Genomic DNA, 144,179 nt, shown 5'->3' with positions numbered 1-144,179 from the left:
GGTAAAGAACCCGCCTGCCAGTGCAGGAGACATAAGAAATGTGGATTTTATCCCTAGGCCGGGAAGATCCACTGGAGGAGGGCATGGCAACCCATGCCAGTATTCTTGCCTGGAGAATCCCATGAACAGAGGAACCTGGTTGGCTATAGTCCATAGGGTCATAAAGAGTCGAACACAGCTGAAGCGATTTAGCATGCTGAGTTATTAGATCTACTCTTTGTATTCACAGGTCTGACATCATCTGTCAGGAACATGGTTGTATCTTTTAAAATAACCTTTAATAACCACCGACCTTTTCCTGGGGCTTCCCTGGTGGCTAAGATGGTAAAGCATCTGCCTGCAATGCAGGAGACCTGGGTTCGATCCCTGGGTTGGGAAGATCCCTAGAGAAGGAAATGGCAACCCACTCCAATATTCTTGTCTGGAGAATTCCATGGACATAGAAGCCTGGTGGGCTATTCAGTTGCAAAGAGTCAGACTCAACTGAGTGACTAACATTTTCAGGTTCTGGGCCTTAGTGAACTCAAAATAATGAAAAGCCCATTTAATGAAAATTTTAGTATTAAACATCTACTTTTCAAACAAGTGGATATAATGTGAACTTGCACAGAAAGCTTATCAATGGATACCATTCACCACAGGAGCCAGAGTAAAGCTAATACTAAGGGAGAAAACACATTCTCTGAAGAAACATTGTCTATTTGAAAAGTTAATAAATATCTTAAGAAGAATGTTCCCAAAGACAACTAGTAGTACATGCAGTTAATACACTTTGTTCTGAGAAGCCTGAGTTTTCATTTAGATAAAATGAATGTCTTTCTAAATAGCTGTATTTATTTTCAATCCCAATTTTTCTTGGGCACATATGGAAAGTGAACCAGTATCTCTGATGTCAGTTTTATATGTGTCTTTAGATGCTTTGAATAAGATTTCATTTGAATTAATTCCAATAATGCTTCAGGTTTTTTTTCTACCAGCTCAAGGAAGCAAAGTAAAATTTTGGAGGTGATACATCTGACATTTACAACATTACATAAAAGTTGTAAATTCAATTGAAAGGTTCACCATGTAAGATACAGTTATTTTTACACTGATAAAATGAATGCAAATTTTGATTGGGCAAGCTTTATGGTAGAAACACTGTTGTGGCTAATTTAAGAAACCTATTTTATCAATTAGCTATTGTCACATTAATGCTGCTTAATAAATCATCCCCAAATTCAGTGGCTTAAAAAATTATTTATTTGTGTGAATATGTGATTAGTTGGCAGTAAGAAGGTCAGATAATGGATGAATGCAGTGACCAAGAGTGAGATGACAGTGGCTCAAGCTAGGATGATAGGAGTGAGGGCTCAGGGAAAGGTAAGAAGTGACTGAATTTAAATGTTATACATGATCAGCTTTGCGGCAATGACTTGGGCTATGTTAGGTTGCTACTTTATTATATATCTCTCTCATCCTTCCTGTGGACCCAGTAGAATAGACAAGGACCTGTTCTTCCCATGGTTATGGGAAAGGTTCTGGAGAGCAAGCAGAAATGCTGCAGACTCCTTAAAGCCTAAGGTCAGAACTAACACACTATCAAATCTATCCATATGCCACTGGCCAAAATAAGCCAAGGGCTGGGGAAGTAGATTCTGCTCAGGATGACAAGCCTATGGATGAAAAGCTTTCAGCCCATCTTTCAATCTACAAACCCTTTTTTTATTTTGAAGCCATGCCCTGTGGCATGCAGAATCTTAGTTCCCCTCAAGGATTAAACCCGTGTTCCCTACTTTGGGAGCATGAAATCTTAACCACCAGACCACCAGGGAAGTCCCTCCAAATCCTTCTGAAAGCAATAAATATGTAAACAAATAAATTTGGAATTGGCTGTGGTCATACATAATTGACTGCATCACATAAGGTACAGTGCTCCATAGTTAAAACAGAGGATGTAGATGTCAAAATTTATGCTTTTTAGTATTTTCACAGAGAATTAAACTACAAAATTTGGGGGAATAAAGCTAATGTTAAATAAACATAAAGGCACTTCAGCATTGAAGTATGTGGTTTTTCTTTTTGCTGCTCTTCATCAATTTGATTTTTAAAAATATCTGAGACTTGGGAGACATAATTTGTAAAACAACCTAGAAGGCCTACAGTGGAATTGAACTTCTTTAAAAAAACTAAAAGTTTCTGAGTTTGGGTTGCATTTTGTTCAAAATTAAAGTTGAAATATTTAACCAAAATATTCACCAAACAAAAAAATAAAAAATTTCCTTTTAGGAAAGAAAAAGTATTTAAAACGATGCTAAAATCCAGAAGACATTAGAATATATTTGTTTAAAAGCAAAGGTGGTCTGGTATTCCCATCTCTTTCAGAATTTTCCACAGTTTATTGTGATCCAAAGGCTTTGGCATAGTCAATAAAGCAGAAATCGATGTTTTTCTGGAACTCTCTTGCTTTTTCCATGATCCAGCGGATGTTGGCAATTTGATCTCTGGTTCCTCTGACTTTTCTAAAACCAGCTTGAACATCAGGAAGTTCACGGTTCACGTATTGCTGAAGCCTGGCTTGGAGAATTTTGAGCATTACTTTACTAGCATGTGAGATGAGTGCAACTGTGTGGTAGTTTGAGCATTCTTTGGCATTGCCTTTCTTTGGGATTGGAATGAAAACTGACCATTTCCAGTCCTGTGGCCACTGCTGAGTTTTCCAAATTTGCTGGCATATTGAGTGCAGCACTTTCACAGCATCATCTTTCAGGATTTGAAACAGCTTCACTGGAATTCCATCACCTCCACTAGCTTTGTTCATAGTGATGCTTCCTAAGACCTGCTTGACTTCACATTCCAGGATGTCTGGCTCTAGATGAGTGATCACACCATCGTGATTATCTGGGTCGTGAAGATCTTTTTTGAACAGTTCTTCTGTGTATTCTTGCCATCTCTTCTTAATATCTTCTCCTTCTGTTAGGTCCATTTCTGTCCTTTATCGAGCCCATCTTTGCATGAAATGTTCCCTTGCTATCTCTAATTTTCTTGAAGAGATCTCTAGTCTTTCCCATTCTGTTGTTTTCCTCTATTTCTTTGCATTGATCGCGGAAGAATGCTTTCTTATCTCTTCTTGCTATTCTCTGGAACTCTGCATTCAGATGCTTATATCTTTTCTTTTGTCCTTTGCTTTTCACTTCTCTTCTTTTCACAGCTATTTGTAAGGCTTCCCCAGACAGCCATTTTGCTTTTTTGCATTTCTTTTCCATGGGGATGGTCTTGATTCCTGTCCCCTGTACAATGTCACGAACCTCATTCCATAGTTCATCAGGCACTCTATGTATCAGATCTAGTCCCTTAAATCTATTGCTAACTTCCACTGTATAATCATAAGGGATTTGATTTAGGTCATACCTGAATGGTCTAGCGGTTTTCCCTGCTTTCTTCAATTTAAGCCTGAATTTGGTAACAAGGAGTTCATGATCTGAGCCACAGTCAGCTCCTGGTCTTGTTTTCGTTGACTGTATAGAGCTTCTCCATCTTTTGCTGCAGAAATGATGCTAAAGCTGAAACTCCAGTACTTTGGCCACCTCATGCAAAGAGCTGACTCATTGGGAAAGACTTTGATGCTGGGAGTGATTGGGGGCAGGAGGAGAAGGGGACAACAGAGGATGAGATGGCTGGATGGCATCAATTACTTGATGGACGTGAGTCTGAGTGAACTCCAGGAGTTGGTGATGGACAGGGAGGCCTGGCGTGCTGCGATTCATGGGGTCGCAAAGAGTCGGACACGACTGAGCAACTGAACTGAACTGAAAAGCAAAGGAGAAACTGAATAAATTAAGGTTGAGAGCTAAAACAGAGAACACGTTTAATTTTTGAAGAGTAAGATTGCACTTTGGAATATCTCAGTTGGAGATGAACCTTTTGTCAGAGGCCTTATTCTTAATAAATTTATAAATTTCTCTAAAAATTGTAAAAAAGACCTACACTATGTTGAAACATCAAGACAATAATAACAGAAGTAACTGACAAGTTCTTTCTTATAAAATGTACATTAAAGAAAGATTTTCTGAATGGAAACAAAAAGAAAACCTGTCAAAATATTTAGGTCAAATACTTGCATATTTGAATGGCAAAAGTAAAAAAGAAGAACTGGCAATATCTTCCAGTTAGCAAAATTTGTTCAGATCTTACCAGGCATCTTAATGTCTGTAAGAGATTATATGTTTAATTAAAAATACAGTGGTCCACAAAGAAATATTACTATAAATTACCAACAATCTCAAGTTTGGTAAACATAGAATACAACCTTGAAGAATATTGTAGGTAACTGTGTAAAAACAAATACTTAAGACATTTTTAAAGAAAATCTGCTGAAAAAATATACTCTTAAAAATACTAGTGACATTATGTAACAAACTGATTAAAGAACATGAATATATGGCAAGATTAATTTTATGCTTATAATTTTTAATGTTTATATAATCAGTGTACATAATTGTTGAAATTTTTGCTTTAACAATTACACTATATTTACTTTTGAAATCTTGTATAGTTTCAGCATTATAACAAATAATTTTGGGAATAAAGAGATAAACATTTTTAAAAACTATTCAATTTTTATATCCTTAATTAAATTCCTTTTTAAAAAATTTTTATTGAAGTATAATTGATTTACATTGCTGCATTAGTTTCAGGGGTAAAGCAAAGTGATTCAGTTTTATAAATACACATGGACATACACACACACACACACACACACACACACACACATATATATTAATTCTCTTTCAAATTTTTTCCCATATAGTATACTAAGTAGAGATTCCTGTACTCTACATTATGTCCTTGTTGGCTTTATACTATATACTACATTATATATATACTATACTAAGTGAAAGTGAAAGTGAAGTCGCTCAGTCGTGTCCGACTCTTTGCGACCCTATGGACTGTAGCCTACCTGGCTCCTCCCTCCATGGGGTTCTCCAGGCAAGAGTGCTGGAGTGGGTTGCCATTTCCTTCTCCAGGGGATCTTCCTGACCCAGGGATCGAACCCGGGTCTCCTGCATTCCAGGCAGATACTTTAACCTCTGAGCCACCAGGGAAGTATATGCTATATATTTTTTATATATAGTAGTACATTGTATGTTAATCCCAAACTCCTGATTTATTCCTCCCTGCCACGTTTCCCATTTGGTAACCATAAGTTTGTTTTTTATATCTGTGAGTCTGTTTCTGTTTTGTGAATAATTTCATTTGTATCATTTTAAAAAATTAGATTCCACATATGAGTGATATCATAGGATATTTGTCTTTCTCTCTGACTTACTTCGCTTAGTATGATCATCTCTAGGTCCATCCATGTTGCTGCAAAGGCATTATTTCATTCTTTTTAATGGCTGAGTAATATTCCATCGTACATATATACCACACCTCCTTTATCCATTCCTCTGTCCATGGACATGTAGGTTGCTCCATATCCTGTCTGTTGTAAATAGTGCTGCTATAAACATTGAAGTGCATGTATTTTTTGGATTATGGTTTTCTCCCGGATAAGCGCCTAGAGGTAAGATTGTTGGATTATACGGTAGCTATATTCTTAGTGTTATTTTTTGGGCTCCAAAATCACTGCAGATGGTGACTGCAGCCATGAAATTAAAAGACGCTTACTTCTTGGAAGGAAAGTTATGACCAACCTAGATAGCATATTCAAAAGCAGAGACATTACTTTGCCGATTAAGGTCCATCTAGTCAAGGCTATGGTTTTTCCTGTGGTCATGTATGGATGTGAGAGTTGGACTGTGAAGAAGGCTGAGCACTGAAGAATTGATGCTTTTGAAGTGTAGTGTTGGAGAAACTCTTGAGAGTCCCTTGGACTGCAAGGAGATCCAACCAGTCCATTCTGAGGGAGATCAACCCTGGGATTTCTTTGGAGGGAATGATGCTAAAGCTGAAACTCCAGTACTTTGGCCACCTGATGCGAAGAGCTGACTCATTGGAAAAGACTCTGATGCTGGGAGGGATTGAGGGCAGGAGGAGAAGGGGATGACCGAGGATGAGATGGCTGGATGGCATCACTGACTCGATGGACGTGAGTCTGAGTGAACTCCGGGAGTTGGTGATGGACAGGGAGGCCTGGCGTGCTGTGATTCATGGGGTCGCAAAGAGTCGGACACGACTGAGCGACTGAACTGAACTGAACTGATACTGTTTTCCATAGTGACTATACCAATTTACATTTCCCCCAAGTGTAGGAGGGTTCTCTTTTCTCCACAGCCTCTCCAGCACTTATTGTTTGTACGCTTTTTGATGATGGCCATTCTGTCCAGTGTGAGGTAGCACCTCATTATAGTTTTGATTTGCATTTATCTGATAATTAGGGATGTTGAGCATCTTTTCATGTGCTCTTTGGCCATCTGTATGTCTTCTTTGAAGAAATGTCTTACCTTCTGCCCATTTTTTGGTCGGATTATTTGGTTTTTTGACATAGAGCTGTATGAGCTATTTATATATTTTGGAGATCAATCCTTTGTTAGTTGCTTCATTTGCAAATATTTTCCTCCATTCGGTGGGTTGTCCTTTCATTTTAAAACTGTGTAATTTAATTTGATTCTTTCATTCTCCAAATTGAGTTTAAATTATCCAAAACTGAAATTTAAAATAAATGGTCAAACCTACATTTTAGTAGTATAGGCCTGACATGATAGTCTGAACTGAGCAGATGCTAGTTGTCAGACAGAAATGTGGATAGAGTTTAATTATATTTAATTAAAATTAATTGGAGGTGAAATAGACATATCTAGATTTTATATTTTGATTAGTGGACTTAGTATAGTTCGTTGATTAGTGGAAGTCACTTATTAGTGGTGCTGGCCTACATGATGTTAAAAAAGAAAAGACAGAAATACAGTTTGATAGGAAACTGTTTCCAAGGAGGAGGATCAAGAGATAGTGAGTCTTGATGGTTGGCTGAGGCCTCAGAGATGAGGTTTTGATACATTGAAGGGACAACATTATTGCTAAGTGATCATATCAAAGTCATGTGTCCTAACAAATGTACTGAGTTTTGTTCATTTGAAGCCTTTGAATGTACTTATTTTATGTGTTTTGAAACAGTATTAGAATAAATAATACATTTTCTGTATTTATGTTGGTATGACAGACTACTAACACAAGAAAAATAATACTGTTTATATATATTAATTTTGTGTGAGACCTAGTCAAATCAATTAAGAGTGCAGTAAGATAGGGAAAGGTAATTACATATTTTCATTTACCCAGTAAACATAATACATAATTCAACTAAAAATAAATCTATTGAAATTCAGTACACTAAGGAAATTAAAAATTAATATATTTGCATTCTCTATTGATTTATTTGATTACTCTTTAAAAAATAGTTTTGTTATATACAAGTAGACACACAATCATATACTGAAATCACAGCCCATTTACTGAACTAGTTGATAATGTACAGGTACAACATACAGGAAACAACTGTTTCCACTGTTTCCCCATCTATTTCCCGTGGAGTGATGGGACCAGAGGCCATGATCTTAGTTTTCTGAATGTTGAGCTTTAAGCCAACTTTTTCACTCTCCTCTTTCACTGTCATCAAGAGGCTTTTTAGCTCCTCTTCACTTTCTGCCATAAGGGTGGTGTCATCTGCATATCTGAGGTTATTGATATTGCTCAATAACACAAGCACGGCCAAGAGGAGCTACCCCGCATCCGAGGTCAGGGGCAGAAGCCGGGAGGACCCCATGCCCAAGGGGCAGCAGCCAAGAGGAGCTACCCCACGTTCAAGGTCAGGGGTGGCGACCGGGAGGAGCAACCCCACGCCCGAGGTCAGGGGCAGCGGCCTAGAGTAGCTACCATAGGCCCGAGGTCAGGGGCAGCGGCCAAGAGGAGCAACCCCATGTCCAAGGAGCGGTGGCTGTGGGGGCAAAGGAGGGCCGAGAGAAGCTACTCCACGTTCAAGGTCAGGAGGGGCGGGGGTGAGGAGATACCCCTCATCCAAAGTAAGGAGCAGTGGCTGCACTTTGCTGGAGCAGCTGTGAAGAGATACCCCACGCCCAAGGTAAGAGAAATCCAAGTAAGACGGTAGGTATTGCAAGAGGGCATCAGAGGGCAGACACACCGAAACCATACTCACAGAAAACTAGTCAGTCTAATCACACTAGGACCACAGCCTTGTCTAACTCAATGAAACTAAGCCATGCCCTGTGGGGCCACCCAAGACGGGCAGGTCATGGTGGAGAGGTCTGACACAATGTGGTCCACTGGAGAGGGGAATGGCAAACCACTTCAGTATTCTTGCCTTGAGAACCCCATGGACAGATTATTTTATAGTTTATCTTATTTACTTATTTGAATATTTTAAAATAAATTTTTGTGCACATGCATATGTATATATTTTAGAAAATCCTATGGAAAATATGATGTAGAACCCTTCAATATTGTAAAATATGATGTAGAATCTACCGTTAATACTACAGTAAATGGTAGTTTTAAGACATTCAATCTTAGGAACTCTATTTAAACATCACTCTGTTGAAGACATTTAGTCTGGCCAGGTGTCAGCAAATGTAGATAATCAAGTGCTTCCCAGACCACTAAAAACGAAACAGAAACTCAGTGAATGAAATGAAAACAGAATCAGTTAGATTCTAACAAATAGTTAGAAAGCTAATTCTAAAGTTTACGTTCAGTTCTGTTCAGTCACTTAGTTGTGTCTGACTCTTTGCAACCCCATGAACTGCAGTATGCCAGGCCTCCCTGTCCATCACCAACTCCCAGAGTCCGCCCAAACCCATGTCCACTGTGTCAGTGATGCCATCCAACCATCTCATCCTCTGTTGTCCTGTTCTCCTCCTGCCCTCAATCTTTCCCAGCATCAGGGTCTTTCAGATGAATCAGGTGGCCAAAGTATTGGAATTTCACATCAGGTGGCCAAAGTATTGGAATTTCAGCTTCAACATCAGTCCTTCCAATGAACACCCAGGACTGATCATAGGACCTTGTTTTCCTGAACCTTTAAAAATATGTGAGTCATATTACTTGATACTCTCATCCTCATGTCTTGAAAGGTAACCCATTCATTATGACATCAAAGCACAACAGAGGTTGTGCATCTGTTGTGAAACATCCCCTCCTTCTCCTAGTGAGAGTGTCCCTCCCCAATTAGTTCCCTGTTCACCCCCAGTTAGTTCACTGTTGCTCATATCATCCATTCACGTGATACTTGCCCTCCCTCTCCCACAGTCTTTAACTCTCTGCTGAGGTACACTGCACCTTATTGCTCACTGAAAAAAGTTACTGCAGGGTGGCTCCCTCATATTCCCAGCAGATAATCTATTCATTTTCTCTGAACTCCTACTTGGAGTAGGAATGGAGTGTCCAATCAAGTCTATTCTTGCAAGCACCGGCCTCCTTCCCCTCTTGGCTTATCAAGGACTTCAGTTCCTCAGCCATGCCTCCTCCCTACCACCTCCTCAATCTGTTCATCTGTCATCAGTCTCTTCCACTGTACTGGCATAATTCCATTAGCATACGGATATTCTCTACTAGTTCCTTAAAAATAAAAAGGCTGCGTCATGAGGTTTGCAGGATCCTAGCTCCCTGACCAGAGATTGGATCCATGCCCTCAGCAGTGAAAGCGTGGAGCCCTAACCACTGCAATGCCAGGGAATTCCCTGCTATTTCCATTTTTAAATTCCTTCCCTAACCTCATCGTTTCCCCAGTTACTGTCCTGTTTTTCTACTCCTCTTCCCAGAAAATGATAGTTAGTGGCTTTATGTACTCTCTCCAACTTCATTTCTCCAGTTCATCCATCAAACTACACATATCTGGCTTTATTCTCCCTTCCACGGACTCTTTTTTTGAAGGTCACCAGCTACCTCAGAGTTGCCAATTCCAACAGAAATTTCTCTGTGTTTAACCTACATGGCCCCTTGACAGTATATTCAACATGACAGGAATACTGTTCTTATGGAAGCCTTCCCTCCTGGACTCCTTGACCTAGTAGTTTCAGTTTTTCCTCATACGTCACTATCTCCCCAAGGTCTGGTTCTGATGTAGATCTGACTAAATGCCGTCCTGTTGTGCCTCTTACTCTTTATTATCTACATCTTCATCTCAGGTTGACTTTTTTTTTTTTTTCCTCATAGCTTTAAATAGTATTCCTGCTCTCCCACATTGCAGGTCTATTTCTCCATGTCAGATATGTCTTCTAGGTCTGAATCCTGGCTCATGAAGTCTAGACTCATGTATTCACGTTCCTACCTGACATCTCCTAGATACCTAACTGGTAGGAAATGTTCAAAAGGTAGCTAATGATTTTCTCCACTAACCTACTTCTTCCTCTATTCATAGTAGTTCCATTTTTTAATTTTTTGAGGAACTGCCACTTTGTTTTCCACAGAGGCTGTATCATTTTATACTCCTACTTTATGCAATGACTCTGCCAGTTATTCAAGTCAAGAAAAAAAAAAAAAACCCTAAAACTAAAAATCATAGTTGATTCCTTTCTGTTCCATACCATCATCCATAAATACAATTGATCACCAAGTCCTGTTGGTCTAATTAATTGTAAAATATGTCTTGAATTTATCTAAAAGATGTCAGTTGTCTTTCTGAACTTCACCAGTCCTAAATCATCTTCATTGTGTTGTGTAAAATATCACAAAAACTTCTTAATTACAATCCCTGCTCTTCTCTGTTTTGTTGTTGTTCAGTCTCTAAGTTGTGTCTGACTCTTAGAGACGATAGCCCACCAGGCTCCCCTGTCCATGGGGTTTTCCAGGCAAAAATACTGGAGTGGTTTGCCATTTCCTTCTCCAGGGGATCTTCCTGACCCAGGATTGAACCTGCATCTCCTGCATTGACAGGCAGATTCTTTACCTCTGAGCTCTGTTTGCTTCCCAGGTGGCACTAGTGGTGAAGAACCTGCCTGTCAATTCAGGAGACATAGGAGATGTGGGTTTGATCCCTGGAAAAGGAAATGGCAAACCACTCCATTATTCTTGCCTGGTTTATTCTCCTCCAATTGTTCCCCATAGCATCTTTCCAAATACAATCAAGCTCCTATTTACCTCTGCAAATATAGATCCCCTGTATTACTTCTCAGTTAACAGCCTGTCCTTCAGTCAGCTGCCCTTCCAGTATCCACGTTGGCTTTCTATGGAAGGAACTGACCTTCCTTCCACTCATAGCCTTCCATTGGCTTATTCTCATCCTTCATATTTCAACTCAAATATCGTCTGTTTTGCAGAGTCCTCTCCTCCCCAAAACCATTTACGGTAGCCCCTGCCCACCACTCTTTATTTTCTCACTCTGCTTATTTAGCCCTACACCTGTCTGTCACCACCTGAAAACATCCAATTTGGTTTCCTTCCTCTGTTTTTGGCATGTGGGATCTTAGTTCTCCCAACCAAGGATGGAACCCATATACCTTGTGTTAGGAACATGAAGTCTTCCTTAACCACTGGACCAGCAGACAAGTGCCCTGATTTGGTTTCTTCTTCACTCTTTATCCATTTGAATGGAAGCTCCTGGAGAACAGGAACACTGACACTCTGGATCAGTTTCTTTTTTTTTTTTTTTCTTTTTTTTAAGCCTAGTGTCTGCCCTCTATAGCAATTGATAGCTAACTGGTGAGTAAATGTAGGATTAAATGAATAGATTATTTATAAAGTATGTTTGTTATATTAAAAAGGTCAGAGCGTGAAATTGGATGACTTGACAATCTAACCCAAACTCAATTGTCTAGAAAATTCCAAAAATATAAATAATCCAAGAATATCTGGAGCAACAACACAGCTGAGAGAATAAAAACAAAACAAATATACTAAGTTTAGAGAGACACATTTTTTCTCTTTTGAAAACTTACAAAGAAATGTATATATAATTGTAGAAATCTTAGAAAAATATATAAGGAAAAATAATCTAAGTATACCTGCCACCCCATCAACATGTCAAAACCTCAACTAATATTTTATTAAATAACTTCCATATTTTTCCCAGGATATCTACATATGGTCATTGAGCACTTGAAACATGGTTAGTGCAAATGAGGAACTGAATTTTTAGTTTACTTATTTATTTGTGTTGTTGTTTAGTTGCTCAGTCATGTCTGAATCTTTGCAACCCCATGAACTGCATGCAGCATGCCAGGCTTCCGTGCCCTTCAGTATCTCCTGGAATTTTCTCAGACTCAAGTCCGTTGAATTGGTGATGCCATCCAACCATTTCATCCTCTGTCGCCCCTTCTCCTCCTTCCCTTGATCTTTCCTGGCATCAGGGTATTTTCCAATGGGTTGGCTCTTCACATCAGGTAGCCAAAGTATTAGAGCTTCAGCTTAAAATTGAGGCAGCATAAAATATTTTTTTTCTTAAAAACCACTTTATTGTTTGGTGTGACTGTGTTTTGCTTGATTGAAAATACAGTGTCTGAATTGAGATGTGCTATAAATGTAAAATATATGCTATATTTTTAAAGCCAACACAAAAATTTCAAAAAAATCTAGTAATAACTCTTACAGATTATATGTTAAAAATATTAGTATTTTGGATCTACAAGATTAAGTAGAATATTTTCATCTAATCTACTTTTATTTTTTGGATATTTTTATTTCTTAAATTGGCTACCACAAAATTTCAGTTACATTCATGGCTTATATTATACTTCTATTTAATATTACTTTATATACATAAATCTGTATTTATATATATAGGGCTCAATAAAGGACAAAAATGGTATGGACAACAGAAGCAGAAGATATTAAGAAGAGGTGGCAAGAATACACAGAATAACTGTACAAAAAAGATCTTCATGACCAAGATAATCACAATGGTGTGATCACTCACCTAGAGCCAGACATCCTGGAATGTGAAGTCAAGTGGGCCTTAGAGGACATCACTACGAAAAAAGCTAGTGGAGGTGATGGAATTCCAGCTGAGCTATTTCAAGTGCTAAAAGATGATGCTGTCAAAGTGCTGCACTCAATATGCCAGCAAATTTGGAAAACAGCAGTGGCCACAGGACTGGAAAAGGTCAGTTTTCAGTTCAATCCCAAAGAAAAGCAATGCCAAAGAATGCTCAAACTACCGCACAATTGCACTCATCTTACACGCTAGTAAAGTAATGCTCAAAATTCTCCAAGCCAGGCTTCAGAAATACGTGAACCATGAACTTCCAGATGTTCAAGCTGGTTTTAGAAAAGGCAGAGGAACCAGAGATCAAATTGCCAACATGTGCTGGATCATTAAAAAAGCAAGAGAATTCCAGAAAAAAATCTATTTCTGCTTTATTGACTATGCCAAAGCCTTTGACTTTGTGAATCACAATAAACTGTGGAGAATTCTGAAAGAGATGGGACTGCCAGACCACCTGACCTGCCTCTTGAGAAACCTATATGCACGTCAGGAAGCAACAGTTAGAACTGGACATGGAACAACAGACTGGTTCCAAATAGGAAAAGGAGTACGTCAAGGCTGTATATTATCACCCTGCTTATTTAACTTATATGCAGAGTACTTCATGAGAAATGCTGGACTGGAAGAAGCACAAGCTGTAATCAAGATTGCCAGGAGAAATATAAATCACCTCAGATATGCAGATGACACCACCTTACTTATGGCAGAAAGTGAAGAGGAACTCAAAAGTCCCTTGATGACAGTGAAAGAGGAGAGTGAAAAAGTTGGCTTAAAGCTCAACATTCAGAAAACGAAGATCATGGCATCCGGTCCCATCACTTCATGGGAAATAGATGGGGAAACAGTGGAAACAGTGGCAGACTTTATTTTTCTGGGCTCCAAAATCACTGCAGATGGTGAATGCAGTCATGAAGTTAAAAGACACTTACTCCTTGGAAGGAAAGTTATGACCAACCTAGACAGCATATTAAAAAGCAGAGACATTACTTTGGCAACAAAGGTCCATCTAGTCAAGGCTATGATTTTTCCAGTAGTCATGTATGAATATGAGAGTTGGACTGTGAAGAAAGCTGAGCACTGAAGAATTGATGCATTTGAACTGTGGTGTTGGAGAAGACTCTTGAGAGTCCCTTAGACTGCAAGGAGATCCAATTGGTCCATTCTAAAGGAGATCAGCCCTGGGTGTTCTTTCGAAGGAATGATGGTAAAGCTGAAACTCCAGTACTTTAGCCACCTCATGCGAAGAGTTGACTCATTGGAAAGGACTCTGATGCTGGGATGGATTGGGGGCAGGAGAAGAAGGGGAAAACAGAGGATGAGATGGCTGGATGGTATCATTGACTTGGTGGACGTGAGTTTGAGTGAACTCTGAGAGTTGGTGATGGACAGGGAGGAGGCCTGGCATGCTGCATTTCATGGGGTGGCAATGAGTTGGACACGACTGAGCTACTGAACTGAACCGAATACATAGATATATATAGGGTTTTATAAAACATCTTCTTCTAAAAACTACTTCCTTGAATTAGTGATATTGTACAAACATCCTCTGAAATCAATGAATATAGATCTATATTTTGTTTATTTGACTGAGTGCTTAGTATTTCACTATGTGGAATATTAGATATATTTTTTATTACTAAACATTTAGATGATTTCTATATTTTCACTCTTATATGCAATGCTAGGGGCATAATTTAAGCAATGTTCATGCATAAGACATGGTTATAAAGACCAAATACCGTCAGTGCTAAATTTTAAAGCAATTAAAGAAAGCAAGGAGAAATTTTTAGAAAAATCATTGAAGTAATGAAAATAATGGAGAGCAAAAGCAATAGTGGATTATTATACCGAAGGGTGAAAGAATTGAGAATCAGTCACAAGGAGTTCCAGGAGGAACACTAGTGACAAGAAGTGTTTTCATGACAATGAGAACAGGAACAAAGACAAGACAGAAGTGACTAGAAGCTGGGGCATCAGAGCTGTCTGAAGACATTTGGTCCAAATGACCTTACCCAACTCCTACGCATATTGTTCTAATAGAAGAGGCTCCTAAGAAGAATAAAAGAGAGTTTAAGTTTCATACCTTCTGTTTATTAAGGCAGAAAGTAAATAACATATTGTGAAGATTTATATCAATAATAAATTATGTTTTAAAATTCTATTTAAGATGGTTCTAATTTTCTGGAAAAATATGTTATATGATGATTTCATCTCTCTGAGAACACTTTAAAAATAATTTTAGATAAATGAAGCACTGTCTTTTTATTTATTTTTTCAAGTAATGGTAATTCTTTTTCTAATATTTATTTTTAATTTATTTTGGCTACACTGGGTCTTGGTTGTAGCATGTGGGGTCTAAACAAAGTTGCATGCCAAATCTTTAGTTGTGGCATGTGGGATCTAGTTCCCTGACCAGGGATTGAACCCGGGCCCCCTGCATTGGAAGCTTGAAGTCTTTAACTGGTGAACCCCCAGGAAAGCACCTTCTATTTTAAAAAATAGAATACAAGCTCATGGATTTAAGAGGCTAAAAGCTGTGGCCTACATATGTCATTTTTGCCTCACTCTAGAAGATGCTATGAGCACGTCAGAAGACAAAGAGCCTGCATGGACAGGTATACTGAACCAGCCCTCTGGAGAAAGTGTGTGTTATCTCTTTTCTGATAACACATCAGAATTTACCCACCTAGGGCAGCCTCAGGGGTTTGCCCAGGGAAGGATGTGGAATGGAATGGTTCTCAGACCAGTTCAAGGAGGTCTGTATCCTTTGTGCTCCAACTTGTTAGATCTGCTCTAGGTATCCAGAATCAGTAACAACATTGTCTCTAGAGAACTTCTAATACACTTCACATTAGAGGAGATAAATGGAGTAGGACTGTCTTGCTTTCCAAGAGGTTTGAGTCCACTCAACCCATATATATGTTCAGTGATTCAGTATTGTATGAATTAAATTCCAGAGCTCTCAGGCCACTGACAGGTTCCTAGACAACAAAAGATTAAAACCTAATGTAGAGAAAATTATAGACTTTTATGGTATTATATGGGAATAAATTTTAATACAATATTTAGCATTGCTAGAAAAAGTCTTTTAAAATTTGAATCAGTTATGCTACTTACTCCATAAATAAAAACATAAGACTTTCTTGGTTAAGAGCAGTACAGTTACATTTTTTCAATCAGCTTATTTCAGGAAGGGTTTTGTGTCCTGTGTCCCACATTGGAATTTTATTACAATCCCACTTGACTTAAATAGATAATAAGTGGTATCTGGCATTGTTACGGGGTTCCCAGGTGGCTCAGTGGATGAAGAATCCACCTGCAATGCAGGAGACACAGAAGACACAGGAGACGTGGGTTTGATCCCTGAGTCGGGAAGATGCCCTGGAGGACAGCATGGCATCCCACTCCAGTATTCTTGCCTGGAGCATCCCATGGACAGAGCAGCCTAGCGGGCTACAGTCCATAGGGTCGCAAAGAGTTGGAAACCACTGAAGTGACTGAGCACAGCTCAGGCATTGATAAATTTCCAACAGTTACAACTTTTATATAAACACACGGTAATTCAGTTAGAAGCCCCTCCTCTCTGTCTCATTTCTACAGTGTCACAGAAGCACCAGGAGGTCTGTCATCTCCTTCTGGCTCTGTCACTTACTGATTATTTTACAAGGGTATGTAAGTTAAACTCTGAAAGTTAATTTCCTCGTATGTGGTATGAGGACAGCAACTCTTGTGCTACCTGCTTCATAGGGTTATCATAGGAATCAAATGAGGCAAAACATACAAATACATTTACATTAACATTTTGAAACATACAAATACATACTTTAACATTTTGAAAACAAAAAGAGAGATTATTCCTGGAAGCTTAGAAAAATTTCAATAGTAACAAGTCCTCATTTTGTAAATATTTCTTTTATTAGGAATCTTTTGATTGCAAGCAATAAAAATCAACTCAAAGAAGCTTAACTAGGGGGCAAAACATGGAGAAAGGATTGTATTATAAGAATGCAAAATCATCTCTTGGTATATCAAACCAGGAGCATATCAAGATCTTAGGAGAAAAACAGAAGCCAGTTAACTTCTCTTTTCTCTGTTTGCCTGAAGCTTTTTTAAAAAAATTTTAATCTAAAGATAGATTTCTTCTGCTTTCCCATGAATGAAAATGTGACTACCCACAGATCCAGAGTATATATTTTACAGATCCAGCCACCTGAAGACACTGGTCTCTCTTTCATATCCAACTACAAATTCACAGGGAATCCGGTTATGCTTGGATGACATGCCCACCCATGCCTATATTTCCATGAATGATGAAGAACAAGATAGACAAAATGGCTATTGGGTGAATCGTTCTCACTAGACTGGAAAGAGAAACCCTTTTTCCTTCCCAAGGAAAGGGGTGGTCAGACAGATCCCTTGGTAGCCACGAATCCCCTTAACTTTCCAAAGCATTTTCACATGTGAGCGAGGTGAAAAAATGTATTAAGATAATACACAACAGATAGAATTTCTCTGAGGGATGAAACTGTTTTTGTTGAGGAGAAAAAATACTTTGGAAAACTATTTGAAAGAGATGTGAGATTTTGAGGGTGTGGGTGCCTCCTGAGTCCCAAGAACAAAGGAGTGCTTGAGGGAACTCTGTTCCAGAAAATGAAAGGTGTCGGATTTGGCTCCTCAGAGACTAGGGCAGAGAAAGACGAGAGGAGACAGGGAGGCCAAGAGACCAAGACATGCTGTGTGTCAGAGCTGCATGGAGTAAAGAACTTGTACAATCTCCTGGGTGGTAGGATAAGCCTCAGCCTCCATCTAACCCAAAAAAGTCCTTTAAGAAAAAAAAAAAACAAAAACGTAATGTGATTTTTAATTGGCTCTCTGTAATTTGGTTTCTATGTCTGCTCTGTAGACATTATGTAAATGAGGTAAGAGTGTGTGTATGTGTGTGTGTACGTGTGTATATGTGTGTGTTGGGGGGGGGGTTGTAAATTAAATATGTCTGGATGGCATCAGTAAGGAACAGAAGAAATGTATGCAGACAGAGGCAGAGCACACACCGCCTTGGGTCTCCAGAGCAGGGAGGCAGCAGTGAGTCAGGGTTATAAATGTCTTATTTCCTATGACCTGCCCAACAACTTGTTGAGTGATTAAAACATATCATTACTGTAATAGATGAGGAAGCTAAAAATCATTTATCCAGTGTCTTATAGCAAATTAGTCTCAAGGCAGGATTGAAGCCAGTATGTTTCTTCACTCCTAGGCTCATCTTACTGCACTGAACTTAACTGTTATGACACCAGCAGAACAGGGGTGAGCATACCTTAGTGGCAAGAATCAAGAAGACACTGCTTTTCGTGCTTTTTAATGCTTTTAGTGAAATCACCAAGATTACCACTTACTCATTTGTCTGCTCGTTTATACGTACTGGTTGAATTCCTAATCTGTGACCAGCACTAAAGTAGGTGATAGGATGGCCGTTTGTCTGTAAGTAAGAATAGTTTGACAAAGTGAATCTTAAAATTATGAAAGGAAAAGACTAAATAGTAATGGAAGACCATGCGGTTCACAATGTTCTCAATTTCTTTCCCCCCACTTTTTAAAGTTCTCTTTGAAATTGCAGTGTCACACAAAGCCTGATTTGGTGTCAGCAGCAGAACTGAATAGTTAAAATTTCAAAACTAACCACATCAACCGTCACACACTGCTGGCAGGAATGTAATGGTACAGGCCCTCTGGAAAACAGCTTGGCTGGTGCTCAACAAGTTAAACATAGAATTATCATATGAAGTGTTAGCTGCTCAGTCATATCTGACTCTTTGCAACCCCATGGACTGTAGCCCATCAGGCTCCTCTATCCATGGAATTCTCCAGGCAAGAATACTGGAGTGGGTAGCCTTTCCCTTCTCCAGGGATCTTCCTGACTCAGAGATCAGACTGGTTTCCTGTATTGCAGGCAGATTCTTTACTGTCTGAGCTACCAGGGAAGTCCAGAGTTATCATATGACCCAGCAATTCCACTCCTAGGTGAAGTGAAATGCTGAAGGTATGCTATGCTGACGATAGATAAAAACATGTATTCAAACAAATATTTATGAACAAATACTCATAGCAACAATATTCATAATAACCCCAAAGTGGAAACAACCCAAATGCCTACCAACTGATGACTGATGAAAACTGATGAATGGAAACTAAACATGGCATACCCATACAATGGAATAATATTATCAACAAAAAAGGAAATGAAGATTAATACAGGCTACACCATGGATGAAACTTAAAAACATTATGCTAAATAAAAAAACCAGCCCAAGGGATCATATGTTGTATGATTCCATTTTTATGAAATGTCTAAAATAGGCAAATACAGAGTCAGAAATTAGATTAGTAGTTGCCAAGAGCTGGGGTTTCCCTGGTAGCTCAGTGGTAAAGAATCCACTTTCCAATGGAGGAGACACAGGAGATAAGGGTTAGATCCCTGGTTCGAGAAGATTAGAGGACTGCATGGCAACACCCTCCAGTATTCTCACCTGGAAAATCCCATGGACAGAGGAGCCTGGTGGCCTAGAGTCCATGGAGTGGCAAAAGAGTCAGATACAACTTAACGGCTAAAGAACAACAACAAGGGCTGGGGTGGGTAGGGAATTGGGAATGACTGCTAACGGGTGTGAGGACTCTTTTTTTGGCATCATAAAAGTGTATTGAAATTAGTGGTAATGGTTGCACAATTTTATAAATTAAAAACTATTGAATGGTACACTTTAAAATGGTGATTTTTTATATGTAGATTATATCCCAATTAAGAAAGAAAACCAACCACATCGCATTTCTCAGTTCACTTCAGTTCAGTCGCTCAGTCGTGTCTGACTCTTTGTGACCCCATGAATCGCAGCACACCAGGCCTCCTTGTCCATCACCAACTCCTGGAGTTCACTCAAACTCATGTCCATCAAGTCGGTGATGCCATCCAGCCATCTCATCCTCTGTCGTCCCCTTCTCCTCCTGCCCCCAATCCCTCCCAGCATCAGAGTCTTTTCCAATGAGTCAACTCTTCACATGAGGTGGCCAAAGTACTGGAGTTTCAGCTTTAGCATCATTCCTTCCAAAAGAACACCCAGGGCTGATCTCATTTAGAATGGATTGGTTGGATCTCTTTACATTCCAAGGGACTCTCAAGAGTCTTCTCCAACACCACAGTTCAAAAGCATCAATTCTTCGGCACTCAGCTTTCTTCACGGTCCAACTCTCACATTCATACATGAACATTGGAAAAACCATAGCCTTGACTAGATGGACCTTTGTTGCCAAAGTAATGTCTCAGCTTTTGAATATGCTGTCTAGGTTGGTCATAACTTTCCTTCTAAGGAGTAAGCGTCTTTTAATTTCATGGCTGCAGTCACCATCTGCAGTGATTTTGGAGCCCCAAAAAACAAATTCTGCCACTGTTTCCACTGTTTCCCCATCTATTTCGCATGAAGTGATGGGACCAGATGCCATGATCTTCGTTTTCTGAATGTTGAGCTTTAAGCCAACTTTTTCACTCTCCTCTTTCACATTCATCAAGAGTCTTTTGAGTTCCTCTTCACTTTCTGCCATAAGTAAGGGTGGTGTCATCTGCATATCTGAGGTTATTGATATTTCTCCCGGCAATCTTGATTCCAGCTTGTACTCCCAGTCCAGCGTTTCTCATGATGTACTCTGCATAGAAGTTAAATAAGCAGGGTGACAATATACAGCCTTGACGTACTCCTTCTCCTGTTTGGAACCAGTCTGTTGTTCCATGTTCAGTTCTAACTGTTGCTTCCTGACCTGCATATAGGTTTCTCAAGAGGCAGGTCAGGTGGTCTGTAGTCCCATCTCTTTCAGAATTCTGCACAGCTTATTGTGATCCACACAGTCAAAGGCTTTGGCATAGTCAATAAAGCAGAAATAGATGTTTTTCTTGTGCATAAATAATGTGATAATAAATGAACACTAGCTCCACTGCAGTCACTGCTTCCATTGCTGCCTTTTCCTCCTCTGTGTTTTCCTGTGCTCTCCAAAATCTCCTGTCAGCTACTTTATGTTAAAAAGGAGTCTTAATAATCTGATGAACTTCTGAAAAAGTTTTTTTTTAAGATTTATTATATATATTTTTATTTTTTAAAATTAATTTTACTTTACAATATTGTAATGGTTTTGCCCTACATTGACTTGAATCTGCCATGGGTGTACATATGTTTCCCATCCTGAACCCCCTTCCCTCCTCCCTCCCCATACCATCCCTCTGGGTCATCCCCGTGCACAAGCCCCGAGCATCTTGTATCCTGCATCAAACCTGGACTGGCGATTTGTTTCACATACGATGTTTTACATGTTTCAATGCCATTCTCCCATATCATCCTGCCCTCACCCTCTCCCACAGAGTCCAAAAGACTTCTATAAATCTGTGTCTCTTTTGCTGTCTCACATACAGCATTATCATTACCTTCTTTCTAAATTCCATATATATGTGTTAGTATACTGTGTTGGTGTTTTTCTTTCTGGCTTACTTCACTCTGTATAATAGGCTGTAGTTTCATCTACCTCATTAGAACTGATTCAAATGCATTCTTTTTAATGGCTGAGCAATACTCCATTGTGTATATGTACCACAGCTTTCTTATCCATTCATCTGCTGATGGGCATCTAGGTTGCTTCCATGTCCTGGCTATTATAAACAGTGCTGCAATGAACATTGGGGTACACGTGTGTCTTTCAATTCTGGTTTCCTTGGTGTGTATGCCCAGCAGTGGGATTGCTGGGTCATAAGGCAGTTCTATTTCCAGTTTTTTAAGCAATCTCCACACTGTTCTCCATAGTGGCTGTGAAGTGAAGTGAAGTCACTCAGTCGTGTCCGACTCTGCGACCTCATGGACTGTAGCCGATCAGGCTCCTCGTCTATGGGATTTTCCAGGCAAGAGTGGTGGAGTGGATTGCCATTTCCTTCTCCAGGGGATCTTCCCAACCCAGGGATTGAACCCAGGTCTCCCACATTGCAGGCAGACGCTTTACCATCTGAGCCACTGTACTAGTTTGCATTCCCACCAACAGTGTAAGAGGGTTCCCTTTTCTCCACACCCTCTCCAGCATTTATTGCTTGTAGCCTTTTGGATCGCAGCCATTCTGACTGGCATGAAATGGTACCTCATTGTGGTTTTGATTTGCATTTCTCTGATAATGAGTGATGTTGAGCATCTTTTCATGTGTTTGTTAGCCATCTGTATGTCTTCTTTGGAGAAATGTCTATTTAGTTCTTTGGCCCACTTTTTGATTGGGTCTTTTATTTTTCTGGAATTGAGCTACAGGAGTTGCTTGTTATTTTTGAGATTAATTCTTTGTCCATTGCTTCATTTGCTATTATTTTCTCCCATCCTAAAGGCTGTCTTTTCACCTTGCTTATAGTTTCCTTTGTTGTGAAGAAGCTTTTGGTTGTAGTGGTCTTTGTTGCTTCACGCAGGCTTTCTCTAGTTGCAGTGAGTGGGAGCTGCTCTCTTGCCTTGTGCAGGCTTCTTCTCATTGTGGTGGCTTCTCTCGCTGCAGTCGCAGCTCATGGGCTCTAGAGCACAGGCTTCATAGTTGTGGTGCACGGACTTAGCTGCTCCACATCATGTGAGATCCTCCCAGACCAGGGATCCAACCGGTGTCCCCAGCATTGCAAGGCAGAGTCTTAACCACTGGACCACCAGGAAAGACCTGAAAAAGAAGTTTTGAATTTTACTTTCAAGGACTAAGAAATGCTTTGAAGGTGCTCCACCAACATAAACACTCTTCCTCAGCCAGGTGTTTAGAAGGAGCTGTTTAGGAAAAGAACACAAGCGTTTTGTGAATCAAAGCGCAACTCTGCAAGCAGCTGTGCAAGGAGAACTTTGGTTAAAGGATGAGGGTGAACTTGTGGTGGAAGCCTGAGAGCTAAGCAGCACTTTTCAGTCAACAGATATTAAATATTTGTGGGCCAACACACTTAGCTTGCTTGGGCAAAACAGTGTACCCCAGGCAGACCTTGAGCCCACGTACCCATCCAGAGTGCATCAAAAGACAGAGAAAAGCTTTGCTGAGGCCAAGACTGCATCTACCCACCCCAGGGCATGCAAGGGTAGCATGGATCCCTAGGAGGAAACCAGTGTACCAGCCCTCATGCTGTTCCTGAGTGATTGAATTTATCTTCCTGGGTTTTAGGGGTATAGTAACAGTAAGCTGGGAATAAAGGGGGTAAGGATAGGCCAGGCCCAGGGAGCAGTGGCCAGAGATTTTTCTGCCAATACATATATTTTATCCCAGTCACTATTCTCACAGGAGACAAAGTCTGATCTTTAGCACTGACTAATTGACTCTGTTTTACTGTGGTTGTGTGTATGGAAAACCTTGAAAATTTCATGCCTTAAAGTTCCTCATACATGCTTTTTCCCCCCCATTCAGTGACCCTGAACTCTTACAAAGAACTCAGTTCTTAATATGTTAATATAAATCATATTTTGTGCTTTTTAGCCCCTAATCCATACATAGCCTAATAACGTGTTGGTATTTTGCTAACCTCTTTATTACCGTGATTTGACGTAATATTGCTGTTACCAGTAATTGGGACAGAAAAACACTCAGTGCTTCCCTGAATCCCCTTGGCCTGGCTCCTAATTCCAGTCCTGATCAACCCTTCTGTTGCAGTTCCTGCTGAGCTGAATAAGAGACACACATGCGGGTTTCACAGTTTAAAGAGAGAGCTACCGGGAAGAAAAACAGCTGAGCCAGCAGGAAGCAAACACTGCAGGGGAGGTGTCAATACAACTGTTTTGTTTTTAATCCAATGTAGTAAATAAACACGTAGGCTTTAATAAAGCCAGGTAGCTTTCTGGAAGAAGCTCGCTTATGCTTCAAGCTTGGCCCAAGGTTTGCTCGATCCTTTTTTAGAATAGCATGTTGAAATTTTGGTCAGGTTAAACAAATAAATGTGAGGGGGAAAAAAACAAAAAAAGACATGACCTCATTCTTAGGCTTACTCTCACGAAGAGAAGCATGAAATTTAAGAAGCAGGAAAAGACAAGGCAAATAGGAAGCACAAAAACCAAATCATTTAGCATTGTCCACTAAAATACAAATAGACACCATATCATGAATTTTACTATTCTGTAGTTTCTTCTCTCTAGATCTTACTCAGACCCTCATCTTGGCCCTCAGCATCCTCAATTGTTCTCTCCACCTAATTTTCTGTTTCATATAACAGTGAAATACTTAAACTCTTGGGTCTGACAAAGCAGAAAGAATAAGTACAATAATATGATGTGCCAGGAACTGTGTTATCCTTGATGTTATTTAATCATCAAAACACATCTGTTGATATATTCAGTTTAGCAGAGGCTCACAAATTCCAGTTTAGAATAAAGTTAGAATAAATTCTGACCGACTAAGCATGGTCTGCCCCACTGTGCAGGATCTGACTCCATCTCCTTCTCAGCCCCCATCTCTCTTACCCCCACCCTTCTCACCTTCACTCTTACGGTTCAGTCAAACCAGTGTTTGGGTTCCTTGATTAGGCCAACCTCAGTTCTATCCTGGGGACTTAGTACTGGCAGTTTACGATGAGACTGGATCCTCTTCCCCCAAATCAGGTTCCCTCTTCTCCTCCAGTTCTCCATTCAAAAGGGTCACCTCCTCAGACTGATATCCCTGAGCCCTCAGTTGAAAGTAATTCCCCGTGAACCCTTGGTTGGAAGAACAATTACTTTCTGCTTGCTAGTTACAATAGTCAGAGTAACTCCCTATTATGGCCACGAGAGCATTACACTCGGATCCCACTTTAGGGGAGCGTAGTTGGCTGACCACTTCCAACTGCCCCATCTTTAGGTCCACTGCAGTGATCCCGTCTGAGGCTGCCCAAAGTCCATGACAGAGCAAGGTGGGGGTCCTAGACCCTGGCTGTTTCTGCCCAAGGCAGGATTTGTCTAGTGAGCAGTATTTACTGGGGAGTAGGGAAAGGGAGCCCCGTAGGCCTGGGCAAGACTTTCTCAGAGTCACACCATAGTCTGAGACTCTGCCTGCGCAATTCTTCTCTCTCTCCTTCCCCAGGTGTCAGAGCTGCATCCCCTTTGAAAGTTCGCCCCATCTCTTTCTGTTCCCATCTCACCTTTACCCTTCATAGGCATTGCCCCCAATAAATCTCTTGTGCCTAACCCTGTTTTAGAGTTTGCTTCTCAGAAGACCTGAACTGGTGTATTCTCTCGTAGAACACTTTGTTTCTTTTTCTTCAGAGCACTTACAAGTATTTTTAATTGTATCATGTTTAATTGCTCCACTTACCTAATTATTTAACATCTCTCTTCTACCACTGCCCCTTAACCCAACATAGTAAATCTTATTTACCACTTCATTCCCAGTGCTAAGGGCATTATCTGGTTCATGACAGGTCTTTAATAGTTGAGTGAAAGAATCAATGGTTCAGAAGGTTAGATTCATACTCTAAATCCAGGTCTTCATTTGTTTACTATGGGCATTTACGTGCTAGTGATTGGAGATAAAACAGTAAACAAAAGAGATCAATTCTCTGCTCTTTTGAATTTATGTTCTAGTGAGAGAAGACAGGGAGTAAACAAGTCACAAAAATATGCGTGTGATGGGATAAGTTATAAAGAAATGGCAGTGCCTAGTCAAGGAATGAAGAGTGACAGGTGGGTGGCTAAGCAATATATCTCCCTCTTAAGATGCCATTTAACTGAGACTGGACTGATGTATGAGCCAAGCAGATAAGCAGAGGAAGAGTGTTCCAGGCAGGGTGAATAGAAGTACAAAAGTCCCATGACAAGTGTGTTTGGCAAGTTCAAAGAGTAGCCTTCATGTTAGCGAGGCTGAATCACTGAAGGCAAGGAGAGTGGTAGGAAGTAATATTGAGTGTAAAAAAGTGAGCCTGATAAACCAGCAAATCTTCGTCGTCATAAGAACTTGAGGTGGGAGTTTTCTCTAAGTAAGGTGGAAAGTGAATGGATGGCTGGTTCCATGTAAAGAATGACCATTCTGAAGGATGACTGTTTGCTGGGTAGAAAATAGGCAGGGATAAGGGGCAGAGAGAGAGGGACAAGAAAACAGGCTATTGTGAAATTGCATTGATCTCTCAAACTGGGATATATCAGTGGATGGTGATATTTGGCCAAATTCCAAATGTATATGAAAGCAGAGTATACAGGATTTCCTCAGGGGGCTGAGAGGAAGGGAGGAATCAAAGATGGTGCCAGCTTTGTGGCCTGAGCAAATGGAAGGGCAGAATTGCTGATCACTCTGTTTTCCTCCAGTCAAGCTGCTGTGCAGGTACAGACACAGATAGGCTAGGAGTTGATTTAACCAAATTTGAGGGTTTTCTGTTGAATCCAATGGTGTGGTTTTCTGGGAGGTTATCTGCAAAGCAATGATTATCCTGGTACAAGCTGCATAAGTTGCTTAAGGAGAGAAAAGATCACATGACAAGACATAAGGGACAGGGAAAAGGCATAAGGGCAATGGATGCAAGGTGGGTGGATTGAAGAATTGATGGTGATGAGATTTCAGACAGCATAAGATGGAAAAATCAGAGGTAGAGATCAGAAATTGGGACAGCCACGTTCCTTCCTTGGGGTGGTAACAATTTCCTTTTCTACCCCTGCCTAATATTTGGGAAGAAGAGTCATGGCTTAAAGGAAACAATAGCATATCCCAAACCTACCTCTCTACCATCCCATGTGTCTACCATTCTTCGTGGTTAAACATTCTAGAAAATGTCCTCATTAATCTCTGCATTTTCAGTACTTACCTCCTTCTTGATTTTGCATGGTATGGCCTCCTCACTGCAGTACATCAAAATGCTTTAGTTTATTTGCCAACCATCTCCTGTTGAAATGGTAGGCTCATAGGAACCCAGGATTATTGGTATCTTGCTGATGATCAGATTCAACATACTCACTTTTATAGGTAGGGATATTTTAAAGGATATTAGTTAAGGGACTTTCAAAGACAGATACGCAGTTGATAATAGAGCTTTGAATTGCTCCAAGGTTATTTGATTACCTGCTTAGAGCTTCTTCTACCATAATACTATTTCCAATACTCTTTTCTTTATTCTTGTCCCTGGGAGTATTTTTGATGCCTTTGAAATACTCTATTACCTCTCTCTCTTTTTTTTTCTTAAACATCTTCCACCTTTGCTTATGTACTGTTATATTCCTCAATGCCCTTGGCCTCATGGATAATGACTCAAGATGTACCTTCTTCAGTAAGAAATTAAGTGTCCTAATTGGCATCATGTTCACACGTGCTCACAAATGAGTCTGCTGGTTGAAATCACTGCCTCTTTTCTCTCATGTTTTCCCTCTTCTTTTCCTGTTCCTTTCTATCACGGCCACTGTCTGTGAAGCTAAGCAGGGGAGACTTGAGCGTTGCCAGTGGTGCAGTGCCCATTGGCAGCATGTGAACATCCACACCCAAGTGCTGTCTCTATATGCTTTCAGTTCATCAACGCGCTGGTGCCTGAGCGGTGGTATGTTCTATGCAGAGACCACGGCCTTACGTTATCATTTTCTCTGCCCCACGGTGCTGTAAGTTGCAAACCAAAGGGTGCTGATTGTCTTTTAGAGTCTTTCAGTAATTATTCCATGAGCTCTCATATTTCAATATTTGCCCAGATTCTCACATCTCTAATAAAAATGGTTTTGTTTGGGGTGTTTTTCTATCTCTAACTATAGACAGGTAAGGATGCCATGCTAACCCCTCTATTCTGTGTGTATAACCTGTCTCCAAACCAGACTCTTCTTCTTAGCAGAACTCTCAATGTAAACAATGGAAATGTGTCCACATGTCACTTCTGCTTCCAGCTCAGCTAGACAAAGATACACACTGCCTTTTCTAGTGTGTCTTTTTGTCTCCTCTTACCCTGGTGCCATGTGTGAGTGTGTGTATGTGTGTGTGTGTATACACATCAGGTTGTCCTGACTCTCTCTTTTGGTTCCTCCATATCCCCACACTAATCTATCCACACACTTAGCCAACGTGTCTCACATAAACTCTCCTTTCCCACTTTTGCTTGTGTATTGATGGCAGGATGAGTAGGAAACGAAGTAAGGCCAGAAGGAATTTCTGAATTTTAATATCAGTTCTCACACTAATTCCATTTAACTTCTGATTGATACGTAATCTCAAGGCTGCAAGGGATTTCAAAAGCATCACTCTCTAGATCTTCCCCAGTATATGATCACCCAGTCTAGATTTTTACATCTTAGTTGAGTATAAATGAGTTTCTGAGGTTCCTTATTTCCTTTTGGGGAAATTATCCACTTTTTTTTTTTCCTACTTCAAGGTACAATTTATTGGCTTTCTTCCAATAGTTCTTAAATCTACCACCTTGAATCCAGACAGAAAATGTCTGTTGCCTCTGGTTTATGATATTTCTTCAGTCATTCATAAAGAGCTATCATGCCATTTTATATCTTCTCATTGCTGCATTAAATATCCCCAGTTTCTTTGATTATTCCTTATGACACAGTTTGGAGTTACTTTAAGACCTAGATGCTCTCAGCTGAATGTATCCCAATTCATCTTTTAACATTGCCTCTGATTCTCTTAACATGTGATGATGAGTGTTATTCAGCAGTTAAAAAAAAAAAAGTATGAAGTATGAAATATGCTACAACATGGATGAACCTTGAAAATTTTATGCTAAGTGAAAGAAGGCAGTGGCAAAAGACCACGTATATGATTCCTTTTATATAAAATGTCCAGAATGGGTAAATCCATAGAGACAGAAAGTGGATTATTGGTTGCCTAGGATTGGGGGTAGGTGGCTTTAGGGCATGGGGTTTCTTTTGGGGGTTATGAAAATGTTCTATTAGAGTTGATTGTTGTGATGGCCACTCAACTCTGCAAGAATACTAGAAGCCATTGAGTTATATACTTTTTTAGTGGATAAAATAAATGCAATGTGAATTATATCTCAGTATAGTTGTTTAAAACAGATGATAGCCAGAAGGTAAAACAGTACTCTGAAGTAGATTGCTTTAACCTCTGTATTTCAGTTTCACTCTCTATAAAATAAATGAGTTGATACTATCTCTTCCACCTGCTTGATGAGGTTGTTGAATCATGTTTTTCAATGTCATAATTATGTAAATTATTAATTTGAATGATTTTTATCACCTTATATCTGCACTACTAACAAAATCCTCTTGCTGGTAACACCATTTGTTTTGTTAAGTAAAATCCTTTATTTCCATCATATATTTTGCACTTAACTCTGTTAACTGGTTATTCCTCTTAAACAAAACATACCCTGTTATTAAGTGAAAGTTTGTGTCCCTGCCCCTGCCATTCATATGTTGAAGCCCTCACTCCAGTATGATGGAATTTGGAGTTGGGGCCTTTGGCAGGTTATGGTGGGGAGGGGGTGTCCCATGATGGGATTAATGTCCTTATAAGAAGAGTTAGAGAGATTAGAGCTCTTTCTCTCTATAGGTGAGAGCACAGCAAGAAGGTAGCCATCTGAAAGCCAGGAGCAGAGTCCTCAACAGGAAACTAAATTGGCTGGTACTTTGATCCTGGACTTTCCAGCCTCCAGAGCTGTGAGAAATAAATTCCTATTGTTAGCACACACTGATGTGTGCTAAGATGCTTCAATCAAAAGACTCACAGATAATACAAAATTGTAATATGCAAACACTATGTTGAAACCTCACTCTGTCAACTTTAATTCCATGGTTTCTGATGAACATCATTTATATTGCCAAGAAATACAAAGAGGGTAAAGGTGATTCATTATAATTCAAAGCTTGCTCCTTTTTGCTGTTATCTTGCAAAAGACCTTAGGAAAACCTGAGGCAGTTCTTGAAATGGCAGTTCTTGAGCCCAGCATGTTTGACTACTGCAGAACAGGAAAGGGCATGTCCAATTAGGAGGAAACTGGCAATCTCTCCCAGGCCCCAGGCCTTCCTTAGGAGACCCACTCTAAGGCTATCCTTCCTGTAGCATCAGCTCAGCCTTACCTTCTTGGAAAACTCAAGCCCAGTTTTTTAAACAAAGTTTTTATTTTTATTTTTAGAAAATAAGACTTATAAATGGTTGCTCTTTGGTTTCTGTTAGAGCAATTACCTAATATAACACATCAAAGAAGACGTTTTTCTTTGCTACCAACCCAGTCTTATAATCAACCAACATTTCCTGTGATATCTGTAAGGAAAAGTGCAACTGACAGAGACCAGATCTTAAGCCTATGCTCATTGATGACACGCTGGGTGAGATGCCTCCAACGCCCACAGAAGTGATTTCTCCCAGACCAGGTAAAGCTGGAAGGATGGAGGCTAGTGTGGATCAGTTCCATCTCATTTTATGGTTCAGGAAGCCAAAGCCTGCAATAAAGAATGACATGCCCAGTGGCTTCTGATTTACTAACATGGTCATGAATATTGGTGCAGAACTTGGCTTGGAAGCTTCTATGTCGCCCCAGAGGAGGTCAGTTACGGTGAGGAGGGGTTTTGTTTGTGTGGGTGTGTTGGCTCTTATTTTAAAAATATACTCTTTGATTCTTTGTCTCATATTTTCTCAGGTTTGAGGAAATCCTTCAAAATGTTTTCTGCCTGTGGAAAGGAACGTGAAAATGGATGGTAGGAGGGAGGAGAGAAGGAAAAAAAAAAAAAGGAAGAAAGTTGACCTCTTGTCCTCCCGGGACTTTCTGTTCCCCACTTCACCTGCTCGGCTTTCTCCATGGCTCCATTCCCAAACCAGCTCGCTCTATCTCCCACCGCCATGAAGGCCCGCTAACACGGGTTTGCATTTTGAAAACCCTCGCGCGCCCGCCCGAGCTGGGCATGCTCAAACGCCCAGGACTGGTTTTTTTTCGGTTTCCAACTTTGGCAGCTCTCCCACCCGCACCCCAAGGGGCAGGTCCGCACACATCCCTGGGTGTGAGTAAATGGGAAGAAATTATCACACTCTCGAGGAGGAAGCCAGGTAGAGGAATTCCCCGAGAGGTTTGGGGCTCCTTGGCCGCTTCCCAGGGGCGCTTCCCACGGGCGCGCGCGGGTGGCCGGCCCTCGCGGGCTGTGCGGCGCCAGGGTCCGCGGCAGCGCGGGTGCGCGCGCCCATCCGAGGGGGCGAGGTCCGAGGGCTCGTGCGCGGGCGCGCGCTCTGGGAGTGGTCGCGGGGCGGCGGGCGGGGCGGCAGGGGCGGGGACGCGGCGGCGCGCGGACGCCTCGGCGAGCTGGGCTTCTTAGAGGCTGCAGCGCGGCCACCAGTAGGAGGCCGCTGGCAGCTGCTCCGAGAGCCTAGGAACCTGGTCTTAGGGGGCGCCTAGGGAGGCGAGGAGTAGAGCCTGACTGTAGAAAAGAGCTGCGCGGTGCTGCTCGCCCTTCGGCAGAGAGCGCTGCCCTCGCTCAGTTTCGGAAGGAGGTAGGGGTGGCGTGGCCGGCGTCAGGAGGAATTCGAACGCCTGCATCCAGAAAGAAAGAATTCACCTGTGTTTCGAGGCAGCGCGCCGGACTTGGAGGGAGCGGCAGCCAGCTTTCGCTCCTGGCACAATGGGCTGTACGCTGAGCGCCGAGGACAAGGCAGCGGTGGAGCGGAGTAAGATGATCGACCGGAACCTCCGGGAGGATGGCGAGAAGGCGGCGCGCGAGGTCAAGCTGCTGCTGCTCGGTAAGGGCGGCCGGGCCGGGTTGGGCGCCTGGTGGGCCTGGAACCCGGGGTTCGGGCGGCAGAGCCGGGCGCGGCTGTGCTGGGCTCTTTGGCGTTGGGAAACCCGGAGGGGACGTGCCAAAGCGGCGGAGGGCGCATCGTGTAGCGTCCGAGGATGGTTTCGGAGCGCGAGCTTGTGCCGCGCAGAGCTGAGGCGGGGGCCCCTCTCCTCGGTCTTCTTCTCTTTGCTCCCTTGGCCGCGGAGAACTCGCCGGTGGCGCGGCAAGACTTCACTCGCGTGCCTGGTGTGAAATTTCACCAGGAGCCCAGGAGCGGTTCGCAAGGAAGCCCCCTTCTTTTAAGTTAGCTCAGCTTTATCAAAATGAAAGGGCATTGGCGAAAAAGAAAGAAGAGCACCCCCCGCACTAAAACCCTGCGTACAAGGCATCGTATCGCGGTTGTGGTTTCCTCGAGGATGTCAAGAGTGCCACGTTTTGTGAAATCAGTGCACCTTTTGTGGGGCCTCCCTAGGGTTGAATTGTGTCTTTCTGGTGAACTTCCTATGGCGACTCAGTAAGTGTTAAAGGAGCACTGATTACATTTACCTTGCGTAGGGGAAGTAGGCTATGCTGGATTTTTAAAAATAACTGTGGGGATATGAGAACCACCAAAGTTGGGTAACTGGCTTCAGTAAAACCGATGTGAAAGGTGTGAATGGGTCACACGGGACAACAGGATTCTCCTCTGCTGCCAGGGCTTCTGATGAATGAGATTTGCCAGGTCGACGCAAGGCTTTTATTTGTTCTTAGTATTGTTCTGGTGGTAAAACGCTCTGCGGAGGTCTTTTCCAGCTGTTTGAAGGAAGGGAACGTGAAAAGAGTAATCCAGGATTTTGATTGAGGGATACATTTGGAAAATATTCACAGTTTAAGATTTTTGATGTGTGAGTTAGGATTTTCTTTTGTTTGCCCCGCCCCCCCACCCCCCGCAAACACACCACACCACCCTACCTATAGGTAGCAAAGTAGGTGAAAGATTTCTCAGAATCTTTGTTTGCACTGCAGCGACTGCTTTTGTTTTTGTAACAGTTATAATAAAATAAATACTATTGCACAAGCCTATTTTCAGTAAGCTTCTGTTTCATTGGTTTAATGAGTGCAGGAAAAATGGTGGGTTTTTTTCTCCATTACTAGTAGGCTTAGAAGCTGCAAACTTGGCATGACTAAAAGTAATAATGATCTGAGTCATTCTACAAGTAAACTGTGAAATAACTTTGCATTTTAGAGACCTGGTGGTTTTTCCACACCTCCCCCTACCCAAAGTAAATCTTTCTCAGTTTATACTGTTTACCTAAGTTTTTACATTAATAAGAAATAGTCTTTTGAGGAAGGCAATATATTTTTAGTATCTTGAACACAGAAGGGACATACCTTGGTATGGGAACATATAGGTGCTCCTCTTTCAAATGGAATGTGCTTCAGACAAAAATGGAGAAAGGATTGAAAAGTTCTCTTCAGCAGTTTGTGCACTCCTGCTCTGATGTATTATTTCAGTGTATTGTGTGACGCTCATTTTGAGCCAGCTATCCACCATGTTTGTTTAAAGCCTTGAAAAATGAGTCCTCTGGTATGGTAATATGCTTTACATAGATGTCTATTAGAAATAGACAAGGATAAGGGTCCAAGGAGTTGGTGTTTGCTTATATTCAGAAGAGATCAGTATTTCTCAAACTTAGCACTACTGGCATTTTGGATGGAATATCTCTTTGTTGTGAAAGCTGTGTTGTGCCTTATAGGAAGCTTAGCAGAATCTTTGGCCTCCAACTAATGTCTCAAACATGCCCTAGGGGCAAGTTTAATCTCAGCTGAGACTAGCTCTTCTAGACTGAAAAATATATACTGAATATGTAGGGTAGAACCTGAGTTTGGATCTCTACCATGAACTGTAGTGAGAACTCTGAGGGAGGTGTAGCAGAGCTACGATTTTCAGAAGAAATTAAGGAGTTTTGTTTCTCCATACCAAGTACATTAGAAGGCTTTCAAAATGACTTAAAATCTTTAGGTAGCTGATTTTTTTCAGCTCTCTTTTTTAGCTTTAGTCTTGTGCTGTTCCCACACCTTTTCTCTGTAGAAGTCCCATCATAGCATCATATTATTGGCCCAGTGAATTAGGCCTTACAAAACAGAGGACCTCCTCGTCTGTCTTACTCCCATCCTACCCTCTACCCTTTTGCCCAGAGTTCCAACATTCTAGTTCCTTTAAACAGAATGTTGGCTTATTCTTGGAATGTTTGAAAAAATATTTCTTTTTCCTAGTTTGACTTTAGCAGTGAAGTGTTGACCTTTGGTTCTTTGGGGGATTTTTTTTTTTAGTTCTTAGTGTGTAAAGAGCTCAATTAAATCATTCCATGTAAAACGCAGCAACTGAATCATCTAGAAATATAAAATGGTGTCTAGATAACCTATAACCAATGTCAATTCCATTTACATCTCGTTTTCTGTTTATTTTTTTTTTCCTCATCAAATGTTTTTTTTTTTTTTTAAATTTAAGGCGTAAAGCACCTAAGGTACCTAAGGTACCTTTAAGATGGTGTAGTAAATAGTCCATTATATTTCATTTTTTATTAAGGCAAGAATTATATTTTAGACATTGTGGTTGAGAGATTCAGGTATAAGACACACAGGAGTAAAAAGTTTTTGGTACTGGATGTCTATGTTATTGGGAACAAATATATATATTTTAAACTCAGAGGTATTTCACTATCCTTATTAGGAGCAGTGAATTAGGCCTTACAAAACAGAGGACCTAGTCTAATTGACCTAAAGAAAATTAGGTCAGGGTTTAAGTGGTTCGACCTTTTAGATTTAGCTTTCAGCCTTTAATATTAGAGTGATAATCCTAAAGAAAGAAACTTATTTTAATAATGAAAGTTTTCTTTCCATTATATGTGACTTTCTCAAGGGAAAATCTTATTGTTATATCTTTGAGGATGTTACAACTTACCGTCATCATTAAACCTGTTTCAGTGAGACTATATTGTACATATGGATACTTATTACATATTTTATGATAATTTTCAATGATATATGAGGGTAGAAAATATGCCAATAAAATTTTTACAAATTGTTTTTAAATTATTTGATTCTGAAACTTTGAGCTGTTATTCTCTCTCACTCCACCCATTATCCTTCCCTCCACCAGAGTCATCTCCACAAACAAACAAATACAAATCCACACCTTTTATCTTCTTCTTTAGCTTCTTAAAATGATGTGAGGAACTGGATCTCTTCTACTTGGTGAATATTTTTCCATTCCTGCCACTGACGAGCTATTTGAGGAACTATACCGTTCATCGCTTTGCTTTCTTTAAACTTTTCCCGTGACTCCCCTAGTTGAGAAATTATGGCATTGCAGAACTTTTGATTTTGCATTGCTTTAGCTATTTGCTTAGAGTTGGCTCAGGATCTTAGATGTCAGAAAGTTCCTTGAGTGAGTGAGTGGATCTGGTATTTCAACAGAGGTTGTTTCTCTCTTCCTCACCTGCTTTGTATTAGCAGTTACTGTAATAGAAGCCACAGGTGGTGGGGATTTATTTATGTTTTGAAAGTGCTGATGTTTCTGTATCTTCTCTTTTCCATTCTCATCTTTTATAGTGCAGGTTCTACTCTGCCTCTGGCAGCCCAGTTGCAGTAGACTTTCCTGCCTTTGCTTTCATTCACCTCTAGCCTGCAGTAGATATCATGCTAACTCCAGAAAACCATTCTTGACTTGTCCTTTCCTGTAGAATCAAAGCTTTCTTGTAGACCTAGCTTCCCTCTGTCCTCGTGCTCTTTTCCTCAGGGCACCATTCTTCTCCAAACAGGAATGCTTGGCATATGGTGAAGCATATTTGCACTCTGGCTTCCAGAGTGATTTCGCCTTATGCCCTATCCGCTTCCCAAACTATTGTGAAACTTCAGGAACAGAATCTTTGTAAGTTGTCCTGACAAACCTTTTATTTTGTCAAGTCCATATTTAGTTCTTAATTATGTTAATATCTTGTGTAGGACTAGAATTCACCTGCAATATAAACCTTATACTTTGCCATTTTCAGTATTGATGGGAATGTAAACAGAAAGGAAACAGTAAAAGTAAATGACAACCAATAAGTGCATGGTATCTAAAAGCAAGTTGATTGCACAGTCATTGTGTTTATTTGACACATTAGGTAAATTCAAGAAAATGACAATGGATATCTGAGGAGGGTCTTTTATGTTGTTATACAGTATTATTCCTTAAAATTATTTTTTTGTATTAAGCCTAGATCTCATTTTTTTACTCTTTATTTTTACACTGTTAGTTATAAAGAACATGAAATTAATTTATCAATGATAGTAAGTCAGTTCAGTTCAATCACTCAGTCCTGTCTGACTCTGCAACCCCATGGACTGCAGCACGCCAGGCCTCCCTGTCGATCACCAACTCCCGGAGCCTCCTCAGACTCATGTCCATCAAGTCCACAATACGATCCAACCATCTCATCCTCTGTCATCCCTTTCTTCTCCTGCCCTCAATCTTTCTCAGCATCAGGGTCTTTTCAGATGAGTCAGTTCTTTGCATCAGGTGGCCAAAGTTTTGGAGCTTCAGCATCAGTCCTTCCAATGAATATTCAGGACTGATTTCCCTGAGGATTGACTGCTTGGATCTCCATGCAGTCCAAGGGACTCTCAAGGGTCTTCTTCAACACTACAGTTCAGAAGGATCAATTCTTTGGTGCTCAGCTTTCTTTATAGTCCAACTCTCACATCCATACATAACTACTGGGAAAACCATAGCTTTGACTAGACAGACCTTTGTTGGCAAAGTAATGTCTCTGCTTTTTAATATGCTGTCTAGGTTGGTCATAGCTTTGCTTCCAAGGTGCAAGCGTCTTTTAATTTCATGGCTGCAGTCACCATCTGCAGTGATTTTGGAGCCCCCCCCAAAATGAAGTCTGTCACTGTTTCCATTGTTTCCCCATCTATTTGCCATGAAGTGATGGGACCAGATGCCATGATCTTAATTTTCTGAATGTTGAGTTTTAAACCAACTATTTCATTCTCCTCTTTCACTTTTCATCATGAGGCTGTTTAGTTCCTCTTTGCTTTTTGTCTGTCATAAGGGTGGTGTCATCTGCATATCTGAGGTTATTGATATTTCTCCCGGCAATCTTGATTCCAGCTTGTGTTTCATCCAACCTGACATTTCGCATGGTGTACTCTGCACATAAGTTAAATAAGTAGGGTGAGAGTATACAGCCTTGACACCCTCCTCTCCCTATTTGGAACCAGTCTGTTGTTCCATGTCCAGTTCTAACTGTTGCTTCTTGACCTGCATACACATTTCTCAGGAGGCAGGTCTGGTATTCCCATTGTTAGAAGAATTTTTCACAGTTTGTTGTGATCCACACCGTCAAAGGCTTTAGCATAGTCAATAAAGCAGAAGTAGATGTTTTTCTGGAACTCTCTTGCTTTTTTGATGATCCAACAGATGTTGGCAATTTCTTATTCCTCTGCCTTTTCTAAATCCAGCTTGAACATCTGGACATTCACAGTTCACATACTGTTGAAGCCTAGCTAGAAGAATTGTGAGGATTAGTTTGCTAACATGTGAGATGAGTACAGTTGTGCAGTAGTTTGAACATTATTTGGCATTGCCTTTCTTTGGCATTGGAATGAAAACTGACCTTTTCTAGTCCTGTGGCCACTGCTGAGTTTGCCAAATTTGCTGGCATATTGAGTGCAGCCTTTTCAAAACATCATCTTTCAGAATTTTAAATAGCTCAACTGGAATTCCATCACCTCCACTAGCTTTGTTCGTAGTGCTGCTTCCTAAGGCCCCCTTGTCTTCGCATTCTAGGATGTCTGGCTCTAGGTGAGTGATTACACCATCGTGGTTATCTGGGTCATGAAGATCTTTTTTGTATAGTCCTTCTGTGTATTTTTGCCACCTCTTCTTAATATCTTCTGCTTTTGTTAGGTCCATACCATTTCTGTCCTTTATTGTGCCATCTTTGCATGAAAAGTTCCCTTGGTATCTCTAATTTTCTTCAAGAGATATCTGTAGTCTTTCCCATTTTGTTGTTTTCCTCTGTTTCTTTGCATTGATCACTGAGGAAGGCTTTCTTATCTCTCGTTGCCAGTCTTTGGAACTCTGCATTCAAATATGATACCCATATTATAGGATGTGGTGGAAGATATTATTTAAACCTTGAAAAGAGTGCTAGGATTTTTAAGACAACAATTGAGTGTCCAACCACAATGTTGATTTGTATTTTGTTATGCACTTCTCTCTACCTTGGAAAATTCAGTATACCACAGATTTACATGGGAGGACCTGATGTATTTGTCATATTTCTAAGTTGTATTTTTTGGTCACATGTTCTGGCTTGTAGTGACCCAGTGTCTGGCATCCCAGAGTGTGACACTGGACCCCAGATGGCATCTGAGTTGAATAAGCTAAAGTCAGCGGCACCTGGTTTTGTAATGCTTTAGGCTGTATTCTGTTATAATTTGTTAAATACTAATTAAAACCTGTAACAGAAGCGGGGCTAAAAATCTTAACAGAAATGGAACGAAACAATTTTAAAAGGAACGTTCATTACCATAAACTTAGTGGCTTGAAACAGTGCACAGTTTATTACCTTTACTTTCTGTAGGTCAGAGCCTTATGCCAAACTCACATCAAGATGTTGTTAGGGCTACTTTTCTTCTGGAGGTTGTGGAAGAGAATCCAACCTCTGTCTAGAGACTACCTGCTTTCATTGGCTCCTGGCCTCGTCTTCATCTTCAAAGCCAGCAGTGGCGAGTGGAGACTTTCTCATGTAGCATCACTCTCTTGTCTCCCTCCTTCACCTATAAGGACCTTTGTGATCACTTTGGGCCCACCCAGATAATCCAGGATAACAGGCTTATCTCAAGCTGAGTCTTGAATCACATCTGCAAAGTTCCTTGTTTTGTAGGATAGCATGCTAATAGATTCCAGGGGCTGGGGGCATGGGCATCTTTGGGGACTGTTATTCTGTCTACTATAATCTGCCCTCTGGCTCCCAAAGATTCATGTCTGTTCCACGTGCAAAAACAGTTGTTGCTATTCAGTCACCAAGTTGTGTCTGACTCTGCACCCTCATGAACCACAACACGCCAGACTTTGGTGTCCTCCACTGTCTCCTGGAGTTTGCTCAGATTCATGTCCACTGAGGTAGTGATGCCATCCAACCATCTTATCCTCTGTCGCACTCTTCTCTTGCCCTCAATCTTTCCCAGCATAAAGGAAGGTCTTTTCCAATGAGTCGGCTCTTCGCATCAGGTGACCAAAGTATCAGCTTCATCATCAGTCCTTCCAGTGAATATTCAGGTTTGATTTCCTTTAGGATTGACTGGTTTGATCTCCTGAAAGTCTCAGCCCTTTACGGCATCAATTTAACACCTGAAATCTCATCCAGATCTCAGAATCTACTTCTGGTAAGGGGGAGCATCTTCATATAATTCATACTGGAACCAAATTTCTTTTTATCTGTGAACCCGTGAAACTAGAAAACACGTTATCTACTCTGAGAATATAGTAAGAATGCGCAGCTTATAAAACAGGCATCAGTTCAGTTCAGTCACTCAGTCGTGTCTGATTCTTTGCAACCCCATCAACTACAGCACGGTAGGCTTCCCTTTCCGTCATCAACTCCCAGAGCTTGCTCAAACTCATGTGCATCGAGTAGGTGATGCCATCCAACTATCTCATCCTCTGTCGTCCCCTTCTCCTCCTGCCCTCAGTCTTTCCCAGCATCAGGGTCTTTTCCAGTGAGTCAGTTCTTCGCATCAGGTGGCCAAAGTATTGGAGCTTTAGCTTCAACATCAGTCCTTTCAGTGAATATTCAGGACTGATTTGCTTTAGGATTGATCTCTCCGCAGTCCAAGGGACTCTCAAGAGTCTTCTCCAACACCACAGTTCAAAAGTATCAGGATACCAGTAATAGTCATTCTCATTCAGAAAGGGATAAAGTGGAAAGAAAAAGGCCTGCGTATTCAGTCCCATACACTTTGCAAACTACTTTGGGTTTCAAGGCCTACGAACACTCTTGGTGACTCTGCTTCACTTTCTGGCCTCTGGACTCCGCCCTTCAGTTTTCATCTTGTCTTTTCAAGGAAAGGCAGCGCCGTTTTATCAGCCTGTTTCTTGTCTGTATGATGGTGATCTGACAGCATTCTTTCATTTTGTACTTTTTTCCTCTCCCATTTTCCAATAACCGGTAAGAGAAAAACAGGTTGCACCTTCAGCAGTTTGCTTGCCAACCTCCTTGTCTAAATATGCAAGTTTATAGTTCACAAGCTCTGCTTTCCACACAACTGCAGGACATAATTCACTGATGCTTTGCCATGACATATCAGGGGTTCCCTTTCCTCTAGTTTCTAATAATACGTTCCTCCTTTCCATCCACATCCTCAGCAGCAGCACATGTTATGTTCGCCTGTTTATTGACAGTCTGTTCATGATGGTATTCAGTTTTCTCTACCATCTTCCTCACTTTCTTCTGAGTCTCACCAGGGGAGCCATTAATATCTATATTTTAAAAAGCATGTCCAGGCAAATCTTGGCTTTTTTTTTCCCCTGCTCCTGAAAATTCTTTCAGCTTCTACCCATTGCTTCATTCTAAAACCATTTCCGCATTTTTAGTATTTGTTGTAGCAGCACTGTACTTCCAGATACCCTCACTGATATCTCATGTTTAACTTTAGGGATGCACAATGTTAGTAATTTTATATCCTTTGGTCCCTTGTAATTTACTGAACTGTTAGACTAACAGCGAAACCACCAGTTTCTGGTGCTTCATATTGAACTTGCGGTATTTCACTGGAGACGTAGTGTGAATTAATGACTTTTCCTTTATTTGCCTCCTCTTCAGTGAAGCTTTTCTGGACCGTTCAGTCTAAATTAGTCTTCTTTCCTCTCCCTTCCAAGTTACACCATTTTGAAATCATCTCGTCCATTTACTTTTGTGTTTCTCGCATCTCTACACGCGGATTGGTTTCATCGGAGCACGAACCCTGTACGACTTAGCACCTACTGAGGAGACACATACTGTCTTTTCATAAGCATTAATTAAATGAGTAACTAGTTAAATGATTCATTTTGAGTAATAGTCTTTAAAAGGGAAAAAGTCAATATATTATCCTTGTGATTTGGGTAAATTAGTGAATTTTGGCCCATTGTATCTCTATTTATGTATAATACCTTGCTAGTTACAAGTAACTAGATAGAACCTACTATGTTATTTCTAACAGAGTTCTAAAAAATAACATAGAGGACCAAATTCTTGTTACATGATCAGAAAAATATTTTTACTCTTGGTAAGTGGTGGAGTAAAATGTGATTGTTTATTTGTATATTCTGAATATATTTTTTTAACTGTTTTATACTGAAGTATAACCAGTTTACAGTGTTGTGATAGTTTTAGGTGGGCAACATAGGGACTCAGCCATACATATACATGTATCCGTTCTCCTCCAAAGTCCCCTCACATCCAGGCTGCCACATGACAATGAGCAGAGTTCCCTGTGCTACACAGTAGGTCCTTGTTGTGAACACATTGTTTTTAACAAGATTGTTACATTGCTACTTCACATACTATTTGAATGCTTTGTTTTGAATGCTTTCTTAAAATGCATACAGTAATGCAACAAGACATTAAATATACTCTCACAACCGTATCTGGCCTATAGGATGATGCCCCGGTGGGTAACTTTGGCTTGCAGGAGCCAGCAGGGCTGCTCAGAAGCTCATCAGTTCTTTATGTCTCGCTGGCCTTCGTCTGGTGAGAATTGTTATTGGTGGCATTTGTAAATGTGGTTCATATTTTTGGTATTTTTCCTTAGGTTTGCTAACTCCTTGGGAGAATGTACAGTCTCCTTAGGGAAAGAAAAGTGGTATAAGAGACACCGGGGGAGGGGACTGCTTTGTTGATCTTGTGAGATGAGAGTGGATGCGGCATGCATCTCAGAAATCAAGTGGCTACAGATCTGCCCATTGCCTTCATGTAGTTCTGAGGGACTGTTGGATTCTGTCAGCTGTAAGCGTGGTATTGTACCTGAACCTACAATCTAGAAGAGACTTTGCCATCTATAGTTTACTTTCTTACTTTTTCCATGTATAAGGACTTTTATTCCTCCAAGGGTTTGTTGTTGTTATTCTGTAGGAAGACTCTCCACTTGGGAAAGGTGGTTGGCCCAGAACTTGGGCAGTAAAATGTTTTCTTTAAGACCTTGGGCAGGTTATCCAGTTCTGTAAGCCTCAGTTTTCTATAAATTCCAGACGATAAGCATTGCTATCCTATAGGGCTGGGAGACAAAGTAAGGTAATGTATCTACAGTACGTAGAGCAGTTGTTCATGGCACACACATCTTAAAAAGTATTGATATAAGCTGTTATTATGAATACTTCAGAGACTCCATGGAGTCAGCCCTCGCTCCCTGCCTCCTTGCAGTTTGATCCATTTATGGTCACAAATATTAAATCTTTTTGTTGACTCTTCTTAGCAAAGGGTGTGTACATAGCTGAAGTATAAAATCAGTCGTAATTACTAGTTTCCAATCCCACCTCAGCTTTGTTCTGGGACTTGGATTTCTGTTAACAGACTCCCCACTGGGAATAGACCAGCTAAATACCTGTGCTAGGTTAAGAATTCTGTAGAGAGTGAATTTTGAGTAAATAGAAAACTTTACAAATGATTTAGAGGTAATTTTCTCTCCATTTTATTACCCATTCATAGAATAAATGCAGCAATTTCCTGCAAACTTTCCTTTTGTCTTTCTTAAAAATAAAACATAGCTGTTAATATAAATTATGAAACATAATTTGAGTTGATTCAAATGAATATGCCATTTATCACTGAAGTTTATGATTATTTCCCACAAATTTTAGAACTTTTCTGAAACTTCCTGTATTGCTAACTCAAATAGATTCCTAATAAAACTCCAGAATTAAAATGAATTTACTTTTATGAGAGAAGCAGCATCTCTTGAAAAGTGGTCATAACCTTGAAATAAAAACAATGAAGCTTTGAATTTGTTACAGTACTTATTTTAATAATTTTTCAAAGACGTCCCTTAAGACTTAACCTTGAATTACATGGAATTGTTCCATTTACCATGCCTATTTAACCTATTTAAGGTTTGTACCAGATTTTTTTTTAATCTGGGTAATATACTTATCTAATCTACAATATATTTTTTCTTGTTTGGGCACATGCCTTTAATTTATTTCAGAAGCATGGAACCTGTAAGTAAACCATACAAGATCAATATAATGTAGTAGGAGAAGAAAACTGCCTTTGATTAGTAGTGTTGAAGTTAATCTTCTGAAGAATAACATATTTCTATGCAATTTAAAAATTTGACCCACTGAATTTTTACAAACTGAGCACGTCAGTGTCCCTAACAACCAGATCAAGGCATACCTGCCAGGGATGCTTTGTGACAATAAAGTGGTGATGCTGGTCCCTGGAGTTGCTGGAAGTGATGAGATGGGGCTCTCCCAGCTCAACGCCAGTGCACTGCGATGGCTTCAACGCCTTCATCCTCTCTCGGCACACAGGACGTTCCCATCCTCTTCACACTTCCCTAAAGTCTCCTGTGTCCTGTTCCATAAGTATTATCAAGTCATGCCTGGCATTAAAAGTAATAGAATCCGGACAAAAATTTAAAGTGATAAAATCATACACTCCTTTAAAAATGTTTCATCCCATATTTTGTCATCTAAACTTTTCAAAATACTAGGCTATATTCCCATCATTTTCACTTTTAATTCAGTAGTTAAGCTGCTTTATGTTTTAAAATTGTGGACTTTTCTAGTGATACAGAATTATTGGAAACTATACAAACGCTCATGGAATGCACACCAGTATCTTTTTAAAAGAGATAATGTCTTGTGACTTTGCTCTGTTCACTGAAGTTTCTTTTATAATTAGTATGGGTTTCTCATTCTAACTTCCACATCTCTTAACCTCTCTCCTGTTTTTTTTTTTTTTTTTTCCATCCGTTTTTGTATGCTACTTAGATAATCTAGTTTACTTTCTCAATTCAGTAATAAATTAATGTGCCTTGTAACATAAGTGGTTTTTTTTTACTTCTAATGGTGACAATTTTACTTCTAGAAACTGTTTCTAATCTTTTTTAATAGTTTATTACTGTATTTTTTGTCTTAAAAAATCACTTTTATTAATGCTAACTTCATAGTCTCTTTGCAGCTACTTGTAGTGTCTTGATTGTATCTCATGGTAAGTAGATTGTACTCTCTTGTAATTTTTATGTCTGAGTGTATATTAACCAAAACATGGCCTGTGTGAATTCTGGGCACCCGGTATTGGCTGCAGTTTTCCTCTGTTTTGCGAACTGAGGGCAGAGGACAGGTTTATTTCTCGTTAACCTAACATGGTGTTCTAACACTGAAAGCATCATCTCTCCTCCACTCACTAAACCACTTTCTTCTTCTTCCTGTTTCCTTCTTAGTTCCTGTCACCACCAATCCTTCACTTTTTATTTGTTCTCACACCTAATTAGTCAAAATCACCATTGACTTTATTTTCTAAGTATTTTCCTGCCTTTTTTTTATGATCCAGCAACCTTGAATTTGAATATTTATGGTTCCTTTCACTCATGTACTCTCTCTCTCTCTCTCTTTTTTTTTTTTTTTTTGCTTCCCTCTACCCTTCACTTGAGTTGACTCATTGGAAGACTCTGATGCTGGGAGGGATTGGGGGCAGGAGGAGAAGGGGACGACAGAGGATGAGATGGCTGGATGGCATCACTAACTCGATGGACGTGAGTCTGAGTGAACTCGGGAGTTGGTGATGGACAGGGAGGCCTGGCATGCTGCGATTCATGGGGTCGCAAAGAGTCGGACACGACTGAGCGACTGAACTGAATTGACCCCTCACTTACGCGGTCTCTGGTTAGGTTGAGAGGTGTGTGTGTGTGTGTGTGTGTGTGTGTTCATTCATGCACGCCTGTGTGTGTGAGAGGTGTGTGTGTGTTCGCTGTGTGTGTGTATGGTCTCTGGTTAGGTTGAGAGGTATATGTGTGTGTTCATTCATGTGTGCCTGTGTGTGTGAGAGGTGTGTGTGTGTGTGTGTTCGTTCATGCGCGCCTGTCTGTGTGAGCCCAGTGGAGAGGGTCTTCTGGGGATCCTCATTCACTTCCATGGTGCCCGTGACCCTGGCAGACAGCTTGTTTGCTGTCTACTGGCACCCACTGCTGAAGTGGGGGTGTCCGTGCTGGTCCATTATGTCTCATTTAATCACAGCCAGGACCATCTGTCTCACTGCCGTGGCTGTCCTCTGTCTCTAGTGGTGCTCTGGGTCTCCTGGTCTCCCCCTTTCCAGACAGCCCTTTGTTGCAGAGCCAGAATGTGGTAGCCAAGCTGTGAGCCCCCTGAGAGCTCTGCCTTCTCTAGTCACCTCAAGCACGTGGAAGGTTCTGTGTGGCATTGATGCTGCGGAGATGCCAAGGTTCTGGAGGGAGACGAACTTGCGTGTTCTCTCTGCAGAGTCACCCCACCGGGCTGCCTGAATGTGTTGCTGCCTTAGGCAACTTTCTTCTCCCATGATCCCAAATAGACTGCCTTTATCAGTCTCTTCTCTGATATCCCATTCACGCCTGAAATGTGGGCTCAAACAGAAGATCAGCATAGAGATGACTGCATTCCTCCCTTGTCCCCATGTGCCTTTTGCAGTTGCTCCCAGACCACTGAGTGCCTTGTGGCTGCCAGGGTTGCAGTCTCTGCTGTGTGATACCTAGAAAGTATGCCATGTGTATTCACCCATTTCTGTCTTGATGACACTAATGAACCCTTTTCTACCTCTTTCCCATTATTCACGTAAATGTGAAAGAGAAAAAAAAAACACAAAAAATTTAAAAATATTTCTCACATTACATTCTGTTGTCCTTTACCTTCCTGCTCTGAAGCTGGTTTTTTTCCGCTACTGTCCTAATTGTGAGTTCTTGCTGCTCCATGTGTGCTCACCTTTATTTTCCTAAAGCAGCTCTTCTTAAGCACAAAAAGGTAAGTTGGAATCTTTTAAAATGTAGGTTCTAATTCAGTAGGTCTGGGATGGGATCTGAGTTTCTGCGTTTCTCACAAGCTCAGAGGGGATCCCTTGGCTGCTGATCCACAGCCCAGGCCATACTTGGAGAAGCAAATTCCTTGAGTAGGTGATCCTCCTGGATTGTTCCCATTTATCCATTTGTACACATTTTGCAAGACTTATCCTGTCTTTGCCACATTCTTGAAGTCTCCCATAACCTTCTCAATAAAGTATTTAAAACAGCACTTTGCTCAAAGTAAGCACTCATTATGTTTTATGCAGCCACATATATGTACATACATGTAAAATGCTTGTTGTTGTTTTATCGCTGAATCATGTCTGACTCTTTTGCAACCTCATGGACTGTAGCCCACTAGGCTCCTCTATCCATGGCACTTCCCAGGCATGAACACTGTACTGGGTTGCCGTTTCCTTCTTCAGGGAATCTTTCCGACCCAGGGATCGAACCCACGTCTCTTATGTCTCCTGCATTGGCAGGTGAATTCTTTATCTGTGAGCCACTAAGGGAGTCCTGTATAATTCTTAGCACTTATCATTTTATTGTCAACTTTTAATGTTAATCTGGAGTCTTGTTTTAGTAGTGCATTTTGAAAAAAAACCACTTGATACTATCTTGCATGGAAGCATGCACTTCCTGGAAAGTGATCAAAAACTATAATTAGTGATAATGAATCTTCTGTGTGTTTAGCAAGAATTTTTACAGTGGATTTCTTCTTTTGATGATATAGTTGTTCAGGTCAGGTTGAATGTGACCTTATAATTTTTTTATGAACATTTTCATCTGGTAAAGTTCATGATGAAATTCCTTTGTTACAAGTAAATAAAAGATAGTTACAAAGTCTGAGGAAGTTTATAGCCATTGCCACTTTTATAACCTCAGCTTTCCTAATCTATGTGCACATACAACGCATTTTTCCCTGCCCTTAAAGGGAGTTCTGGTCTTAGAAAACTTATCTGTCACATTAGTGTTTACTGACTTGCACTTACAAAATGTGATTAAATATAGCATAAATGTTCAATGACTTCTGTTTTCATTATAGTATCGTTAGCTGGCTGGGCTTACTTTAAGTTAGCTATGACATCTGGTTCTTATGAAACATGTAAATTCATTCAACGAATATTTATAGAATGCCAACCCTATGGCCTGCATTGAGGTATCTGGGAATGGAAGCTGGTATTAATTAAAGTAGAGAAAGCATTCTTTAAGCATTTTACCGTTAGATAAGAACAATATGGTTATTTTTGGCTTGTTGTAAGTTTAAGTATTAAAAACTGGGTTCTGGGTTTCTTCCACTCTGACATTTGTCTTACCCTTTGTAGTAGAGATCATTTTAGCTTTGCTCTGGATGATTGCATTTTATACGTCAAGTTGAATTTTACTGCTTTTTGCCAAAAGCTGTTCAAAAACTTTCAGAGCAGAAAATATGTAATGAGCTCCACAGTGACTTATACTGTACCCATGGTATTTCAGAACTAATTCCCAGAGAAGTTGTCAGTCTACCAATGTAGCCCATTGTAGTTCTTGCAGTCACATCCAAAGTAACTGAAGCTCTAATCTAAGAAGTAAACAGTATATAAAGAATGATTCTGAAAAATACGAAGCTCTTAACAGACTCTTCATAGTGGCTAGCTTTTGACAGTCAGTCAGCAGAACTGAAGCTTTGTGTGATTCATAGACTTGTGTAGAGTTTGAATTACATTTGGGTGTGTTGGATGTTTTTGTTCATTAGTGGACAAATGTTATTTTAAAAAACAAAAGTGTTAGAAAATTCAAACATCAGAATGAGTCTGTCAGGTATGCAGTTTATTTTTTCTGCATAAACATAGCCATGAAGAATTTCTAAAATGGGTTCCTATACATGGGGGAATACGTTGAGAGCTGAACTTTATTAATTTAAGAATCATAATATTCTAAAAAATAATTTGGCATAATGATTTGTCTGGATTCTGAAAGTTAAGATTTTGTGTGTGTGTGTGTGTGTTAGTCACTCAGTTGTGTTGGACTCTTTGTAACTCTATCGACTGTAGCCCACCAGGCTCCTCTGTCTGTGGTATTCTGCAGGCAAGAATACTGGAGTGGATTGCCATTTCCTTCGCTAGGGGAATCTTCCTGACCCAGGATTTGAACACAGATCTCCCACATTGCAGGCAGACTCTTCACCGGCTGAGCCACCTGGGAAGACATCTAAGTTAAGATTAGATGTTTAGATTTTTTGATATTTCTAACTATTAAATACTATTGTGGGTAAGTCAGGTTAAATCAGCTTATTTGCTAGAACATTTCAAGTTCAAATATAGGGGTGTAATTAGTTGTCATGTGTTTTCCATATAGATAGTATGATTGAAGAGAAGTTGGTTTTTAATTGTGTATAGGTATAATTTTCATACTGTTCATTTACATTTGTTGTGATTTCAAGCTTTAGTTTACTATAATTAAGTTTCTAAAACTTGATGTGTGGCCTTAAGGAAGCATTTAGCCAGAGCATTTGTGGCATTAGTCTTTTGAATACATTTCTTCTATTAATAATGGATTATATGATAGAGATCCATGGTGGTTTCATACTTCAATAGAGTCTGCTGTTACAGCTTCAGTAAAGAGACTTCATAAAAGACACATTCTTCAACTTTCTTGGACATAACATATTCACAAAGTTTTTTCTTCCTTTCTAGCTCTCTATTTCTCTTAATTTTATATTTAATGATATATCTCATTCTCTTAAATGTAAACTGGCATCTGTGCTGATAGATACAGTAAATATCTGACATAAGTATTTGAAGAACATTTCTGTTGCTAGGTGGGGCTCTTTATTGGCTACGAAGAGATACTCCTCAAGCCGGCTCTGACAAAAAGGGCATCATTATTGCAAGAGGGTCAGAGGAAGTCCAAGGCTGAAACTGTTTAAAATGGCAGGTGGGGAATCAGGGCTGGAACCTTTGGTTCTGGCTTGTGTATAGCATTGCCTCCATGATTTCCATCCAGCCTCTGGTTTCCGCTTCCGTGAACTTAAAGTTCACATTGCACCACTCACAGCCTCAAACCCTTAATTCAGTAGAGTTCAGTTCACTCGCTCAGTCGTGTCCAACTCTTTGCGACCCCATGAATCGCAGCACGCCAGCCCTCCCTGTCTATCACCAACTCCCGGAGTTTACTCAAACTCATGTCCATTAAGTTGATGATACCATCCAGCCATCTCATCCTCTGTCATCTCCTGCTCCTCCCGCCCGCAATCCCTCCCAGCATCAGGGACTTTTCCAATGAGTCAACTCTTCGCATGAGGTGGCCAAAGTATTGGAGTTTCAGTTTTAGCATCATTCCTTCCAAAGAACACCCGGAACTGATCTTTAGAACGGACTGGTTGGATCTTCTTGCAGTCCAAGGGACTCTCAAGAGTCTTCTCTAACACCACAGTTCAAAAGCATCAATTCTTCAACACTCAGCTTTCTTCACAGTCTAACTCTCACATCCATATATGACCACTGGAAAACCGTAGCCTTGGCTAGACAAACCTTAGTCGGCAAAGTAATGTCTCTGCTTTTGAATATGCTGTCAAGATTGGTCATAACTTTCCTTCCAAGGAGTAAGCGTCTTTTAATTTTATGGCTGCAGTCACCATCTGCAGTGATTTTGGAGCCCCCAAAAATAAAGTCTGACACTGTTTCCACTGTTTCCCCATCTATTTCCCCTGAAGTGATGGGACCAGATGCCATCATCTTCATTTTCTGAATGTAGAAATTTAAGCCAACTTTTTCACTCTCCACTTTCACTTTCATCAAGAGGCTTTTTAGTTCCTCTTCAATTTCTGTCATAAGGGTGGTGTCATCTGCATATCTGAGGTGATTGATATTTGTCCCAGCAATCTTGATTCCAGCTTGTGCTTCTTCCAGCCCAGCGTTTCTCATGATGTACTCTGCATAGAAGTTAAATAAGCAGGGTGACAATATACAGCCTTGACGTCCTCCTTTTCCAATTTGGAACCAGTCTGTTGCTCCATGTCCAGTTCTAACTATTGCTTCCTGAACTGCATATAGGTTTCTCAAGAGGCAGGTCAGGTGGTCTGGTATTCCCATCTCTTTCAGAATTTTCCACAGTTTACTGTGATCAACACAGTCAAAGGCTTTGGTATAGTCAATAAAGCAGAAATAGATGTTTTTCTGGAACTCTCTTGCTTTTTCCATGATCCAGTGGATGTTGGCAATTTGATCTCTGGTTCCTCTGCCTTTTCTAAAACCAGCTTGAACAACTGGAAGTTCACGGTTCATGTATTGCTGAAGCCTGGCTTGAAGAATTTGAGCATTAGTTTACTAGCATGTGAGATGAGGGCAGTTGTGCAGAAGTTTGAGCATTCTTTGGCATTGCCTTTCTTTGGGATTGGAATGAAAACTGACCTCTCCAGTCCTGTGGCCACTGCTGAGTTTACCAAATTTGCTGGTATATTGAGTGCAGCACTTTCACAGCATCATCTTTCAGGATTGAAATAGCTTAACTGGAATTCCATCACCTCCACTAGCTTTGTTCGTAGTAATGCTTTCTAAGGCCCACTTGGCTTCACATTCCAGGATGTCTGGCTCTAGGTGAGGGGTCACACCATCATTATTATCTGGGTCATGAAGATCTTTTTTGTACAGCTCTTCTGTGTATTCTTGCCACCTCTTCTTAATATCATCTGCTTCTGTTAGGTCCCTACCATTTCTGTCCTTTATCGAGCCCATCTTTGCATGAAATGTTCCCTTGCTATCTCTAATTTTCTTGAAGAGATCTCTAGTCTTTCCCATTCTGTCGTTTTCCTCTATTTCTTTGCCTTGATCGCTGAAGAAGGCTTTCTTATCTTTCCTTGCTATTCTTTGGAACTCTGCATTCAGATGCTTATATCTTTCCTTTTGTCCTTTGCTTTTCGCTTCTCTTCTTTTCACACCCATTTGTAAGGCCTCCCCAGACAGCCATTTTGCTTTCTTGCATTTCTTTTCCATGGGGATGGTTTTGATCCTTGTCTCCTGTACAATATCACGAACCTCCATCCATAGTTAATCAGGCACTCTGTCACTCCAATCTAGTCCCTTAAATCTATTGCTTACTTCCACTGTATAATCATAAGGGATTTGATTTAGGTCATACCTGAACGGTCTAGTGGTTTCCCTACTTTCTTCAATTTAAGTCCACATTTGGCAATAAGGAGCTCTTGACCTGAGCCACAGTCAGCTCCTGGTCTTGTTTTTGCTGACTGTATAGAGCTTCTCCATCTTTGGCTGCAAAGAATATAATCAATCTGATTTCGATGTTGACCATCTGGTGATGTCCATGTGTAGAGTCTTCTCTTGTGTTGTTGGAAGAGGGTGTTTGCTATGACCAGTGCATTCTATTCGCAAAACTCTGTTAGTCTTTGCCTTGCTTCATTCCGCATTCCAAGGCCAAATTTGCCTGTTATCCCAGGAGTTTCTTGACTTCCTACTTTTGCATTCCAGTCCCTTATAATGAAAAGGACATATTTTTGGGGTGTTAGTTCTAAAAGGTCTTGTAGGTCTTCATAGAACCGTTCAACTTCAGCTTCTTCAGCATTGCTGGTTGGGGCATAGGTTTGGATTACCGTGATATTGAATGGTTTGCCTTGGAAATGAATAGAGATCGTTCTGTCGTTTTTGAGATTACATCCAAATACTGCACTTCGGACTCTTGTTGACCATGATGGCTACTCCATTTCTTCTGAGGGATTCCTGCCCACAGTAGTAGATACAATGGTCATCTGAGTTAAATTCACCCATTCCAGTCCATCTTAGTTCGCTAATTCCTAAAATGTCAACGTTCACTCTTGCCATCTCCTGTTTGACCACTTCCAATTTGCCTTGATTCATGGACCTGACATTCCAGGTTCCTATGCAATGTTGTTGTTTGCAACATCAGACCTTGCTTCTATCACCGTCACATCCACAACTGGGTATTGTTTTTGCTTTGGCTCCATCTCTTCATTCTTTCTGGAGATATTTCTCCACTGATCTCCAGTAGCATATTGGGCACTTACCGACCTGGGGAGCTCCTCTTTCAGTATCTTATCTTTTTGCCTTTTCATACTGTTCATGGGGTTCTCAAGGCAAGAATCTGAGTGGTTTGCCATTCCCTTCTCCAGTGGACCACATTCTGTCAAACCCTTAATTAGTTTTCGAAAATTAGACAGATCTGATCTGCCTGTCACAGCTTTTGCCTCAGGCTCTGGAGTCACAGGTCTTTGGTGGGTGAAGATTGGGCCTTCTGTTGGTCCAGTGCTCACTCTTTTCAGGTCCAGGCAGCTGTGGTCTGAGAGGAGTGCAGGGTCACTGAGCCTGCTTCTCAGTAAAGCCAAGAGGAGCTGTCAGACTGTTGAAGAAATATATGACATTGCTTCTGAATCCTTTATATATATCCAGTATAAGAAAATTATTTGTGCATTTCAGACAACAAAATTGCTTTCTGTTAAGCTTTCTATCAGTCCTATTCATTATTATCTCCTATGTTCTGAACTGTTCAGTCTTGAGATTGATACAGTTCAGTTCAATTGCTCAGTCTTGTCCGACTCGTGTCCGACTCATTGCCATCCCCATGAACTGCACACGCCAGGCCTCCCTGTCCTGCACCATCTCTCAGAACTTGCTCTTCCCTTGTGGCTCAGCTGGTAAAGAATCCTCCTGTAGTCTGGGAGACCTGGGTTCGATCCCTGGGTTGAGAAGATCCCCTGGAGAAGGGAAAGGGTATGCACTGCAGTATTGTGGCCTGGAGAATTCCATGGACTGTATAGTCCATGGGTTCTCTAAGAGTTGGACACAACTGAGCCACTTTCGCTTTCAGCCTTCTTTATGGTTTAGAATTGTTTAAATTGATAGACCGTGTAAACTATGACGATATTTTGTATTCACTTAGTTATATGTGCCTTCAGGATACACAACTGAAGAACTTTTAACAGAAGTAGAGAAGGACTTTCTTATACAAGAAGAAAAAACATTGCAAATTGTAGTAGGCAAGATTGATTAATTCATTCATATTAACATTGATGACATATGCACTCTAAACACAGTGGGGAGAAAACATAGCATATGTTTTGTGGAAGTGCAAATTAAAACGAGACACCATCTCACACTTGTTAGAATCAGGCAACACCAAATACTGAGCTGGACAACTTTTGTACTCTGTCAGTGGGAGCATCAGGGCAGAACCATTTGGGGTAATGTTTTGTCCATATCTAGTGAAGATATACATCCCTCAGACCAAGCAATCCCACTCCTAAGTATGGACTCCAGAGAAAGTGTTAACACTTATATTAAGAAAAATATTTCCTGCAATATTGTTAGTAGTAAAAGCAAAATTTGGAAATACTAGAATTATTCATATTCAATGGCACCCCACTCCAGTACTCTTGCCTGGAAAACCCTATGGACAGAGGAGTCTGGTGGGCTGCAGTCCATGGGGTCCCTAAGAGTCGGACACGACTGAGCAGCAACTTCACTCTCACTTTTCACTTTCATGCATTGGAGAAGGAAATGGCAACCCACTCCAGTGTTCTTGCCTGGAGAATCCCAGGGACGGGCGAGCCTGGTGGGCTGCCATCTTTGGGGTCGCACAGATTCGGACACAACTGAAGTGACTTAGCAGTAGCAGTAGCAGGAGTAAATGAGCAGGAATAAATTAATATGAGTTTATATTAAAAATGAAGTACTGTAAACAACTCTACAAATGAAATACTCAAAGAGAAAGTGGATATATGATAAATCTCAGTGCCAATGTTAAGTTGCATATGCAGTTTGTAAATGATATGCTCTATGGCACACTCAGGGCTTCTCTGGTTGCTCAGCTAGCAAAGAATCCACCTGCAATGCAGGAGACCTGGGTTTGATCCCTGGGTTGGAGAATGGAACGGCTACCCACTCCAGTATTTTGGCCTGGAGGGTTCTGTGGACTGTATAGTCCATGGAGTTGCAAGAGTCAGACACGACTCAGCAACTTTCTAGTCTATGGCGCAATCAAGTAAAGTTAAAAAAAATCTTAAGAACTATACCATATGCTTATAGGTACAAATGTGTATAGCAAAAGTCGAAAGAAATGCATGGAGAGGATAAACATCAAATTCAAAGTGCTGGTGATTCCTGAGAAGAGAGAGAGGGAATGAATGAGGGAGGGCTATCCAGGGTGCTATAGTGCTTTATGTCTCAAGCAGTGTACTGGATACACCACACAGGTGTTGATTCTCTTATTTTCCAGATATTTCTGTTTGACGGAAATATTACATAAGAACACTGAAGTATTGTTACCCTTCGCTAATTCTTGTCAGTTTTGGCATCCTCATTTTTGGGTGTGTTTCACATCTGTTGCTTGCTTGCTAGTAATGCCCATTGTCTTGTTCATCATCTTTTTGCTGTTGCTGTTGCATTTTCATGTTAGGTTGAACTGCGGTAATTTCTTCCTACCAGAACTTCCTACCTACGCACTTTCTGCCCTTCATTCTAAATTAATGCTTCTGAGTGACAGCCTTGATCCTAGCAGTAACTACTCAGAAGTATGTAGTAGTTGTGATTACTTACAGAAAATTACCATGTATATGACTTTTGTAATCAAGAACCTCTGTGGTTTGGCGTCTGCCCTGCCTTTCCATATTTCCCATGATGATCCCTTGTCTCTCTCTGAACACTGCACCTGCTTTCCCCGTGGATACCCTTCCTCATGCGGTTCCTCTTTCTAGGAACACCCTTCCATCCTTCCCGATTTCCAGTCCTGCCCAAGAATGTTCATGAGTAGAGAGAGTTTGGAACAACCTTCGTCCAAATTGAAATATCTGGATCCTTAATAAAGAGAAAACAATTCTTACAGATTCCTAGTACTGTTTTAAATGTATTGCAATATCACTTGATTATATATAGTTGTGCAAACATGTAATTAGGTTTTAAAAAGTCATATATTTCTTACTCCTAATTAGCTACAAAGCCAAAAAAATTACAAAACTACTCATACGATTCCCACTAACATTTATTCTGTGCTGGTTGTGTGATGAGTCAGGTATACATTGCCTTTGCTTTTGGCATGCCTGTACTAATAGGCAAAATGCCCCAATTCTCTCCTCCCCTTTCTCTAATTGAGTTATTCAAACCCCTCATTCCTGTGGTCTCACTATCATTGGAATAAATGCCCATTGAGGCATCGTCTGTGATAGCATGAATCATAAGGCTCAGTGCTATACCCACCAAGTAACCTGATTTTGTGCATGGGGGAAACAAGGTATATTTGGAGATAAATGCAGATTCACTAATAAATAGTAAAGTGACTGCCATAGCAGATGCCACACACATCAAACATGGTCTTACTCTCAAGGAGTTTCAATTCAGTTGCTCAGTCATGTCCGACTCTTTGCAGCCCCATGGACTGCAGTATGGCAGGCTTCCCTGTCCATCACTAATTCCCAGATCTCGCCCAAACTCATGTCCATCGAGTCGATGATGCCATCCACCCATCTCATCCTTTGTTGCCCACTTCTCTTCCTGCCTTTGATCTTTCCCAGCATCAGGGTCTTTTCCAGTGACTCAGTTCTTCACATCAGGTGGCCAACGTATTGGAGCTTCAGCATCATTCCTTCTAGTGAATATTCAGGACTGATTTGACTGGTTTGATCTCCTTGCTGTCCAAGGGACTCTCCAATAGTCTTCTCCAACACCACATTTTGAAAGCATCAAAACTCAAGGAGTTTAGTGGTAACATAAAGCAAAAGGAAACATTACAGGAAGAAAAAATGCTGGAGGTGGTATTTGAACATATACAGGGAGGCACCAGGATTTCAAATTCAGAGCTGGTCACTCTTCAGTCCTTAAGCTATTAACGGATACAAGCAAAAAAAAATTAGGTCAGTGTGTTTCATTTTGAATTGATTTCTCTAGTTCCATATTCATTTTCTTCATTCTGCTTCCATTGCTGTTGCTGCTAAGTTGCTTCAGTCGTGTCTGACTCTGCGGACCCCATAGACGGCAGCCCACCAGGCTCCTCTGTCCCTGGGATTTTCCAGGCAAGAATACCGGAGTGGGTTGCTATTTCCTTCTTCAATGCATGCATGCATGCATGCTAAGTTGCTTCAGTCATGTCCGACTCTGCGACTGTCTGGACAGCAGCCCTCCAGGCTCCTCTGTCCACAGGGTTCTCCTGGCAAGAATACTGGAGTGGGTTGCCATTTCCATCTCCCATTGGAAGGTTTAAGAGTATCTAAAATTTAAATATTAAATCTTTCACAGGAACTTTTTTTTTTTTTTTGCATGAAATGTACTTCCATTGCCTCTCTTCTTTTTCACAGGCCTATTCCCTGCAGTTTTCTAGAATTAAGGAAGGTGATGATAATGCCATGTTACAAAGTAGGAAATAGAGGCTTAGAGTTGTATGTAATTTGCCCAAGGATAGACAGCTGCTGAGTGGCCAGGCTGGGCCTTTTATATACATCTCTTGATTAAATTCCAGGTTCTTAACTCTCTTGGTATACTGCCTGATCAGTACTTTCTTAAGCTTAAATCTGGAGTAATCTACTTTTCTGTTGTTTCATGTAGGTTTTTTTTTTTTTTTTTTTTGCATTTGTGAAATTAAAGGGTGTATTAGGGTGAAAGGGCTTGGTACAGAATAGGCATTTCCTAAATATTGGTTGAATAAATTAACAGTTGTGTCTTATGTTGAAAGAGCAATAATTTAAAACACCAGTATTAACTGATGCATAATGAGATGTTTTAGCTAGATGTTTTTTAAAGGGAAACTGAATGATACGTTAAAATCGTTCAATGTTAGGTCTGAGAAATCAACTTCAGAATCTAATCTGAGGTTAGTGTAGATTTAATACCATCTCTTCCATCTCCAGATCTAGGGCTGAAATATTTCAAATGAGACATGAAATTTATTGTTTAAAAAAATAGTAAAATTGAATATCCTGAATCTTTGAAGAAAGAGTTAATTATACTTGAAAGTGAAAGTGAAGTCGCTCAGTCGTGTCCGACTCTTTGTGACCCCATGGACTGTAGCCTATCAGGCTCCTCTGTCCTTGGGATTTTCCAGGCAAGAGTGCCATTTCCTTCTCCAGGGGATCTTCCCGACCCAGGAATTGAACCTGGGTCTCCCGCATTGCAGGCAGACACTTCACTGTCTGAGCCACCAGGGAAGCCTGTAATTATACTTACTATACTATATTTGGCCCTTAGTGTGGCTCAGATGGTAAAGCGTCTGCCTGCAATGTGGCAGACCTGGGTTCGATTCCTGTGTTGGGGAGATCCCCTGGAGAAGGACATGGCAACCCCTCCAGTATTCTTGCCTGGAAAATCCCATGGATGGAGGAGCCTGGTAGGCTACAGTCCATGGGGTCGCAAAGTTGACACAACTAAGCGACTTCACTTTCCGCTATATTTACCATAGGAAAAAATTATGGACTATTTGATTTTAGAACAGCTGTTTTCTATATCAGTGACTTTCCCATTAACCAAGGTAACTAAAATACTAAATTTTAAAGATAATGCCACAATGTAAAAATAACCCTCTCAATGACAAACTGATAATGATGGAAACTGAGGACAGATTAAATTAATCAAGCTTGTCAGGTCTAATATACACTTCATGAAAAGTCAAAATATTTTCTTTAACTTTGAATTCTTTTTTCTTTGTTTTTTTTTGCATTAAGAATAATTTTATTGTTCTTTCAATATAAAATTAAACTGATAGATCATTTTAAAGGGACACACTTTTCTTAAAGAGATGAGATAAGGAAATAAAGTAGTAATATTGTGTTTAACTTATACGTAAACCCTAGGAACACAACTTATTCCATTTTGTTACTATCACGGGGAGTAAAAATTTATCATGTTTTTAACTGATTATAAACAAATCCCATTATTAACAAATTCCATTTATCTCCTGTTTATTTGTTTGTCATGTAGATGGAATTCCTTTTCTTCTCCATTTTAGAGGCTAAGTTGTAATGATCAAATAGAACAATATAAAGAAATAATTAGAAAATCAATTTGTTACAGGCCTCCCAAGATATCAGACATGTATTATACAATCATGTAAATTCAAGGCCCAGGTCATCAATAAAATATAGGCAGAAGTGATGAAAAATAGTGAGAAATAAGATATATTCCTGTGTAACTTTCTTTTTTTTTAATTTTTTTATTATTATTATTTTTATTTTTTAAATTTAAAAATCTTTAATTCTTACATGCGTTCCCAAACATGACCCCCCCTCCCACCTCCCTCCCCACAACATCTCTCTGGGTCATCCCCATGCACCAGCCCCAAACATGCTGCACCCTACGTCAGACATGGACTGGCGATTCAATTCTTACATGATAGTATACATGTTAGAATTCCCATTCTCCCAAATCATCCCACCCTCTCCCTCTCCCTCTGAGTCCAAAAGTCCGTTATACACATCTGTGTTTTTTTTCCTGTCTTGCATACAGGGTCGTCATTGCCATCTTCCTAAATTCCATATATATGTGTTAGTATACTGTATTGGTGTTTTTCTTTCTGGCTTACGTCACTCTGTATAATTGGCTCTAGTTTCATCCATCTCATCAGAACTGATTCAAATGAATTCTTTTTAACGGCTGAGTAATACTCCATTGTGTATATGTACCACAGCTTTCTTATCCATTCATCTGCTGATGGACATCTAGGTTGTTTCCATGTCCTGGCTATTATAAACAGTGCTGCGATGAACATTGGGGTACATGTGTCTCTTTCAATTCTGGTTTCCTTGGTGTGTATGCCCAAGAGTGGGATTGCTGGGTCATAAGGTAGTTCTATTTGCAATTTTTTAAGGAATCTCCACACTGTTCTCCATAGTGGCTGTACTAGTTTGCATTCCCACCAACAGTGTAGGAGGGTTCCCTTTTCTCCACACGCTCTCCAGCATTTATTGCTTGCAGATTTTTGGATCGCAGCCATTCTGACTGGTGTGAAGTGGTACCTACGCATTGTGGTTTTGATTTGCATTTCTCTAATAATGAGTGATGTTGAGCATCTTTTCATGTGTTTGTTAGCCATCCGTATGTCTTCTTTGGAGAAATGTCTATTTAGTTCTTTGGCCCATTTTTTGATTGGGTCATTTATTTTTCTGGAATTGAGCTGCATAAGTTGCTTGTATATTTTTGAGATTAGTTGTTTGTCAGTTGCTTCATTTGCTATTATTTTCTCCCATTCAGAAGGCTGTCTTTTCACCTTGCTTATATTTTCCTTTGTTGTGCAGAAGCTTTTAATTTTAATTAGATCCCATTTGCTTATTTTTGCTTTTATTTCCAGAATTCTGGGAGGTGGATCATAGAGGATCCTGCTGTGATTTATGTCTGAGAGTGTTTTGCCTATATTCTCCTCTAGGAGTTTTATAGTTTCTGATCTTACATTTAGATCTTTAATCCATTTTGAGTTTATTTTTGTGTACGGTGTTAGAAAGTGATCTAGTTTCATTCTTTTACAAGTGGTTGACCAGTTTTCCCAGCACCACTTGTTAAAGAGATTGTCTTTACTCCATTGTATATTCTTGCCTCCTTTGTCAAAGATAAGGTGTCCATATGTGTGTGGATTTATCTCTGGGCTTTCTATTTTGTTCCATTGATCTATGTGTCTGTCTTTGTGCCAGTACCATACTGTCTTGATGACTGTGGCTTTGTAGTAGAGCCTGAAGTCAGGCAAGTTGATTCCTCCAGTTCCATTCTTCTTTCTCAAGATTGCTTTGGCTATTCGAGGTTTTTTGTATTTCCATACAAATCTTGAAATTATTTGTTCTAGTTCTGTGAAAAATGTGGCTGGTAGCTTGACAGGGATTGCATTGAATTTGTAAATTGCTTTGGGTAGTATACTCATTTTCACTATATTGATTCTTCCGATCCATGAACATGGTATATTTCTCCATCTATTAGTGTCCTCTTTGATTTCTTTCATCAGTGTTTTATAGTTTTCTAATATAGGTCTTCAGTTTCTTTAGGTAGATATATTCCTAAGTATTTTATTCTTTTCGTTGCAATGGTGAATGGAATTGTTTCCTTAATTTCTTTTTCTACTTTCTCATTATTCGTGTATAGGAATGCAAGGGATTTCTGTGTGTTAATTTTATATCCTGCAACTTTACTATATTCATTGATTAGCTCTAGTAATTTTCTGGTGGAGTCTTTAGGGTTTTCCATGTAGAGGATCATGTCATCTGCAAACAGTGAGAGTTTTACTTCTTCTTTCCAATTTGGATTCCTTTTATTTCTTTTCCTGCTCTGATTGCTGTGGCCAAAACTTCCAGAACTATGTTGAATAGTAGCGTGAAAGTGGACACCCTTGTCTTGTTCCTGACTTTAGGGAAATGCTTTCAATTTTTCACCATTGAGGATAATGTTTGCTGTGGGTTTGTCATAGATAGCTTTTATTATGTTGAGGTATGTTCCTTCTATTCCTGCTTTCTGGAGAGTTTTTATCATAAATGGATGTTGAATTTTGTCAAAGGCCTTCTCTGCATCTATTGAGATAATCATATGGTTTTTATTTTTCAATTTGTTAATGTGGTGAATTACATTGATTGATTTGCGGATATTGAAGAATCCTTGCATCCCTGGGATAAAGCCCACGTGGTCATGGTGTATGATCTTTTTAATGTGTTGTTGGATTCTGATTGCTAGAATTTTGTTGAGGATTTTTGCATCTATGTTCATCAGTGATATTGGCCTGTAGTTTTCTTTTTTTGTGACATCTTTGTCAGGTTTTGGTATTAGGGTGATGGTGGCCTCATAGAATGAGTTTGGAAGTTTACCTTCCTCTGCAATTTTCTGGAAGAGTTTGAGGAGGATAGGTGTTAGCTCTTCTCGAAATTTTTGGTAGAATTCAGCTGTGAAGCCGTCTGGACCTGGGCTTTTGTTTGCTGGAAGATTTCTGATTACCATTTCAATTTCCGTGCTTGTGATGGGTCTGTTAAGATTTTCTATTTCTTCCTGGTTCAGTTTTGGAAAATTGTACTTTTCTAAGAATTTGTCCATTTCTTCCACATTGTCCATTTTATTGGCATACAACTGCTGATAGTAGTCTCTTATGATCCTTTGTATTTCTGTGTTGTCTATTGTGATCTCTCCATTTTCATTTCTAATTTTATTGATTTGATTTTTCTCTCTTTGCTTCTTGATGAGTCTGGCTAATGGTTTGTCAATTTTATTTATCCTTTCAAAGAACCAGCTTTTGGCTTTGTTGATTTTTGCTATGGTCTCTTTTGCATTTATTTCTGCCCTAATTTTTAAGATTTCTTTCCTTCTACTAACTCTGGGGTTCTCCAGCTCTTCCTTTTCTAGTTGCTTTAGTTGCAGAGTTAGGTTATTTATTTGACTTTTTTCTTATTTCTTGAGGTATGCCTGTATTGCTATGAACTTTCCTCTTAGCACTGCTTTTATAGTGTCCCACAGGTTTTGGGTTGTTGTGTTTTCATTTTCATTTGTTTCTATGCATATTTTGATTTCTTTTTGATTTCTTCTGTGATTTGTTGGTTATTCAGAAGTGTGTTGTTCAACCTCCATATGTTGGAATTTTTAATAGTTTTTCTCCTGTAATTGAGATCTAATCTTAATGCATTATGGTCAGAAAAGATGCTTGGAATGATTTCAATTTTTTTGAATTTATCAAGTTTAGATTTATGGCCCAGGATGTGATCTATCCTGGAGAAGGTTCCATGAGCACTTGAAAAAAGGTGAAATTCATTGTTTTGGGGTGAAATGTCCTATAGATATCAATTAGGTCTAACTGATCTAATGTATCATTTAAAGTTTGCGTTTCTTTGTTAATTTTCTGTTTAGTTGATCTGTCCATAGGTGTGAGTGGGGTATTAAAGTCTCCCACTATTATTGTGTTATTGTTGATTTCCCTTTCATACTTGTTAGCATTTGTCTTACATATTGCGGTGCTCCTATATTGGGTGCATATATATTTATAATTGTTATATCTTCTTCTTGGATTGTTCCTTTGATCATTATGTAGTGGCCTTCTTTGTCTCTTTTCACAGCCTTTGTTTTAAAGTCTATTTTATCGGATATGAGTATTGCCACTCCTGCTTTCTTTTGGTCTCTATTTGCGTGGTATATCTTTTTCCAGCCCTTCACTTTCAGTCTGTATGTGTCCCTTGTTTTGAGGTGGGTCTCTTGTAAGCAGCATATAGAGGGGTCTTGTTTTTGTATCCATTCGGCCAGTCTTTGTCTTTTGGTTGGGGCGTTCAACCCATTTACGTTTAAGGTAATTATTGATAAGTATGATCCCATTACCATTTACTTTATTGTTTTGGGTTCGGGTTTATACACCCTTTCGTGTTTCCTGTCTAGAGAATATCCTTTAGAATTTGTTGGAGAGCTGGTTTGGTGGTGCTGAATTCTCTCAGCTTTTGCTTGTCTGTAAAGCTTTTGATTTCTCCTTCGTATTTGAATGAGATCCTTGCTGGTACAGTAATCTGGGCTGTAGGTTATTGTCTTTCATCACTTTACGTATGTCTGGCCGTTCCCTTCTGGCCTGAAGAGTTTCTATTGAAAGATCAGCTGTTATCCTTATGGGAATCCCCTTGTGTGTTATTTGTTGTTTTTCCCTTGCTGCTTTTAATATTTGTTCTTTGTGTTTGATCTTTGTTAATTTGATTAATATGTGTCTTGGGGTGTTTCGCCTTGGGTTTATCCTATTTGGAACTCTCTGTGTTTCTTGGACTTGGGTGATTATTTCCTTCCCCATTTTAGGGAAGTTTTCAACTATTATCTCCTCAAGGATTTTCTCATGATCTTTCTTTCTGTCTTCTTCTTCTGGGACTCCTGTAATTCGAATGTTGGAGTGTTTCATATTGTCCTGGAGGTCTCTGAGATTGTCCTCATTTCTTTTAATTCGTTTTTCTTATTTCCTCTCTGATTCATTTATTTCTACCATTCTATCTTCTATTTCACTAATCCTATCTTCTGCCTCCGTTATTCTACTAATTGTTGCCTCCAGAGTGTTTCTGATCTCATTTATTGCATTATTCATTATATTTTGACTCTTTTTTATTTCTTCTAGGTCCTTGTTAAACCTTTCTTGCATCTTCTCAATCTTTGTCTCTAGCCTATTTATCTGTGATTCCATTTTGATTTCAAGATTTTGGATCATTTTCACTATCAATATTCGGAATTCCTTCTCCGGTAGATTCCCTACTTCTTCCTCTTTTGTTTGGTTTGGTGGGCAACTCTCCTGTTCCTTTACCTGCTGTGTATTCCTCTGTCTCTTCATCTTGGTTATATTGCTGCGTTTGGGGTGGCCTTTTTATATTCTGGTAATTTGTGGAGTTCTCTTTATTATGGAGCTTCCTCACTTTGGGTGGGGTTCTATCAGTGGCTTGTCAAGGTTTCCTGGTTAGGGAGGCTTGTGTTGGAGTTTTGGTGGGTGGAGCTGGGTTTCTTCTCTCTGCAGTGCAGTGGAGTAACCCGTAATGGGTTACGAGACATCAAAGGTTTTGGGATAATTTTGAGCTGCCTGTATATTGAAGCTCAGGGGAGTGTTCCTGTGTTGCTGGAGAATTTGCGTGGTATGTCTTGTTTTGGAACTTGTTGGCCCTTGGGTGGAGCTTGGTTTTGGTGTAGGTATGAAGGCATTAGATGGGCTCCTATTGCTTAATGTTCCCTGAATTCAAGAGTTCTCTAATGTTTTCAGGCTTTGGATTTAAGCCTCCTGCTTCTGGTTTTCAGTTTTATTTTTACAGTAGCCTCTAGACTTCTCCATCTATACAGCACCGATGATAAAACATCTAGGTTAAAGATGAAAAGTTTCTCCACATTGAGGGACACTCAGAGAGGTTCACTGGGTTATAAGGAGAAGAGAAGATGGAGGAGGTAGTTAGAGGTAACTGGAATGAGATGCGGTGAGATCAAAAGAGAAGAGAGCAAGCTAGCCAGTAGTCCCTTCCTTATGTGCGCTCTATAGTCTGGACCGCTCAGAGGTATTTACAGAGTTATACGGGGAAGAGGAGAGGGAGGAAGTAGACAGAGGTGACCAGGAGGATCAGAGAGAGGAATGAGTAGGAGAGAGACAAATCCTGCCAGTAACCTGTTCCTTAGGTGTTCCCCACCGTCTGGAACACACAGAGATTCACAGAGTTGGATAGAGGAGAGATGGGGGAGAAAAGAGACAGAGGCCACCTGGTGGAGAAAAAGGAGAGTCCAGAGGAGGAGAGAGTGGTCAAGCCAGTAATCTCGCTCTCAGGTAAACTGGGGTAGTGAAGTTTGGGTTTTTAAATGTACAAAATTGGCAACAAACACCTAAGAGCAAAGATTAAAAATCTAGAGTAGAGGTTGGATTTTCAAAGATACAATATTAAAGAGAAACAGAAGGAAAAAGGAAGAAAGAAAAAAAGAAAAAATTATTAAAAAACAAACAAACAGACAAACAATCAAAAAAAAAAAACAAAAACGTCAACAACCATCCAAAGACTATATATGATGTTTGCCTTGGAAAAAAAAAAGTCTTTAAAAAAATAGTAATAATAGGTTATAGAAATAAAAATTAGAGGAGAAATAGAAGACTTAACAGTTAAAAAAAAAGTTAGAAAAAAGAAAAAGCAAAAAAAAAAAAGGAATGATTTTAAAAATATTAAAAATATATCTGGCCCTTCTCTGATGTTGTGGGCCGTGTGGGCTCACTTCCAAGGTGGTTCCCTCTGTTTAACTTCTTCTGTTTGCTGGTTTTTTAGGCTCACTAGTTCAGTCGCGCTGTGGGGAGGGGGGATGCTGCAAACAAATAGCACTGTCGTGTGCACACAGTATCTCAGCCCCGCTTGACCTGTCCTTTCTCGCGGCGCACAAACCGCTCCGGTTCTAGGATGCTCAGCCAGGAACCGTCTGGGGCCGGCCCTAGGCTGCGAGCACTTCCCCGGTCCAAGCCGCTCAGGTTCGGCGCTCAGGCAGCCCTCAGAGGCACAGATTCGGCTGGGACCGCGCTTTGTGCCCTTCCCGGGTCCGAATAGCTCAGGAGTTTGGCGAGCGCGATCGCCGCGGCTTGTCACCTTTCCTGCCGCTGCTGCTCAGCTTTCTGGGTGGACCGCTGGCGCACCCCGTGAGGCAGATTGTGACTGTCCAGCACCCCCAGAAGTCTTAGCAAAGGAGCCTGCTTGCAGTTAGGTAAGTAAAGTCTCTCCGGGTCTGCAATTGCCCCTTTCCAGTCCTTACGGCTCTGGCTGCCTGTCCCCGGCGGGGGATGGTCTGCAGCCGGCTTTTTCTGTTCCGTCCTTTGTTCTGTGCTCGGTCCTGGCGGTGTCTTATGTTCGAGCTTTTCGCGTGGTAGCTATCCCACAATCTGATTTGCTAGCCCGAGTTAGATCGTTCTGGTTGCCCGTGGGGCGTTCCTGCCCGATTCTTACAAAGCTCTGCAGCCGCGCGTCCCTGCCCTGCCCCCACTTCCCAATGGCGGATGCAGGCGTCTGTGCTGCTTTTCCACTGGGGGAGTTACTGGTGGGCTTGCAATCTGTTGGTTTTAATTATGTATCTGTTTTTCCTTCCTGTTATGTTGCCTCTGTGTTTCCAAGGCTCGCCACAGACTCGGCAGGGAGAGTGTTTCCTGGTGTTTGGAAACCTCTCTTCTTAAAATTCCCTTCCCGGGACGGAGCTCCCTCCCCACCTCCTTTGTCTCCTTTTTCGTCTTTTATATTTTTTCCTACCTGTTTTTGAAGACAATGGTCTGCTTTTCTGGTTGCCTGATGTCCTCTGCCAGCCTACAGAAGTTGTTTTGTGAAGTTTGCTTAGCGTTGAAATGTTCTTTTGAGGAATTTGTGAGGGAGAAAGTGGTCTTCCCGTCCTATTCCTCCACCATCTTTCCCTCCGTCTTTCTCTTTTTTCTTTGACATAGGCATAATAAGACAGTTTTATATTTTTGGTTTAAGGGTTTGGTTGTAAAATGTATGTCTTAAAATTGGTAAGTATAATTAATGCTTGTATTTTTCTAACTTTGTAAGTATATTTGAACACTGGTATGTCTAATTATCAAATTGGAATTAAAACATTTCCATTTCTACAGGTGCTTTTGCTCTGATTCACCATGGGAAAAATGTGAGATTTTAAGTCAGAGATTAGAAAGTTATCCTATTAATAAGATAGGATGCTTATTCCTTCAGGAATGCTAAAATACTGTAAATATATAAAGAAGTGTTTCTGGTGATCTTATCTGAGGGGTCATTTTAATTGTCTGAAATACGGCCATAGATACTTTACTCAGTTCAGTTCAGTTCAGTTGCTCAGTTGTGTCCGACTCTTTACCACCCCATGAACCACAGCATGCCAGGCCTTCCTGTCCGTCACCAACTCCCAGAGTTTACCCAAACTCATGTCCATTGAGTTGGTGATGCCATCCAGCCATCTCATCCTCTGTCGTCCCCTTCTCCTCCTGTCTTCAATCTTTCCCAGCATCAGGGTCTTTTCCAGTGAGTCAGCTCTTCGCATCAGGTGGCCAAAGGATTGGAGTTTCAGCTTCAACATCAGTCTTTCCAATGAACACCCAGGACTGATCACCTTCCGAGTGGACTGGTTGGATCTCCTTGCAGTCCAAGGGACTCTCAAGAGTCTTCTCCAACACCACAGTTCAAAGGCATCAATTCTTTGGCGCTCAGCTTCCTTTATAGTCCAACTCTCACATCCATACATGACCATAGGAAAAACATTAGCCTTGACTAGATGGACCTTTGTTGGCAAAGTAATGTCTCTGCTTTTTAATATGCTATCTAGATTGGATATAACTTTCCTTCCAAGGAGTAAGTATCTTTTAATTTCTTGGCTGCAATCACCATCTACAGTGATTTTGGAGCCCCCCAAAATAAAGTCATCCACTGTTTCCATTGTTTCCCCATCTATTTCCCAAGAAGTGATGGGACCAGATGCCATGATCTTCGTTTTCTGAATGTTGAGCTTTAAGCCAACTTTTTCACTCTCCACTTTCACTTTCATCAAGAGGCTTTTGAGTTCCTCTTCACTTTTCTGCCATAAGGGTGATGTCATCTGCATATCTGAGGTGATTGATATTTGTCCCAGCAATCTTGATTCCAGCTTGTGCTTCTTCCAGCCCAGCATTTCTCATGATGTACTCTGCATAGAAGTTAAATAAGCAGGGTGACAATATACAGCCTTGACGTCCTCCTTTTCCTCTTTGGAACCAGTCTGTTGTTCCATGTCCAGTTCTAACTGTTGCTTCCTGACGTGCATACAGATTTCTCAAGAGGCAGGTCAGGTGGTCTGGTATTCCCATCTCTTGAAGAATTTTCCACAGTTTATTGTGATCCACATAGTCAAAGACTTTGGTATAGTCAATAAAGCAGAAATAGATGTTTTTCTGGAACTCTCTTGCTTTTCGATGATCCAGCGGATGTTGGCAATTTGATTTCTGATTCCTCTGCCTTTTCTAAAACCAGCTTGAACATCTGGAAGTTCACAGTTCACCTATTGCTGAAGCCTGGCTTGGAGAATTTTAAGCATTACCTTACTAGCGTGTGAGATGAGTGCAATTGCGTGGTAGTTTGAGCATTCTTTGGCATTGCCTTTCTTTGGGATTGGAATGAAAACTGACCTTTTCCAGTCCTGTGGCCACTGCTGAGGTTTCCAAATTTGCTGGCAGATTGAGTGCAGCACTTTCATGGTTGAGAACACATTTCAGTTATATAATTTTTAAGGTTATTTTCTTTGTTATAGTAAAGCAAATCATTGGTGCATTTTATATTTAAGAGAAAACTATAAAATATCTCTTGATAATGGTGTTTTCTGCAAGTTGGAAGAATTTAGAAAGATTTCAGTTATTGTAACTAGAACTTTGGCTTCCGGAATAGCTTTCTGGGCTGTGTTCCAAAATTATAGGTGGAGTCTAATTGTGAAAGACTTGGACTTGTTTATTAGGTTATAGATATAATATTTTTAAAGTAGATTATTTTTATAAAATATTATTTCATCTTTAATTAGATATACTGCTGTAGAAGAAATACCTATTATATATTATGGGGAAAATTAAATAACATGCTAGTTATTCTTTATTTTGTCTTAGCCTGCCTTTGAATTCATTTTTAAGTGCATCGTCTATAAATGTTGTATTTCTAACTAAAGTGTAGAGATTTTTTAAAATTACTGACTTAGTCAGTGGGATTATACAACATTTGTTTTATTGAGCTTTTCTTAGTAAAAGGAAAAGTTTAATGTTTTTAATAGAATCTCATTAACTTGAATAAGGACAAATGATTCTGAGAGTTGATATTAAACAAATACATGGGTTGTTTTGTGTTTTTAATATTTTAATCATAATTGAATCGCTTTTTCCTGCATAAAAAAGGAAATAAAATTTTCTTTGCTAGTATTATGAATTTCAGATAATTTCTAATTTTATATTTCTATCAGATAATACCTGTATATAGCATAAGAATGATGTTCTTTTGATATATACCAGATCTATAATAGTTAGACTTCATTGATTTCAGAATGTATTTTTTGGTGTGTGTTTTTTTTTGTTCTGAAATAAAATGATTTTGTCAAGGTTAAACAAAAACTCATATGTGCTTACATTCCTTAAATATATTTTATGTAGTCTAGTGTTCAAGACTTTGCACTCTTAGTCATTAAGGTGTCAAAGTCAGCGAGTAGGCTGGTGTCTTTATTATTAAAGATCAGTGATTATAATTGAGGTTTTGAAATTTTAAGTAGCAATGGCATTCCAGAAAGAATGATAACAGAGTTATTCAGCTAGATGTTTAAGAGAATGAAATCCAGTGTGTCACTGAGCAGACTATTAGAAAGTGAATGTACGGATGAGCAGGCAAGTTTGCCTGTCTTCCAGATGACATTAAGATCAGAGCTATTGGAGCAGGCCTGAGTTGTGGAGGGCACCATGCTTCTTTGCATAATTCTTCCGAACACTTTCCCCCTGTCTTAAATATGCTGTATTCACTAAGCACTTACTGTGGGTTTATTGTATGCCACGCATCCTCTTGGAGGCATGTTGGAAGCAGTAAAAGAAAATAAGGCAAGAGAAGGCTCTTGTACCCTGGATCTAGTGGTAAGAGGTTTAAGACTGGATCTAGAGGTGAGAGATTTAAGATGTTCTTTTAGGTGAAACAAACCCCCAAGTATAAGTATACTTTTTTTAAAAGGAGGGCTTTTGAGTACAGAAATGAAATCATTTCTTTCAAATGGCCAAGCTTTTAATGAGGTTCACGTGCTGAATAAGCATACTAATACTTAACAGTGTTTCTAGACATTTCATTAAACTTTTCTTTCCCAAAGAGCGACCTTCAGATAAAAAGTCACAGTGAAAAGGGCAAAGCACTGTATTCTCAGGAGGTTCCAAGCTACTCTTGCCAGCCTGAGGATATCCATCCTTTTCAAATTCCTCCAAGTCCACCCTGAGATTTGTGCTGCTGCTGCTGCTGCTAAGTCACTTCCGTCGTGTCCGACTCTGTGCAACCCCATAGATGGCAGCCCACCAGGCTCCGCCGTCCCTGGGATTCTCCAGGCAAAAACACTGGAGTGGGTTGCCATTTCCTTCTCCAATGCATGAAAGTGAAAAGTGAAAGTGAAGTCGCTCAGTCGTCTCCGACTGTTAGCGACCCCATGGACTGCAGCCCACCAGGCTCCTCCGTCCATGGGATTTTCCAGGCAAGAGCACTGGAGTGGGGCGCCACTGCCTTCTCTGTGAGATTTGTGAGGGAGACTCAAATCCCTCCTGTCTCTTTTCTTGGCTTCTGCATGAACTCCGTTGTTTTCCAGTGTTCTGGCTACAGCTCACAGTGGTGATGTCTTCTAAGGCTGTTGAGATCAGAGATATCCTAGCTTTTGCCGTGTCTCATTGCTCACACAGACACACTGGGACTCTTGGTGCCCTGGCTTGAGCTTGCTTGTCTGTCTCGTGGTCTCTCCAGGTCTCTTGTGGTGGTTCCCATGTCAGGTTGAGAGCACTGTCCTTGGCCCCAGCTGCTGGCGCAGGTTCCGGAGCCTTGTGCTCGCACAGTCCCATGGAGAGTTTTGTGAAACACTTCTGTTTAGGTTTGACTGGCTTGTTGATTGCAGTGCCCTTGTACAGGCATAGCTGTCTGACATCATGCTAAGAACCATAGCTCCGAGGCGCCATCGTTCTTTGTTCTTGAGCCAGTCTGTGTGGATTGACTGCTCACCACCCCCAGCCCCCAATTTCTTTCGATATAGTGTCTTCTAGTGTTTAGAAAAGCCTTAAATCCTAGGTGACCACAGCTCAAGTTCAAGAAATACACTCGGTGGGTGGTTCTTAGCAGACACTTGAGACGTTTCTATTTACTGTCTTCTTTTTCAGCAAACTGCTTTCACATTTTGAATTACGCTTTGCTTCCCATTTGGGTGGCGGAGAATCTTTAGCCGTGGTTGTCTCCAGGTCGATTTTTTCCACTTCACTTTTCTATGATGAAAGATCCTAGTTTTCAAGCAGGCAGAATTCAGTTTCCATCTTAACGTCAGCACTTTAACTGTTGGAGTGACTGTGATGCATTTCTACATTTCTGGGAAGCTTAATCTCCTCATCTGTGAATTTGTAAGAAAATATCTGTCTTACAGGGTTTGTTGTGAAGTTTAGATATATATCAGGGGCTGTGCACATGCTGAATGCTTATTATGTGGTAGGTAATGTTGACCTTCCTGGCTTGGTTGGATCATTCATTAACCATCAGTAAATAAATGAATCTTTCCTGTTACTTTGCTTCATAGATCTGTGCTTAACAGGCAGCTCTACTGCAAATCAGTTCTCTGCAGCTTCTCTGGAAAATGACTGCTTCTTTTTAAATGATCTCACCAATCACCCCAAAAGTGACTTATATGTTGTTTATTGGTAGCTCACTGCAGACAGTTTTCCTTTAAAATGTGAGGGGAAACATTGGGACTGTTTGCACATGATGTAAGCATGTGACAGTCAGCAGAGTCTAGATTAAAACGCAACTGCTCACAGAGCCCGGCGTTTCTGCAGTTCTCTGGACCACAGTCTGGTTATTTTTACAGATGGGAGGAAGCAACCAGGTGATCTTTGAAGAGCTTCTCCATGTTAAAACATTCTGTTACTCTCTAAGACAAGATCTGTTATGCTCAACTTTGTATTTTAGGCTAGAGGTTTCCACATAAGTAAGATGTATCCTGATATTCCTATCCTGGAATAAGTAGATATCCAGGATAAACCTAATACAAGTCAGAGTTTGGAAATAGATTCAACAGCTTCCAGCCCTTTTGGTTGTGGCCTTTGATGATTTTCATTAAGTTTTAAAAATAGATAGTACTTATGATATCCATTTGCAAATCAGAAAATTAATTTCAAGTTATTTGCCAATGTATTATTTGTAGTGATTTTACCAGTTAAGGAAGAATATTACCTTGAATTATTATAGCATATTATATTCTTGAGAGCAATGTGAAAATCTGCTAAAGAGGATATTTTGATAAAACAATTTGAGTGTTTTCTAAAGAAGGCAGTAATTAATATTTTTTATATTCCTTCCATTTTGTGGTTGTTTAGTCGCCAAGTCATGTCCAGCTCTTTGCCACCCATGGACTACAGCACACCAGGCTTCCCTGCCCCTCACCATCTCCCGGAGTTCGCTCAAGTTCCTATCTCCTTCCATTTAGTAATACTGTTTTTCAGGAAAAAAAAATCTGATAGCTGACATCATAGTTGATATTTTATGGTTTATTTTGCAATAGTTTTCTGAATTTCCATAAATCAAGTAGAATGGTTTCTTAGTTCTCATTACCTCTAAGAAGTACTGAGTTAGTCTTAAATATGCTATGTTCATTGTGTATATCCTTGAAGTAGGTATGGTAAGCACCTTATTATACTGTACAGCTTGGTATTCACAGAACGCCTATTGGCATTCTTCATATTAGTGTTCTAAGGATAGTTTGTGAGAAACTCAGTCTTATATAATTCTTAGCAGTTTATGAAGTATTGTTCATGATTACCTCCTTTGATTTTCATGACTCTGTTAGGTATTGTTTTACTAGTCAGATGTATGAGTATTGGAGAAACTATGGCTATATTACAAAGGCGCATGTTTACTTAGCTGGAGATTTTATATTGAGAAGGAAATTTGATCTTAACTCAGCAATGGTGTGTTGTTTTAAGAAGTATTTGCGAAGTTAATTCAGTACAGCTTTGGTGATTAAAGGGAAATATATTAGAAGACATTGATTTAGGGAATGAGAGTTTAAGAATGTCAACTATTTACCACTGGGCGTGCGAGTGAAATTTTCCACTCCTTAATTATGTTTGTGTCAATAAGAAAGAATTTCTTTCAATGTTGTACGTTTTTAAAAGTACATTATCCCTGATGCTGGAAAAGATTAAAGGCAAGAGGAGAAGGGGATGGCAGAGGATGAGATGGTTGGATGGCATCACCAATTCAATGGGTGTGAACTTGGGCAAACTCTGGGAGATGGTGAAGGTCAGGAAAGCCTGGCGTGCTGCAGACCATGTGATCACAAAGCATCAGACACGACTGAGCAACTGAACAGCAGCGGTGGCTCTGCAATATAAACTCCTTAGATTCTTATTAACTTAAAATTTAAAGTACGTGTTAATCTCTAATGTTATTGTTTGCTAAGGCTGCCTGTGTTTGTTTCTAAAGTGGGAGCCCCACAATCAAAACCATTGGATCATAGACTGATAGGAAGTTGTGTTGAAAGAGATTTTCTGTGTCCCTTAGTCCATCCTTCTCTTCTAAAAGCTGAAATGATCCCTGCACCATTCCTTCTGGATCATGGAATCATATAGCACGATTGATAATCACTGGAAAGATGCTCAGTTTTATTTATTAGCAGATGCTTATATATTGCTTAGCATTTTCCAGACAGTGTTCCAAGGGACCCATAAATATCAGCTTATTTCATTAATTGTTATCGAGTGTCTGCTAATATGCCAGGTACTTTGCTTGGTTTTTTGAGTTATTTTATTAACTTTTACAGCAGCTGACTGAAAATTTGTATTATTATACACATTTTATAGATGAGACAGATACTCTTCTCATGCATCTCAAACTGAGACGACACACCTGAATAGCAAGGTTAATACCAAAGACAGGAAAAGAACTCTGCTACCTCTTCTGGAATTGGTTTTTTTGATACCCAAGCAGAATCAGCAGAAATCTCTTCAGTTTCATGTTTTCCAGGAGGATTTGCTCATGGAGCTCCCATGTCAGTAGCAACAGCAAATCTCTCCTCTTGAAAAGAAACCCTTCTTGGGTTGAAGGGATGCTTTGAACAGTTCCTTGAGGTTAGGGGAGAGATGTTTAAGGTGCCTGGGAGAAATAATAAATGGTCCTCGTTCAGCCACAAACATTAGCTGTGGCTGTGCATGATGGTGGGTTTTGAGAAAGCATGTGAGAGTAGAATGGAAGAGGGTCGGGGTGACTTCCAGGGAGGAAAAACAGGGGAAGGAAGAATGGATGTGTGGGGGCAATATTGTTAGGTTCTGGAATGCATTGTGTGATACAAATTTTATCCCTTGTCTCCCCACAGATTCTTTATTGAACGGTTTAAAAATAACATGTGGACCTGGGTTTGTTTTTTAGTCCAAGTACTAACTGCAGTTTCGTGGGGAGACTCAGAGCTGACTTGCTGAGATGACCCAAGGGAGGCTGACACCCCTAAGTTCCAGGCTTGTCTGTGGTCCCTGTATATATTTCCCTCTGGCAGTATACGTGTCACTTCTCTTTTATGTAGCATCTGAAAGGGTTTTAGATGATTAAAGGAGAGACTGGCCCCTTCCCCGAAACCTCCCACTCTTTTGTATAAGTTAAATAATTTAAGCTCTGTAATCCTTCTGTAAGCATTATTCTCAGACACCTTAGCATCAGTAGCCCTGCTGTAGGTAGGCCCACACCTGTTTGCAAACTCCACATACATTTATACAATGGCAAGGACTTAGACACTGCTTGATCTCTACACGTCCTCTAGTAGTATGTTCTGTTTAGAGTAGATTCTCCGTCACTGTTTGGTGTTTAGCAAGCTTCTCTTTACTCTTGGCATGTTAATTATATTCCACTGAAATTCTTAACTACTTGAGTTAACTACTTAACTCAAACCAGTAACATACATTTGAAAAATTGAAATTTTGAGTCTACGTTCTGTTTCCTACATCCATTTTAACATATGTGAAAACAATTTGTCCTTGCCCTTTATTACTGAATTTTGAGATACTAAGAGATGCTGGTATTCCTTCTATTTTTTTCCTCCTATCTCAGGATAAAAGAATAAGTTTTATAACTAATTATTCACAGATAGTAATTCATTAAACCCATTATTTAAATAGATACCAGATACACACCCACCTAAACTAGAGCTTAGCATTGTTTTCTTGTATTGAGCACAAGGATATTATGGGATATCTGTTAAAGCCTTTCTGAAACTAAGCTACTTTTGGGCTCATGTGTAGTCATGCCTTTTTCTCTGTCTAATAATCTCATCAAAATAGTACTGACCTTTTTTAGTGAACCTGTAGCTACTTCCTCATGCCAGGGATTTCTGTTCTAAATGCTTACAATTTATTTTTTGTAAGTTGTCTTCAAAGTTGTCAGCAGTTTATTCCAGGCTTACCTAATTTCTTATTTCTTTTCTTCTCTAGCCTTCAGGATGTCTCAACTTTCATTTGATAACTTTACAAAGATACCAGCAATTGGAGAAGCAAGAATGATGGCTTACTAACAGTGGGTTGACATTTGAGAGCATGAGAAACCACCCACTTCCTCCCCTTGGCCTTTTATGAGGAATGGAGAGAGATCAGAGAGAAGGATTTATAACAGATTAGAAAATAAAGCCTAATGAGAAAAAGCTAAAGATGGCATATTTGTGTCCCCCCTACCCCAAAAAAGAAAGCTAAAGACTTTACATGTAGTGTGATGGCCAGCTGTTTTGCACATTCCATGAAAACCATACAAAAGGAAATGGACTTAAGCAGGATTATTCAAGGATTTATATTGAGTATAAATAGAGGTTTGACTCTAAATATTGTTCATCTCTGGGGTGACTTTTTAAAGGAAGTAGGATATTTTCCCTCCCTTCTAATGTCTAAAAATAACAGATTTTCATCTCTCAGTAATGGTGTAGCCTTGTAGTGCTCCCCAAGGCTAACAGAGATACTAGGTGACCTTTACAAATCCTTTCTGGTCCAGTGATTCTGTCTTTTCACAAATCTCACCTCACATCTACAGATCTGATGCCTTAGAGTCACTCCAGTTCTTTCTCTTTCTGTCATTTAAAATGCTGTGAACATTCCTTCATGAAGCTGCTAATGGAAAAGTGACTAGGCAGTTTAGTGTGCTGTTCTGTATAAAAATAAAACTCAATATGTTTATGTAAAATATAAATGCTTCCTATAATGTTTTGGTAATTTAAATGGCAGGTGATATGATTAATTGTTTTTAATGATGGTCTTTGCTTTTCAGTTCACCCTAAGAGTTTTGGCTGAAGATTTTTTCTGTCTATTGTGAAACTGAATATGCTAGCATTTATTTTTACTTGATATTTCAGATATTTCATTACTAGGTAGTTCTTTTAGCTAAACTATTTTATAACTGGGGGTGTTTTTCACTGTAGTACTTCTTAGAAACTAGATTACTCTTAAGCTGGTCATGTTGTCTATCTCAGAAGAACAAATGCTGTTTGGGAACATCAGTTCTTAATTTTCTCTGTTTTGGAAATAAAGTTAATTACAGATATAATCAAAATAACAAAGTTCAATCTGTAAGTTATTTCCATAACAGTTATTGCATCCTTTTTACAGGAGATGCCATCCTGTTTGACCTTCATTACTTTGTCCTTCATTGAGAATTAGAGGCAGAGAAGGTTTGTTGTTCAGTCGCTCAGTCATGTCGGAGCCTTTGCGACCCCATGAACTGCAGCATGCCAGGCTTCCCTGTCCTTCACCATCTCCTGGAGCTTGCTCAGGCTCAGTGTCCATTGAGTCGGTGATGCCGTCCAACCATCTCATCCTCTGTCGTCCCCTTCTCCTCCCACCTTCGGTCTTTCCCAGCCTCAGGGTTTTTTCCAATGAGTCAGTTCTTTGCATCAGTTGGCCCAAGTATGGGAGCTTCAACTTCAGCATCAGTCCTTCCAGTGAATATTCAGGGTTGTTTTCCTGTAGGATGAACTGGTTTGATCTTGCTGTCCAAGGGACCCTCAAGAGTCTTTTCCAACCAGTTTGAAAGCATCAATTCTTTAGTGCTCAACCTTCTTTATGGTCCAACTCTCACCTCCACATGACTACTGGAAAAACCATAGCTTTGACCATATAGACCTTTGTCAGCAGAGTGATGTGTCTGCTTTAATATGCTGTCTTGGTTTATCATAGCAGAGAAGGTAGATTAACATAGAATCTTTGACTTTTGGATCTCTACTTGCAAGGGGTGTGACCTTGGGCAATTAGTGTAATCCAGGTTAAGCTTCAGTTTTAGTATTTATTATATAATATAGTAATGACTTATAGTAATGGTCATGCTTATTAAGACAGAAAAAAATAATGCAAAATGCTTAGTATAGTGCTTATCACATAGTAACAATTATAAAGGTAGCTATTTTCATACATTAACAGAAACAAATGCAGTTTGCTTACTGCTGTTCACTAGGCATTATGCTGGGTGCTGAACAGATAAGAATAAAAATATTTTTTTAAAGGGTGCTATTTAGATCATTTTCCTGTGTGCAAAATAACATCAATACATTGCTGTTGTAAATAATCATAAAGTTAGTAGTAATACATTTGGCATTTGCTTGACTCTTAAGTGACTGTTGGAGGAAGTGAAGTCTCACAGTTAATTCTATTGTGAATATTTGCATATTGATATTAATTTAGTATTCTGAGTTGACTTTATGATTACTCTGATTGAGTGCCCATTTTAATATTGTTGCTTTAACTATAATAATTTAGTTTTAGTCTTTTCAAACTATACGGGAGTTTTGAGCAATGAGATATATATATATATATATATTTATAAAATTATTTTCAGTCTCATTTTTGCTCCCCCTATTTTTAATGTCAGTGTTTGGGGATAGAAATGGATCTTCTTCTACACATAGTGCTCTGTAAAATATATACCTGTGGTTTTTAAAAGTGACTTGGTACAGTTGTCATCATTGAGGTCTATCACCTGGGGCATTATGTTGCCTGTGAAAGCCTTTCTAGGACATTTGGTCCTATTTAAAACATCCGTGAGCGTATCGGGCCCATGCCAAGTAGTTTTGGACAGGGCCAAATATCAAGGACGTTTTGGTGTGGATAAATGTCTCATGGACATTTTAGACTGGACCAGATGTCTGCTAGTTAGTCCTGAGAGCTTGACGAGGTGGTTGGTTAACATCATTATAAACAACAACCATTGAGAATGAGTGGGTTAATGACTTGCTGTTTCCTGGGGTTTGGAACTTAAACTCACCTTAGAACTATTGCTAGTTTCATAGACTTTTTGAAGTTAGAAAGAAACTTGGGGTTAACTCCTGTCCAGCCTTCAGCTAGTGTAAGAATGACCTGTATCATTCTGCATCCCTGACTGATGGGCATCCTGCCTTTGAGCACGGCTCCTGGATGGGTGGAACAAAAGAAGAAGGTCTGTCTTGTAGTGCTTGGTGTTCTGGGGAAAACAGACATTTACAATGTCAACAATGGACGGCAAGAGTCATGTGGACTTAGCTTTTCTTTTCTGTACTTCAGAATGGAGGTTAGTGTTCTGAACTGAAGGGAAAGTGTCTGAGAAAGGAAAAGTGGTCCATATTTTACTTGTTCTAGATCAACGCTTCTCATCCTTATCAGGCCCAGTGCCCCCTTTTGTAGAAGAAAAAATTTTAACATGCCCTCTAATATTTCAAAACAAGATTGGTAGATAAAAATAACCTATAATTATAGACATATTAAAAAGCAATCAGTGTAACACTTCGGGCTTCCCTTGTGATTCAGCTGGTAAAGAATCCACCTGCAGTGCAGGAGACCTGGGTTCCATCCCTGGTTGGGAAGATCCCCTGGAGAAGGGAAAGGCTACCCACTCCAGTATTCTGGCCTGGAGAATTCCATGGACTGTATAGTTCATGGGGTCGCAAAGAGCTGGACATGACTGAGCGACTTTCACTTCACACATTTTTCACATTTAACATACTGAAATCAGGATATGCACATCTTACAGTAAGTATAATATGGCTTATAGTAAAGACAACTTGAAAAAGAAAACCCAGTTGGCATTTAAGAAGTTTACTGAGGCTTCTGGTACCATAGTCCTAGAGCAACTGATTCATCTAAAAATTAAAGGGTTCTCAGATTAGGACTTAGTACTGATAATTCCTTCTCTTACAGATCACCAGACTAAATTTTTAAGTAACTTGGGATGTGAAGTCTCTTTGCCTCCACAATTCTTTCTGGTTAGCTCACTGATACTTGCCAACCTATTTTATCATGTCCCCACCAATCATGAGGGATTTGATGCATTTTTTATCCTTATTTTTAATAGATTGTTTTCCTTATTTCCTTATAAAATTATTGGCTATTTATTGAAGAATTTTGTTTATTACTTAAAAATTTAAGTCTCTGTGTTTCAGTTTACATGGAGTACAGGAATTTAGTTAAAGCTGTTTCATCACTGATCAGTTTTAGACTTACTTTTGTTTGGTGAAGAGAGCTGATAAGAAAAAGCAAAGGCTTGTGTTTTATTGATTCCTATAGGACTTTGACCCAGTAGAGAAACTGGCTATGGCCAGAATGTATGAATTCAGCATAGTCTTTTTTTTATTATTGTTTGTATGAAACCTACAGTTTAACATGACTGTATAAACCAAGGTAGTACAAGTAGTTTTGATGATTTCTAGTAGTGTTGTCTAGAGTTCTGTACTGCCCCATTCCTTCCACCACCCCTTTTATTGCGGTAAAAATACCTAAAATGAGATCTGCTGTCTTAACAAAATGTCAAGTGTACAGTATTGTTAACCATGGAAAATCAGAAGGTTGCCTCATTTCTTTTTAACATATCTTAATGATGTAAAATGACGTCTAACAAAACTATATATATGACTCCTGCTAAAATGAACTCCCTCAGTCGATAAAAAATCTGCCTGTAGTGCAGGAGACGCAAGTTGGATCTCTGGGTCAGGAAGATCCCCTGGAGAAGGAAATGGCAACCCACTCCAGTATCCTTGCCTGGAAAATCCCATGAAGAGAGGAGCCTGGAGGGCTACAATCCATGGGGTTGCAAGAGTCAGACACGACCTAGTGACTAAACCATGGCATAAAGAACTGAGGAGAATAACAGTCTTATTCACAGATTTTGGCATCACTTTGTTAATAGCTTCTTCCTTGTACTGAGGTTTGCTTCTGTGTGATTTCAGTTATTGGTCCTAATTCAGCCTTCTTGAGTGTCACACCGTGCAGCTTCCCTTCCTGTGTAGGGTCTCAAGCTGTTTAGCATACACCCTGCTTTCTCCTAGTCTTTTTTCTAAACATTCCTCCCTCCCTCAGCCTTTCCTCAAATGAAGTAGTTTAGAGTCCTCTGTACCTCCTCTCTGGACATAATTCTGTTTTATCTGTGTTCTTCCTAGAACTGTGGCTAGAGGACATTTTAGACATTATTGGACCAGTGAAAAATGTATTAGGGTTGTAGTTCTTAGGAATTATATACTTGTAGATGTTTTGTTTTATAGTAACTTTCTACTATCATTTTCTTCCTCTCATTACTTTAGTTCTTCCACTGACGTACTAAGTACATTAGCTTGTTAAGATCCATTAGTAGCAGTTATATTTTAAGTAAACCATCTGCATGTATTTATTAATCACCCCTCTAAGTAGCCCTTCCTCCCCACATGATCTGAAGTGTTTCCTGCCACCTGTTCCTCCCCCTCATGAGATGAGGACACGCAACTCTTATTCCCAATCATTCTGTTCTCAATACCCAGAGTTGTACCTGCCAGGCAGCAAGTACTTCATACTTTTTGAATGAAAGAAAATATGTTGAAATTGTTCATTTTCTTGACTGTCTCCTTTGATTCTAGATACAACTTTTATAGAGTCGGGACCTGTGATTTATTCAACGTTGACTTGGTTGTGTAATGTGATCCTTGACACACAGATGCTGGGATTCTGGCTGAGTAGATTTGCTAGATTATTTTGAAGACTTCCATGGCTAGAGAATGCTTGGAGGTATATGAAAGAGGTGAGGCTGGAATACCTGTGGGTCCAAATTCCAGCATCCTTGGAATGTCATGCTCAGAAGTTTGTGTCAAAGAACTGATACACATGTAAACATTTTAGAATGGTTGTGGGAGGATTATAAAAATTAGAAGATAAAGGTAATTAAGTTCTGAATTTGTTGACACGCAGGGGAAAATTTCCTTTGTAGAAGTTCTCTGTATTGATAGGATCAGAATTTACCGGTCTTAAGGGTAAAAAAATATATATACTTTTGGAAAATAACTTAAATATTCTTTTTTAGTTGAAAACATAAGTATAATTCTGTTTAGCAATCTTTTGATGTACAATTTTGATCCCTTTTTTAGGGGAGTATGATTCACTGATGATATAGTTCATAGTTGTCTGTTTTGCATAGTTAAAATGAACCCCTTATTTCCAGTTTCTTTCCTTTTTGTCAACTAAAGATACTTGCAAAGGAATCTGAGTGAAGAATCCTCTTAGATTTTTTTTTTTTCCTCCTCTCTGTTGAAGAGTTTCTCACATTGATCTAATTCAGTGGCCATTTTTAGCAGCTTGCTTTATTGCGTTTTTCCAAGGCATCCAACTTAGTTTTTAGAAGGAAACCAAAGCAGATAAAAAACAAAACACAACCCATTTATTTTATATATTAATATATTGACTGGCATAATGTTTCATTAAATTTTTTTTTTAATTCAAATATGAAACAGACAGTATGGGAAAGAAAAGAATAGGCCTATGGGATAAGCAAAAATTTCTGGTTATTCTCCATTAGCCGCTATCCCTTGATAGGACACATTGCCACACAGATAGTGACTGTATTTCCCAGCTCAACTAGCATGAAACTAGAAAGAAAAATTCTGCTCATGGGGATATGAAGGGAAATAAGATACAGCTTTGGGGTTGTCCCCTTAAAGGGAAAGCACATTCCCTCCACTTCCTCTACTGGTTGTCACCTCCAGTGACTGCAAGTTCTTGTACCAGTGAGTTCCTGAACAGATGCCTGTTCCTGAGTAGGAAGCCTTGTCATGAAGGTGGCAGAGCAGTAACGTAGAAGGTGCTCGGGCCTCTCAGTGCAGGCCCTGGATGACTCACATATGGACTGCGGAGTGGAAGAATGATGGAATTCTGTCTGTCTTGTTTAAACCACTTCCATTTCCTGAACCAGAATCCTCGTTAGAACTTTAAGGTACATGTGTACATGCCAAAAGCTTGGTGCCCCACGGAATTGATTTATCTGAGTCGATAAAAGTAGAAAAGGTAGTATGTGCATTGGATTATGTACTAAAGGGAAGTGTTTGAAGTGGTGAAAGGATGGAGTCAGTTCACATCAGATGTGAGACATGTCATCCTAGTTAGATTTATGATTCCTCTGAACAGGCTGTGAAGATACTGTATAAAATTTGGGATGTTTGATAGGGGAAAGTATAATATCCATGTCTTTTAAAAAATACCCGCTTAAAGATTATTGCCTATAAATTGAGTAACAAAATCCACAGTATTTTATTTAATCTAAAATCAACTTAACTTCCTGCTGATTAGTAGAGAAAATAATAAAATGTTCAATGTTGCTTAAGCTTTAGTCCAATCTGATAATTCGAACAATCATTTATGTAGTGTTCAGATAAAAGTGTTTCATCCTTTCCCATCCTTCCTTCCTGCTGTTCTCCCTAATTGGTAGGGGGGCAGTGAGTGGGCTGGGAGGGAAGAGTGACTTCCTTCTGGTCCCTTAGATTTAATATGCTCAGCTCTGCTTCCTCTGGTCATGGAGGTGATAGTTTTCACCTTGGTGCTCCTGGCATCATAATTGAAGTCGCTGGTGCTATAACTCAGCCTGCTTAGAGCCTGGCTGCTCTAGATGCCTCTTAGTGCAGCCCTGAGTCTCTCTCCTGGGTCTTTGTAGAGCCGTGGTCTTGGTGGTTTTCTTGCCTGCCATATTGGGCCATGGAGCAGGCCTGGCATATCTCTGCTCAGTTCCACACTCCCTGGGAATTAGCTGTGTTTTGGTTGGAAAAGTTCAACCCCAGTTGCTCCCTGCCTAAATATGGCGTGGTCCTTTTTATTGTCGATGTTAATAAGGGGCTCCACTTGGGAAAAAGTCTGGGGGAGGAATGGAGCAGGCATGATCATGAAACTTTTGGAAGTAAAAGTGATTTGGTGTGATTAGAATGTGAGATTTATGTGCATGAGTGATGAGATTGGAACGTGGGTTGAAGCAAAGGAGATTAAAGAACATGATGTTATTCAGCTTTAATCATAGAGATATGACCAAATTTTTCTAAATAAATTGCATCATTTTGATTCATTCCTACAGTGTAAAAAATTTGGAATTACACAGATATTTGAGACATAAAATTGCATTATTCAGATACAAACACTTCTCAGTATATTTCTTTCAAGGTACTTTTTTTTTGGTGTACATGCTCAGTTGTGTCTGACTCTTTGCAACCCCATGGACTGTAGCCCACCAGGCTTCTCTATCAGTGAAATTTTCCAGGAAATAATACTGAAGTGCGTTGCCTTTTCCTTGTTTGGTATGAATATATGTATATCTAGAGTTTAAAACTACTATATATGTTTGATTTTTCTCTGTAAGTTGTGTTTGTGTCCTTTGTTTTTAGAATATTGGTATTTTTCTTGTCATTTAATGTTTAATCTATTATGAATTTTAAAAATATACAGTTTCTTTTTCTCTGATGTCTTTGTCTGGTTTTGCTATCAGGGTGATAGTGACCTCATAGAATGAATTCGTAAATGCTCCTTCATCTGCAATTTTTGGAATAGTTTCAGAAGGATAGCTGTTAACTCTTTACTAAATATTTGGTAGAATTCACCTGTTAAGCCATCTGGTCCTGGATTTTTGTTTATAGGGAGTTTTAAAATTATTGATTCAATTTCAGTTATGGTAATTGTCCTGTTCATATTTTCTGTTTCTTCCTGGTTCAGTTTTCAATTTCAGAGAAATTGAACCTTTCTAAGAATTTGCCCATTTCTTCTGGGTTGTCCAACTTATTAGCATATAGTTGCCCACATGGTGGTATTAGTCGCTAAGTTGTGTCCAACTCTCTGCGACCCCACAGATTGTAGCCCACCAGGCTCCTCTGTCCATGGGATTCTCCAGGCAAGAATACCGGAGTGGGTTTCCATTCCCGTCTCCAGAAGATGTTCCAGGGATTGAACCCAGGTCTCCTGCATTGCAGGCAGATTCTTTACTGTATGAGCTACAGTGAAGTAGTCTCTTACTTGTGTGTGTCATTTGTAACTGTTTCTTTTTCATTTCTTATTTCATTTGGGCCCTTTCTCTTTTTTCTTGATGATGCTAGCTAAAGGTTTATTGATTTTGTTAATTTTTTCAAAGAACCAACTGTTAGCTTCATTGACTTTTTCTCCTGTTTTTATGGTCCCTGTTTCATTTATTTTTGTTCTGATCTTTATGATTTCTCTCCAATTAACTTTGGATTTTTGTTTGTAATTCTTTCCTTGGTAGCTTTAGGTGTAAGGTTAGGTTGCTTATTTGAGATTTTTCTTGTTCTCTGAGGGCAAGTTTTGTATGGTGTGAATTTCTTCTTGAGAACTGCTTTTCCTACATCCTATAGGTTTTGGATTATTGTGATTTCATTTTCATTTGTCTGTAGATATTTTTTGATTTTCTCTTTGAGTTATTCAGTGGTTCATTGCTTGTTTAATAACATATTGTTTAATCTCTACGTGTTTGTACTTTTGCAGTTTTTTTTTTCCTTGTAGTTGGTTTTTAGCCTCCAAGTATTATGCTCAGAAAAGATACTTTATATGATTCCAGTATTCTTATATTGGGTTGGCCAAAAAATTTGTTCATATTTTTTTGTAAAATGTTTCCCAGATGAACTCTTGGACCAACCCAGTATTTACCAAGGTTTGCTTTGTGGGCCCGCATATGGTCTGTCCTGCAGAATGTTCCATGTGCGTGTGAAAGGGACGTGGATCCTGCTGCTTTTAATGAGATGCTCTATAAATATCAATTAAGTCCATCTGATGTAATTTGTCATTTAAGGTATGTGTTTTTCCTTATTGATTTTCTATCTGGGTGATCTGTCCATTGATGTAAGTGGAGAGTGTTGAAGACCCCTGCTATTATTTTGTTACTGTTAATTTCTCATTTTATGTCTGTTAACATTTACCTTATATATTGAGGTTTCTTGTTTGTTGGATTGGAGATTCACACACAAACACACAATTGTTATATCTGCTTTTTGTTTGATCCTTTGATTATTAAGTAGTGTCCTTCTTTGTCTCTTTTTTAAAAATTAATTTATTTTAATGGAGGCTAATTACTTTACAGTATTGTGGTGGTTTTGCCATACATTGACATGAATCAGCCACAGGTGTACATGTGTCCCCCATCCTGAACCCCCTGCCACCTCCCTCCCTACCCTATCCCTCTGGGTTCTTCCAGCGCACCAGCTTTGAGTGCCCTGTTTCATGCATCAAACTTGGACTGGTGATCTATTTCACATATGGTAATATACATGTTTCAATGCTGTTCTCTCAAATCATGCCACCCTCGCCTTCTCCCACAGGTCCAAAAGTCTGTTCTTTATATCTGTGTCTCTTTTGCTGTCTCGCATATAGGGTCATCATTACCATCTTTCTAAATTCCATGTATATGTGTTAATATACTATGTTGGTGTTTTTTCTTTCTGACTTGCTTCACTCTGTATAATAGGCTCCAGTTTCATCCATCTCATTAGAACTGATTCAAATGCATTCTTTTAAATAGCTGAGTAATGTTCCATCATGTATATGTATTATAACTTTCTTTGTTTCTTTTGACAGTCTTTTAAAGTCTGTTTCGTCTGATATTAAATATTGCTACTCTGACTTTCTTTTGATTTTCATGTGTGTGGAATACCTTTTTCCATCCCCAATTTCAGTTTGCATGTGTCTCTAGATCTGAAGTGGGTTGCTTATAGGCAGCAGGTATACAGGTCCTGTTGTTTTGTATCAGGTTGTACTACAAAGTTACAGTAATTAAAGCAGTGTGGTACTGGCACAAAAACAGATATATAGATCAGTGAAATAGGATAGAAAGCCCAGAAATAAACCCATGCATTTATGATCAATTAATCTATGATAAATTAGGCAAGAATTTATCAACACAGTGGAGGAAAGAGAGTCTTCTCAGTAAGTTGTGCTGGACAAGTTACACGCTAGTCATAATGGGCATCAGTCTACAAACAGTAAAGGCTTGAGAAGGTGTGGAAGGAAAGGAACTCTCCTACACTGTTGGTAGGAATGTAAATTGGTATAACCACTATGGAAAACAGAATTCAAAAGGATACATGTACCCCAATGTTCATAGTAACACTATGTGTAATAGCCAAAAAATGAAAGCAACATAAATGTCCATTGATAGATGAATAAAATATATGGTGTTATTACTCAGTCATAAAAAAGAATGAAATGATGCCATTTGCAGCAACATGGATGGGCCCAGAGATTTTCATGTTAAGTGAAGTAAGTCAGAGGAATACAGATATCATATGATATCACTTATATGTGAAATCTAAAAGAATATATTTGAACTTATTAGCAAAGTAGTAATAGACTCAGATATAGAAAACAAACTTATGCTTACCAGAAAATAACCAAAGGGGGAATAGTGTGGGGAGAGGGAGAGAAGGAGCCAAATTAGTAGTTGGGGTTAACATATACAAACTACTATATAGATAACAGATAAACAACAAGGACCTGCTTATTGTATAGCATAGGGAACTATATTCAATATCTGTAATAACCTATAATGGAAAAGACTCTGAAAAAGAATATGCGTTGGGACTTCCCTTGTGGTCCATTGATTAAGACTCCAAGCCCTCAGTGCAGGGGATGTGGGTTCAATCCTTGACTGGGGACTAAGATCCAGTATGCCAAATAATGTGGTCAAAAAAAGTTCAATTAAAAAATTTTGTATGTGTGTTTGTGTAGCTGAGTCATTTTGCTGTGTATCTGGGGGGAAAAGAAATAAATCTACATTTGATATTCAGTAATTACTGATAGCTTTCCCTATTCTATAGTTTGCCTTTTGACTTAATTTATGGTAGTTTAAGAAAAGCAATGCCAGAGAATGCTCAAACTACTGCACAGTTGCACTCATCTCACACGCTAGTAAAGTAAGGCTCAAAATTCTCTAAGCCAGGCTTCAGCAATACGTGAACTGTGAGTTTCCAGATGTTCAAGCTGGTTTTAGAAAAGGCAGAAGAATCAGAGATCAAATTGCCAACATCCACTGGATCATCAAAAAAGCAAGAGAGTTCCAGAAAACATCTATTTCTGCTTTATTGACTATACCAAACCCTTTGACTATGTGGATCATAATAAACTGGAGAATTCTGAAAGAGATAGGAATACCAGACCACCTGACCTGCCTCTTGAGAAACCTATATACAGGTCAAGAGGCAACAGTTAGAACTGGACATGAAACAACAGACTGGTTCCAAATAGGAAAAGAAGTACGTCAAGGCTGTATATTGTCACCCTGCTTATTGAAGTTATATGCAGAGTACATCATGAGAAACGTTGGGCTGGGAGAAGCACAAGCTGGAATCAAGATTGCTGGGAGAAGTATCAATAACCTCAGATATGCAGGTGACACCACCCTATGGCAGAAGTGAAGAGGAACTAAAAAGCCTCTTGATGAAAGAGGAGAGTGAAAAAGTTGGCTTAAAGCTCAACATTCAGAAAACTAAGATCATGTCATCTGGTCCTATCACTTCATGGGAAATAGATGGGAAAACAGTGGAAACAGTGTCAGACTTTGTTTTTTTTTTTGAGCTCCAAAATCACTGCAGATGGTGATTGCAGCCATGAAATTAAAAGACACTTACTCCTTGGAAGGAAAGTTATGACCAACCTAGATAGCATATTAAAAAGCAGAGGTATTACTTAGCCAACAATAGTCCATCTAGTCAAGGCTATGGTTTTCCATTGGTCATGTATGGATGTGAGAGTTGGACTGTGAAGAAAGCTGAGTGCCAAAGAACTGATGCTTTTGAACTGTGGTGTTGGAGAAGACTCTTGAGAGTCCCTTCCACTGCAAGGAGATCCAACCAGCCTATCCATCCTAAAGGAGACCAGTCCTGGGTGTTCATTGGAAGGACTGATGCTGAAGCTGAAACTCCAGTACTTTGGCCACCTTATGTGAAGAGTTGACTCATTGGAAAAGACCCTGATGCTGGGAGAGATTGGGTTCAGGAGGAGAAGGGGACGACCGAGGATGAGATGGCTGGATGGCATCACCAACTCAATGCACATGAGTTTGGGTGAATACCAGGAGTTGGTGATGGACACGGAGGCCTGGCATGCTGTGATTCATGGGGTTGCAAAGAGTCGGACATGACTGAGCAACTGACTGACTGACTGAACTGATGGTAATTTTTTAAAACATTTATAGATTTTGGGACTTTTTAGTTTTTTTTTATTTATATATTAAAAAAATATGTGTATGTGTATATATATGTATATATATATATATATATATATATATATTTGCTTGTATATTTATACCTAGACAGCTTTTAGGAGAAGACAATGGCAACCCACTGTAGTATTTTGCCTGGAACATTCCATGGATTGAGCAGCCTGGCAGGCTGTAGTCCATGGGGTCGCAAAGGGTCGGACACAGTTGAGTGACTTCACTTTCGCTTTTCACTTTCATGCATTGGGAAAGGAAATGGCAGCCCACTCCAGTGTTCTTACCTGGAGAATCCCAGGGATGGAGGAGCCTGGCTGGCTGCTGTCTATGGGGTCGCACAGAGTCAGATACGACTGAAGTGACTTAGCAGCCACAGCAGCAGACAGCTTTTAAGAATTAGTATAAAAGGCTGTTTCAGAATCAGAGAAACCTAACCTGACCATGGCCTAAAGAAGGTAGGTGTTTAGCTCTCTCGTATAATGGGATTTAAGGTTAAGTAGTGCTGGGGTGCTCTGCCTCGCATGACGGTTCATTACCCATATTCCTGCCTTCTTACTGCCCTACCATCCTTAGACATTGTCTTCATTCACCCAGTTGGAAGAAGACCACAGGGAAACCCATTTTCTGGCTTATACGTAGGAGCCTGCATTTTCCTTTTATATGCATAGTGATTTGATGAGAAATGTGGGGAAGTGGCTACACCCAGAGGCAAGTAAGGATGAGCAAGGTGGTCTCCTGCTGCTGTGCTCTCAGCCACTGCTCTTCCTGTAATAGAAGAAGAGAACCTGCTTTTTCTTTATTTATGAACCTGTTGTTAATGGTCAGTCACAGGCTTCCACTCATTTCTTTATTTTGTCTTCCAGCAGAATTCTGTTCTCCCTTTCCATGGTTCGTATAAATACTCAGTTACATTTTCTTATGCTTTCTTCATGTTGTGTATTCTTCTTCCCTTCTACTCCCTCCCTTTCTGCCATCCAGCCAGTGAATACATGTGTTCCTGTTATTAGGGATGTCATGATGACAAAAAACCAAGTGCTCTCTTCCCTCATAGCTCACAGTCCAGCGGGTAAGAAAGACATTAAATCTGGTTTTAGGAGGGATCAGTGGACTCTGGAGACCCCAAGACCATTTTCATAATACCAAGATATTATTTGCCTTTTCTATTGTGTCCTTTGGTCTGATGGTACCAAAGTAACAACCGGTCAGACTGCTGAATCATGTCAGTAGCACTGGGTTGTACCAATGGTCATTGTATTCTTCACTGCTATGCACTTCTGATTTAAAAATGTTGAAGTCATAAACATTATTTTTATTAAATCTTGACCATTGAGTAAATACCTCTTTAATATTCTGAGTGACCAAATGGGAAGTACTTCCAGACTGCTGTTGCACGTGGTGTCTTGAGAAAGAGCAGTTGTGTGATTGCTTGTGTTGTGAGTTGAGCTAGATACTGTTTTCCTGGAATACCAGTCCATTTTCACTTGAAAGACAGAAAAATTATGGTTAATCCGACTTGGGATTTGGCAGTTAGTCAGTTGTCACTTCTAGGAAAACAGCAAACAGTATTTGTTGGCAATAATAAAATGTGAGCTTTCAAACAAAAATAAATAAATAAATAAATTGAAATTTTATAACCTTGTCCCTACCACTGGGAGCTTGATACCATTTCACCTAAAGCTTTTCCTGGTGAAATTATGTGTAATATTACAGTAAAGGCAATGTAAACATAAATGCTTTTTTAAAAAATTGAAAATATGTCGACATTCAGTTCTCTGTAAGTTAGTGAACTAATTTCCACATCAGACATAGATAGAAGATCCATTCCAAGTACAAGATAGACCAATGGATTTTAAGCTACCTAAGTATAAAAAGTCCAAGGAAATGCATTATAATCAAACTGTAAGCTACTCTTTTTAAATTTTGCTATAGAATCAATGAAAACTATCCACAGTTATCTGCAAATGTTATTAAAATGCTCTTTCATTTTCTAACTTCATTATTATGTGAAAATGGATTTTCTTCACTCAACCAAAGTAATATATTGTATCACATTAAATGCAGACATAGATATGAGAATCTAGTATTTGCAGAAAAGTAAAGTAAGTTTCACTTATAGGAGGAGGAGGGAAATAGAAATATTTCATAAAAATAATAAGCTTTTTATAACTGATCAGCAACTTAATCACTGTAATTACTCTGATCACAAGAAAAAAGAGGTGACCTTTCTACCTAACTGGTTCTCAGTCCCTAGCTTGTATTAGAATCACTTGGAGGGGTTGTTAAAACATAGATTCCTGGGCCCCACTCTCATAGTATGAATCACTAAGTTCTGGGTAGGACTTGAGAATGCAGATTTCGTTCTTTTTTTTAACTTTTTACTTTACATTGCAGTATAGCTGATTAAAAATGTTGTGCTAGTTTCAGGTGGACAGCAGAAGGACTCAGCGATACATAACTGAAGTATCCATTCTCTCCTAAACTCCCCTCCTACCCAGGCTACCACAGGACATTCCTGTCGGCGGACATTTAGGTTGCTTCCATGTCTTGGCTATTGTAAGCAGAGAATGCATATTTCCTAAGTGTTGCTGATACTGCTGGTCTTTAGATTGTAGTTTTAGAACCACTATTCTAGCTCTTTATTGGACAAGCTGATTGACCTGCCATTTGAGGAAAGGAAAAAAAAAAAAAAAGATAAGTAGTACAGGTCTAAATATAATGGCTGGAAGTGTCCTTCAGTTCAGTTCAGTCACTCAGTCATGTCTGACTCTTTGAGACCCCATGAATCGCAGCACGCCTGGCCTCCCTGTCCATCACCAACTCCCGGAGTTCACTCAGACTCATGTCCATCGAGTCAGTGATGCTATCCAGCCATTTCATCCTTTATCGTCCCCTTCTCCTCCTGCCCTCAATCCCTCCCAGCATCAGCGTCTTTTCCAATGAGTGAACTCTTTTCATGACGTGGCCAAAGTACTGGAGTTTCAGCTTTAGCATCATTGCTTCCAAAGAACACCCAGGGCTGATCTCCTTCAGAATGGACTGGTTGGATCTCTGTCAGAAATTTGGGAATTAACTAAAAATTAAGCAGAAGAGCATGTCCAGAATGATTCAGTACCTGAGACTTTACCCTGCTAACATGCTAATATAACGAGTTAGCTTACCCCAGTTTTGTTTTTCTTTGTTTTTTTTTGGCCAAGCCTTGATGCTTGTAGGATCTTAGTTCCCCCACCAAGGAGAGTACAGGCTCATGGCAGCCCTAACCACTGGACCACCAGAAAATTCCCACCTCAGCTTCATGGTTACTGGCCGAAGACATAAGAATCTTGGTTCAGAGACAAAAATGACTATATTACAGCAATTGGAGTTGCCTTTATGGCAATTTACCAAGCCCTGATGCCCTAAGGCAGCAAGAAGAGAGCCATGGCTCTCTCTTACACAGTCTGTTAGTTATGTTGCAATAGAGGAGCCCTGAAGTTAGGGATCCTCAGTATTTTTTTCATAATGTGCAGTGCCTGGGAATTTGTCCCAGAGGATATGTTATCTTTATTATACTGGACAGCAAAGAGACTTGCTCTTGGTTCCAGAGGAGAGCCTTATCTCTGACTTGAAAGACTGTTCTCTACATAAACATCCTTGAAAAGATGGTTGAGGACAAAGGCTCATGTACGTTCAGAAATGTGAGAGAGACCCATGGAGAGTTGCACAGCAACATAGGAGGAGTTGCGAGTTTGTGTATTATATTACTCAGTGGTCCTACTAGTAAACAGCTAAGCAAAACCTGAGAGCAGTTAGACTTGAGTTTTAGAAAATGCGATGTCTGACTCCCTAATAAAGGAAACCTTCCCCTTCTGTGTGGTACCAAATCATTTTCACAAATGTGTGTAACTGTCATTGGGAACAAAGTTCTCATGCTTTACAGGTCTTCTATGAACTATAAAATCAAATAGTTTTATGAAATGTATATGAACATTTAAAAGGTAAATATGAATTTAGTTAGACAAATAGTGATGCATTAGTCACAGTAGATTGCATTTACAGTATGACTCTTGGATTAAGGCATACCTCTTCTGCAGTGGGCTATATGATGACTAATTTTCCCACATCTTTTCTCTCTCTAAACTTCTGTAACTTTTCTTTTTTAAAGGATCCAGTAATTATCACTTGACCTTTACTTGCTGCAAATGCATCATTAACCTCCTTTGTTTTCCCCTCATTAGCTAAAGATAATTAAAGTAATAACGTTTGGCACAGGGTTATCCAAAACACTTTTCAGGTCCTTGTGACAGAACGCAAACTCATAACTGACTCATAGCTTGGAAACTGAGTTGAAATTGCCTTCAGTTCTGACTAGAGTGGTGTCTTTTCTCCTTCTCCCAGGTCAGTCCTGGTTTGTGCTTCTGCCCCCTTTAACTCTCAGCAGTGCCCCACTTCCTAAGGTCATTTGTAATGTGATTCCCTAAATGTGACTAAAGGCTCAGGGATGCTTCAGGCTTTTCTCATCCTAGCTCTCTCTTAGTGCTGCTTCCCTCTGTTCTGACCCCATCCTTTCATAGTGTTTTCCATGATTTGATCATGGAAAATGACTTCTATGGACCAGATTTCACACTATCCTTTCCTGTGATTTCTTTCTTTAACTTTCACATAAAAGGCCAGGGAAGATCTCTGGCACCTAGATCTCATTCCTTCCTTGGCTGGGGGTGGGGGGGGGGGGGGGGGGGGGCGGGAATCACTGCATCCAAACTGATTTTTTGTTAAGCTTTTAGTATATATTATGTATATCCTATATGGATATATTTACGTATGTTTCTAAAACTTTTTTGATGGTTTGTAAATGATCTATAAGAATAGGGAGTATTCTCAGACACAGCTGTGATTAGCCTGCTGGAAACACATCGTCCTTTCTTTGGATAAGGGGGTCTAGTGATTGACAGCCAAACTGGATAGAGTCATGCTTAGACACCTTCTCAAGCAAGGTACAATGTTTGGCACTTGCTTGAGTATCTTAGGGCTTCCCTGGTGGCTCAGAGGTTAAAGCGTCTGCCTCCAATGCGCGAGACCTGGGTTCAATCCCTGGGTCAGGAAGATTCCCTTGAGAAGGAAATGGTAACCCACTCCAGTATTCTTGCCTGGAGAATCCCATGGACGGAGAAGCCTGGACCTGTAAACACAAGCTCAAATACAGATCCTGAAATTCATCCATATAGAGGCATTCATATGACTCAGGATTTCTTAAAATATTCTTGTTACACAAATACAAAACAAAACACTGAATTAATTCTTGCAGAAAACTTGTAAACTCTCAGGAGTTTGCTTGTAGCACCAGTCCTTTATCCTTCCTCAGCCTCACCTTGGATTCTGCAGACTTGACTATCTGAAACAAACATTGATCCCTCAGTTCAGTTAGCTACTTTGTGGTCTCTTTGACTAGCCTGCCAGGAAAAAGTTTCCTGTGTTGCCCACAATTCTCCTTTCTTTTGTCCTCCCTTTCTATGCTGCCCTTGCATGTGTAATCATTCTTGCTTAGTGTTACAGTGTGATCCCTATTTCAGACATGAATGGCTTGGGGAGTGATTTTATGGGGAACTAACATTTAGAGAAAGAGGATCATCTGGGGGGGGAATCTATAGATTCTGGTGTTTACAGTCACTATTTTTATATCTCAGAATATCAGGTAATCTCATAAAATGTATGTATTCATATAAATGTAAGTCCAGCTTACTGCTACATAAGAAAAGTTTCTAGATTATTACCTATGTTGGGGACTTATAATTAAAAACAAATTCTTCTCTCAACCCAGAAATCATCTTCACGACAGTAGTGGAGAAAGAAAACTTTTTCTTTTTTGATTGAATGGATTGCATCACAGGCATTCCATTAAGAGACTGCAGAGACAGAAAGGTATCTCACCGACTTATGTAGCCAAGCTGATACAACCTATTACACACATGTTTTCAAGATAAACAACTAGTTTCTAAATGACAGGCTTTACAACACCTTATGTAATACACAGTTCATCATAACTTTACTGGGTAATTGAAATAATCATCATTTAGCTAATTGGCCTTGTCTAGAAGAGAAACAAGCTTATCTTGTGATGAGGTAGTTTTACAACTTGGAGCAAGATATTCAACCAAGTTAGACTTCTGCCCACCTGCAGAAACGGGCAGTTAGGGGTGCTATCTCCCTGCTGTTTACCTTTCAAAGAGATGATTTTCAGGTCCTTGAGAAAGACATTCTCCATCATAAAGCCGACAAAAAAGGCCTATTTAGTTTTCCAAAGGGAATACAGTTGTTCTTGGGTATCTGAAGGTGATTGGTTCCAGGACCTGCCACAGATTCAACCAGCCTGAGAGTCTTTGTGTAGTACTGTGTGAATTTACTTGAAAAAGAAAAAAAAATTCCATGTATAAGTGAACCCATTCAATTCAAACCCAGGTTGTTTGAGGGTCAACTGTACATACATTTCAAAGAGAGGGGAAATTTTACTTACATTTAAAAGTATTATAAGTAAATGTCCTAAGAAGAAGGGAAAGAAATTTTACTTTATTTCCATCAGGGATAATTTAAGCCTTTTTAATATATATTTGCCCTTTGCTGTTGTTCAGTTGCTAAGTCGTGTCCAACTCTTTGCAAACCTATGGACTGCAGTGTGGCAGGCTTCCCTGTCCTTCATGATCTCCCAGAATTTGCACAAATTCATGTCCATTGATTCAGTGATCTCATCCACCCTCTCATCTGTTGTCATTCCCTTCTCCTGCCTTCAGTCTTTCCAGGCATCAGGGTCTTTTCCAGTGAGTCAGCTCTTCGCATCAGGTGGCCAAAGTATTGGAGCTTCAGCTTCCGCATCAGTCCTTCCAGTGAATATACTGGGTTGATTTGCTTTAGGATTGACTGGTTTGATCTCCTTGCAGTCCAAGGGACTCTGAAGAGTCTTCTCAAACACCACAGTTTGAAAGCATCCATTCTTCAGTGCTCAGTCTTCGTTATGGTCCAACTCTCACATCCGTACATGACTACTGGAAAAACCATAGCTTTAACTGTATGGACCTTTGTTGTCAAAGTACTGTCTGCTTTTTAATACACTGTCGAGATTTGTCATATTTGCCTTTGCATCTTCTTTGCTTCTGTCTTAAAAATAAGGACCTTGATTTTCTTAATCTTACAGTAGCTTTATGATTAAACAGAAGTGACTTTAAATGCACTTGTAAATTTGGTTTTATTACAGTTTAAATTATTATTTAGTCTTATTCAGTATAAAAATGGTTTAATTGGGACTTTTTTAAGTGGAGTAGTGTTGTTTTCGTAGTCAACAAAACAGTCCAAAATGCAGTAATTGGATGCAGTCTCAAAAATGACAGAATGATCTCTGTTCATTTCAAAGGCAAACCATTCAATATCACAGTAATCCCAAGTCTATGCCCCAACCAGTAATACTGAAGAAGCTGAAGTTGAATGGTTCCATGAAAACCTACAAGACCTTCTACAACTAATACCCCCAAAAGATGTCCTTCTCATTAAAGGGGAGTGGAATGCAAACGTAGGAAGTCAAGAAATACCTGGAGTAACAGGCAGATTTGGCCTTGGAGTACAGAATGAAGCATGGCAAAGGCTAGTAGAGTTTTACCAAGAGAACACACTGGTCATAGCAAACACCCTTTTCCAACAACAGGAGACAAGACTACACATGGACATCACCAGATGGTCAATACCGAAATCAGATTGATTATATTCCTGGCAGCCAAAGATGGAAAGGTCTATACAGTCAGCAAAAAAAGGACCAGGAGCTGACTGTGGCACACCATAAACTCCTTATTGCCAAATTCAGACTTAAATTAAAGAAAGTAGGGAAAACCACTAGACCACTCAGGTATGACCTAAATCAAATGCCTTACAATTATACAGTGAAAGTGAGAAATAGATTCAAGGGATTAGATCTGTTAGACAGAGTGCCTGAAGAATTATGGACGGAGGTTCGTGACATTCTACAGGCGGCAGGGATCAAGACCATCCCCAAGAAAAAGAAAAGCAAAAAGGCAAAATGGTTGTCTGAGGAGGCCTTACAGATAGCTGTGAATAGAAGAGAAGCAAAAGGCAAAGGAGAAAAGGAAAGATAACACCCATTTGAATGCAGAATTCCAAAGAATAGTAAGGAGAGATAAGAAAGCCTTCCTCAGTGATCAGTGCAAAGAAATAGAGCAAAACAATAGAAATGGAAAGACTAGAGATCTCTTCAAGAAAATTAGAGATACCAAGGGAACATTTCATGCAAAGATGGGCACAATAAAGGACAGAAATGGTATGGACCTAAAAGAAGCAGAAGAAATTAAGAGGTGGCAAAAATATACAGAAGAACTATACAGAAAAGATCTTCATTACCCAGGTAATCATGATGGTGTGATCACTCACCTAGAGCCAGACATCCTGGAATGCAAAGTCAAGTGGGCCTTAGAAAGCATCATCACTACGAACAAAGCTAGTGGAGGTGATGGAATTTCAGTTGAGCTATTTCGAATCTTGAAAGATGATGCTGTGAAAGTGTTGCACTCAATATACCAGCAAATTTGGACAACTCAGCAGTGGCCACAGGACAGGAAAAGGTCAGTTTTCATTCCAATCCCAAAGAAAGGCAATGCCGAGGAATGCTGAAACTACCCACCCGCTTGCATTCATCTCACACACTACCATAGTAATGCTCAGAATTCTCCAAGCCATCCTTCAACAGTATGTGAACTGTGGACTTCCAGATGTTCAAGCTGGATTTAGAAAAGGTAGAGAAAGCAGAGATCAAATTGCCAACATCCATTGCATCATCAAAAAAGCAAGAGAGTTCCAGAAAACTTCTACTTCTGCTTTCTTGACTATGCCAAAGCCTTTGACTGTGTGGACCACAACAAACTGTGGAAAATTCTGAAAGAGATGGAAATACAGACCACCTGACCTGCCTCTTGAGAAATCCATACGCAGGTCAGGAAGCAGCAGTTAGAACTGGACATGGAACAACAGACTGGTTCCAAATAGGAAAAGGAGTACATCAAGGCTGTATATTGTCACCCTGCTTATTTAGCTTCTGTGCAGAGTACATCATGAGAAACACTGGGCTGGATGACACACAGCTGGAATCAAGATTGCCGGGAGAAATATCAATAACCTCAGATAGGCAAATGATACCACCATTATGGCAAAAAGCAAAAAAGAACTAAAGAGCCTCTTGATGAAAGTGAAACAGGAAAGTGAAAAAGTTGACTTAAAACTCAACATTCACAAAACTAAGATCATGGCATCTGGTCCCATCACTTCATAGCAAATAGATGGGGGAACAGTGGAAACAGTGACAGACTTTATTTTGGGGGCTCCAAAATCACTGCAGATGGTGACTGCTGCCATGTAATTAAAAGACGCTTACTCCTTGGAAGGAAAGTTATGACCAGTGTAGAGAGCATATTAAAAAGCAGAGACATTACTTTATCAACAAAGGTCTGTCTAGTCAAAGCTATAGTTTTTCCGGTAGTCATGTATGGATGTGAAAGTTGGACTCTAAAGAAAGCTGAGTGCTGAAAAATTGATGCTTTTGAACTGTGGTGTTGGAGAAGACTCTTGAGAGTCCCTTGGACTGCAAGGAAATTCAACCAGTCCATCCTAAAGGAAATCATTCCTGAATATTCATTGGAAGGAATGATGCTAAAGTTGAAACTCCAATCCTTTGGCCACCTGATAGGAGGAACTGACTCATTTGAAAAGACCCTGATGCTGGGAGAGATTGAAGGCAGGAGGAGAAGGGAACGACAGAGTATGAGAGGATTGGATGACATCACCGACTCAATGGACATGAGTTTGCGGCAACTTCGGGAGTTGGCGATGGGCAGGGAGGCCTGGCGTGCTGCAGTCCATGGGGTCGCAGAGTTGGACATGACTGAGTGACTGAACTGAACTGAGTTTTTCAGGAGCTCAGCATAAGATGACTTTGGCTAAATCACTATTTTCATGTTGAACAGCCTGTGATGCTGGTAAGTTATATAAATATGCACCTAAGCAGAGAATTGGACAAAGAACTGTTGGTTAGTTGCTAAGTCTATTGCTTCTTTTGCGATTCATGGACTGTAGCCTGTCAGGATCCTCTGTCCATGGGATTTCCTAGGCAAAAATATGGAGTGCCTTGCCATTCCTTTCCAGAGGATCTTCCCAACCCAGGGACAGGACCTGCATCTTTTCATGGGCAGGCAGTTCTTTACCATTCAGGCACCAGGGATGTCCTGGACAAAGAATATTGGGGAAAAGACAAGTTTGTGTTCTGAGGTTGGAGGTCTTCTTTCTTTTACACTTCACTACAGTTAAAATTCCTAACTTCCCTAGACAGCCTCTCAACAAACATCGGGAGTAGGCACTATTTGCTTATCACTTTTATAACTGTAACTTACATAATTCTATTCATGACCTTAGAATCTAGCCTTGGTGACTTGACTTAGACCTTTATATGATTTTAGTGTTTCCCCTCCTCTTGTCTCTCCTTGTCAGCACTTGATGTGCTGTTAATGAGCGGGCCTGCACACGTGGCCGTGCCTGCAGGTGAGTCCCTGTCCGCGTCACTGTGGTGGTGTGCCCTTACTCTCCCATCATCTGTGTGGTGTGTTACCAGATGCCGAGCTCCACTTCACACAACTGCTGGGTGCAGTGTTGCTCGCAGACTTGCAGTTTTCCATCTGCCGCTTCCTCTTTAGAGAGAGGCCTGGGGGATCCCCCTCAGTGGCCTTATGGTTCCTGCGCCACGTTGCCCACATTTTTGACCACTTCCCTGAGGTCTCTCGTTTCACACCGACCAGCTTGTCGAGAGTTACTTTAGAGGCCGCCTAGTCACCTTGACTGGGTCAGCTTCGTGACTGCAGGAGTCTGTGGCTAGGATCTCTCCTGACGATAGTTGCTACATATTCCTTGTGTCGTCTTGAAAGAAGGGTTCTCTCACTCTAATTTCACCTATGGATTGAATTGAAAAGCGATAGCTGCCTAGCTGAGTCCTGCTAGGAAAATTTACCCTTTTCTCCTTTATCCTGCCTCCATGACCTCTGAGGTTTGTTTTTGTTTGTTTGTTTTTTTAATATATACACAATTGCTTCCTGTCCGTCTCTCAAACAAGACTGTGCTGAGATTTGTAGAGAACTAGTTGGGCAGGAATCCCTCAGAAGAAATGGAGTAGCCATCATAGTCACAAAAGTGTCCAAAATGCAGTACTTGGATGCAGTCTCAAAACGACAGAATGATCTCTGTTCATTTCCAAGGCAAACCACTCAATATCACAGTAATCCAAGTCTGTGCCCCAACCAGTAATGCTGAAGAAGCTGAAATGGAACGGTTCTATGAAGACTTACAAGATCTTTTAGAACTAACACCCAAAAAAGATGTCCTTTTCATTATAGGGGACTGGAATGCAAAAGTAGGAAGTCAAGAAACACCTGGAGTAACAGGCAAATTTGGCCTTGGAATATGGAATGAAGCAGGGCAAAGGCTAATAGAATTTTTCCAAGAGAACGCACTGTTCATAGCAAATACCCTCGTCCAACAACACAAGAGAAGACTCTACACATGGACATCACCAGATGGTCAACACTGAAATCAGATTGATTATATTTTTTGCAGCCAAAGATGGAGAAGCTCTATACAGTCAGCAAAAACAAGACCAGGGGCTGACTGTGGCTCAGATCATGAGCTCCTTATTGCCAAATTCAGACTTAAATTGAAGAAAGTAGGGAAACCACTAGACCATTCAGGTATGACCTAAATCAAATCTCTTATGATTATACATTGGAAGTGAGAAATAGATTTAAGGGACTAGATCGGACTGACAGAGTGCCTGATGAACTATGGAATGAGGTTCGTGATATTGTACAGGAGACAGGGATCAAGACCATCCCCATGGGAAAGAAATTCAAAAACACAAAATGGCTTTCAGGGGAGGCCTTCCAAATAGCTGTGAAAAGAAGAGAAGGGAAAAGCAAAGGAGAAAAGGAAAGATATCAGCATCTGAATGCAGAGTTCCAAAGAATAGAAAGAAGAGATAAGAAAGCCTTCCTTAGCAATCAGTGCAAAGAAACAGAGGAAAACAACAGGATGGGAAAGACTAGAGATCTCTTCAAGAAAATTAGAGATACCAAGGAAACATTTCATGCAAAGATGGGCTCGATAAAGGACAGAAATGGGAGGAACCTAACAGAAGCAGAAGATATTAAGAAGAGGTGGCAAGAATACACAGAAGAACTGTACAAGAAAGATCTTCATGACCAAGATAATCACGATGGTGTGATCACTCACCTAGAGCCAGACATCCTGGAATGCAAAGTCAAGTGGGCCTTAAAAGCATCACTACAAACAAAGCTAGTGCAGATGATGGAAATCCAGTTGAGCTATTTCAAATCCTGAAAGATGATGCTGTGAAAGTGCTGCACTCAATAGGCCAGCAAATTTGGAAAACTCAGCAGTGGCCACAGGACTGGAATAGGTCAGTTTTCATTCCAATCCCAAAGAAAGACAATGCTGAGGAATGCTCAGACTACCACACAATTGCATTCATATCACATGCTAGTAAAGTAATGCTCAAAATTCTCTAAGCCAGGCTTCAGCAATATGTGAACCGTGAACTTCCAGGTGTTCAGGCTGGTTTCAGAAAGGCAGAGGAACCAGAGATCAAATTGCCAACATCCACTGGATCATAGAAAATGCAAGAGAATTCCAGAAAAACATCTATTTCTGCTTTATTGACTATGCCAAAGCCTTTGACTTTGTGGATCACAATAAACTGGAACATTCTGAAATAGATGGGCATACCAGACCACCTGACCTGCCTCTTGAGAAACCTGTATGCATGTCAGGAAGCAACAGTTAAAACTGGACATGGAACAACAGACTGGGTTCCAAATAGGAAAAGGAGTATGTCAAGGCTATACATTGTCACCCTGCTTATTGAAATTATATGCAGAGTACATCATGAGAAACGCTGGGCTGGAAGAAGCACAAGCTGGAATCAAGACTGCTGGGAGAAATATCAATAACCTCAGATATGCAGATGACACCACCCTTATGGCAGAAAGTGAAGAGGAGCTAAAAGCCTCTTGATGAAAGTGAAAGTGGAGAGCGAAAAAGTTGGCTTAAAGCTCAACATTCAGAAAACGAAGATCATGATATCTGGTCCCATCACTTCATGGGAAATAGATGGAGAAACAGTGGAAACAGTGTCAGACTTTATTCTTCTGGGCTCCAAGATCACTGCAGATGGTGATTGCAGCCATGAAATTAAAAGACGCTTACTCCTTTGAATAAAAGTTATGATGAACCTAGATAGCATTTTCAAGAGCAGAGACATTATTTTGCCAACAAAGGTCCATCTAGTCAAGGCTATGGTTTTTCCTGTGGTCATGTATGGATGTGAGAGTTGGACTGTGAAGAAAGCTGAGCACCAAAGAATTGATGCTTTTGAACTGTGGTGTTGGAGAAGACTCTTGAGGGTCCCTTGGACTGCAAGGAGTTCCAACCAGTCCATTCTGAAGGAGATCAGCCCTGGGTGTTCTTTGGAAGGAATGATGCTGAAGCTGAAACTCTAGTACTTTGGCCACCTCATGCAAAGAGTTAACTCACTGGAAAAGCCTCTGATGCTGGGAGCGATTAGGGACAGGAGGAGAAGGGGATGACAGAGGATGAAATGGTTGGATGGCATCACCAACTCGATGGATGTGAGTTTGGGTGAATTCCAGGTGTTGGTGATGGACAGGGAGGCCTGCTGTGCTGCGATTCATGGGGTCGCAAAGAGTCGGACACAGCTGAGTGACTAAACTCAACTGAGTCTCCTATATGCTGTATGGAAAGAATAGCAGTGTTTAGAATTTTGGAACCGTAACCAGGCAGCATTTCTAATTTTCCTATTAAGAGTCTGTGTGGAACTAGGAATTGAAAACTAATTACATAAATCTTTAAATTTTGAAAGATCCCCCGCCCCCAAGTGTTTCTGTGTCTGGGGTATCTATTCCACAGAGGGTACATTGTATCTAGCAAAAAAGTCATTAAACATTCAACCAATAACACTGCCACCCCTCACTCTTAAATGTTTAACATATTTCAGGATTTTTTTGAACTGCAAAGCATTGACTAGATTCTCTATTGCTCATACAATTATTGATGACATGGGAAGTGAATTTGAATGTAAAAATAATGTCCAACATTAGGAAAACTTACTTTTTTCTCATTAAGATTTTAAAATTTTCATCTCTGTACACATAGTTTAGCTAGTAACTTTTCTGTTCTTTACTGTTTCATCTTATTCTTACTGTTTCTGATTTTTTCACTTTGTGTGGTTCTCAGACCTCATGGACTTGCGTCGCATAAGCGTTTCTCTGAGCCTCTTAGTTGTTTCACTAACAGAACGGGGGTGTCTCCACAGCTCGCCTGCTGCTGAGTCAACGTGCAGGGCCCTGGAAGCTCAGAGGTCCCTTGGAGATAGCTCTGCTGGAAACTGTTGATGGTGTGTGACTTGGGCAAACCTCTCCTGAATTAGAGAAATGTGTGAGCCATGATGCCCACAATTGTGCTTTTCATAGAGCCAAGTATACTGTTGCTGATTAATGAATAATGGGTTGTTTATCTTGGAGTTGTTTGTATTGGCAGATGCCCTCTAAAATTCAAAGGCTGTCTGTAAACGAATAATGACCTTATTGTTTATTCAGTGCCTGCTTTTCTATTTAATATGCAGCTATCTTGGAGAAATTTCTTGAATATCAAATCACAAGTAAAATGTAAGCAGTTTTTTCCCCCAGATTTCCAAATAGGCCATTTAACTGTGACTTATTCTCAGATGATCTGATGATCTGGTTGTGTACATGTGGCTGAGGGAGAAGGGCAAGGGAACGAGGCCCAGAAGTTTGCCATCTACCACATCCACCACAGATAGCTTAAATAAATTCAGGTACATTTCTGGTTGATGGTGTGTCTAGCACAGGTTAGCTGCTGAGCTTTCAAGTGGAAAGTGTGGAAAGGGACAGGCAGCAGGGATCACAGCGGGAGTGGGTCGGGAAAGGCTGGTGAAGGAGGTAGGCTCGATGGCTGATACAGCATCACTGGTGTGGCACGAGGAATACTTGGCAGGAGAAACAGTATGTTTGAAGACTTGTGGCGTCATCAGCAGTAGGCGTTCTGGGAACTGTAAGTTCAGTGATGCTGGAGCATAAAGCACTGTAGGAATGGCCCTGGGAAAATGGGAATATGAGGCCCAGATAATGAAAATCCTGAGCCCCGTCTCTCTAACAGGCGTGATCGCTCCATGATGTGTAGCTCTGGCTGAAGACAGCATGAAGCTGTCACACCTACCTTGTTCTGTGTGCTATGCTCAGATGTTCTCAGTATCTAGAGGGCTCTAATTTTATAAAGGGCTGTTTTGTGATTAATATTTTCATGTTGTGATGGCATAATTCTAGAGACTCAAATGGTGAGGAGATCGTGCATGAGTATAGAGGGTCAGGGAGAGGTGTTTTTTTTTTTTTTTTAGGGATAGTTTTGAGACTGGGTTTATGACTCAGGTGATAGGGAATATGGAAAAACATGGACAGAGATATTTCTTCCTGCATACCTTTGCATCCTTACTGCTGGCAAAGTGTGTTGGCTCTCTGTCATTTGTTTAATAATGGTAGTTGACTATATATAATGCATGAGACATTGTTATTTTAACATAATATTTAAAAATAATTTTCATGGTTTCTTGGTACTGCTGGCTTTCTGTTTCACGAGAGGCAAAGGTTAAAATTATGATAATTGGCCAAACAGTTAAATGTCTTCCAGTGAGGGGCAAAATCTTGAATAAAATTAATTTATACTGCTTCAGTGTAAGTCGTAGAAGAAGAATTTTTTTTAAGTGCTTTAGGGAATACATAAAAACAACAATGAAAGCATTTTTTTTCAGTTGAGTTTTAAGTATTATGGTGTAATAAATATTTGGACTTATTTTTAAGAAATTTTCGTATTTTGGAAACCAATAAAGACCATTTTGATATAAAATTTAGTCACAGATGTTAAAAAAAATGGTTGCCAGGGTAAAAGGGGGTAGACTGGGATTGATACATATGTGTGTATATATATATGCACACTACTATATATATAATTGATAACTGATAAGGGCCTACTATATAGCACAGGAAACTATAGTCAATACTCTGTAATGATCCTATATGGGAAAATATATTTTTCATATATGTGTGTGTATAACTGATTTACTTTGCTATACAGCAGAAAGTAATACAGCAATGTAAATGAACTATAAGTTCAGTTCAGTTCAGTTCAGTCGCTCAGTCGTGTCCAACTCTTTGTGACCCCATGAATCGCAGCACGCCAGGCCTCCCTGTCCATCACCAACTCCCGGAGTTCACTCAGACTCACGTCCATCGAGTCAGTGATGCCATCCAGCCATCTCATCCTGTGTCGTCCCCTTTTCCTGCCTTCAATCTTTCCCAGCATCAGGGTCTTTTCCAGTGAGTCAACTCTTCACATGAGGTGGCCAAAGTATTGGAGTTTAAGCCTCAGCATCAGTCCTTCCAGTGAACACCCAGGACTGGTCTCCTTTAGGATAGACTGGTTGGATCTCCCTGCAGTCCAAGGGACTCGCAAGAGTCTTCTCCAACACCACAGTTCAAAAACATCAATTCTTCGGCGCTCAGCTTTCTTCACAGTCCAGCTCTCACATCCATACATGACCACTGGAAAAACCATAGCCTTGACTAGATGGACCGTTGTTGGCAAAGTAATATCTCTGCTTTTTAATATGCTGTCTAGGTTGGTCATAACTTTTCTTCCAAGGAGTAAGCATCTTTTAATTTCATGGCTGCAGTCACCATCTGCAGTGATTTCGGAGCTCAAAAAAACAAACTCTGACACTTGAGTTTTAAGCTCACTTTTTCACTCTCTACTTTCACTTTCATCAAAAGGCTCTTTAGTTCTTCTCCATTTTCTGCCATAAGGGTGGTGTCATCTGCATATCTGGGGTTACTGATATTTCTCCCGGCAATCTTGATGCCAGCTTGTGCTTCTTCCAGCCCAGCATTTCTCATGATGTACTCTGCATAGAAGTTAAATAAGCAGGGTAACAATATACAGCTTTGACGTACTCCTTTTCGTATTTGGAACCAGTCTGTTGTTCCATGTCCAGTTCTAACTGTTGCTTGCTGACCTGCTTACAGGTTTCTCAAGAGGCAGGTCAGGTGGTCTGGTATTCCTATCTCTTTCAGAATGTTCCACAGTTTGTTGTGATCCACACAGTCAAAGGCTCTGGCATAGTCAATAAAGCAGAAATATATGTTTTTTCTGGAACTCTCTTGCTTTTTCCATGATCCAGCGGATGTTGGCAATTTGATCTCTGGTTCCTCTGCCTTTTCGAAAACCAGCTTGAACATCTGGAAGTCATGGTTCACGTATTGCTGAAGCCTGGCTTGGAGATTTTGAGCATTAGTTTACTAGCATGTGAGATGAGTGCCATTGTGCTGTAGTTTGAACTATAACTCCAATTTAAAAAAATGTTTTTAAAAAATTCAACTGTGAGAATGTGTGTGTTTGGGAGTTGGATATACATAAGTGATAAAACTAGAAATCCCTTAATTATTTTATTTCACTATTTTTAGGTGCTGGTGAATCTGGGAAAAGTACAATTGTGAAGCAGATGAAGTAAGTAGATTTAAAACATTTTTTTGATGTTATTTAAGTATACCATTCCCTCAAAGGAAGTAAGTATTCTTTTTTTTCCTTTTGTCTCCTTAGAATTATCCACGAAGCTGGTTATTCAGAAGAGGAATGTAAGCAGTACAAAGCAGTGGTCTACAGTAACACCATCCAGTCAATTATCGCTATCATTAGGGCCATGGGGAGATTGAAGATTGACTTCGGTGACTCGGCCCGGGCGGTAAGTTACTAAAGTCCTTGCAGCAGACCAGAAGAGTAAAAATAAAAGAAGGCTTACATGATAACACCATACTGTATTTATCAGCTGTCTCAGGACCAGAAGAATAGTAGTGAGTGAAGTAGGTCAGAAGCTTTAGAAGTGAGTAGAGTAAGAATACACAGATTTCATAATCTTCCCATTTAGCCAGAATTCTTTCCTTATCCATCAGATGGTTTGGACCACTCAGTAACCATTACCGTGTTTTTTGTATAACACAGTATACTGACTACCTCTGAATCTCCATCATGGTTTTGAGTAGTTACTACCGAGTTCAGTAAACTGCCTACACTGGCATTCTTCAGAATTTGTTTATGTGATTTGGAATGCTGAAATGATCTAAATATTTGTGTTCATGCCCAGACTAAAAAGCAGTCTAGTCTCAGATGATGAAAACAGTATAAAGTTTGCTTATCTTTGGAATCAGCAAATACTTGCTATTAGAAAACATCTTTCAGAATTTCAGAGCTAGAACAAGGACCTTAGGAGACAGGCTAGTTCCATCACTTCATTTTGGCAGTAAAGGAACTGGAAACCAGGACATCCCATGATAGGAAAGATTGCCCCAGGGTGGTGAGCAAGGCAGTGTGCCTGTGCTTCCTTATGTGACCCAGTATGTAACTTGTTTGCAGTTTGATTAGAAACAGCCCCAGCCTGGCCCATCTATTACGTTTTCCTCTTTTCTCCCCAGTCCTGGGTAGCTTGCTTAATCTGTTTTAAGTTTTTTTAATTTGTGTATGGTTTATTCTTCACTCATTCTTTTTTTTTAAATAACATGGTAAAACTTGATGTTTCTAGAAACCTTTAAGTAAGTCTCTAGATTAGTTTTTAATATTTTGGTACAAAGTAGATGTATATTATTACTACTGTTAACTACTACTACCCTCTTTTATAGTTCTTTTTATTTTTATGTGTTCAATATGTGTGTTATCTCCCTAATAATACTAGAAAGACTTTTTTGTATAGAGACCATAACTTTTTATCTTCTCACATCTGCCAGGTTTTTAATTTTATATACAGGCTCAATTTGTACTTAATAGGAAAAAAAATGAATGAAAGCATCATTAGAAAACATATTGGGGAAATCTGTTAAAATTTATTTTGTATAATAAGTCACTAAAATTTCTTTATAAGTTGTGGGGCATATTAATTTACTAAGCTTTTCTTTTTAAATAAGGAATATTTTCAAAGACTTCAAGATCATTTTTAATAATAATTCATAGCATTCTTCTAACTTATCTTTTCTGAAACAACATTTGATCATATCCAGACAATTTTTGCCTTATCTCCTATCCATTCAGGCTGTAACTTATCCATTTATCGTTATTCATTCAGGAAATGTTTTTGAGCTCTTAGTCATACACAAGAGAGCTACTCTAAGATAAGGAATTGAATAAATTGTACTTTACATTAATTCCAATTCACATGCACAGTATTATGCATTCAGATCTTACATGTGATTATTAAAGAGAAAGGTTTTGTAGCCTCCATTGTGTGAGGTAATGAAGGGTCAATGCAAGCTGCTTTTTTATGAGGTCTTTTTATTTTCATATTTTTCTCAAGAAATATTTTCATTTTCTGTCCTCTGGGGGGAGATTTGGGCTTAATTTCAGGACTGACTGGGCTTCCCTGGTGACTCAGCTGATAAAAAATCGGCCTGTAGGGCAGGAGACCTGGGTTTGATCCCTGGGTTGGGAAGATCTGGGAAGGGGTACCCTCTCCAATATTCTGGCCTGGACAATTCAGTGGACTGTATATATAGTCCATGGGATGGCAAAGAGTTGGACATGGCTCAGCAACTTTCAGAGACTTTGTTTCAGGACTGACTGGGAATAACTGCTCCCTCACACAAGGTGTTTTTTTTTTAACTGGTTTTCTGATGCTTTGGAATCTACATGAGGGCCTGCAGTGGTCAGTTCTGTTTCACCCACTCTTTCTAGACTCTCTAGCTGTATCCTAGTAACTTATTTTCTTCCTTCCTTCTGCCTGTTACCTCTGCTAATGTTAGCCACTGTCAGTCTTTCGTACAAATGTCTTCAGGCTGTCTCATTGGTTTTGAGTGGTCTCGTCCATGTCTTTGCAGCCTTGCCTCTATGCAAGTTTTAAAATACTGTGAGGCTCTGGAAATTGTGCTCAGGAATACAAAGATGAATTAAAGACAGCTTGGACTTTGAGCTTGATAATTGGAGCATGTGTTATGAGTTTTCTAGACCAAAACAAGGGGAAAAAGCATTCTAGAAAGAAGAAACTGTATAGTGAAAGGCTGCATATGTTTCTTTTTCTAAGGTATCAATTCTTGGACGTGTTAGCCTTAAATTGAAGGATAACCAGATATTTAAGTGTGAAGGTAGTATAGTTTTTTCTGTTCTCAGAAAAAACACAAAGTGAATAATCTTTTCTAGCAACTGTGCATCAGTGTCAACTCAGTCTCATTAACTTAGGTATGTCAACATTTGAATTATTTAGTATCTTTTTTGGTAAGTTTATTTGGCTTTACTGGGTTTTTAGTTGTAGCGTGTGGGATCTAGCTCCCTGACTAGGGATCAAACGCAAGCCCCCTGCTTTAGGAGCCAAGGAATCTTAGCCACTGGACTGACCACCAGGGATTGTTCCGAATTTGTTAATATCTTAGTGAAAAATTACTCTCTTTTTTTCTTTACTGGCTTTTATTTTCTTGATTTCTACTGAGGTTGAGAATCTTTCTTTTTGTATCTCTTAGTATTGAACTTAGTATTTGGACTCGTCTTAGTAGTCTTTACTCAGTTCTGTTTAATACCTTGTCCTTTTTCACATTAAGTCTCTTAGAATATTATTCAGGATATTTCTTTTATTGTTTTAAAACAGTATTTTTCTTACGTTAGAAGTCGTTTTCTTCAGGCAATTCTGACTTCTGTGTTTTGTACCTTTAGATGTTCTTCATCTTAAAATTATTTTTAAAAACATATCTTCTTTTTCTAGAATAACATGTCCACTCATCTGGAAATGTTATTTGTGTCTCCTGCTAGGTGGAATCTACGTATGTTTTATAATTTGATCATCTCTTGCCTTACAAACCATGTATTAAGTAGTCTGTTCCTGAGTGACTTGAAAATGCTACCCTTAGCATTCTGTTGAGTGTTTTTAGACTCCGGTTTTTTGTTGTTTTTTTTTTTTTTTCTCACTGATATATTCTTTTTTCCCCAGCTCAGTCACATTTTCATCGTAAGATGGAAATAATAACATCTACCTTGGAGGGTTGTGAGGAATAATGATAAGACTTTACCACATGCCTTGGCCATAAGAGATTTCAATAAATGTTTATTACTGCTACTGTCATTTATAATGACTATACTACTATTATAATTTTTGTCAGAGTAACATTTAGTTTCTCTTGATTTATAGGACATGGGTATTTGCTAGGGTGAGTGCATCCATTCCACTGTTAACCAAAATATCAAGGCTACTATCCATTTCTCTTCCCGATGAACTCAGGAATCATTGTAATTCCCCACATCCCTATTGAAACAAAAAAGCCTATCAGTGTCTTAACTGAAATTATATTTTAATATGTAGGGTAACTGGGTGAGTGAGAACTGATGACAAAATGTATTTTAAATTTTAAGAGATGGTGACTCATTTGCTGTGGTTTGCTTCATATTTGGCAGCTAGTGAATTTGCAAAGCAGATTACACATTAGTTATTTAAAATGAGAGGAAACAAAATTGTTTTCAAGGCTGGCATAGAGCAATCAAATTTTGTACCTAATATACTTTTAGAACTCTCATAATGAGTGTAGTTAATCTGTGGATGACAATACTGATAAATTAGATTATTTTGTTTTTAATAATGTGCAGTTAGGGAAGCCTTGAATAGGGGCCTGTAAACATGTCTTAGGCACTGCACACAAGCATGTACACAAGTGAGCGCAGAGGTAGGGGAAGTAATTAGACTTGCAGCAATTGACAAGTTAATAAAAATGTGTTCTGTCATTTAATTAATTTCCAGTAGAATTAGTATTAAAATGTTAGAAACAAAAGAAGATAAAACACAGGGCTGATGTTTCATCCAAGAAAGCTTGAGAAGTACTTCCTTAGAATAAGCTGGGCTATAAGGAACAGAAATCCTTGCCTTGAATTGACTTAAGCTCCCTTTCTCCCCCAGGCCTCAGCATGCTCCTGCACTGCTGCTGCTGCTGCTGCTGCTAAGTCGCTTCAGTCGTGTCCAACTCTGTGCAACCCCATAGACAGTAGCTCTCCAGGCTTCTCTGTCCCTGGGGTTCTCCAGGCAAGAATACTGGAGTGGGCTCCTGCACTATGGCCACTTTCCTCTTCCTCTGATTTTTAAATTTATTTCATTAGTTAGTTACATTATATCTGTCTGCCAAATTTGCCAGATTGCTTTTGAGAAAGGCTGTATCAATGTACCTTCCTAGCAGCAGCGCTGTTTCTTAGCAATCTCAGTAGCCAAAATCTTGCAGTCTTAAATTTCAAAAATATTGGCTAATTTAAGTCTTACTTCAATTTAATTTGCCTTTTCAATTTTTACTACAGCGATGCGTTTTTCCACATCTGCATCGACTCTCTTTCTCCACGTTTTGTCACCTGTTTCATCCTGTATTCATTTATTGATTAGAGTATTGGTGTTTTGATGATCTCTTTGCTTGTTTGTATATATATGGGATTCCCAGGTGGCTCATTGATAAAGACTCTGCCCTGCCAAGCGAAGATGTGGGTTCAGACCCTGGGTCTGGAAGGTTCCATGGAGAAGGAAATAGCAACCTACTCCAGTATTCTTGCCTGGGAAATCCCATGAGCAGAGGGGCCTGGCGGGCTACAGTCCATGGGGTCACAAAGAATGGACACAACTTAGCCAGTAAACAACAACAAATGTACATATATAGTGACTCTTGGTCCACTAATGCATACTTCTCTCACATTTGGCTTACTGCCTTTCATCTTAGGTTTTCATTTAAAAAAAAATCCCCTATTATTTATTCCATTATGTTTAAATTTAGGTAGTCTTCTCTCGACCAAAGGTTTACTGAATATTTATGATATTTTAAGAGTTTTTTTAGGGAGTAGATTTCAGCATTGTTTCTATGCTAGATCCTCAAATCCCTCTGAAACTTTGCTGTATGCATGGAATAAGGATCTACACTATTTTTTTTCCTCTTCAGATGGCTATCTAAATATTCACAAGTGTTTTTTAAGTAATTGCATTCTTTCCTGATTTATCTTGCCAACTTTACCATATAAGTTCAGATTTGGGACTCCCCACCCCTATTGATCTTAATACCAGATGATCTACATAGTGTAGACTTTTAGTATCTGATAATTTCAGCCCTCTGTCCCCAGTATTCTTTTTCAAAATGTTTCTAGGTATTTCTGCTTGTTATTTTCCCAGATCAGTATTTGAGTTATTTATAGTAGTAGTCTGGTTTTTATTTGAGAACCAGGATGATGAAGAAGTTATATTGTTTTTGAGTCTGAGAAATAATGATTTATATATGTGGAAAGTGATACTTACCTTAATTTGAAATATATTATGTCCCTCCAGCACAGTATTTTTCTACTTTACTCAGTTCATGTATCATTCATTACATATTTAACTGTCTTTTGACAATAGGTTCTATTGTCCATACAAAGAACACTTAAATATTTATTTTATTGATTTGATATTTTAAGATACATACATTTGTAAAATTAATAAATACATGTTATATTTATGTAATATATTGTAATTTCTTTTTTTGACTTAATGAAGCTCATGCTTACGGCAATTTAGTCAAGTTTTGCCATCTGCAATTTAAAATTAGATTATTTTATTTTTAGCACACCCTTCCCCCATTTCCTTGTCTCAGTCATTTTTACTTTAGTTACAGTTCTGTTTTTAGAGGGAAAAAAAAAAGTTTTATGTTTATTTTTTAATTAAAGCAATTCTTTAATGTCTGGGATTAGCACCAGGAGCTGTGGAGAGGTGATTTCACTATTCTCAGTATTTCCTATTTAGTACACTAACTTTGGTAAAAGCTGTATAGTCGTTTTAAATTTATAGGAGTGATTTATGCTATAGAAATGTGGTAGATTAAATATAGGAGCATTTCTCATTGTATGTGGTGTTCAGTGTTGTTAACTAATAATATTAATGAAAATAATTATTCAAAACCATTGAAACAAAGGATTTCTATGTGTATATCCATCATGACATCAATATATTGATATTTTCCCTGCAGCCAAAATTTTGAAGGTGTCAGTTTTTTAACACTCCTTGAGCATATTCTTTAGCCTCTATCGTAAAGGGCTTTCTGATGATTTCTGTTTAAACTCTCCTTCTGATTCATAAATTCTGTCTGCTGGATCACAATAAGTAATCATGTAGCCTTTGCTTAAAATTTCAGTCTTTCCCTCTCCCTCCATTTCTTGTTTTTTAGGTGGCTTTGGTTGTTAAAAAGTGCTTTTATTGAATTGAAATCTCTCCTTTGCCCTAAGAATTCTTTTTCTGCTCTGTGTCTAAGCACAACGTCTACTTCTTCCCTTTAATGAACCTTGATATATCAGAAATCAGAAAACAGCCATATGTATTGTCGCTGAGTAACAGGTGCTCGCTCATCGTCAGTGTGGGAAAAGAGGCTATTATGCATCTCTTGACATGATAGCAGATAGCATTTCTTATCTCTTTTCTGAGTTCCCCAAATGCCCAGTTTGTATGAACTAGAACTTCCATTCTTCAAACCATCTTATTTGCATTTAGTTCTTAGTCATTTAAAAACATACCAACTTGGCTACATTCACAGATTTTTTTTCTTGATACTTGCAAGTAATTGCCTGATAAGTAAATTTCTTCTTAACTTCACAAACAAGAGTCCTTACAAGCTGTTTTACTTACCTGTAGCCCTTCAGTGATACCTATCAGTTTTCTACTCTGCATCACGCTGTTTTGGTGCACTTGAGTTTTTCTTTCTTAAATGTTCTTAGTAACGTCACTACCTTAGTCGTGTCCGACTCTTTGCAACACTGTGGACTGTAGCCCACCAGGCTCCTATGTCCATGGAATTCTCTAGGCAAGAATGCTGGAGTGGGTTGCCATGCCTTTCTCCAGGGGATGTTCCCTACCTGGGGCTCTAACCTGGTCTCCTACATTGCAGGCAGATTCTTTACCATCTGAGCTACAGGGAAGCCCTAAATGTTCTTAAATAACATTCTACGTGAATCTTGAAAATACTTCAGTTGATGATAAGATAGGACTTGTCATCATTCTACAATTTTCAAATGTGTCTTATCTTAGGCGGTGGCTACTTAGTAACTATTGACTAATATGTGTGATTGGGTGAGGTGACTAATTACCTGTGGAACTCCAGATAAATTGCGCAGTCTTCCTGTGCATCGGATTCTTTTTATATAAAACCTAAAGTAAGAATAATTTTAAAAGTACCTTCCAGCTTATATTTATTCCTTAAAGCTCATCTGTAGACATCTGAATATCCTGCTAATGACTTGGGAGTATTCCAATTTATTTATTAAGGAAAAGAGACTTCTTAACATTTTTGTGAAGAGGAGGTATTTTTGAATACTACAGAGAGAATACAGTTTATAAATAGCGTTTCCACAGTTTCCCAAGTCTTTTCTTCAGGCTTCTTGCCTGGTAAGTTTGAAGAGAATGTGATCTTATGACCCATACCAGTGGGCATTAGTCTTTTCTATCAAAAAATTTTATGGAAATTGAATAAATGCATCATAATGAAAGCTCATTTAAGTGAAAAGCACTTTTCTAAAATGGATAGAGAAAAGTATGTTTGATGTCACTTAGTTAAAAATAAAAATGACCAAATTTAGAAATTTCTTATATGTAAGTCATTATTTGGAAAACTGAGTAACTATTTACTGGAATAAGGTAAATGGTGCTAAGAACGACTTGAAATCGTGTTTTGTTGGAGTTTATTAAGGATCTTGTACACGTGTTACTTGCTTGCATGCATTTCTCCTGTGATTTACTAAAAAGGGAAACATATGCTTGAATAATATGTTCCCATGCTGAGTGACTTAATTATTTCTCATGATGGGTTCCATCTGAAAAGAAAATGTTTCTCAAATTGGCAGTAGAATGAATTTATATTGTCAGTTGGTACCCGCTGCTAGCCTGTGTCACCAAATGCTTCCCTTCTGTACACTATATCCTGAGATGTGCCATCACTTTGTAAAGAGCTACTACACCAGGCTGGAAAGATGCCCCTAGAGAAAAGTTAGGAATGGTCTACCCAGTTAACATAAGCTGCAAATCCCAGCCCAACAATCTTTGTGACGATGGTATCCTCACATCTCCCTTATTTTGTGTTAACCATGTGATTACCCAAAGACTAGAATTGTGTTGTAGAGCACTCTTACCACTACTTGTTTGTGGCTATTGAGTGTGTGAAATGTGCCTGATCGGAATTGGGATGTGCTGTCTGTATAAAAGAAATACCAAGTTTCAAAGAGTAAATATCTAAGTTTATATTGGTTAAATGTTGAAATATATTTTATATACAGGTGATATAAAGTATTGTGGAAATGAATTTTACTTTTTTTTTTTACACTTTTTAAAATGTGCTGTTAGAAAATTTAGAATTCCATCAGTGGCTTAGATCTCTTGGACAATCCTGACTTAGTGGGTTTTATTACCTATATTACCTATTACCTATCAGAATAACTGTAACTGTTGTAGACTCTGGGCTTCCCAGGTGGCACTAGTGGTAGAGAACCTGCCTGTCAATGTAGAACAGATAAGAGATGGGGGTTTGATCCCTGGGTTGGGAAGATCCCCTGGAGGAGGGCATGGCCACCCACTCCAGTATTCTTGCCTGGAGAATCTCATTGACAGAGGAGCTTTACGGGCTACGGTCCATGGGGTCGCAGAGTTGGACACGACTGAAGCGACTTAGCACACATGCGTTGTAGGCTCAGCACTTAAGTAGAATTTAATTTTATGTGCAGTATTCCTCCTTTTAAAAACTTTTGCATGCTATCTTCTGTATGCATCATGAGTTATTTCTACTTCAGAGCTGTGTTTGTTTCCTATGCTTGGATTAGCAAACACCTATCACCACTTCTGGACCCAGTGATGTTAATGTATACACACTTTAAGGTATTCTGAAATCTCAGACTATTCTGTGGAACTATTCTTGCTTTATTCCACATTACTTCTTCCTTATCTGAGTTTATTATGCCTCTACAAAGTATATCACAGAGCTGACAATTCAGTTCTGAAAATAACTTCTAATGGTGTCATGTGTTTTTTAGATTAGAAAACATTTTGGTGATGGGAGGCAAAGAATACAATCTTCTGTTTGGTCACAAGTGAACATCTTCCATGCACGGCTGACTGTCAGTGGGTAGTTGGTTAATATATTCCCTCATGAGCTGTCTCGTCGTCGTTTGAGCTTTCTGGTGCCTTGATAGCTGTTACTAATATCACAAAACATGGACACATGACTTAAGATTGTGCTTTTTTGATTAAGCCAATTTTTAAAATGGTATTTTAGGGAAATCCAAGTTATGACACCAACAGACAGCATAAAGGAAATTCATGATTGTACCTTTTGTAATCAACAATGTATTTTATCTGTAGTGTCTTTTTACTTTTTAAATAAAAATGGCCTTTGAATGTTCAGGATGATGCCCGCCAACTCTTTGTGCTTGCTGGTGCTGCCGAGGAAGGTTTTATGACTGCAGAACTTGCTGGAGTTATAAAGAGACTGTGGAAAGACAGTGGTGTACAAGCCTGCTTCAACAGATCCCGAGAGTACCAGCTTAATGATTCTGCAGCATAGTAAGTAACCATAACTTCATGATCATGAATAGTTACTTGCAAGTCAAATATACCTCCAAGTCAGTTTTAATGCAGAATTGGCTGACACGTTCTTGTACAATTCAAGGTATTCACGATGACAATATTTGAACACTTTTTCTGTCTCTGTGTGTGTGTGTTTGCAGGTAGCAAGGCTCATATTTCTTTTGTGTTCAAAAATTGTCTCAGGGGACTCATGCTTATGTAACTAACTCTAATCATGCGGCATGGAACTGTATCCAGTATACTTCCAAGAAAGTATTTGGAATTTCCCAAAGTTTACTCTGAATTTGGGTAGACCTCTAGTTTGCCTGGGACCAGCCAAAGGGAAGGGTAACTAATGTGAGTGCTCTTCATTTACTAACATGCCTGGGAAGTCACGTGTCCAGTGACAGGCACCTTGAGTCACAGGCAGCCTGTTTGAAGGGGTGTACAGTGATAGCATCAAGATATTCTTATTGATGAAAATAAAGGAGCTGTAAACTTGACAATTGTCAAGTATATGTGCTGTGTTGCATTAGACATTGTTTATATTAATAGATATCAAACTGCAGTTTCTAGAAGAAAAATTTGCCCCAATTTTCTAGGTGGTGGCCTCAGAAAGTCTATAAAGTAAGTTTTGATAAAACCTAGTCAGGGAGTTTTCTGTTTGGTGATCTGCATAGGGAAAAAAAAAATCAAGAATTTATTTCCATTATTTGGCACACATACTCAGCAATGTCAAAGATGATACTCTGAGTAGAAACAAGTGCCTTATGCTTATTTATTTTCCAAAGTTAGTTTTCTTGACAGAGGTCTTGGCTCTCAGGGTAGAAGATGCCAAGTATTAGAAGGTCTAATTTTGCTTTTCACTTTGCCACAGTGAAAAGCAAATGGGTGTGGCTGCTGAGAACCTAATTATAGTATCGTCATGTGTTGCACGTCAGTATGCTCGGCATTACGTTAATGATTTAGTGTGAGTGAAGAAGTAATACAAGATATTGTGTAATCTGTCATAATTTTTATAGCGCTATATTTTTAACATGTATTTTTAGTGTTTTACAAGTGTATAAGCCATATGTATTATTACATGGGTATAACATCTTATTGACATGTAGTTCATCTCTCCATCTGGTGTCCAGACTTTTTACAAGGAAATATTCTTTGACTCAGTGGGTAGGCCTTTGTCTCCATGCTGTGTACTCATGATCTGCGGTATTATTTTTCCCTAGCTCTCACAGATTTACACGTATTTTGAGGTAATATTATTTATACTTAACATTGAGGACTATTTGATTTTCTTTTTTAAATCTGTGCCACTAAACTGTAAACTCAGTAAGGTCTGTTTGCCCAGTATTCTATCTCCATTACCTGATACATAGTCATCACACAATATGCCCTTATATTAATAAGCCAAACTTTCCAGAAGCTAGAGGAAAAATTTAGAAAAAAATTTTCTTAGTGCAAAACACAACTCTTGGTCCACAGTACTTGCTTTGGCACCACCAGAACCTACAGAAAGATCAAAGCGGAAATTACTCATGGTGAGTAACTTGCTCTGAGCTGAGCCCAGCAAGAGGAGCTATTTGAATAATTAAGGGGTGCTTCTCAGGGACAGTAGATTAAAGTTCACTTCCCCCTATCTTCCTGGATGGATGTCCCACTTCCCGCCAAGTATATTTGCCCAGACCCCCTGTCCTGTGCACAGTGCTTGGAGTCACTTTGGCTCTCCGTTATTTCATTACTAATAGTTCTGATCTTAAGATGGCCAAGATGGAGCCATTTTTCAAGAATGAAGGCAGTCATGAAACTCATTATTCTCCTTGATAGTTATAAGGCATCTTGATTTCTGAATTCTTGACTGGAGATAGAGGGTGCTGCCAAGTTGCCCAGTAAGACCACCTAAGCATCCATCTATGAAAAATTTGTGATCTTTTAAAACAACTGGAGTTTTTCACAGTGCCCATTTTTCTTTTTTGTCTTGTTGAAATATAAATGTGCATTATTTTTAGAGGCTAATAGAACTATAGCAGTGTTAAGCAAATAAATGTTTATATGAGTAATCAGAACATAGTGTAAATAAGAACAGCTCATTATTTCAAAGGGACAGTTAGGAAACTCTTGTCATGGCCTGTTTTAAGTCAGATTTTATTACAGTAAAGTGAGCTTTAATATATGTGGAACTAAAAACAGATAAAATAGATTATCAACAATGTGGTAATACATTATTTTAAAATACAGATAAACTATCATCTCTGTGTATTCTAGTATCAACATCACATACATATACTTGTCTGTAACATTTTGATTACTAATTCAGTAGATGGCTTTCCAAGTCCATCTCTACAAATCATATATTTATTGAGCTCATTTTGTGGATAAGTCCTCATTCTGAATGGCTAAAGAACACTTTGAGAGGGCAACATCAATTAAAGTTGCAAAAGTTGGTGCTTCTGTAATGAACCCTGAGGTATTTGCTAAATTATCTTGAACTGTTCCATTATAGTATTAGAAAACACTGCAGTCATGCTCCCCACATTCAGGTGACCTTAGGATTAATTCCATGCATAGCCTAGTAGTGGACTTATGTTCCAAGATACAAGATGTGACTGTTCCTACCTCCTTACTACGCTTTTTCTGATGTGAATAACTTTCCCTTTTATCCATGTACCTTTCAGATTTCTGTTACACTCCTCACCTCACTCTCCAATAAGCCCTCTTCTTAACCACTCACGTTCACCTTAATCTCTCTATACCTGTACTGTGTGTAACATTATTGATTCTACTGCATAATTGGACACAAAAGAATTGCATAGTATGATACCACTACATTTTTATAGCACAACATATTCTGCATTATTGGCAGAGAGAGTTGAATGAGTGGCTGAAACCAGAAATAAAATATGAAGGTTGATTCATAGAGCCAGTGAAATGTAGAGTACAGGAGCATGTGTAGTGTTTTTCTGTATAACTTAAGGCTAGTTGAAAAGGAACAATACTGAATTCAGCCTTTGGCCTTTCTCAAAAAGGAAGGCTTTCTACAATAACTCCTCAACAAAAAAATGTTTAGAAAATAAACACAGTGGTACATCAAAAAAATGTAATAAAGAGTTTTTAGAGACAAATTCATGGCTTGCAGTGAGTTCTGGTGCTTATGGAGTTTTGGGGCTGGAGAAGTATAAACATTTTCATTTCAGAGAGAGTTGTGTAAGATACAGATTTTAAAAAAACTTGCGGTGATCTGTAGTACTTTATGCATCAAAATGTTTTGCTCTTTGATTTAGATGATCTTTATTGATAATGTTAACTATTAGCATATTGTTTATTTTTCAGCTATTTGAATGATTTGGACAGAATTGCACAACCAAATTATATTCCAACTCAACAAGATGTTCTCAGAACTCGAGTGAAAACCACAGGAATTGTTGAGACCCATTTTACTTTCAAAGATCTTCATTTTAAGTGAGTAGCTTCAAAGTATATAATATATGAATTCAGATATATAATACAAAATACAATGTTTAAGGGAAAAAAGGTATAAAAGGGTTTAAAATTTAGAGTTGGAAATTACAAAAAATGTTTTTCAGGTCCAAAGAGGGATATTTTTATTTAAGAAAAAGTAACCATGCAGATTTCTTTTGCCTGTATTTTTCACAGTGGCTTAAATAAAAATAGGTTTTGGTTTTTATTTTTAAATATAAACTACTGCTCTAATACTGTATATTTTGGAAAAGTGTTGCCATCTATTTTTAGGTTTTACTGACAGAATATATGCTGATTTATGTAAATGTTTTTAAAAGCTACCTTTTTAAAATTTTTCACAAAGATTTTTACGCACACTTACATTTCTACTATTTCATGATGAAAAATGTTCGTTTAACTTACAGTGTACTATAACTTATTGAGGTCTGAACAGAGAAGCATTGAATGGTAGCCTATAGAATGAAAGGGATCCTGAAATTCATTTTGTCTTGTTTGCTCATTTTATAATGAACCAAGTTCAGGGAATTTCAGTTAAACATTGAAAATTGTTACTTATTGAAAAAAGAAAAACAAAATGTGAGAAAAACTGCTGAATTTTGCTCGTTAATTCCAGTGCTCTGAAACAGTATGATAACAAATCAGAATTTCTGAAACTATCTTAAAAAGAGGTTTCTAGTCAGAGATTAAAAAGAAATATTCGTCAGCTCACCTCAAAGAAGCTCAATATTACACATTGTGGGGAGCACAGCTAAATATGCAACTATACCTCTGAGTCTCTCCATAAGTATTTTAAATATAATACATCTGTTACTAGCATTCATCACTACATTATCCCACATTCAGTGATTCATGTAATTGAGTTTTCCAGGAAATTAAAATTTAATTTCAGTTTTCCATGGCAGCTTCCCTCTCAGAAGCAAACACTACCTTGCTTTCTTAAACAGAGATACAGATCATAATTAGTTTATCTGAGCATGTAACTTTTGGTACTATAATATGGTACTGTTTTGTATTTGCTTGTAATTTTTTTCTCCTCTCCCTGCTGGTATTATCTTTTATTTACTGAAATCATTTGCCTTATTTTAGTTTGCTTACTATTTGTAGAATATTACATAGCCAAACTCAGGAATATTAAAATAGCATTATTTTAAATCATCTGATTTGTCTTACTTGATTACTACTGCTGGATTTATTTTAAAATTATGCAATGATTTTAAGTATAAGGAAGTTCAGTGTTTGACTTGTAAGGTTTATTGCATTTTTTAAAAATCCTAGTACACCTTAAATTCTGATTTTTTTAAAAAAATTTCTTTTTAACCTTGCTTTACAACCGTATTTGGTAGCAATCTTAAATTATGTTCAGATCATCACTTTATTCTAACCGTGAAATCTGAGGAAAAAGTACCTGGGGTTAAGGTTACCAAATAAGGATTCTGGACTTGCCCTTGCTAGGTAAAGGCAAACGTGTTTAAGATTCTTAATAGATTGTTCCAATCTTGCCCAGTGTCAGAGGTTTATACATAAAATGGGTTATTATCTGTGAAAGAAAAACATAGAGGTGACAGCTCTGTAAATGATGGGAAATGGCAAAGGTAAATATTACGCCAATTATTTGGTGCTTCAGGCAATCTGTGTTAAATTCAGTCATGTTCTTGGGTAGATGCACTATAAATACTTCCAGACCATACTCATCACTTCCAGCCTCGATTTCCCGAAGTTGTCATTTCAGCATCAGGCAGATTGTTCTCATGATCCTTCCAGGAACCTTGCTCTGTTTAGTCTTCTTGGGTGACGTAAAGTTTCACAGGATGTTTTTAGTCACTGTTTTCACTTGCTGACTTAAACATAGGTCTGTCAGGAACTTCAAATAAACTTTGTCTTATTTTGGATTTGAATTGTTAAATTACTATCATTGCTAACATATGGTTCCAAGTATGCTTTTTATATATTTAAGAGTCTCAGAAAAATGAAGACAAAAAATGTGCTTAGAACAATTCTACTGGAAACTCCTGTGTTTTATTCTTTTGTGTGTTGTGTGGTATAAATTCGTTGTCTAATTTTTTAACTGCTGATACAAAATTTTAGTTTCACTTGTTTTGTGGTATGGGAATTAACAAATTTAAAATGAGGCAACAAAGCTTTATAACTTAGGAATATATGCTATCACCTCTGTGACCAGGCATTTATGGACAGTGTCTATGAGGATTATTTTGCTTTAAAGAATCAACAGTTTTTTTGGTATTTTGTTACATTTTTGTTGAAAATAGAATTTTCTAATAGAAGGGATACTTTATCATTGCAATATGTTTCTGTTCCTTTTCTGTAGTCATGTAAATGTGCAGTTGGTTTTGGGGTGGAAAGTCATTTATGGGGTAGTGTTCATGTATAGTCAGTTAGCATTGCCCCAGTCTTGGTCACAGTGATATCAAGTAACAGTCTTGAGAGTAAGTCAGCACAGTTCAGGATCTTCAGTACATTCCCTTCCACCTTCCCTCCCTCCCCCTCTTCCCTAAAGAAAGACATCTAAGAAAGCTCAATTTCACTCCCTGTTTAATACTAGTCAATAGTCTCTGCATATGAAGGAGAACATATTATAATCATTTTTTGTTTTGGGTTAAATGGAAATTCAGAATTTGAAGATAATTTTAATACATGTGTGAAACAATGAATAATGCTCTGTGTACAGTCTGATCCTTCGTTGTATTAATTCTTGGTCATTTTTGCTCGAGTTAGGCCAGTGATTCTCAAAGTCCAGTCTGCAAATCAGCAGCATCAACATCACACATAACGTTTGAGAAGCACTGGCTTAAAGAGTCTTTGTTTATGTTAGGCTTTGCTGGTGGCTCAGATGGTAAAGAATCCACCTGCAATGCAGGGGATCCAGGTTTGATCCCTGGGTTGGGAAGATCCTCTGGGGAACAGAACATCTACCCACTTCAGTATCCTTGCCTGGAGAATTCCCATGGACAGAGAAGCTTGACAGGCTATAGTCCATAGGTTCACTTATGATCAATAATGAATGACCCTCTTTCATTCATAAATTAAATTGAAGAGATTGTTTCTGTATTCATACTACTTATCAACTTAAAGCTCTTTTATATTTAACATTCCCAGAGCATAACTGGAAGGTCTATATCTTTAACATGTTAAAATTAGTCTGTTATTGATCCATATATAATATTAGAGAATGCTCTAATTTCACTCTTTTTACATGTAGCTGTCCAGTTTTCCCAGCACCACTTTCTCCATTGTATTTTCTTGCCTCCCTTATCTTAGATTAACTGACTGTAGGTGTGTGAGTTTATTGCTGGGCTTTCTGACCTAGTCCCTTGATCTGTATTTCCGTTCTTGTCCCAGTATCATGCTATCATGGTATTTTGAATACTGAAGCTTTGTAGTATAGTCTGAAGTCAGGGAGTCTGACTCCTCCAGCCTCATTTTTCTTTCTCAAGATTACTTTGGCTATTTGGGATCTTTTGTGTTTCCATATAAATTTTAAAGTTTTTTAGCTCTAGTTTTGTGAAAAATAGCATTGGTAAGCACTAGTCTATTACTGCTTAAAAGTGTTTTAAAATACTCTGTAGACACAGTTCATTGTTTCATTCAAGAAATACTTATGCATTACATTTGTTCGTCCAGTGGAGGCCAAAACAAAGTCTTTGTCTTTACATCATTGTAGGGTTGTGGGATGAGAGGAAATGAAATACATATTTAGTATTCAGAGGGTGGTAACTGCTATGATGAGAACAGCAAGATGGCATATACTAGCTAGCTCCCTAAAGCTTCTGTAACAAATTACCACAAATTTGTGGCATAAAACAACAGAAATTTATTCTGTGATAGTACTTGAAGCGAGAAATTAGTTTGTTAGCAGGATTATGCACTTCCTGAAGGCTAAAAAAAAAAATCTAATTCTCATCAAAATCACTTTTAATATCTGTATTTCTAACCAACCATATTTCAAGGTATTTTGGACTTTTTCTATCAAATTGTTCAAAATTCTTCCAACCTTTCTCTACTGCCCACATCCAAAGCCACATCCACAGGAGTATTTGATTTACTGCATTACCCAAATCTGGGTACTAAACATGTGTCACTTAGGGTTCTCGATGAAACAGCCTGTTCAGTTTAGTTCAGCTCAGCCATGTCTGACTCTTTGCAACCCCATGAACCGCAGCACGCCAGGCCTCCCTGTCCATCACCAACTCCCAGAGTCCACCCAAACCCATGTCCATTGAGTCAGTGATGCCATCCAACCATCTCATCCTCTGTTATCCCCTTCTGCTTCCACCCTCAATCTTTCCCAGCATCAGGGTCTTTTCCAATGAGTCAGCTCTTCGCATCAGTTGGCCAAAGTATTGGAGCTTCAGCTTCAACATCAGTCCTTCCAGTGAACACCCAGGACTGGTCTCCTTTAGGATGGACTGTTTGGATCTCCTTGCAGTCCAAGGGACTCTCAAGAGTCTTCTCCAACACCATAGTTCAAAAGCATCAATTCTTCGACACTCAGCTTTCTTCACAGTCCAACTCTCACATCCGTACATAACCACTGGAAGAACCATAGCCTTGACTAGATGGACCTTTTTTGGCAAAGTAATGTCTCTGCTTTTTAATATGTTGTCTAGGTTAGTCATAACTTTCCTTCTAAGGAGTAAGCGTCTTTTAATTTCATGGCTGCACTCACCATCTGCAGTGATTTTGGAGCCCAGAAAAATAGTCAGCCACTGTTTCCCCATCTATCTGCCATGAAGTGATGGGACTGGATGCCATGATCTTAATTTTCTGAATGTTGAGCTTTAAGCCAACTTTTTCACTCTCCTTTTCACTTTCATCAAGAAGCTCTTTAGTTCTTCTTCACTTTCTGCCATAAGGGTGGTGTCATCTGCATATCTGAGGTGATTGATATTTCTCCCGGCAATCTTGATTCCAGCTTGTGCTTCTTCCAGCCCAGCATTTCTCATGATGTACTCTGCATAGAAGTTAAATAAGCAGGGTGACAATATACAGCCTTGACTTAGTCCTTTTCCTATTGGAACCAGTCTATTCCATGTCCAGTTCTAACTGTTGCTTCCTGACCTGCATACAGATTTCTCAAGAGGCAGGTCAGGTGGTCTGTATTCCCATCTCTTTCAGAATGTTCCACAGTTTATTGTGATCCACACAGTCAAAGGCTTTGGCATAGTCAATAAAGCAGAAATAGATGTTTTTCTGGAACTCTACTACTTTTTCCATGATCCAGCAGATGTTGGCAATTTGATCTCTGGTTCCTCTGCCTTTTCTAAGCCCAGCTTGAACATCAGGAAGTTCACGGTTCATGTATTGCTGAAGCCTAGCTTGGAGAATTTTGAGCATTACTTTACTAGCATGTGAGATGAGTGCAATTGCGTGGTAGTTTGAGCATTCTTTGGCATTGCCTTTCTTTGGGATTGGACTGAAAACTGACCTTCTCCAGTCCTGTGGCCACTGCTGAGTTTTCCATATTTGCTGGTATATTGAGTGCAGCACTTTCACAGCATCATCTTTCAGGATAGAAATAGCTCAACTGGAATTCCATCACCTCTACTAGCTTTGTTCATAGTGATGCTTCCTAAGGCCCACTTGACTTCACATTCCAGGATGTCTGGCTCTAGATGAGTGATCCCACCATCATGATTATCTGGGTCGTGAAGATCTTTTTGTACAGTTCTTCTGTGTGTTCTTGCCACCTCCTCTTAATATCTTCTGCTTCTCTTAGGTCCCTACCATTTCTGTCCTTTATTGAGCTCATCTTTGCATGAAATGTTCCCTTGGTATCTCTAATTTTCTTGAAGAGATCTCTAGTGTTTCCCATTCTATTGTTTTCCTCTATTTCTTTGCATTGATGGCTGAGGAAGGCTTTCTTATCTCTCCTTGCTATCAAGAACCTGGCTTACCTGACAGTGGGTGTTGGTTTGCAGTGCAGGACAGCAGGCTTAGGTAGATATTAATTTTGCAGTATTGAGGCAGAATTTTTTTCTTCTATGAAACTTCAGCTTTTGCCCTTAAGGCCTTTCAACTCAATAGATGAGGTCTGCCCACATTATCAAGGATAAACTCCTTTAGTGAAAATCAACTGATTGTAGATACTAAGCATAACAATAAAATACCTTCACAGCAGCACCCAAATTAGTGCTTGATTAAGTAACTGCATATGCTAGGCTAGCCAAATTGATACATAAACCAACCATCAACAGAGGGAAAATGTGGGAGAGGGAGGGTTCTGTTGTTATTTTACATGGAGTGGTATATGACATATGATCAGAGAAGTTAGCTAAAATATATTATTTTTTTTGTAATGTAGTCTTCAAATTGTGTTCCTTGGCAGTTTAACAGATGGGTAATCATTTTAATTTTTTTTTGTTTGATCTTCATTACCAGCTGTCCTTTTTGCATCTTACCCATTTTAATTTAGTGTGTGGTAGAATCATTTTGTTATATAGCATACTTAAACTTAATGAACAATTTACCAGGTAGACTAATAGAATACCACTTAAATGATGATAAAACTAACTAGTATTGTTACTTTTATATTGAGTACAAATCTGATGCACTTGGATTTGGTTTATAGGCCAATCCTACTCTACTGGGAAAATTCGTTTTGCCTGAGAATTAAATAGGGACTATTTTAATTAGTGCAGTATCTAGATAAATGGAGTCTTTTAAAATGTACCAGTTTGCATAGTGTTTCTATTATGTAAGCGGCTATTTCTAGATTACATAACAATTTATGTGAATTTCAACTTTTGCTTAACTTATACTCTTAGAGGAGAAAGCAGAAAACATCATTATCTTTATATTGTTTGTGTTACTGCCTTGTATAGCAACTTAGAATAGAATGGTCTCCTACTGCATATCATTTAAAAACTCCTAGTATTCACACTATTCAGTAGGCCACCCATTTATCTCATCTCTTTTTTTCTGTACCTTGGTTTTATTTTTTGATTTAGGCAGCCTGTTTGCCCCTATTTAAATACGACACCTTTCTTACCTCTAATGGTTTCTCCTTTACATTTAAGTCCTGCTATATTGCTTCAGAGAAAAAACATTTTGTAGTTGGACAAGGGGACCATGTTCTCTGCCTCTAATGTTCTGTGAGTCTGGTGAATTGAATATATTCTATTATCTCTGCATTCTCTAGATGTTTCCTGTGACTTCTCTGTTTAAAACACACAAATGAAGGGGCTGAACTATGTGTAATGTTCTTGTTCTAATGTGGTCTCATGTTAATGAATTTAGGTGTGTGGTTTTTTTTTTTTAAGGTATTTTGGGATTTTTTGTGTTTTATTGTGAGAGACCTTCCCTTCTAGTAGACTTTTTCTCCCTTAAAGTCCTTTTCTCCTTACCTTCCATCCCACATTCTCCATGCGATTTAGAGCTTTTTTGTTGTTTTTTTCATAGAATTCCTTGGTGTGTCTGAGCATTCAGGGTGATGTCAAACTCATTTCTCCTCTTACAGAATGTTTGATGTGGGAGGACAGAGATCTGAGCGGAAGAAATGGATTCATTGCTTTGAAGGAGTGACCGCCATCATCTTCTGTGTGGCGCTGAGTGACTACGACCTGGTTCTAGCTGAAGATGAAGAAATGGCAAGTAGAACCTCTTTTAAAGATTGAACATGGAATAGGAAGAGTTGGAGTTGTTGCCAAGAATTTTTCTAAGAAAACGTCTTGAGAAATTCTTGCTAATGCCTGAATAATGTGAAAGTTCAGGCACTTTTCTCTAACTTTTCTATTTAGTACATTTCCCTCTTAGTATGCAAAGAAGCATACTTTTTATGATGGATCCTCATAAAAAGGAGAAGGCAAAGAGTTCAACTCTCGATGCTTAACTAGGCATTTCTGAGATCTGGTATCTACATACTGAATAAAAATAAAGTTAGCGCCATTATAGTCCAAGGCTTATATTTCTTTCTTCTTCCAGCTTAGTAATCCCTGGGCTGTATTATACTATATTATACTTCGCGGCTGTCATGTAATTGGCACATGTGTTTCAATGTACCATTAATCTGGGGGAAATATTTTTAAATATAAGAGCTATAAATGTTTCTTTTTTTTTTTTTTAAGATAAGGTATATACAGTTACCGTTCAGTAGGTGTAACATACAGCATTCATTTCTGTCCTTCTGGTGCACTATAATATATCAGTGCCCTTTTTGAAACCACAAATACCAGAAGGGCAGGAAACAAGAATTGGAGGTTTCCTTCCTTCATACACTATTATATAGGGTATTGGTCTAATTGTATTCAGCTTTTTCAGTTTATTAATCTTTAAAAACCTCTACTTACCTTTTAATGGAAACTTCAGTTCACTCTGTAATGATGAGGTCTCCTCCGAGATGTCTGCACTTGCCATTTCTAGATCACAAGCTCCTGCAGTACAGTGACACACCGCGGGCACTCAGCGAGTGCTGGATGGATGCAAAAGCGTGATGAGAGATGCAGATATTCGTCTCGCCTAAAATCGTCACGTGTGCTTGTTCTTAAATGGTAGAAGTGCATTTTTGTGATAGGTTATCTATTTTTCGGCTGACTAAGCTCTATTGTACTGCCACACTTTTTTTACCAGACACTCATTATTTTTTAAAAGTAATATTTCTCAGAATCTTTGCCCTTATGACACAGGCTGTTTTCTATTACAGAACCGAATGCATGAAAGCATGAAGTTATTCGACAGCATATGTAACAACAAATGGTTTACAGATACATCTATTATACTTTTTCTGAACAAGAAGGATCTCTTTGAAGAAAAAATCAAGAAGAGCCCTCTCACTATATGCTATCCAGAATATGCAGGTATTTTACTTTCTCTGTCAACTCGTAGATTTCTAAGTGAAAGTTCCCCTAAGCCAAGATTTCAGTTGTTGATTTGAATCTCTTGGCTTCGTAGTTCTTAACCTCTAAGCAAAATTATTTAGCAAACTGCATTCAAGGCCAGCTTGCTTGGGCTAGCTCCTTGAGGTGTGGAGGATTAAAAATAACATTCGTTTTATGGAAAAGCTGTTAGATAATTTTCTATGGTGACCCTGAGTCTTTGCAAACGTAAGATACTGATTTGTTCATGCAGTTAACAGATCTTAGGTATTGTGTGATGCACAATAAATAAGGCGTGTCTCTGTTCACTGGCTAATCTCTAAGACAGAGATACTCCTAAGGAAACAGATAATACAACAACAGTGCGGCATGTGGCTACAGAGGAAAATGAGCAGTAATTGTAAGGGGGGAAAGATGAGAAAGGAGTCTGAGGTAGCTAACTGCTCAGGGGAGTGGGGGAAGGGTTCACAAGAAATCCAGCCTTTGGTAATGAGACCTTAAAGCTACTTCAATTTTACTGCTGTGGAAAATGGTCTGCTTTGAGAAGAGGAAAGCTGAGTTGCAGTCCTGGCTTCCCCATAATTTGCTCTTTGATCTTGAATGAGGCAGTTAATTTCCCTGTCTCAGTACTCCATCTGTGAAATCAAAAGTTAGGCAAGAACACTGCTTTAGTTCTTTGGAACACTTCCCTGGCTTCTACTGGAAGTGGGCACAAGGAACACAGATATTCCACCCCTCGCTCCCCAGGTCCCCTCCACAAAGAGTCGAACGTGATAGAAAAAAACAACCCTTGCTCCATCCTATTTTAAGAATTTTTTTCTTATAAACAAAATTTTAGTTTTGTATTGAGTAAATGATACAAATATTTACTGCCTTTCCATGGGCAGTGTTAAAACAACTGTGTGCTATGGATGCCTTTATATCCCACTAACACAGGTGAGAGCACTGGGAGGAATGAAGCAAGAGAGTCCCAAACCAGATCCAAGTCTGCTGCACCTGCTGCGTCCAGAACATGAACAGTCAGAATACATTTAATTACATTCTCACTGGAGGCAAAGCAGAGGGTTCTTCAGTCAGTGTGACCCTACTGCCCTTTACTACAGCCCTCTTTGTAAATCACAGAGGTATCAGTTCAGTTCAGTCGCTTAGTCACGTCCGACTCTGCACCCATGGACTGCAGCATGCCAAGCCTCCCTGTCCATCACCAACTCCTGGATTTTACTCAAACTCATGTCCATTGAGTCGGTGAAGGCATCCAACCACCATTAGGGTCTTTTCAAATGAGTCAGTTCTTTGCATCAGGTGGCCAAAGTATGGGAGCTTCAGCTTCAACATCAGTCCTTCCAGTGCATATTCAGGACTGATTTCCTTTAGGATGGACTTAGTTGGATCTTCTTGTAGTCCAGGGGACTCTCAAGAGTCTTCTCCGACACCACAGTTCAAAAGCATCAATTCTTCGGCACTCAGCTTTCTTTAGAGTCCAACTTTCACATCCATACACGAGTACTGGAAAAACCACAGCCTTGACTAGATGGACCTTTGTTGGCAAAGTAATGTCTCTGCTTTTTAATATGCTGTGTAGGTTGGTCATAGCTTTTCTTCCAGTGAGTAAGTGTCTTTTAATTTCATGGTTGCAGTCACCATCTGCAGTGATTTTGGAGCCAAAAAAAAATAAAGTCAGCCACTGTTTCCCCATGTATTTGCCATGAAGTGATGGGACCAAATGCAATGATCTTAGTTTTCTGAATGTAGAGCTTTAAGCCAACTTTTTACTCTCCTTTTTCACTTTGATCAAGAGGCTCTTTAGTTCTTCACTTTCTACCATAAGGGTATTGTCATCTGCATATCTGAGGTTATTGATATTTCTCCTGGCAATCTTGATTCCAGCTTGTGCTTTTTCCAGCCCAGTGTTTCTCATGATGTACTCTGCATATAAGTTAAATAAGCAGGGTGACAATATACAGCCTTGGCTTAGTCCTTTTCCTATTTGGAACCTGTCTGTTGTTCCATGTCCAGTTCTAACTGTTGCTTCCTGACCTGCATACAGATTTCTCAAGAGGCAGGGTAGCCTTTCCCTTCTCCAGGGAATCTTCCCAACCCAGGGATTGAACCCCAGTATTCCCACATTGCAGGTGAATTCTTTACCAGCTAAGCCACAAGGAAAGCCCACAGAGTTATACCTCAATTCAAACTAATTTCACAGAGTTAACTTGTTTTTAGTTTAATTTTTGAAAGTCTTAGTATCCTAAGTCACCTTACTCAAATATTTTTAGTGCTTTATTGGGGATAGAATTATTAATAGTTCTGATTCCAAGATTGAAGATACCTAGAATCAAGGCAGTTCAGTTTTGCCTTTACTTTAAAGTCATATTCATTTTCTGTAGTGAAGTAAAGGCTTTTCTGCTGGCTCAGCAGTAAAGAATCTGCGTGCAAATCCAGGAGATGTGGGTTTGATCCCTGGGTTGGGAAGATCACCTGGAGAAAAAAGTGGCAACCCACTCCAGTATTCTCGCCTGGGAAATCCCATGGACAGAGGAGCTGGCAGAATACAGTCCATGGGGTTGGGAGAGTCAGACACAACTTACGGACTAAACAACAACATGGTAAAGTAGCCCTTTTGTCAGAGGACCCAAGTAAAAAAGTACAAGTGTTAGTCACTCAGCTGTGTCTCTTTCGCGATCCCATGGACTATAGCCCACCAGGCTTCTCTGTGCATGGGATTCTCCAGACAAGAATACTGGACAGCTTCCTGACCCAGAGGATGAACCAGGTCTTCTGCATCACAGGCAGATTCTTTACTGTCTTAGCTACCAGGGAAAGTCCCAGAGAACCCAAATCACTCCTCAAATATTACATACCTGCAGAGATTTTAGAGCCACCAAGAACATACTTGTGAGCTCTTTTTTTTTGGCCAGGCCAGGTATACATTTTTTTAAAGTTAGTAATAATCACTGATCTAAGATTCTTTTAGCAAAGAGTATTATAGAATTCTTGATTCACCTGATTCAGATTCTCTGATGCACCTTCAATTCTTAATTCCTTCCTGTTCTATACTGTTTGCTATAGATGACATGTAGCCTGCAAGCTCCTCACTTGGTTTATCTCCTACCTCCCTCTGCTCCTGTCTTCTCTTTTTATCTGTATGTTGGCATTTCACCAAATTCTGTCTGCAGTCTTATAATCTTCCAGCATTCTATTCTTTCATAGGCATATTTATTCTCAGCATGATACATTCTGTTGTCAACTCTAATTTCTCTGTGGAGACTCAGGCTTGCATTTCCAACTGCTTGCTGAGCATATCTGTGTTTTTTAGCACCTGAGACTCAAATTGAACTCACGCTATTTTTTTTTTTCCAAATCACCTTTATCTCCTTTTGAATTGTATCACCAGCCTCCCATTCTCCAGTCTTGAGCCAGGCTATATCATCTGTAATAAACCTTTAGTCAGGACAGTTCTATTACGTTAGAAACTAATGTCATCTTCCACCACTCCTTCCCTCAGTCAGTCATTCTTTACCAAAACTTAAAATCAGGTTTAATACTGTACTTACTAGTTCATTCATGTATCTTGTAGTTCTGGAGATTAAGTAATGTAACTAGTTACCTGGAATATATGCAGCAGATTGAGGAATGCACACAGGGCAAGCTGTTTTCTCAAAACATATTTTTAAATTAGAGGTTGCATTAGCTTCTGTGAGTCAACAGGACATTATTTATTCCTTTATATTTCAGTGTACCAACCTGATTATGATTTAATAAACTAAAATTTAATTTGTAGAGTATATGGCTATCTGCTATTGACTTGAGATAAAACGTAAACTTATTTTGACAACCTAGAGAAAATTTCCTAGAAACAATCAACCAAGTTTGAATCATTAAGAAATAGAAAATCTGAATAGACTGATTAGTAAAGAGTTCAATCAGTAATCAAAAACCTCCCAGTAAACAAAAGTTCATAACCTGATGGCCTTACTGGTGAATTCTGCCAAACACTCTGAGAAGCACTGCTAGTAATTCTTCTCTACCTCTTCCATCACTTATTTTACCAGGCCAGCGTTAACCTGTCACCTAAACCAGGCAAATATGTCACAAGAAAATTTAGTTCAGTCGCTCAGTCATGTCCGACTCTTCGCGACCCCATGTACCACAGCACACCAGGCCTCCTTGTCCATCACCAACTCCCGGACTCTGCTCAGACTCACCTCCATTGAGTGATGCCATCCAACCATGTCATCCCCTTCTCCTCCTGCCTTCAATCTCTCCCAGTTATATCAGGGCCTTTTCCAGTGAGTCAGCTCTTAACATCAGGTGGCCAAGGTATTGGAGCTTCAGCTTCAACATCAGTCCTTCCAATGAACACCCAGGACTGGTCTCCTTTAGGATGGACTGTTTGGATCTCCTTGCAGTCCAAGGGACTCTCAAGAGTCTTCTCCAACACCACAGTTCAAAAGCAACAATACTTCAGTGCTCAGTTTTCTTTACAATCCAACTCTCACATCCATACATGACTACTGGAAAACCATAGCCTTGACTAGCTGGACCTTTGTTGACAAAGTAATGTCTCTGCTTTTTAACATGCTGTCTAGGTTGGTCATAACTTTCCTTCCAAGGATTAAGCGTCTTTCAATTTCATGGCTGCAGTCACCATCTGCAGTGATTTTGGAGCCCCCCAAAATAAAGTCAGGCACTGTTTCCACTGTTTCTCCCATCTATTTGCCATGAAGTGATGGGACTGGATGCCATAATCTTTGTTTTTTGAATGTTGAACTTTAAGCCAACTTTTTCACTCTCCTCTTTCACTTTCATCAAGAGGCTCTTTAGTTCTTCTTTACTTTCTGCCATAAGGGTGGTGTCATCTGCACATCTGAGGTTATTGTTATTTCTCCCAGCAATCTTGATTCCAGCTTGTGCTTCTTCCAGCCCAGCGTTTCTCATGATGTACTCTGCATATAACTTCAATAAGCAGGGTGACAATATACAGCCTTGACTTAGTCCTTTTCCTATTTGGAACCAGTCTGTTGTTTCATGTCCAGTTCTAACTGTTGCTTCCTGACCTGCATACAGATTTCTCATGAGGTAGGTCAGGTGGTCTGGTATTCCATGCCCGATTAGAAGAATACTGTTAGAACGGTCCATGCTACCTACAGTTGTCTTAAAAGACTCAGTGTAATCCATATCAAAATTCTAATTGCAGTTTTCACAGGAAGAATAAATAATCCTAATAATTTTAAGTCATAAAAGATTCCAAAAACTAAAGCAGTCTTTAAAAGGAACAACAAAGGTGGAAGCACCATGCTCCCTGGTTTCCAACAGCTAGAGTAATCAAAACAAGTGTGGTGCTGGCATTGAAAACAGAACTGAGGAACAGAATAGAGAGCCCAGAAGTAAACCATGCATACATGATCAAGTGATTTATGACAGAGGACTCAAGAATACACAATGGGGAAACAGCAGTCTCTTTAATAAATGTTAGGAAAACTGGACAGCCACATGCTAAGAATGAAACTGGACTGCTCTCTCTACCATCCACAAAAATAAACCCAAATAAAGATCTGAGTGTAAGAAATGATAGAACTCCTACAAGAAAACATGGGCAGTAAGCTGGACATCAGTCTTGACTGTAAACTTTTAGGTTTGACACCAAAAGCAAAAATAGACAAGTGGGACTACATCAAACTAAAAAGCTTCTGCATGGCAAAGGATATCATCAACAAAATAAAACTGCAGCCAAAGGAATGGGAGAAAATATTTGCAAACCATTTATCTGCCTAGGGGTTAACATTCAAAATGTCCTTTATTGAGCCCATCTTTGCATGAAATAGTCCCTTGGTATCTCTAATTTTCTTGAAGAGATCTCTAGTCTTTCCCATCCTGTTGTTTTCCTCTGTTTCTTTGCACTGATCACTGAGGAGGGCTTTCTTATCTCCTTGCTGTTCTTTGGAACTCTGCATTCAAATGGTATATCTTTCCTTTTCTCCTTTGCTTTTCGCTTCTCTTCTTTTCACAGCTATTTGTAAGGCCTTCTCAGACAGCCATTTTTCTTTTTTGCATTTGCTTTTCATGGGGGTGGTTTTGATCACTGACTCCTGTACATTATCACGAACCTCTGTCCATACTTAATCAGGCACTCTATCAGATCTAGTCCCTTAAATCTCTCTCTCACATTCACTGTATAATCGTAAGGGATTTGATTTAGGTCATACCTGAATGTTCTAGTGGTTTCCCTACTTTCTTCAGTTTAAGTCTGAATGTGGCAATAAGGAATTCATGATCTGAACCACAGTTAGCTCCTGGTCTTGTTTTTGCTGACTGTATAGAGTTTCTCTATCTTTGGCTGCAAAGAATATAATCAGTCTGATTTCGGTGTTGACCATCTGGTGATGTCCATGAGTACAGTCTTCTCTTGTGTTGTTGGAAGAGGGTGTTTGCTATGACCAGTGCATTTTCTTGGCAAAACTCTATTAGTCTTTGCCCTGCTTCATTCCGCATTCTAAGGCCAAATTTGCCTGTTACTCCAGGTGTTTCTTGACTTCCTACTTTTGCATTCCAGTCCCCTATAATGAAAAGGACATCTTTGGGTGTTAGTTCCAAAAGGTCTTGTAGATCTTCATAGAACTGTTCAGCTTCTTCAGCATTACTGGTCGGGGCATATTGCATTACTGTGATATTGAACGGTTTGCCTTGGAAACGAACAGAGATCATTCTGTCATTTTGAGATTGCATCCAAGTACTGCATTTCGGACTCTTTTGTTAACTATGATGGCTACTCCATTTCTTCTAAGGGATTCTTGCCCACAGTAGTAGATATAGTGGTCATCTGAGTTAAATTCACCCATTACAGTCCATTTTAGTTCACTGATTCCTAAAATGTTGACGTTTAGTTGTGCCATTTCCTGTTTGACCACTTCCAGTTTGCCTTGATTCATGGACCTGACATTCCACGTTCCTATGCAGTATTGCTCTTTACAGCATTAATCTTGCTTACATCACCAGCCAAAGTACAACTGAGTGTTGTTTTTGCTTTGACTCTGTTGTCTTCATTCTTTCTGGAGTTATTTCTCCGCTGATCTCCAGTAGCATATTGGGCACCTACCGACCTGGGGAGTTCATCTTTCAGTGTCCTATCTTTCTGCCTTTTCATACTGTTCATGGGGTTCTCAAGGCAAGAATACTGAAGTGGTTTGCCATTCCCTTCTCCAGTGGACCACATTCTGTCAGACCTCTCCACCATGACCTGTTTGTCTTGGGTGGCCCTACACGGCATGGTTCATAGTTTCATTGAGTTAGACAAGGCTCTGGTCCATTTGATTAGAGTGGTTAATTTTCTGTGATTGTGGTTTTCAGTCTGTCTGTTCTCTGATGGAGATGGATAAGAGGCTTATGGAAGCTTCATGATGGGAGAGACTGACTGAGGGGGAAACTGGGTCTTGTTCTGATGGGCGGGGCCATGCTCAGTAAATCTTTAATCCAATTTTCTATTGATGCCTGGTACTGTGTTCCCTCCCTGCTATTTACCTGGGGCCAAACTATGGTGGAGGCAGTGAAGATAATGACAACCTCCTTTAAAAGGTCCCATGCATGCACTGCTGCAGTCAGTGTCCCCAACTCTGCAGCAGGCCACTGCCGACCCACGCCTCTGCTGGAGATTCCTGGACACTCGCAGGCAAGCCTGGGCCAGTCTCCTGTGGGGTCACTGCTCCTTTCTCCTGGGTGCTGGTGCACAAGGTTCTGTTTGTGCCCTCCCAAGAGTCTGTCTCCCAGTCCTGTGTAAGTTCTGGCAGCTCTATGGTGCGGTTATTGGTGACCTCTCCAGGAGGGCTTATGCCAACCCAAGTCTGCTGCACCCAGAGCCCCTGCCCCTGTGACAGTCCACTGCTGACGGTACCTCCACAGGAGATGCTCAGACACAGTTCCGTCTCAGTCTCTGTGGGGTCCTTGGGTCCTGGTGTCCACACGGTTTGAGCCCTCTTAGCATCTCCGGTAGGAATGGGGTTTAATTCTAAATGCGAACTCACTCCTCCTACCATCTTGCTGGGTCTTCTACTTTGCCCTTGGTCGTGGGATATCCTCACAGCCTCTCGCCACTCCAGCGCCGCACAGCCATTTCTGTAGCGCAGTGTGCTCATTTCTATAAAGGACAGAAGTGGTATGGACCTAACAGAAGCAGAAGATATTAAGAAGGGATGGCAAAAGTACACAAAAGAACTATACAAAAAAGATCTTCATGACCCAGACAATCACGATGGTGTGGTCACTCACCTAGAGCCAGACATCCTGGAATGTGAAGTCACATGAACAAAGGCATCACTGTGAACAAGGCCAGTGGACGTGACAGTCTTCGGTCATCTGATGAAAGTGGCGGTCATTCTGTCATTCACTTTTTTGTAACCTCATAGCCATATACCACATTGTAGACCACTATACAGTTTTTGAATAAAAAACTGAGAGATAAATGCTAGTTAATGTATTGAATATATATAGGAAGTTGAATAAAAATGGCTTCCTTTGTGGCTCAGACAGTAAAGAATCCGCCTGCAATGTGGGAAACCTCGGTTCGATCCCTGGGATGGGAAAATCCCCTAGAGAAGGAAATGGCAACCCACTCCAGTATTTTTGCCTGGAGAATTCCATGAATAGAGAGGAGCCTGGCAGGCTACAGTCCATGGAGTCACAAGGAGTTGGACAAGACTGAGCAACTAACACAACACTTTGAATAAAAATGTACCAGTCAGTACTCAGTCAGCATTTCTTGATCAGCCACTATAGGCTAGAAGTGTTATAGGAAGCCACAGCAGACATTTGTGTAAGTTGTTTCCATGTTAGGATGTAGAGTGTAAGGGGTAAAAGCAAAAAGAGGCTCTGACACTTGGAGATTGAGGCAGGAACAAAGATCATGGGGTACATGGAATACCATGCTTTTGGTTTTTGTTTGTTTTTTTTTTCTTTAAGGGTAACTTATAGTCATTAAAGGGTGATTAACAGTGAGTATTTTTCACTTAAAGTTTATCTTATTCTCAAATGGCAAAGACAATTATGATGGAATCTACATATTTTATACCTGTGAAACCTATTTCTGTAGTTTAAGGTCCATGTTGCTTACGTTTCTTTCCATTTCCCTTCTCAGGCTCAAACACATATGAAGAGGCAGCTGCATATATTCAGTGTCAGTTTGAAGACCTCAATAAGAGAAAGGACACAAAGGAAATATACACCCACTTCACATGTGCCACAGATACCAAGAACGTGCAGTTTGTCTTTGATGCCGTAACAGATGTCATCATAAAAAACAATCTAAAAGATTGTGGTCTCTTCTGAGTTTTGGCAGTAAATGGTAAAATGCATTTTCAAACCAAATGAGTACTTACATGTGGATCTCTCTAGACTAGAGTCTTGCAGCAACACAGAATGTAGTATATGGCAAGTGCATCTGGGACCTGACCAAAGCTGTTCTATTTGTTTTTTTAAACTGAAAGTAATGGAAGGACCTTTCTTAAATGTGAGAGGTGGTCCTGCAGTGTGAAACTAAGGGCAGTGTTAAAGCTGGGCTCTAGTGTACTGATAGACTTCTACATACGTGTAAATATGCAAATGTATGTATACATGTATTTATGACTTTAGTTTTCCACATTACTTTTAGGTATTTAGTAAGTGGCAACTTATAATTTTAGCGTGATGGCTTTGGAAATAACAGAAATATTAAGTACTTTGTACTGAATGACAGACTATTGTCATGTTTGCCAGTTCTAAACAGCTTTATTTATGTTCCTGTCCTATAAATTTTTGAGTACGATGATTAATATTAGGACACATTGCAGCTCTTGTCTTGATTATATGTAGTATACTTGTAATCATAAATGTTATTTGTACAAACACTGCACAGACTATTTTAATAACATGATTCGTTCTTTAAATTTATGTGTTTTTTTGAAATGTTCTTGAAGATGACTATACCTGCCTTTGGATCAGTTAAACATTGTACGCGTTTCAGTTTTTCTTTGAAGGGTGCATGCTAATCTGGTTCTACGTTAGATTTGGTTTAAAAACTGTAAAATTGCAGGTTTCTGAGGATATACGTATAGACTTATAAACAGTTAATTTTTATTCAGTTGGTTTGTTTTCACTTTGAATTTTAATATTTGGATGGTATTCATGCATTGCCTTAAAGGTGATGCCAAGTTAATTTTTATAAACTTCAAATAACTACATTTTTATTTATAACTCAGTTTAGGTGGGTGCAAGAGCATTTTTGTGGGTAAAAAATAAGTCAGCATAATGAATTTTGAGACATTCATTTGTGTATTTCCTTTGGGAAATCCTTTGTACGTACCATACATGACCGCTCCTTGTTCAGAAGGTAACAGGAAAGACCTCTGAAGATTCTGCTGCTGATAACATGCAAGCTTTAAATTCACATATGTAAGTAACTAGTTTCAAATTTAATTATCACATTATATTAAAATTACTTTTTTCCCTGAGATTATTCAAATTTCCTCCACTTGCTTGAGTTTGTATTATTTCTTTAAACTGTGCTATTATCTCTGAGAATGAAATGGGCAATTACACTTAGGAAAATGAGTAATCGTATTTAATTAAGTCAGCAATTGTATGTATTCTCAAGTAAGTATTACATTTTCGCTAGATATTAAACTTTTGATAGTCACTGTTTTAATTATTCACAGTATCTCTCTATGACCTTGTTTTCAGCAAAGTGAACAGCATTCCATACCCTACTTCTCTTTTTTTACTCGTCTTAAAAACATTTATGTAGTGTTTCAATAAGCTTTGTGGGTAAGTAGTTTCTAAATTTAGCTGTGTGTTATCATTTTGTTGAGGTCTATTTGTTGCCGTGTGTGTGTTTGTGTGTGTGTAACCAGAAACTACATTTACATCTGTTTCATTTGGGGATTTTTCTTTTTTGTAATGTAAAGAAATTCAAAGTTATCAAAATTCTTTAAATAAATGTGTTAGTTTAGATTCTTTATGTGCCTTTCATGAAAGATATGTTTTCATTAATTTTATGGATGGAAGACCTGTTGTATTCATCTTATGAAGCTATGTGTGAAATTCAACTGTCCTGTGAATCGATTTGAATCATGAGAAATAACAGTTTAAAAAGCCACAAAGAAGCACATATTGGTGACCACCATTGATGAATTCCTGAACTTTATTCTGTGTAATTGTGTTACTAATAAAATCTAATAAATTCGAATTTTTAAAATTTTACAAACCTCTTGGCTAAATACATGTTTTTGTATTAGCACTTATCAGTCTATAGTTCATTTCTTCTTTACCTTTGTGTTTGCAATTTCATCTGTTCCCAAAGCTTGAGTTTTTCCTGCCCTAAATTTTCTCACAAGATGTGGTGCCACATTTGGAATTTCCTGCTCCAACTCAGTACGCCCAAACCAAATTCATCATCATCTTCCCCGTCAACCAGTTCTCACCCTCTGTCCTGGCCACTGAACCGCCATTCACGGAATCCCTCAGCCCTCATCTCCATCTCTGATAAGCCGCTATTTGCATACAGGTCTCCTTCCCAGTGCCTTACATGTGGTTTTTGTCTTATTTCTCTTTCCCATTCCCACTACCATCTACTGAATTCAGGTCTTTGTTTAACTTCCAATTAAAGTGGATTATTAATTAAATTCCCCACTTGCTTCCAGTTTCTCCTTTCTTCAGTGCAGGTTACTTATCCTAATCTAGAACTGCGCCTGTGTTCCTTTCTGTGCATTCGCTCTTTGTCAGTAAAATGAAATCTACTTAGCCTTCCGTTCATGCTCTTCATCATATGAGCCCACTTCACTACGTCCCCTCCCCTGCCACCTTCCACACATTCTAACAGCGCTTTGTGCATAGCCCGGGCTTTCCTTCAAGCACTATACTACATACTGCCTGCAAATGCTTAAAACAATGCCTGGGACACAGGAAGTGTTCCTTTATGTCTATTAATGTTATTGTTATTTATTAGCACTATTTTTGGTGGTTTCTCTTTTTAGATCAACTGGCATCTTGTCTTCCATCTGCCCTACGTGAAACTGCATGGTTCTCGTAGGGCTGCCAATCACAGTTCTCACCTTGCTGGCCAGAGGCTCAGTCTGATCAGCCCTCATCCCCCTCACTGGGAAGCAGCTCAGCTGAGCCAGTCATAGAGCCAGTTCTCATTTCTCAGTTTCCTAAAGCTCTTCTGGCTGCTAAAGTCCCTTCATTTCATTTATTTCAGTATCCTTTTAAAAAAATAACACTTTGTGTCATTCATTCAGGTTCAGACTTTAACCAAAAAAAAAAAAAAAAACCTGACTAAAATGCACAAGTTCTTACTAAATGCCAGCAGTAACTGTGAGATAGATTAAAAATGTCTCAGAGAGGTTAATCGACAACCAAGATCAACATTACATTTCAAACCTGTGACTTCTGGCTTCACATCGGTTTAATGCTACCTTATTTCCAGAAAATATCTTAAGTATTCTTTTAAGCACCCCCATTGTCACCTTCTGAGTTTATCTGAATCATATTTTTTAGACTAAAAATACATAAGATAGAAATTATGGAGCATGATGTGTCCTGCTTTGTACTAACTATACTAGAAAGCTATAGTAGAGCAGTGTTCTATTGGCATAAAAACGTGCACATAGATCTGAGAAAAAGAATAGAGAGCCTAAAAATAAACCCAGACATATATGGTCAATTTATGAGACAGAGCCAAGTATATACAACAGGGGAAGAACAGTATCTTCAATAAATGATGTTGAGAGAACTGGACACTATGCAAGAGAATGGAACTGGATCATTTTCTTATACCACACAAAAATAAACCCAAAATAGATTAAGGGCCTGACTGGATTAAGACCTGAAACCATGAAACTCCCAGAAGACAGAGGCAGTAATAAGCTCCTCTGCACTGGTCTTGGTGATAATCTTTTGAGATTTGACAGAAAAAGTGGGACTACATTCAAACTAAGAAGCTGCTTCTGCACAGCAAAGAAAACCATCAACAAACTGAAACAGCAACCTGTGGGACGGGAGAAAAAACTGCAAATCATATCTTATAATCCAAATATAATCCAATAGTTAACATCCAAAATATACAACTCAAAAAAAAAACCCTGATTTTAAAATGGCCTGAGAATATACTTTTTTTTTTTTTCCAAAAAAGACATGGATAGCCAATAGGTTCACAGTAAGTTGCCTAGCATTATTAAGTATCAGGAAATTACATAATCAAAATCACAGGGAGCTATCACTTCACTCTGTTAGGATGACTATTATCAAAAGAAATAACAAGCGTTGTAAGGATGTGCTGAACCAGGAACCCTTTTACCCCGTTGGTCAGGATGTACACTGGGGCTGTCACTATGGATGAAGGTTCCCCAAGATATTAAAAGTGGAATGACTATATGATTCAGAAATTCTACTTCAGGGTATTTATCCAAAAAGAGAGTGAAAACACTGACTCAAAAAGACATGCACCCTCATTTTCACGGCAGCACTATTTACAATAGCCAAGATAGGGAAACAACCTGTGTCTATGCACAGATGCTAAAGAAGATGCAACAGACACACAGACACACACGCATGATCACCAGCCATAAACAAGATCTTGCCATTTTTAACAGCATGGATGGACCCTGAGGAGGACATTATGCTAGATGAAGTAAGTCTGAGACTGCCAAATATGGGGTATCACCTATATGTACAATCAAGAAAATTCAGCTCATAGATGCAGAGAACAGATTGGTGCTTGCCAGAGGTGGTGTGTGCGTGTGGATGAAATGGGTGGAGAGAGTCAATAATAAAGAAACTCCAGCTATGAAATAAGTCATGGGGATATAAAGTATACCATGGTGAGTATAGTTAATAACAGTGTAGCATATTTGGGAGTTACAAAGAGTAAGTTTTTAAAGTTCTCATTGCAAGAAAAAAAAATGTAACTGTGTGGTGATGGATGTTTAACTAGACTTATTTTGACTATTTTGCCATATATGTAAACTCATTCGGAGAAGGCAGTGGCACCCCACTCCCAGTACTCTTGCCTGGAAAATCCCATAGATGGAGGAGCCTGGAAGGCTGTAGTCCGTGGGGTCGCTGAGAGTCGGACACAACTGAGCAACTTCACTTTCACTTTTCACTTTCCTGCATTGGAGAAGGAAATGGCAACCCACTCCAGTGTTCTTGCCTGGAGAATCCCAGGGACGGGGGAGCCTGGTGGGCTCCGTCTATGGGGTCACACAGAGTTGGACACGACTGAAGTGACTTAGCAGTAGCATAAACTCATTAGTGTACACACGAAATGCTATATGTCAAATATATCTCAAAAATGCATAAAAGCTTAAAAATATGTACACTTATATCTTGTATCAAAGCTATTTATGATAACACCCATTAGATGTGAAGATTCTTAAGGACACAGTCAGTTACGGACATTTTTACGTCATTTATTGTTAGCAGACTCGCCCATGGTGCCTTGTGTGAAGGGATTTAATAATGTAATCTGCATTATAGATGTTAGCATTGTCATTGCTCAGTGTGTTATTTTAGAGAAAAGTTGAAAGTGGTGGAGGTGGCCTAGGCACTGGTGTTACGTGAGTTCAAATCCTGGCTCTGGTTCTTATTGATTGGGTAAACTGGGGCAGGTTATTTAATTGTACTCGGTCTCCTTTTTATCTGGAAAAAAAAATAGGGATTAAATAATCAGGCCATTAAATTCACAATGCATGTTACTCACTTAGAAGTGAGTCTGGCATGTGGTAAGCACTTGATAAGTTGTACTGCTACTTGACTATAAAGACTTTAATTTGGGGGTGCCTTTAAAACCCTAATCAGTGCTTAAATAATAGTTGTTGATACTATTTTTGAATAAAATGTCTCAAAACAAGTATCATAGTTCATCTTTATAGATGAAACTTCCGAATGTCTCACATTGATGATGATATTGGAAAATGTTAGAAGAAAACATATGCATTTCTTCATTTTCAGGACACTTCTGTTATTTTTATTCTTTATTATTACATTATTTAACCAAACATACGGACATTTATCTAATTTTAAGGTTTGGGGAATTTTCTCTTGTAATTGCTTCTGGAAACCTACATCTTAATGATTAAAAATGTCTTTGTATCAAGAGTTTTATGTTTTACTACTCCATTGGCCTGTTTCCTGGGCATTTCTCCCTTAACCAATAGCTGCTTTGCTTTGGTGTCTGTTGTGATGTGTTCTATTATTTACTTGTATTTTTCAGTTACTTTAAAAGTTATGAAACGCATTTCGTCAAGTCCAGAAACACCCAAATGTGCACAGGCGGGGATCTGTTGTAATCATGCAGGCCAGGGCTGAGGAGGCCTGACCCAGGACAGTTCTCTGCTGTGTGCGCTTAGTCTCTCAGTCGTGTCTGCCTCTTTGCGACCCCATGGACTGCAGCCCACCATGCTCCTCTGTCCATAGGGATTCTCCAGGCAAGGGTACTGGAGTGAGTTGCCATGCCATCCCTCCAGGGAATCTTCCCAAACCAGGGATCGAAACCAGGTCTCCCACATTGCATGCAAATTCTTTACCACCTGTGTCACTAGGGAAGCCTGAGAATACTGGAGCGGATATCCTATCCCTGCCTACTACATTATAACTCTCGAGCACCATATACAAGTTCAAATATCTCTGACTTTGATTTACTGGCCATCTTCCTGGGGTTCCATACTGAATGGAAACATTGCCGTTGCCAAAGGATAGTTGTTCAGAGTAAGAATGCATTGTAGATGGTTACAAACTAGACACTAGTATTAGCAAACCATGCAGAGATGATAAAGCAGGTTTTAACTACTAAATACTACTTTAGAAAGTGAGAGTACCACTTTTAGCAAAAGAAGATACCATATCCTGAATTGCACAGTGCCTCACCGAAAACACATGGAGTAGGCCTCTTGACAACCTAAGAACTCAAACAAAGAAATTCCTTTTCCAAGAGAGATGTACAATTTTGCATTTTTAACTTAATTGATACATTTGTACAATTTCTTTGTAAAGCTAGTCTTACAAATAAGCCATTGTGAAGATTGGATATTACCTGGAATTTTCCGTTATGTCTTCTTGAATTTTCATTATTTTCTTTGAAAATAATTTCAGCTTTGGTCCTTTCCTTACTTTTAAAAATAAAAAAAGAGTAAGGCCAAAGCTACTTCTAAACAATTCTGTCTTTAATTTTCATCAAATGAAATCAGTGGGTTGTGTTTCAAAAGGGTGGTATAGAAAAAGAGCCTAAACTCACCTCCTCCCAGACACACTGCATTTACAGCTACAGGTGAAACAACTGCTTCTGAAGAAAGACCAAAAACTAGCTGAGCGACTCCTCTGCACTGGGCAAATGAGAAAAGCCACATGGAAGCAGGTAAAAGACTGAACACAATCTCATCATAAAACCCACCACCGGCACAGCAACTCAAAATCAGGAGAGAACTCAAAACTCCCACTTCTCCTTGGGGAGGAAAGAGTTTGAACCCCACTTTGGACACCCCAGCTCTTACGGCCTGCACCTAAGGGATGAGCACCCCAAACATTTGGCTTTGAAAGCTAGCAGGCTTACGTCCATGAGACTCTCAAGATTACAGCAAACAGAGCCACTTCTCAGAGAAATGGAGCCAGCCAGGCCAGGGACAAGCAAAGAGGCAGCCACCTGAAAAGCACACAGCTCTGTGAAAGAGGTTTACCTGTCTATCCCACAGCATGGGCCCGAGAGGCGGGCATCTAATATAACACATCGAGGGATTGGGGGCAGGAGGAGAAGGGAACAACCGAGGATGAGATGGCTGGATGGCATCACTGACTCGATGGACGCGAGTCTGAGTGAACTCCGGGAGTTGGTGATGGACAGGGAGGCCTGGCGTGCTGCGATTCATGGGGT

The 144,179-nt window shown here is 39.4% G+C and overlaps 1 protein-coding gene across 1 annotated transcript; it reads left to right on the top strand.

Annotated features, from left to right (window-relative positions):
* The first annotated feature begins 31,141 nt into the window (after positions 1-31,141).
* On the top strand, positions 31,142-138,518 carry GNAI1 (G protein subunit alpha i1). Its single transcript, XM_015095247.4, has 8 exons — positions 31,142-31,564; positions 104,887-104,929; positions 105,023-105,164; positions 114,826-114,983; positions 118,314-118,442; positions 125,938-126,067; positions 127,120-127,273; positions 136,416-138,518. Exons 1-8 carry the CDS (start codon positions 31,447-31,449, stop codon positions 136,604-136,606), a joined length of 1,065 nt encoding a protein of 354 aa, XP_014950733.1. The 5' UTR covers positions 31,142-31,446; the 3' UTR covers positions 136,607-138,518.
* Positions 138,519-144,179: the final 5,661 nt, after the last annotated feature.

Source organism: Ovis aries, chromosome 4 (genome assembly GCF_016772045.2).
Source record: "Ovis aries strain OAR_USU_Benz2616 breed Rambouillet chromosome 4, ARS-UI_Ramb_v3.0, whole genome shotgun sequence".
Classification (NCBI taxonomy): Eukaryota; Metazoa; Chordata; class Mammalia; order Artiodactyla; family Bovidae; genus Ovis; species Ovis aries.
This window is presented reverse-complemented; position numbering and strand designations above follow the sequence as displayed.

Coding starts and splice junctions, on each gene's coding strand:
- GNAI1 (XM_015095247.4), top strand. CDS start 31,447: ATGGGCTGTACGCTGAGCGCCGAGGACAAGGCAGCGGTGGAGCGGAGT. Junction 114,984..118,313: donor CTTAATGATTCTGCAGCATA/GTAAGTAACCAT, acceptor TTTATTTTTCAG/CTATTTGAATGATTTGGACA. Junction 127,274..136,415: donor ATGCTATCCAGAATATGCAG/GTATTTTACTTT, acceptor TTCCCTTCTCAG/GCTCAAACACATATGAAGAG.